Raw genomic sequence first — 144,179 nt, forward strand, 5'->3', positions numbered from 1 at the left:
ACAGCTACAGAACAGAAGTATGATGGGTGGTCCAGTGGGCAGTAAATACTCTCTGCTGATTGGCTGCTATTAATAAGAAGCTCTGCACCTTTTAGAACTTTAACCCCTTGCAGTCATATCTCAAAATAATGGGTACTTCCAGCTTCCAAAACATTCTGCATACAGTTGCTATGAACACAGACCTCAGTGGTTTGAGAGTGACTCAACTAGGACAAGCATGGCAGGCACTGCAGTCATCAAGACTTCCCCATGTTGCTGCCATGAAGAGACAGACATTATAATTTAAGGGCATTCCAATATATGGATGGAGGCATATGTGGTGTGCACCAAAGAGCCATACAGATCTGAATGTTTGTTTTCCATAGTGATCTAGGATGCACAGGTCTTCAGTGGATGGTTTGATGTTTCTTCTAATTTCATCTTGGTTGTATGTGCAAAACCTTTGTGCACACTTGAAGAGTGGTGTGCCAAAATGTGTGCAGAGTGGGCAGCCCAAATAATAAAATTTGTGCACACATTTGTTCTGTGCGCTGGTTTCAGAACATGAGCATGGCTTAGTGGGGCTATTGCGTTTGATGTACAAATATATATATCAGAGTTTGTTGTTCCTAGGTGCCTAGGACTGTGGAATATAATGCATGTTACCATTTTTCCTCTATAAAGGGGCTATTTATGATATATGGAATAAAGCTTTTGCCTGCGTACTAACAACTGTTCCTATCTATCCCTTGATACTATTGCTGTTACCAGATTTGCCTGGATCTATTGCCTGGCTCTATTGCTCCTGCTAGCACTATTTGTCATGGTCCTGTTTTGCTCAGCTTCTTGTCTGAACACTGCTACCTTTTTGCTCCTATAGTTTGGCTCCTTTTTATGCCTTTGTGGGCATCTGGAAGATCTGGAAGAGGCTAAGTACCAGAAATGGTCTTACTAAAGCAAAAGTGGATGGCTAATGCAATCACCCCTGGTTTTGGAAAGCCTTTTTTGACAGGGGGGTCCCACTCTAGCCATTTATTCATTTGGCGCTTATGTTGAACTCGCACTGTGTACATTTTTGTGGGGCAGGGATAGACCTATGGATGCAGAACTGTTGCTGCAATTCTAAAGGTTCTTTTTGTTCCTAATAGCTATACATCCGACTTTGCAAACATCATTATTTCTTCATATACATTATATTTCGTTATAGAAGTTTTCAGCCATGACTGTCATTACATTAACGTTGCCTTTGGCACTTGAGTAAAGATTTACATTTTTTCTTCATTTTTGTCATTACATTACTGCTCCTATATCTTTAAGAAAAAGGAAGAATAAATAATAATGGACTTATTGTTTATGAGATTTGCAAAAAGGAATATTTTACATCTATTATGAGTTTAAATATTGGTGCAAAATATAAACTCTGTTTGGAAACCAGCTGCCAGCTATGATCTCATTGGTTGTGATCCTTTAGATTCCTCTTGAGAATTACTAGATATCCAGTTCCATCTGGTGGTGAAATGTAGAAATGCCCATTCATTTGTATAATAACCAATACATACCCTTTCCCAGATACATATTGGTGGTTAATTCTGCATTCTGTGTGAGGAACAGACAGAGGGACAGTAGAACCAACATTTTATGTTTTTCAAGGGACCAGAAAAAAATTATGTAAAATCAAGGAAATGTGTTAAAGCAACTTATATATATAAGCACAAAGTCTTTACTGTGTTAATAACAAGAGTTAAACATTGCAGCATTAATGCCCCCCCACTATGGGGGGCATTTTCAAGATCTCTCTGACAGCCAGATGCACAGCCTAGAGCTATAAATGATTTGTGCGTGACTGTATGAGGTGCAAACTCATTGGAATACACTATTTATCAGAACCATGCAGATATGCATCTGGTTAGTATTTTAAACCTTTTCATTTCACTAATACCACCAATCACAAAGGGCCATTTTTGGGAAACATTAGGACATTTTTATGTAAAATCCAGGAAAACATTGTGTAAAATCAGATAAGATAAACTGTTTTGCAAAGATTTCTAGAAATTAGACAGGACCCCTACCAAGTATACTTAACCACAGTAAACCAAGAGATTTCCTACAGTAACAGACTTGCCCAGTGTTTTTATTAGTTAATGCATAGCATTAGGGCAGAGCTTATGTTATGCTGTATGGCCACTTTGCTAAAATTAAAGTTGGGGTGAGGTTTATAAAGGAATACTGTCACAGGAAAACATGTTTTGTTTTGTTTTGTTTTTTTAAATACATCAGCTAATAGGCTTGAACCAACAGAATCCTGCACTGAAATCTGTTCTTCAACAGATTTTTTGTATTTAATTTTTAAATTTGATATGGAGCTAGCCATACTCTTAGTTTCCCAGGTGCCCTCAGCCATGTGACTTGTGTTCTGAGTAACTTCAGTCTCTCTTTCCTACAGCACCAGAAGTTTGAGTGATATTTCCCCAATGCTGACAAGGGAGGAATGGTCGTTGTATTGGATAGTGTAATGTATCATAAAGAAGCTTTACGTCAACTTTGTGATGTCTCTACCTATCAGATTTTAAAGGGGAATCCGACCAGTACCTACTCAAGTATTCTTGTGAACCTGGTGGAAGGAGCTTTTAGAGAAGGCTTGATAAATGAGAAAATAAAGGAATATTTGATACCTAAGAATCCTAAAATTCCGTTATTTCATCACCTTCCAAAGGTTCATAAGGCTGAGCGCCCCCCAATTGGTAGACCCATAGTTTCAGGGATAGCCTCCCTTAATGAGAGGCTGTCAGAATATGTGGATCTATATTTGCAACCTCTTGTCCAGCGACTCATTTCTTACGTGCGTGATACAAAACACATTTTGCAATTATTAAGTAGTTTTAGGTGGCGGGCTAATTATTCTTGGGGTACTATTGATGTGGTTTCCTTATATTCCTGTATTCCTCACGATAAAGGTTTAAAAGCTGTTTTATATCACCTTGATATGTATAGCACTTATGATGCCGTCACTAAGGCTTTCATCATGGATTCTATTGCTTACTTACTTTCGCACAACTTTTTTAAGTTCGATGGTGTATATTACCTCCAGAAGTGTGGGACCTCAATGGGTGCCAAATTCGCGCCCACCTACGCAAACCTTTACATGGGTTGGTGGGAGGAGACCCACATTTATGGGGGCAATATGGAGTCTTTGCGTAGCGTCGTCTTTTATAAACGTTACGTTGACGATCTCCTACTAGTGTGGCAGGGATCTGAATTGGAGTTTTCTAATTTTGCTTTATCTTTAAATGAGAATTTGCTCAACCTGAAGTTTACTAGTGAGTTTAATCAAACCAGTATTGCCTTTTTGGATTTGAAGCTAATTGCTTCTGGTTATAATGTAGAAACCACCACTTATAGAAAGGCTTGTGCTGGTAACTCACTCTTAAGGGCAGATTCTTGCCATCCTCAGCATTTGTTCAAGGGCATTCCCTTGGGTCAGTTTTACAGGATTCGAAGAAATTGTAGTACCATGGATGCCTATGTGGAGCAGGCCTGTTCTCTACGGGATAGGTTTTTAGATCGTGGCTACACTATGAAACCCCTATTAGTGGCCTTTACCAAAGCACTGCATATGAAGAGATCAGATTTACTTAAGAGTGACAATACTTTAATAAAGATGAATCAAACTAAAGAAATGATAACAAACAAAAAAGTAAATAAAAGTAACAAAAAAGAAAAAAAGAGGGTTGAGAGCAAAATTGGCAGTAATGAGTCTAAGGACATTGCGGAGCAGGCAGGCTTTGAAATGCCTGTCTTTGTAACTACTTATACTAATCAATTTTACAAGATTAGAAGAATTTTTAATAACCTTTTGCCTGTTCTATACAATGATCCTCTTTTGGCTACCATTTTGCAAGGTGGCTGTAAGTTTGTAGCAAGAAAGGCCCCAACGTTGGGGAATGTTCTTTCCCCTACTTTGTGGCATTCGCGACCTGTCAAAAATACTTGGTTAGCGACCCACGGGACTTATCCCTGTGGAGCGAGGAGATGCGTTACTTGTACATACATAAAACGGTCCACGTCTTTTCAGAGCTCAGCATCTGGAAAATCCTTTAAAATGCGCATATATGCTAATTGTAATACGCAACATGTTGTATATTTACTTACTTGTTCACGATGCAATATTCAATATGTTGGTTGTACTACAAGAACCTTGAAAAGTAGGATGCGGGAACATGTAAGGCACATAGTCATAAAAGACAGCAAAAGCCCAGTTTCCCGTCACTTTATACAATGTTGCGATTCAAATGTATCTAACCTGCAGATTCAAGTCATAGACAGAGTCTTACCAGATGAACGGGGGTCTGATATGCTTGAAAGGTTGTTGCGATTAGAAGTAAAATGGATTTTTCTTCTGGGCACACGTCACCCTAGTGGTCTGAACTCTGTGTTTGACGTGAGCTGCTATGTTTAATTATGGTCAAATCTATTGAATTAGTTTCTTTAAAAAATTCCTTCTCTTTCTCTATTTTGATTGCGAGCAAATAAAATTACACCACATGGAATTAAAATGCATTAATTTAATCAGATCAGTATTATTATTATAAATGTTTTGATTGACATTAGATTTTGGATCCTGTACCGATGCTGTTCATTTGTTTCATTTGATATAATTGAATGTGCTAAATGCAACTTACCTGTGCAGCTATTGGTTAACCTTCCTTTAGTCATTGGTCTATTTAAATGCTTTTGATTGACAACGTGCAATTTTGTGTTTATCTCATATAACTATTTAACTGATTGCTGTTTATTTTCAACCATGATTTTATTTTGACCTGACTATCTATTGGATACAATGTCTTTTCACCTCTGAATATGCGATATTAGAATGTTTCTCTTGGGTCTTTTTCTCCTTTGATCTTACTTCCGGGGGGGTGTGTTTTTGTCTTGTTAATTGTTATCACGTCATTCTGTCAATCTTTACTTCTTGTTTAAATCCCCTGTGTTGTGATTGTACTTCCTGCCTATGATTAAGTGCATCCGTGCACGAAACGCGTCAGGCGTGGCATGCTTTTAATGGATGAATAAAGACTAAATTTTAAGAGAACATTCAGTTGTCCGGTGCGCTTGGATTCACCTCTACAAATTCTGATATTTTGCCTTGGCTACGGGTTCGGGGCTCTAAGCACCCGGACCATTACAGAATCACGGTGAGCTTCTTCTTATCTTTTCATCGCTCTTCAGACCTTTTGTTACCTGAGTGACAGACCCGGGGTATGAACACCCGGGTCTCTATTTAATTCCTGGTATGATTTGCCACTTTGGCCTTTGAGCCAATCAGTTGATACCTGATTTATAATTAATGTTAATATTATTATTGTCTTATTTCGAGCGAGCTTATCATTTGTACTGATATTTCCCCACTCCCTAGAATCCGATCAGCAGAAATATGGGAAGGTAGCAAGATAATAGCTCCCTGAAACCTGTATTGCTATAAATTACCCTATGCCCCACCTAGTGGCCTATTAGTAAAATATCCAAGTCTGGCCATGACTCCTCCAGTTACACTGAGCAGAAAAATAATAGCTTATCTAAAAGCAGTTCCATTTTGAAGTGCTGGCTCTTTCTGAAACCTCAGGATCAGGCACAATCACCTGAAATAGCTGCCTACACACCAATATTACAACTAAACCTTTATTGGTTTAAAAATACAATTTTAAATGCTTGCAATGTACACAGAGTATTTTAGTAATAAAAACTATGCCATCATTTAAGTTCTGAGTATTTTAAATTGCATGTGGGAAGCATTAATATTATTGCTTGGCTACCAGTTCATTCTACAGATGTGTACTGATATACTGATAAACGGAAAGAAGGCATGGCCTATATGTGATTCTGGGTTTCCATTTTTGTTTTAAGACTTCTATTAAGCTTAGCCTCCCCAAGCTTTAATGAAAAGCTGCCCCTGCTTACCATGCCAACAAGCATTCTATAAATGGACACTTCCGATGCCCAGCAGTCTACTGATCTTAAACATTTCTGTTTCCGCAACAAAGTTCCGCATTGGGTTTTGCTTCTGTCCATAAATTAACTAATTCAGCAGAAAGAGAGCATTTAGTTAGATAATTTATCTAGGTAATAATTATTTGTCTTTATTTATAGAGCACTAGCACAGATTCTCATTTGTTTCTGCCCCAGTGGAGCTTGCATCTGAAACTCCCAGTCACTTTGACATAACACAAACTAGTTCAAGTTTCATCAAGGGACAATTAACATGCATGTATTGGGTTTTATTTCAACTGTGTGCAGATAGAGAAGTGAATGATGGAAACAACATAGACACAGGGAAAACATACAAGCTCCTTCTAGCAGCAGTGGTAACCTCAGTGCATAATGCCCCCCCCAAAAAAAAAGCTCTACTAATTGGCTAGAGATACATTTTAATAGTATCCCCATTAGTCATATTTTTGTCTTACAAACATCAGATATATAGAAACCCTAGCCACTTTACTTTTTCTTAGAATGAAACTAGATTGCAATTGGAAAGGAAGCAGATGGCATGTTCAGTATTTGTTAAACAAAAATTATAGAAGTTCTTGTGTTGCACTGTCTCTCCATTTGCTCATCTATTGGTTTTCATTAAATATATACCCCTATCTAGAGTCCAGTACTATTAAATTATAACCTATAAAACTGAACTTCTTTGAAATATCCAAAGTCTGTAATTTTGGCATCTGTTTCTATCCAGTAATACATTTTCTAGTTTAAAATCCCTGTTTTAAAAGAAGATGAAGGGGACATTTTAGAACCAAATTAAAACATGTACTGTATGTTTAGTATTAGCTAAGGCAGAAATTTCAAGGCCTAATGTATTATGAATGTATAATGTTCGGTAATGTTAAATAAATGCAAGGTTGTTCATCTTAAGTGCAGCCAAAGCTAGTTATTCCTTATCCTAAATATTCAGTGGACCATAGCCTGCCTGACCTTTCTATGAGGCAGTGGAAATGGCACATTAGGTACAGCAATCTTTACTAAATCACCTAGCACATAGCCATATGCCTTCTTCTCAATAAAATGAATTGTGTGCTATGTTCACTCCATAGAATCTACTTATTCTACAAAAATGGTGGGGACAGTATTGAATATTTCCTTGATCTTTGTATGTGAGTAATTCCCAGGGAAAGAGGGAAAGTAGTGAAGCCACAGGAACAGTGTTAGAATACAAAGTAGTGATATGTTCCTGCTTGTATAAATGAAAAGAAGCAACCTTTCATGATGCTATTTAGGAACCTGTGAGGATACCACAACAGTATCACCTTTCCCAAAAAAGCCCAGAAGTGCTTACACATTGATATTCCAATGTCACCCAACTGTGATACCAAGTCACCTCCTTCAGCAAAATTCATAGTAAGACAGGTATAATGTTCTTAAGTGTAGATTATTGATTGCCTGCTAATTTATTTTTCCACCTTACTTGTTACCAAAACTGTGTTCTAATTTAAACATACAACACCAGGACCCCCATAATAGGGCCAAAATAAACATTGCCATGACCTACTATGTCAGACTTGTAGCCCTATAGCTGTTATTAAAATATAACCTCAGACCAACCAACATCTGAAGTTTAAGGAATCAAAAGACCTACGCAGACAAAAGGGCAGGGAACGATTTATGGGAAAAGTCTATATTTTAGTCATAGTCATTTTAGTCATCCATATACAATTCTCTATAGTCTTAATGGTAGCAGTTCTTCCTGTAGTTTGCTTTATAGACCTGAAATGAGAAAGTGCTGCAAGTTTATGTGCAACTGATATTTCATTGGATAGTTCTTATAGTATTTTAGCACTGTGGACAAACACAATTAAATTAATTAGCAACATGAGTTAAGGCCAGACCTGAAGCGGGGATAGTATCCAACCAAATAGTGGAAATGTTACATCCCTGAATATAATTATGAAGGGACCCATAGGGATAATATGCCCCTATGGCTTTAAACCCTACCATTTCCTTTTCCTGGTTTGGAAACTCACCTTTCTCAATGAACAATCACCTGGAAGTGATTTGAAGTTGTCACAAACAAGCTAGAAAGCAAATGAATACAACTGATTGATCCTATGCACGATTGTGCTTGTTTCAGAGTTACAATGGAACTTATTCAGTTCTGGTCTAAGATACTTAGCAGAAATGCAAACAAGCATTAGATATCATGCAATGTGCTGTCCCAAACGGACACCAAATCTTAAATACATAAAAGTTTAGGGCAGTATCAATCCATGTGGATTGTACTATTAAAGTAAGTATTCTAGAGAAGAGAATGGTATACCATTTAAAGAGATACTGACACCAGAAATGAAACCTTTTTTACATCTATCATAACATTGTCTTTGCTTGAGCTTTATAATTTTGCCAAAAAAGTATTTCCTGATGCTTTTCCATTCCCTATCTGATCCCCCATGTCCCTCTATGAGGGGGCAGCCATATTTGTGCAGCAGGAGGCTGTTAGCATTAGAAGCTATAACTGACAGGCTGAGAAGGGACAGTCAGGTTGGCAAAACAGTCAGGTTTAGGAACGTTAAGTAACAAATACTTACAGTGAAAAAAGATCAACATGACCTATAGGTAACTTTTTATGTAGATTCACAATTTGAAAAGTAATTTTTTCGTGTCAGTATCACTTTAAGCATAATTTCTCCTGGAAGATTGTTTGTAGCATCCAAATATAAACACTTACCCTCTGTTTCTCTGGACTAGCAAACCTCACCTGTTTGTTTTGAGGTATTGATTAAAAAAAAAAAGTTTTTTGGTTTTAAGTGTGAATAAAGAGCCAAGTCTGTAGATTTGGTTGCCATTATTTCATTTGGTTTATTACATTAGATTACATGATTGGTTTACTGGCCGGTCACATACACCCATGGAAGCACACATGACACATGACTAATCTCTAGGATAGGCCAGACCACCCAGGCTCCTAAAGTTTAATGCTAAGTATGTGATGTGAATATATACATTGTTTTGAAATGCAGAGCTCAGTCCCCATATATTTTTGGCACAATAATCGAGCTGGGTGATGACAATTTCAATTTTCTCTTTGCCATTTATATCTTGAATCACTGAAAAAAATTCTTCCCTTATTGCTTTATTTTCATCTGCCTCCAAAGAAAACAAGGAGAATAATATCTTATACCTACTAGAGTCCCATAAATATAACCCCTATAGGATCTTTTATGGAAAATAAAATATTAATAATTATACTTTTATTTTATTTACAGTAATGTAAGGTGGAATTTGTGTTTGTGTGTGTAATTGTGTTGACTATTCCTGAATATTCAGGTATATATCTGTCCCCAAAATGGTAATCATTTTTATCTCTGGCTCAATTTACGTTCTAAAGGAAAACAGAGAACTGTTTGTATGTTGTTCTGCTCAAGAAAGAGATAAGAAACCTCAGATGAAGCTGGAGTTGCTGCATGTTGGACTTCATTTATAAACATAAAATAGCTTAACTATTATGAAATCCTGTGATCAGTGTCAGACAGAGGCAACAACCTTCTAGTTCTACTCTAAGGAGATTCTGGGATTGTTGTTCCCACACCTCGACTGTGACATATTAGCCCCAACTATTGATTCTGCGCATACCTGCTCTAGTGCAAGTTCCACAGTGTGTGCCTATCTCTGGACATTTTAGCCCTCCTGTCTGTGTGAGTGGCATTTGGTGACAGATACAGTCTGGCTCTCGCTCAGTGCCTTGTTGATAACATGTATCTTTGACCACATCAGCTGCCCCTATGTTTTTCTAGACATAAGTTCTCACACAGACCCCAGACACCGTGACATGTCAGATGACATTAACTGTATCAGCATCAATTTTAGGCATCACGTGCTCTCAGTTATATGTCCTTAGAGGAAACTTACTGAACAGCCATATAGGAATTATTTCCCATGATACCCTGGTGCTTTATTGGTTACTCCCCAATATCTGTAAGTGAGCAGCAGATGTGACTCTGTCTCTCTTGCGTTTTTAATTCAGTTGTGAACGAACACAGGTTTGCATAAAGGGAGCAGATCACCCCGCTTCTATTAGCTGGAACGTATTTAGGGACAGTATAAAATTCCTTCACCTCTACGTGTGCACCAAGGTTTCCATGTGTGCCACCAGGGGTAGGCAGAAGAGGCAGCTGCCTAGGGCGCACTGATTGGGGGGCGCCAGGCAGCCTCTCCTGCCTACCCCTAGTCCGTGCTCTTTAGTCATTGCCCCCGCCGCTTGTCCTTACGCGGTGGGAGCAATGATCCATCAAATCGCAACGTGAACCCCGCCCCCCGCGTTCAACTGCGCATGCGCGTCAAAGGGAGGGGTGTGAATGAGGAAGGTGCAGAGGCGAGGTGGCCGACCGGGTTTCCTAGGGCTCCCGGGCGGCTTGGCCCGCCCCTGTGTGCCACTATGTACTACTAACACGGGGCTTAGAGAACATTTGTTTCAGAGGTCTAAATGGAATGGGAAACCCACTTGCACTGCTAAAATCAAAGCACAAAAACAAACCACAAATAAACAGATTTGGATTTTTTTACTGTCGCAGAGAAAAAGTTGCAACTTTTTCAAGATGTACTATGCTACAAAACAGCTAAAAATCTGAATCCAACAATTCGCCAGTTAATACTTGTCAGGATCATGTAGAATTCAATGGTAGATATCCCTTGCCTTCCCTGGAGGATACTTCTTTGCTTCGAAACTTTAGAGATTTTTACATTGTTTTGTGCAGTAATTCTAAAAAGTAGAGGTTTCGGTCGCAATTTTTCTGCAACTTTTTCCCGCATTTACTTTTTCAGTTAAGACTTTTTAGTAGATGTCAGACTTTCATTGAAATGAGTTTATTTGAAATTTTAAAAAGAAAATGTTAGAAATGTTAGAGATTTAGTAAATCTGCCTACTAGGCCCAATGTCCCCAGTCCAATGCTTTCCCCGTTGATGGCGAGGTGCTCAGTAGCTCAGGTTCCAGTTTAGATTATAACTTGTAAGGGGAATGGGAAGCATTCATTTCCCTGCTGTCAGTACTGAGTAGCTAGATCTTACATTGAACAGATTAGTCAAACAAGTGATTTCCAGGGGCAAATGTAATTGATTGCCTTATTATTCATTTAATGACACCTCAGAATCATTACTGTTACAGTACCCAAGGCAAAACCTCCTACACACACAAGCGCACAATTTTGTATAATTATATACTTGTAGGAAATGTTTGACTTTGACATTGTTCTTGGAATAATTGCCTTATATATTCTACCGAGTTGTCTGTCACCTTCTGGGTAGCCTGGCAAGGTATGGGTTCCTTTAACAGCTTGGTACATAGTAAAGATAACACAGTTGCTGTATTTATGGTGAGAGTCAATGCAACACTCTCTATTTTACTAGAACAGGTAAATCAGAACCAGAAAATAACAAGTACAAAGCATGTCAGTAAATAACAAAGCAATACAGTAACAATTTATTAATCCCTATGGTGCACCACATATAAGTCCATAACTCTCAACTGTTCCAGGCCACAGTCCCGGATTCTTGTTGAGAAGTCCCTCATTTTCCTTTGATCTCCTGCACCGAATGCTAAAAAGGATGCAAAATTTCCCAAACTTAATTAGATAAGTAGCTTTTGGGCAGAGCCCAGAATACTCAATACCTGCACTGAGATACACTTGTAACTAATAAGATAAACAGGTCTCTTTGGGGAACTGAGACTTGCAGCTTAAAGGGCAATTTCACCTGTATTAGAAAAACTTTAATAACACATAACCAAGACCTTTACATAATGTGCCAAATTTTGTAAAGTGGGAGTGGCATTTAGGGGGTGTGGTCAAAATATTTTCGCTGCTGCATTTCTTTTTGTCCCTCTTTGCATTTTTCAAATGTTGGGAGGTATGTAACTGAGAGTTCAGGCCTGCTTGTTGTGTACACTTTATGTTGGTGCGCACTTATATGTATTCCAAGGTGTAACATCCATAAGATCTAGTACATTAGAATTGTAATCAGTTAAGGGATATATATATATATTATAGCCCTCTCAGCAGGGCATTCCAACTAGTGCGTTTCTCGTTGGCGAGCCTATATCATGAAGTGCTTTGCTCATGTTCTGAAGGGTGATTGAATGGAGCCATACAGCAAAGATTTTCTGTGTGATCCCAGTTAAAGAAAAACAAGTTAAGTACTTCTACAGGTCTCTAGTTTTAGGGGAATGATCTGTCAAACCATAGGTACCTAAAACATTTAAAATTTACAATTTTCTTGCAGCTTAGGGCCATCACACACCCACATTTTTTCATGTGTTAACATAGTCTTCTTTATGCGCTTGTACCAAAGTGATAGCTGTACAGCACTGATAGTACATAATATGTAACATGCAGTAATATATTTGGCCTGGTATACTTGCAATGTAAGTTATTATATATATATTATTATGTATATAGATGGTTGATACATATATAAATATATATCATTTGCACTTGATCAATGCACTACACTGCAACTCGTTTGAAACTCACAGTGGGGATCATTTATCAACACTGGGCAAATTTGCCCATGGGCAGTAACCCATAGCAACCAGTGATTGGCTTTTTTCAGCCAGCTGTATGTACAACAATAAATGCAACAATCTGATTGGTTGCCATAGGTTACTGCCCATGGACAAATTTGCCCAGAGTTGATAAATGACCCCAAGTGTGTTTTCTCTGGTGAAACAGACCACACAGTGAAATTCTAGGACAGATTTGCAAAACCTTTCACTGCTGGCAAAATCAATTTCACTGTAAAACTCATCCCTAGCTGTGAGATAATTGATTTTATTTTAGGCTGCCTGCTTGTACCAATAAGCATTCAGATCTGTATCTTAGTCCATTGCATGTTGTGCTCCCAAAACGCACTTATTTGCTTATGAATGCAGTTTATTTTGAGGCCACCTCCATGTATTTCAATAGATGCACACTAAAATTCCCCTTAACAAACTGTACTTAAGATGCAGCCTTGCAAGCAAAATACCTTTTAACTATACTGCAGAGGGTAGGGTTGTGCCTAAATGTATCAATGCCTACATAAGTCTGAATGATTGGTTTCCTATAAATACATTACACATTCCTATTTTAAAAATGAAAGTGTAAAAAGTGCAAAGCAAAGCTGTCAGCACATGGAAGTTCCCTAAGGCCACATTAACATTACAGGAAAGCGGTTGCCTGAAAGAGCCTTTGCATCTGTTTATTTTTAGCTCCCTAGCTGAATCGTCCCCAAGTGCACAAGCCTCAGTGACAAGTCAGTGCCGGGCACAGCACACACTATAACCTGCTGACAGATCGTCCATATTCAAAAAACTGAACTTTGGGTGCATTTCCTTCAGATACAGATATCTGAACCATAATTTGCCAGCACAGCAGTGCAACCCAGGAAAGCAGACTTCCTCTCTGCACTCCTCAGGAGTTGTGCAACTTGTGCCTGTACTTATTTATTATATTGGGCACACACAGAAGCCTCCATGCCTTCAGAAATCCTTCCAGAGCAGGCACAGAAAACCGAATCTGGCTCGGCAGTGACCGGTGGTGCTAGTGATGGTGCTGCCCCAGGAGGAGGCATTTATTCTGCCATTATCAGCAGGAATCTTCCAATTATTGGAGGACGTGAGAAAACCTTTGAGGAACTCAGAAAAAAATGCTTGCAGAGGAACTTTCATTTTCAAGATCGTGAGTTTCCACCAGATGAAAGCTCTCTGTTCTACAGCCAGAGTTTCCCCATCAAGTTTGAATGGAAAAGGCCTCCTGTAAGTGCCACTTTGTGTTTAGCATTAAAACTCAAGGGTTTTTATTATGTTGTTTATCGTGGCAAACAGTTATTATTACTATTATTAACAGCATGTTTTATAAAGCGCCAATTTATTCTGAAGTGCTGTGCAATAAATGAGTTTATATATTAAACATACAAAGCAATCAATAACTGATACAAAAGAGCTTACAATCCAAAAGATTAGTTTACTAGCAATAGGGCTGGAGAAAGAGATTGACATTCCATAATTTCCCTTTTAAATATTTCTACTTCATTTTATGCATTTGTAAAGCTAAAAAACATATGAAGTTTGTAAAAAATAATATGGGGTTGTTTTCTCTCGCTTGCTAAACTCTCTAATCTCCGTTACTTAAAGTTTTCTTTTCCATACTCATCTTATTTAACCTAGATTTGGTCATTTTGAGCTATAGTGTGCAAATAAATGCAATTTATCCATCTACAGGTAGTTAAACTGACAGAAAGACTAATATAAAAGAGAGAGAGAGAGTCTGCAGGAACAGTGCCAATCGCAGACTGCCCTTACATAAAAACATTGTGTAGTACAGATGCAATCAGCAGATGGATTGTGGTGTCTGTGTAGCAGTGCCAGATCAGTAAGGCAGCTGCCATATTGGGGGTCTGAGATAGAGTAAACATGTTCCCTGTAGGATATATTAAGGGGCTGATTTACTAAAACTAACTTCTCATTTTTTTCTTTTAAAATTCGAATAATTCCATGAACATTCCACAAATGTCTGGCATTTACTAAACTGAAAAAAGTACATACAGAAAAAAGCTTGCAGAAAAATCACAAAACGGCGACTTTTCGAATTGTCGCACCAAAGGGAAGGGACATCTGTCATTGACTTTTATATGATGAAAATCCAACTGTTACTAAATGGCCCCCTAAGTCTTCAGATGAGATTTTATAAGATGACCAGATCCCACCCCTTTAATAGGCACCTTAAAATCAATTTTAATCAGTGCACTTTATATAGGTGCTTTTAAGGGTGCATGTTAGGATTATGCAAGGGCCCCCCATCTTTCTAAAGGTGATAGAGGACAGGCTTGAGTACTCTATACTGTATGGCGCAGCCCTAAAGGCCACGAAACACCAAGAAATGAAAATGGCCCCGCTTTGCATTTGCATATTAAAGTCACTCTGCAATTATCCTTTCTCATCTGTATCTTTCTATTTTATTTAAACATGAATTTGCTTTCATCTTTAATAGTTTATTTCTAATCATTTCAGCAATATGTATTTGTGTAATACCACACCTATCCCTTGGAAAGCGAAAGAGCTCCCCGTGTACCATAGGCCTTTGCTAGGGTATCGGGTATCAGGAGAGGTCTATTTTTATAACTCTACCAGATCCTGAATGTATTTTGTTGCTCATGCAATAGCTGCAATGTGACATAGTGTTGTTAGATGCCATCTGCAGGTAGGGTGGTCCTGCTCACGGCATGCAGTCGGGGATATTTTGCCTCTCACACCTTTTCCCATGCTCAAACCCGTTTCTGCCAACAGCAGTGTCGGACTGTGCTCTGTTTGTGTCAATATTGTTAGCTAGTTGTAGTCTGTGAATACAGACAGAGTGCAGAGGAAAACACAGACAGAGACTAAGTTCACAGCAAACTATTCCTGTACTGTTTACAGCCTGGATGAGCTTAACCAATCCTGACACTGGTCAGTGGGAACAGACTGCAATTTTCACATTATCCCCATTGACAGCAAAGGAAAGACAAGGGAATTGTAGGACATAATTGGCCTCTGTAAAAAAAAAAATCAGTGTTTTAATACCCCATAGGACTGTGTCACATATCTCTGCTGCTTTTTAGTCAGAACTTGAAAACCCAGAGAGTTGGTTGATTGATTCTAATGATACATGCCATATGGGCTATTGTGCAGCACATCCTCCTGGGTGAAAGCCTGTCCAAATTGGAGCCAATAGAATTAGTTAAATACAAAACTGAGTTATTTGTCTGTGCATTTTATACAGTAAGACTATACAAACAGTGAAGTTATGTATAATGTGTATAAAAATACACTGAGAAATCACAGAACACATTCTGGGGAGACAAAATCCAGACAAATCAAAAAGAGAAGTTGGGAAACATCCACCTTTTAATAAAGAAGATTATAGGTCTGTTTAAATTTGTACAGCCCAATGTTAAGTGTACTTTTTAAGCTGCCCATTCACTGTCAGATCCACTTTATGGGCAATGTCACCAAAAGAACAGATCTGGGCCATATCTGGCCTCCCACACACTGAGCCATATTATACAGAGGGGCCTATAGGCCTGTCAGATGAGGATTGTATCACTGCACTGATAGTAATTATGGGAAAATCAACCCTGCCTGATCAAGAGTTAGGGCCTAGTTATGAAAATTCAGATGTGTTTTTGCCTACATTATTAAAGTGATCTTAAAAAAACATTTAGGGGTATATTAATTATAGTGTGTAAGCCAACATCACCAGTGATGTTGCCTATAGCAACCAATTGGCAAATAGAGTTAAACAGTCACCTACAAGTTAGAAAACAAAAGCAAATCTGATTGGTTGCTATGGGCAACTTCACTGGTAATGCTGGCTTACACACTAATAAATATGCCTCTTGATGTATATGTAGGGGAATAGTCATTAGTCTTCCTATATTGTTTTCAGTACCCACAGAGAGCTATGGCCTAGAACTGTTCTGTGTTAAGCATGGGTGAGAGATTGTGTAGTCCCATTTATATGTAGGCATGTCCTCAACTGCATAATATGACTCTGTGGGCCCCTGCAAAAATATAATAATTTTAGTGGACCCCCACATCTTTTACCCTAAGCTACTAAAATGCTGGGGTATAAGATACAGCTCAGTAGAAGTCAGGGTGCAGGGCCCCTATGAACAAGGGATAGATTGTGGAAGATTTGTGCATGCTTTATGCTTTAGTTAGCTTTATGCTATAAGGCTTTCTTATTACTTCTGCTGTTATTGGGGACACGGTTTATGTTATGTACATAAAGAATATCTTTTCCTATTTTTAGATCTTCATTGCCCTCATTTTTCCAATCCCATTGGACATTGTTACATAGCTTTGGACTTAACTGTTACAAGTTACACTAAATTCACTGGAATTAATGTAAAGCTACAGGGTTTAGTATGTTTGGTGAATGCAATTTTTAATGTATTAATTATTTTTTCATTTATTCTGTTTCACTATAAATCCTGAAACTCCATACATTTCCAATAGTTCCATAGGAACCAGGCATGAAATGACTTTGTAGCAGCTGTATTGTGCTCTGTATTTTCTGTATGTGGCCCTGCAGTCATCCATCTGCTCCTACACCTGTTCTGAGGCAGCATGTTCATTTAAGTGGAGGACCTTATCTCTCAGAGAAGGAATATGTGTGTATATATATATACAGTATATATATATATATATAAGCTTGATTCAGTGTCCAAAAACCACTTCTCATAGCTTTGTGCATGAATGGTACATGCCCATAGGCTGTGCAGTGCATATTTGCCTTCCACCGTGCAACAATGTAGGTGTTTATTAAATTTATATTTACTTGGGCAAATTTAATGCATTTAATGCAGAAGGAAAGTCTCAATCACTGGGGGGGTACCAAATGTTAGGCACCCCCCCTTCCCCACTAAGTGTAAGCACTTATTTGGGACCCGGGTCAGAGCTTCTGTTAGTAGAAAACTGCATGGACCTGGGGTACCTGTGAACAAATCTTCTTTCTTTGCGACCACCACATGAGCAGAACTGTGAAAAAGCCAGCTTTTTAATGAAAGTCTTGTGCAAGTGGTGTAAAGAAAGAAGAAAGGAGAGGATCACTCGCTTTCAGGTACCCCAGGCTGGTGCAGTTTTCTGCAGACAGGAGCTCTGGCCTGGGGTATGAGGTAAGTGATTACAATCACTGGGGGGGGGGGGGTTCCTAGTATTTGGTACCCCCCAGTGACCGGGGCTTTTCTTCTTTTTTAAAGAAACGGCTTTTTCACTTTAATTGTAAGCTCTTGCAAGTAGGGCCCTCTGATCCTATTTGTACTGTGTACCCTTGTTTGTTAAATTATTGTACGACCCTATTCATTATAAGTTAATATAAAACACTGCATAACTTGCTGGCGCTATATAAATAAACGATGCTATTAATGTTATTTATATAAATAAAGGCATAAGCAGGCTGAAACAGGGCATTAGAGAGATAGGATAAGAGAGAGATAGGGGTAAGAGAGAGATAGGGGTTGGAGACAGAAGGCCATAACAGCAGGTACTGAAATGTGGGTGAGTGGCATCACGTTGAGGACATTTGCCAGGTGTCTAACAAAAGAGAGCGCAGCATGCAATGTTCCACTCCATACAATGTGCTGTTCTATATTTGGTTACTGTACATATCCCTATACATAATGTAGCTGCCTAGTGGAGGGAGATGGGTGGATGGTTCCATTTCAATCATGTATTTTCTATAACAACACAGTTATCGCATAATCACACATCAAAAACCAAAGGTACTGAGCAATTCAAACGGAAAGTTGCAAAGGGGACTTTTTTTAAATAATAAGCAAGCATATTTCAGTTGAAAGAGGATTGCATATGTGACCATTCCCTTCAAGGTCCAGTTTTTGCCATGCTTGGCTAGTCAGTCTGGATGCTTCCCCCTTTCAGTGTTTTCTACCAAAAGGCACTTACAGCAGCCTCAGCACTTAACGTAGGAACAATCACAGATCAGAGGTTAATCCGGATTATTGACCTTTGCCGCACCATACAATGCAATGTGAGGTGACACAAGTCTATTCTGTACATTACCAGTCCAGCCAACCACACTTATGCTCTATAGGGCTCTCGGACTGCAAGGTGTTCAACGTGCAAACTATGCAAAACGAAAATACATACATTTGTATCACAGATATGAAATAATAACTAATCTTTCAGTAGGACCAATACAATACACATAAAAACTACAGGATTGCCAATTATCACTCACGGCTCCTACTCATGGGCTTCCCTCTACCCCAGGATTTGGTGGTAAACCCCTTTACAACATAACATATTAAAGATAGGAAGCTGATATAGACAACGTTTAAGACCAGGATCATTTCTATTATAGGGCTGCCGAATCTCTGGCCTGGTACAGTAAGTTCACTATATATTATGCATTTCTAGCCATATTCTTTTTTTTAGCCTTAATTTGCTTTTAAAAATTGGTTTAAAATCCTTTCCAATTAACTAAAATGCAAAACCTTCATTACATTCTGTGATCCTACTGAATGCTCAATCCAGTGGTGCATTAGAAAGTATTGTAGAATAAATGGACAACCCATACCAGCATCTAACAAATGAAGCTAATATATATTATTTATGTGGGGGCACCAATGCATAAGGTACTTTCAGTATAGTGCAGGGCTCTGTTACAGTGCAATTTGGCAAGCAGACAGTAGGGCTGGATACCTTCTGTTCATCTGATATGCCCAGCAGCTGTTACTTAGCAGCACCCAGATGAAAGGTATCTACAGGGTAAGCAAGATACATATATTACTCACTGCATCGTTATGATGTGAAACTTCAATAAAACAAAAGGTCACCCCATTTATGATACATACGTCTGTGGCAGATCATCATAAAACCTCCTAAATCTTGTAAATATCATTTACAGTAAGTCTTAATGCATAGTCAGACTGGGGTAAACAAGGGCCTCAGGTAGAGCAACATTTTGCTAGCCTCACCAGCTTGTCTACTGCAACATGGCTGACCTAAAGAAGAAAGATGGACAGATCCTCCTTCCTCTGGCCTATAAAATATGCCAAAGGAGTTCTAACTATACTTAATCTGGTGCAAATGTGCATTGTTTTCAATTACAAGTGTCTCAGTTATTAGATGCTTTGATCTTTTCCTTTATGCAGTATAACTTTTAACGATATTTCAGTATTTAGCATAAAAAGCTAATTATTGAACATTATGGCAGGTTTACACATAATTAGGGCTTGTACTCACAAGTGGTTCTTCCTGCCGTTCCTGTGAGGAACGTATTCCATACTTCCGTATGTGCCGTATGTATTCATGCTGTGTTCCACCTGCACTCACTGTATGGCACATACAGAAATATGGAATAGGTTTGTTTCTATGCTCTCCTGGGGTGCAATGCAGGAGAACACCACCGCAGGGGAACACAGAAATAAACGCTTGAAGTACACACCCTAAGGGCTACATTCATCAAATCACGAGTTCGAATCCCAAATGGGAAAAATTTGGATTGGATAAAATAATTTCTGAAGATTGCAAATATCATGAAAAAAATGCATTAGTCACTATAATATTGTATTGGCGATCCGAAATTTTCGTACCAAACGATTGTAAACAGCGGGGAAAACCGCTGACATTGATCCTTCTGTGCATGATTTTGGAAGCCTCCCATAGGGCTCAATGGCACTCTGCAGCTCCAACCTGGCCCAAGGAAAGTCTCCCATAGGGCTCAATGGCACTCTGCAGCTCCAACCTGGCCCAAGGAAAGTCTCCCATAGGGCTCAATGGCACTCTGCAGCTCCAACCTGGCCCAAGGAAAGTCTCCCATAGGGCTCAATGGCACTCTGCAGCTCCAACCCGGCCCAAGGAAAGTCTCCCATAGGGCTCAATGGCACTCTGCAGCTCCAACCCAGCCCAAGGAAAGTCTCCCATAGGGCTCAATGGCACTCTGCAGCTCCAACCCGGCCCAAGGAAAGTCTCCCATAGGGCTCAATGGCACTCTGCAGCTCCAACCCGGCCCAAGGAAAGTCTCCCATAGGGCTCAATGGCACTCTGCAGCTCCAACCCGGCCCAAGGAAAGTCTCCCATAGGGCTCAATGGCACTCTGCAGCTCCAACCTGGCCCAAGGAAAGTCTCCCATAGGGCTCAATGGCACTCTGCAGCTCCAACCTGGCCCAAGGAAAGTCTCCCATAGGGCTCAATGGCACTCTGCAGCTCCAACCTGGCCCAAGGAAAGTCTCCCATAGGGCTCAATGGCACCCTGCAGCTCCAACCTGGCCCAAGGAAAGTCTCCCATAGGGCTCAATGGCACTCTGCAGCTCCAACCCAGCCCAAGGAAAGTCTCCCATAGGGCTCAATCGCACTCTGCAGCTCCAACCCGGCCCAAGGAAAGTCTCCCATAGGGCTCAATGGCACCCTGCAGCTCCAACCCGGCCCAAGGAAAGTCTCCCATAGGGCTCAATGGCACTCTGCAGCTCCAACCCGGCCCAAAGAAAGTCTCCCATAGGGCTCAATGGCACTCTGCAGCTCCAACCCGGCCCAAGGAAAGTCTCCCATAGGGCTCAATGGCACTCTGCAGCTCCAACCCGGCCCAAGGAAAGTCTCCCATAGGGCTCAATGGCACTCTGCAGCTCCAACCCGGCCCAAGGAAAGTCTCCCATAGGGCTCAATGGCACTCTGCAGCTCCAACCCGGCCCAAGGAAAGTCTCCCATAGGGCTCAATGGCACTCTGCAGCTCCAACCCGGCCCAAGGAAAGTCTCCCATAGGGCTCAATGGCACTCTGCAGCTCCAACCCGGCCCAAGGAAAGTCTCCCATAGGGCTCAATGGCACTCTGCAGCTCCAACCCGGCCCAAGGAAAGTCTCCCATAGGGCTCAATGGCACTCTGCAGCTCCAACCCGGCCCAAGGAAAGTCTCCCATAGGGCTCAATGGCACTCTGCAGCTCCAACCCGGCCCAAGGAAAGTCTCCCATAGGGCTCAATGGCACTCTGCAGCTCCAACCCGGCCCAAGGAAAGTCTCCCATAGGGCTCAAAGGCACTCTGCAGCTCCAACCTGGCCCAAGGAAAGTCTCCCATAGGAATCAATGGCACTCTGCAGCTCCAACCTGGCCCAAGGAAAGTCCCAATACCGAAGCTTGAAACTTTTGTACTCGGCGCGACAATACGATTTTGTTGCACAAATTTTGTCGCAAAGTATGAAAAAGTCGCGCAAGGTACGAAAAAATCCCCGAAAGTACACACGGAGCATTCGAACGAACGCTTGGAGGATGAGTAAAACGTTTGTGGATTAGTAAATGTGGCCCTAAGTGTTAGGACAGCAAAAAGTCTCTTAAAGAAAAAATGCCTTTTATTTCAACTGGCAGCAGCAGGTGGAAAAACAAGACAGTTTTCTTCCGTAAACAGACCAAAACAACAAAAATAGCTTTTAGCAGCAATAACAGTCTAGCAACAACATCATGGCAGCAATAGTACAGACCTTTGGCGGACAGGCACCTGTTGCACAAAGACTTCTGTATGTTGAATTGACAGACCTCTCTCTATGTCCATCTCACTCAAAGACCTTGTAGAACTGACAAGTCAGGGTTTTAAGGGGTTCTTAATTAGCAACTGAGCCCAATCAGCTAAGTCTGCAGCACTTTCTCTGCTACAAGCATTAAAAAACTTAGGGCTAAACTCCACAGGAGATTCTGTAGGATGTGTTAGATCAACAAAAACATCCTACAAATCAAATGTAGTCACATGGATCAAAATATAATGGGACTGATAAAATCTGATGGTGCCTGACAGACTTTTTGTCTCACTGAAATATACTCGAGTATAAGCCTAGTTTTTCAGCACCCAAAATGGGCTGAAAAAGTCACCCTCGGCTTATACTTGAGTTGGGTGCCATGGGTCCCTCCAGACTAGCACCCTCTGTCCTTTATGTGCGAATTAGCCACCCCGCAACCAGACCCTCCAGTGCCCTGGCCCACTCCCACATCCATCTTCATCTATGATCCTCACCTGCCCCATTCTGCACTAGATATTGCACTTTATATTCTATATAAAATATATATATAGTTTTGAAGGACTTTAACTCTTTGTTTTAGCTTGGTTGCTGATTGAGCTAAGGGGGTAGTACTCTTAAGGTATCATATTGTTTTTGTTGACCCTCTTCTCCACTTACAGAGCTAGTTATTTTATTGGTATTTATTTTGATTATTGAAACTTAGCAGTAGCTGCTGCATTTCCCACCCTAGGCTTATACTCAAGTCAATAAGTTTTTCCAGTTTTCTTAGGTAAAATTAGGTACCTCGGCTTATATTCGGATCGGCTTATACTCGAGTATATATGGTACATTGATGTAGATGCAAGAACCAAACACACCATCCAGCTTTCTCTGATCCAACTCTACATTATAGGCTATGGAGATCAGATTTTGTTGGAGCCTAAGAAATCCTGTGCTGTTACGTGGTGTCACATGACAAGATTAGATATAATCTAACACACACATAATCAGATCAAAATCTCCCATGGAATGTAGCTCTTAGAGTGGATGAGACTGAAAAATGTAAATGCTATTGGAATAACTATGTATTTGCCCCTGTCTGTATGTGCACTGCTTCTACTGACTGTTAATAGCAGAATCCATCTCATCCAGACAAGGCTTAAGTGCCTACAATGCCATGCATGTTCTATGATTAGCAGAACTATCAAACATCATCGCCATGTAGGCTTTTCCTACACAAACAGGATAATCCTTTGCTTTAATAGCCAAAGAGATATTACTTTCAATAGCAAAATATGTCCTTAAAATATGTATTCATTTGTATATTGGAAAGTTGTTCATAACAACATTTACATTTAAGTGCATATTACCTATTTAGTTAAACATATTTGAAGGGGTTGTTCACCTTCATTTTTTCCCTAGTCATGGACCCCATAGGTTATCTATAATAACATTGTCTTTGCATGCTATTTATAATTTTGTCTTGAAAAAATTTGCCCAATGCTTTTACATTACTTATTTGATCCCCCATGTTGTGCTTTCGGGGGGGCTGCCATATTTGTGCAACAGTAGTCCGAGTGCATACAAAACCTGGAAATTATGGGATAACTTGATTTACTTGATTTACAAAGGCATAAAATATATATATATTAACATGGAATTCTTGCTACCCTCTTTTCTTTTAACTTTTCTTTTCTCTATCCTTTCTTTACTTTACGTAATAGTGTATGTTTAGTATGCTTCTAGAGCAGATGGTATGACAAAATCTGTTGGTTTGCTGGGATCTATGTGTTAAGGGTGCCAAAATATAATAAACAAGTGTAGAATGGGAAAAAATCTATAACTGATGGGTTGAGAAGGGACAACCCGTGATAATGATATCCAGTGTCGGACTGGGATGCCAACGGCCCACCAGGACACCTTAAACCATAGCCCCACTCTCCAAAATATTTTACCTCCTGTCATCACTAAACCCCTTTATTCTCCTGGACTCTTTTCTATAAATAATGTCATCTATTCTTCCATCTATTTAGCCTCTTTGTTCCCATACAGAAATAGTATGAAGTAAGCTAAATGGTTAGGAGCAGTAGGGCCCATTGACACCTGGGCCCACTGGGAGTTTTCCTGGTAATCTGGTGGGCCAGTCCGACACTGTTGATATCCACTTGGAATGTGGCACACTAATACCAGACTGTATGTACCACAATCACTGACGTTATGGAGATGCAAAATATGATTGACGCATGGACTACAGGGCTTTATTAGCTATAGACAAAAGCCCAGGGAGGATCCCCTATGTACTCATTCATTGTATAGGCTTAGTGTATACTGCCTTTTTGTAACAGTGTCATATACTGTTGGCAGCAGTTTTTTGAAAAGGATGAATGAGTTTTGCTGAGACAGGACAAGTCAGGGTGGGATTTGTTTAACGTGCCACTCACCTCCCCCCCAAAAAAAGCACATAAGCAAAACATTAAGCAGGCTTTGCTTTATTATGAACACACAGCAGCATACTACATGCTTTAACTGCAGCCACTGAAGCAGGATTCTTATAGAACGGATTCCCATCGAGGCTGTTACAGCTGAAATCACTTGTATGGTATTAAACCAACCATCCAGAAGGGAACTACCAGCTGGGCTGTGTGCCTAGTGCATCATCACCACCATTCATTTATTGATATAGCTTCAGTATAGCTAAGTGTTTGTGTCCCCCGATAAGCCTTACAGGGAACCATGCCTTTCATGCCAGCGAACTCCATATGTGACCGTGCCATACGGGAAAGAGAGAGAAGGAATGGAGATGGAGCACTCGCCAAACCAGTTAAATTTGAAAATCAGGACTTTGCTACTCTAAAAAGCGAATTTGTTGGCAAGAAGAAGCTGTTTGAAGATCCCATCTTTCTACCTGCTGTACAGTCACTGGGCCAAAAAGAATTTGCTCAAAAATCTACAAAACTGAAGAATATTATCTGGAAAAGACCCAAGGTTGGAAAATAGTTATTTGTGTCTTTTGCATATTTATAAGCAATAACTACCTTAAAAGTTGTATATTTATTGCCCATAACCCCAACTTTATTGTAGGATTCCTGGCTTTAAAGATCTGGTACCTTTAATCAAGACAGAAAAAGAGTCAGGTTCATTTATAAACACTGGGCAAATTTGCACCTGGGCAGTAACCCATGGCAACCAATCAGATGAAACGAGAGCTAATCACTGATTGGTTGCTCTGGGTTACTGCCCAGGTGCAAATTTGCCCAGTGTTTATAAATGAATCCCACACAATCAGTATTGCAGTGTGGCATAAAGTAATACAAACTTTCCAGTTCTATATCTTTAAGACACTTTTCTAAAAGCTGTACTGCCCTACTATACTCTGTAGGGTGCGCTGTTGAGGAGCTGGGATGACTTGGCTTGCCCTCGGGGGCTCTGTGCCAGATTTCAGTGGTATCTTTCCTCCAGTATGTTTCCTTTCTTAGTAGGTCAAAGCTAAAATAACAGAATAAGGTGCTTCAGATAGGGCAGAAAATAATGCTGGCAGCATTAGTAAGGTCAGTTATGTTTTTCTAGGAGACTGCAGTTTTAATAACGAAAATCACAATGTAAAATAACACTAATTAAAAATGGTAGCAATTAATTGTGCATTTTGCAGGTATAGTCTTACTTTCTCTCTCTTATACTTTACCAGACAGCTATAATGCACACATAATATGCAGGGCGAGAGGTAGCTTTTACTTTGTTAATGGATCACTGATGGGGCAGGGATGATATTTGCTGTGGTCTTCTTAAAATATTTCTTTCATATCAAATAAAAAAGGGAAAAAAATCAGCATTTATGTGGTCAAAGGGGACCTGTCACCCAGACATAAAAAGATGTATAATAATAGTTCTTTTTAAAATGAACATGAAGCCCAGATTCTTTTTTAAACATCCATATCCATGATAAACATATTTAAATATCTCAGCTGTCGATCATTTATTGCCTGCTCTACCTCCATGCCTCAGGCACAGCAAACACTGGCTGCATGTTGTGACTGTGAATTCCAAGACTCAAGGAAACAAGATTTAAATAATTTATATAGAGTAAGTTCATTTTATCACAAGCATAATAAAAAAGGATTTGGAATTAATTTGTAGGGTGACAGTTTCCCTTTTATGAGTAACTGGGACAGCCCTAAAGCTGGGGTACTCTGCGATCCTCTTGTGTGTTGTGATCACCAAACAAGTGTATGCATGTATGTATGTATGTATAACTTTATTTATATAGTGCCACAACGGTACGCAGCGCCATGTGCCATGTGGTATGCGACACAGTAGGAAGGAGGTCCCTGCCCCGTAGAGCTTACAATCTAAGTGGATCATAATCCAATTTGGCCACTAACATGGTGCCCCAAATCAGCATGATCAAAAGGTTTGGCCTGCGGGCCAACAATCGAATCATAATGAGGTCCTATAGAAGCCCGTTGGGAGAGCACCACATCAAATTACTGATGCCGTCCTCAACCAATGGGAATTTCAAACAATACTGATAAATATTTGGCTGATTTTCAGAAAGCTATTGGTCAGGCAGATATCAATCGGACAGGTCATCTGCAGAGCCCCATCCTGACTGATCAATGAATGATACATTGACAGTATTTAATGCCTGGTATCAAGGACAGTAGCACATAATCATGCTCCATTTACTTTGTACTTTGCCAACTACAGTAGATTAAGGATTTTTATGTGTACATTTTTAAAAAAATATATATATATATGTATGTGTGAGTGTAATGAGTGTTTGAATTCTTTCTTAAACAAATACTGGCACACAGTTCAGTCCTAGTGATTCTGCAATTTACTGATCTAAACTGAAAGTTGATAATATAATATCCACTGTTCCCAGCCAGCAGGGAATGTTTCTGGTATGTAGGGTCACTAGAAACTCTAGCTGAGGATCCGGCTAATTATAAGGCAGGAGTATAAGACCCACCTGCACTGTTCCATGTATTAAAAGCTTAGGGCAGTAAAAGTAAAGTGAAGAGTGCTCTTGTGGCACAACGTAATTTACACCCTGTCCAAACAGAGTCATTCCCATGGTTAGCTCACACAGCTGACATATTTACTAAATTTGGGGGCTGCAGTAATAAAACAGAAGGAGATGAGAGTGCCATTTTGCAGGTACCCTGGGCAAGCAATATGGCAGTTTGACCACATGTATAAAAGCAAATATGCAGATACATTCTCAGGGCCGGATTTCTGTTTTGGGCGCCCCGAGGCCGCCCCTGTCGATAGCCCCCTCCCCACCTGTGCGCATGCGCGAAAGCGACCCCACCAATGCGCATGCGCTCCTTTAAACTCCCAAACGGAGCAGTGGGGAGAGGTCCCGACTGCTCCGTATGGGAGCCAAATTTAATTTTTTTTTGCGGCGGGGCGGCATGCAGCCCCTAAACTTCTGCCGCCCTAGGCCCGGGCCTTTGTGGCCTCTCCACAAATCCGGGCCTGTACATTCTGTTCATATTATAAGTTATGTGCTTAGACATTACTCCATAGTAAACGGAAAAGAGATAGAAGCAAGATTACTTTTTAATTAAGACCAAGAAACAATACTTTTTTTAATGAAGTATAGCCAAGGTTTTCTCTGCATGTTAATAATGGTGATATATTTACATGCTCTGCACTGTCTTCACAGTATTTATAGTTTTGCTGTCACCTAGAATTATGGCACTTTGCTGGGCACTTTAGCTTTACCGATCAGAGATGTTTGATTATTCCAGTGTTTGTATATCCTTTGTAGTGTTCTTTTAACATTCTGCATTGTTTCTAGACAGTATGTTTTATTTACAAATAACATTCATTTTATTTTGTTGGGTTGTGACCAGCAGTTCTCTCAATGTTAGGAGTTGCATAATGAAATAAATGTAATACTAAGTCACTTTCTAATATTCATTTATATAATGCAAAGTTATTTGTAAATATAATTTCTATTAAAAGCAGTATCTGCTTTCTTCTTTCTGACTCTTGAAACAGAGTAGCGTAAGTCAGTTATCTCCTGAACATGTTAATCAGCTGCCTTCCGCTACAATTATTAAGGAATCAAAACCATTAGTACACTGAATATAAACAGTCTGGCAATAGCAATTACATTTACAAAAACCACTAAAAATAGTTATGTGCAGAAATCTAAACTAAATGTACCCACTGAGATACAGTCAACATGTATGTTTGCCCACTGGGTTCAGATGATAGCCCAATAACACAATTAGTTTTGGTGTGGTGCAGGCGTTGGAACACACTGTGCACGTGTAGGGATCAAGGGGATTTGAGCTGGGATCCTTTTTTATAGACACACTTGTGAAATGGATAATAGAAATAAAATGAATAGGAAAGTACCATAGAATATTTTGATTTTTTTTTCTCCATTGCCTTCTAATGAATTGCCAATTCTAAGCACAACACACACAGCTGTCTTAGCGCAGATACCTGGAATCCCAGCTATACCATATTTTAAATACCAGCTTTCAACAAATCTTTTAAAATACAGCAAATAGGAGCAGACATTGATAGTAACAATTGTTAGGGCTGCTGAGTTCTTGTTTGATCTTTTACTGTGAGGCATAACTTGTTGGTGTTGTATAAATAAGTTATGATAATAAGGACAGCAGAAGGCTATCGTGCTACTAAAGAATTCTAATTCAAAACAGGACTGCCCCCCCAAAGAATAAGTAGAATTATTAATGCATTCCTTCTGCCTAAGCCATGTGTTGAGGCCCCCACATGCCAATGTTGGCCTTGTTATTTCAAATCACCAATTTTTATGAATTCTGCCAAAGTCCTGTGCGCAGTAAGCCTTCGGTGACATCATTTGATGCATTTGCACATGTGCAGGTATAATTTTTGGCTTTGGTGGCGATTTTGTGGATGCTTGTGATGTCACTTCCAGAAGTGCGCTTAACATACGTGATGTCACTTCCAGGTATTGAACCGCATTTCCCCTGAACACTTAACCTTGCAGGTTGACAGCTCTGTATTTAAACTGGATGGTGCTCATTAAAAGACAATTAATTAATTGGGGTTTTGGGTTGCTCCCTTTAGCCAGTTATGGGGGACAGTGTTATACTGTTGCCACATATATACAGTATATAATGGTGTTGTGTTCAGAATGGAAATTGTGCAGGTCTCACTGGTAATGTTTAAACAACTTATTAGAGCTCCAACATGGCTCCAACATTGATACGCTACCTAAGGAAGAATAATTAAAGCATGTCTAAATACAGTATATAGGGAATGCTCAGTCTGCAGTCTTCTAGATGCAGTTGAATTTCAACTGTAAGCTCTTCTTCTGTGCTTCTCAGTGGATGTTCACACTGGAAGACTGTGGACTAAATATCCCAATGTTTGATCTGTCTAATATTATTTAGTGGTACATATTCCTATTATTACATGAAGGATATCATAGCCATGGTTGAGAGAAGGTGCTGTAAACTGTAGTCTAACAAAGCAAGAGATGTACAGGTTGGACGGAAGTTTGCTGTGAGTTCTCTTGATGCCAGTTAGACAGCCATTAAACAGATGTACTCTGCATGTAACAACTGCTAACATGCCATAGCTAACACCAGATATGTCAGCAGCTGACTGGAAACATTTGGAAAGAAGCCATTCTGCTGACTGGAGGCTCATCCTGTAGAAAGATTTCATTTAACTGGACCGCTTCCTTCCAGCAGAAAATCTTTATACTCGTGCTCTTACTCTTGAACTTCTAATCTAATTATTTACTGGTAATACAGATACTTCTACAACTTGATTTTGTGTCTGAGGTTTCAAACCAAACCAGTTATTGCAATGAAGGCTTTCAGACGTATGTCTTGCTGAGCTCCTTGCTAAATGTCAGAGGACGTGGTCAGGATTAGTACAAGATTCTTTTCAATGTTGCTGCTAATGTTAAGATATGGGACATTAATTCCATAGTATCACGTTGCTCCTTGCATTAGCTATACCATTGGTGCCCATTTGAGCACTGACTAATAAAGCAATTTTAATGTTTTTATGTAACATTTCTGATTCCTGTTTAGGAGGGCTATTGTAAGTAAATAAACTGCAGTTACTAACTTTCCTTTCTAGATTAGTGCTGCCTTCTTGGAAAAAGAATTGCTGAGTTTGCCCTGTGCCATTGTGTAATGCACATTCTTAGAAACTAGAAGTTCTTGTGCAACTTCACAGAACCACTGTGACAAATTAGGAACTGGAATTGCAGCCTTGTACAATTATATCAGTGCTTCCCAACCACTGGTTCATCATGTTGCTTACAAACCCTTTGGATGTTGCTCCCAGTGGCCTCAAAGTAGGTGTTCATTTTTGAATTTCTGGCTTGGAGGCAAGTGTTGATTGCATAAAACCCAGTTTAAAGCCAAACAGAGCCTTCTGTAGGCTGCCAGTCCACAAATAGCTAATAATTGTTCTTATTGGCACCACCAGGAACCATTTTCATGCTTGTGTTGCTCCCCAACACTTTTTTTAATTTGAATGTGGTTCACAGGTTTAAATGGTTGGGGATCCCTGAATTATATAATCAATAGAGTCTAATAACTGAAGCAGAGGAAAGGTTTTTCACCCCCCTCACTCCAATGGTGTAACTACCATGAGGGTATGGCTGCACCCAGACCCACTGCCCCACAGGGCCTGCAGGGGGTACATCTGCACAATCTTCTACAAGCAGTTTTAGTTCTGGTGCAAGTTTTCCCACAGTGCTGTAGTTATTGATTCATTTCGATTAATATCTATTATAGAAGGATGTTGGTAAGTTTGGTGCCCCTTTTTAATATGGTTCCATTGCATCTGTTCAAGGTTGAATACACAAAAAGAGTGTCCTGTGTATGTTTTTTTTATGTAAACCCTCAAAACAAATTGATAATTGCAAATTGCAAATATAAAATTGCTCAGGGCTCACTTCCAAGCACTTTTGCAATTTACATTAATGGTTTTATAGTATTGACTGTTTTTAAATTGCTAATACAATGAACTTCAAATAAACTTCAAATATTAATAGCACTTACCCTTCATTTCAGCCAACTGGCTAGTCAGAGGCTTTCTCAATAGACTGTTCCTATTTTGTGCATATGCAAAAATCTGGTACTAGTTTATACTGGCTCTCAATCAACTATGTCTGATATCTAAGGGAGCTAAAGAAAAACACCCATATTTAATAAAAGGCATTAATTTTGCCCAGTAATAGTAACCCATAACAATAAATAAGATGCTTGTTTTTAAAGAGGGGACAAGCTAATTGGTTGCTATAGGTTACTGCTCCTGGACAAACTTAGTGCCTTTTATTTTATAACCCCCCAAAAAAATGATTTTGTTTGAGAGGAGATATTGCTTCACACTCACTGTATGGTTTCTGTTTCTTGAACTCAGGAAATTTGTGAGAATCCCCAGTTTATCCTTGGAGGAGCAAACAGAACTGACATCTGCCAAGGAGATTTAGGTAAGATTTTCCACTGTCAGTATACTACTGTAATTCTACAAAAATAATACCTTAAAAACAACCACAAAACTACTACCATGAAAATCAAATGTATCTGTACTCATAGCTATTTTTAGGTGGTAACTTTCTGAGATCTCCAGTCGGATTACAACAATGGGACTACAAGCTGTGAAAGTGAGGGCAATCTGGAGGGTCCCAAACAAGCAGATAAGCTGTCTGAAGGTCCCGAATCCGCAGAGTAAATCTGGCCTTGTATGGCCCCCCTTAAAGGCAGATTTAAGCTGCCAATTCAGACTGATTTGAACAGTTCCCTAAGCCTGGTCCCCTGTTCTCCTGACTACTTTGACTAAAAAATAAACAGTAGTCGGCTGTCCTCAGCCTGCCTTCAGCCTGCATCCTCCAAATCCCACAATGCTCTGCACACATGATGTCAATAAGGAAAGGAACATCACAGTGCAGTGCATTGAGGGTTATGTAGTTCCTGCATGCTGTCTGTAAGCTGTGGAGAAGTTTTTACAACTTTTAACATCAGTGTTTTAGTCCCTCCTCCCCTGCCAGGATATCTAATGATGCAGAAAGAGAAGAATTTATTTGCAAGTGAATAATAGCATATTAAAATTATAATAAATAATACTTTTTGAAGGAACGGATTACAGTGATAGGTATATTAGGGGTTTCTGTGTTGTGTGGGGCTTGTTAACAAATTTTCGTTTGGAAGCTGGAGTTCCCCTTTAATATTATTTCCAAGTTATTTACTGTTTATGAAGTTGGAGGTGTATGTTATTTGACCAATGAGTCAGAATATCCTATTCTCTATCTGTAATCTATCTCTATGCTATATTTATAGTATGCACATATGGAAGAAGTAATTGAAAAGTATGATATGGGAATTATGATGACTACAGAGCAACTGGAAAAGACCATTTCACCTATATGGTTACATTCGCATAAGCTATAGATAAAAGCAGTGTCAGACTAAGGGGGAACGCTCCGAGCGTATTCTCGCTGTTTTTTCCGCGCTCACGCCTGTGCGAAAAATTCGGAAAGGCTCTGCCGCTGTTTACAATGGTCAGTACGAAAATTTTGTGACTTTCGGATCGCCAATACGATATTATCGTGAGTAATACAATTCGTGGATTAGTACATCTGCCCCTAAGTCTTCCAGGTCCCACCAGAGAACCTGATACCCTGGGTCCACGCTATTAGTATAGCGAGCTGGAGACAAAATGATAGAGATTTAATGTTTAAAGGGTGATATAAATGGATGGGCTTATAGGAATTCTTCTAGTCTGGGTCCCACTAGGGACTGGGTTTTATCCCAGAAATCTTCTAATGAGAAGAGCAGTAACATCACTGTTACCAACTTTGTCTTATTGGTGTGAGCCGGAAATATGAGAACCAATATATCAGGTATGAAAGGAATGAACTGGTGATGTGCAAGTAAAGTCCTATTATGTTTCTACTGACCCTAGTAACTGGTGGCTGCTTAAATCCACCCACAGATTATATTGTCCTGCCTCAGTGCCTGCGGTCAGAACTAAAGTTTTGGGCAAATAATGTTTATATAAATAAATTATTGCTAAATTGGTTTAAAATAAAAATGTAGCAGATTTTGGCCAAGGCATGGAGACCTGTATTTTTATGAATCTGATTCAATCGTAGAATTGATCAGGAGATCAGTAGCTTATTGGAAACATATAGGAATATGTACAATGTGCTGTTAATAATTACTCCTAAAAGTGATGTTTTAGCAGGTATAAAATCAGACTGATGACTTAAAATAAGTGCTTAAATAAAAACACAGACTTGAGTAGGACATGGAAGTCACGGCCCATCAGTGGCACTGGAACTAACTGAGCTCCTCTAAATAAAGAAGAAATTGTGTGTTCCTCATACAAGGGAATATTCCAGAAGGAGACAGAGTATTTATGTAAGAAGCATTGTCATTAAATTCATGGGGCATTGTTCAGCCTATGGTTAGCTGAAACTATACTGAGAGTAGTACCTGTAGACAGATTCCTTAGTGATGGGTTATAAAAACTGAACTTATTATGGGCTTTTTGCTATATGCTTTCAGTGGATAACATTGTCTTCTGATTTTTTTATATGAAACAAGATCACTGAGGAAAATAAAAAAGATATATCATTATGATATCCAAAAGGCTAAATGTCACAGGTTCTCAGTGTTTACTGTAAATAGCAGGTAGCTTTCCAGGTCAGCGGATCCTGATATTGAATCTCAGTCAGTCTGTCTAAGCTAATTACTTAATCCATTATTATTTAATTTGGCTGCATACAGAAAGCCACACAGACAAGTCTGCTAAACAGTAAGACTGGCCTGCCAAATACCAGGCTTGCCATAGTACCCACTGAGCCCCTAGCTCTAGCAGGCCCCAGCCAAAGACAATTCCCATCAGCTCTTTTATATTTTCACATATTTGCACATAATTCAAAAACTGTGAAAAAAATGAATGATGGAGACCAATTAATAATTTGCTTGTAATTGGCCTTTCTATAACATACTAAAATGCAACTTTATGGGATATAGCCTCCCCCTAACCCGGTGCTTTCTAGATAACTGGTTTTTGAATAAAAGATCCCATACCTGTATATATGATGGATCAAATCTCTTGCTTTTGTACAGTATTTTGTATAGAGACTAAATATATTTCTTCACTGCAACAGTGTTATTTTGTATAAGAAAATAGGTCAGTGTAGGCAGCCATTACTGTCATATGAACCCTGATTATAAATATATCCAGCACTGAAACTGTTGTATTAGGTTTATTAAGTTTTTGCTACCGTAAGTAGATTTCTCCCAACATTTGCTCAGATTGATAGTATCTTGTACATTTTGCTTCCACGCTAAATTGTTGTCAAGATTGGTCTGTAGATCTTTTTTGTTTCAGTAAATGAATTATAGTTTAATTATTGCTTTAACCCAGAAATGAAACTATGAAATGTGTCGTCTCTTGGCTTGTGCCTGCAGGCATTTTATTGCACAGTAATTCTCTGTATGAGTACAAGCGAGGAGGCACGGGCTGCGTTGGGTTTGATTGATTGGGCTTGCTGGGATACACATGCGTGCCGCATTTACATTGCTCACTCAAGTCAGTACATCAGCCCGGATTGTTGGCTGTCTAGATACAGAACGTCAGTGATATCACATGGCAACGTGTCTGTAATGCCATCTGTCTTGTGAACAAACATCTTACAGCCGCAACAAACATCCACTTTTCTTCCTTTCAGTAGCGCTTGTCTTATTTTTATGCCTTCCTTAATGGGGGTACATGTCCCTACACTTTCTTCTATGATTTCATAGAGAACAAGTAACTCTTCCATTCACATTTCATGTGGCTACTTTTGTTCCTGTTCAGTTAGACAGGCAGGGGCGGGCCAAGCCTACCGGGAGCCTTGGCAACCCGGTCGGCTAACTCCGACCACCTCCCCGCCCCCCCGAACAGCACATGCGCGCCAAAGCACAGGCGGCGGTGCAGGGGGGGCAGTGCAATTAGATTGGTCATTGCCTCCACCGCTAATGACAAGCGGCGGAGGCAATGACAAAGTAGCACTAGGGGTAGGCAGGAGAGGCTCCTGCCTGGCGCCCCCCAATCATTGCGCCCTAGGCAGCTGCCTCTTCTGCCTACCCCTAGTTCCAGCCCTGTAGACAGGTATAAAATATCCAGAATGCATGGGACCTGGGGTTTTCTGCATATGGGGTCTTTCATAATCTGGAGTGCCTTGCCTTAAGACTGCTAATAAAACCTACTACAGGTATGGGATCCCTTATCCGGAAACACATTATCCAGAAAGTTACGAATTACAAAAAGGCAAATAATTCTAAATATGATTTCCTTTTTCTCTGTTATTATAAAACAGTACCTTGTACTTGATCCCAACTAAGATATAATTAATCCTTATTGTCCTTATTGTCCTTGTGCTAAGGGGTAGATTACCCTTAACAATAAATAGCTTCAGGAAGATTCAGGGCAGGTCATAGGCATTCACTTGCCTTCAGGTTGCCCCCCACAGTTTGTGAACCATGGGGCTACAATGTTGTAACAGTGGACAGTGCTGATTTGCCGACCCTTATTGCGAAGGGCTTAACTAAAAGTGGGAGGGGTGTAACCGGATAGGCGCTATGTCTGGCCGGAAATAGACTCAGTGGATAGAGCATTTCTGTTTTGGTACATTGGGAGATATGCTAATATTATATATCAATAGTTGTATTGCTTAATGCACTTTGAAAACTGATGACTGGGAATACTCTCGTTGCTGTGCAACTTTATCATGCAGTGGGCCAGTGCAATTTCATTCAAGAGTTACTTTACCATGGGTGGGAAACAGTCGCCCTTGGTAACATTATTGTTTTTTGACCCAGAATTTTTTCTACTGATCCTGCTCCCCACCCCCTTTGTCCTGGTTTGAGCCTTCTAGGGGAGTCATATTGAATGTGCTGCAGCAGAACCAGAAGCACCCAAGCACTGGGCCATTTATTCTGAAATACTGATGTCATAGAAAGAAAACTCTAGAGCTCTTGGGCAGACTGTGGGCCACATCCAGCCTGCAGTTCTCCATGTAAACAGTCCAGCTACAGTAAGTTATTAGTGAATAAATGTATTATATGTTTTTTATTCTCTTTTATTCATTTCAGGGGATTGCTGGTTCCTGGCTGCCATAGCTTGTCTGACACTCAATGAAAAAGTCCTCTTTCGTGTCATTCCTCCAGACCAGAATTTCACAGACAACTATGCTGGAATATTTCATTTTCAGGTGTTGTGAAAATACATTTATTTATAGAAACCTATATTCATTGTTTCCATTCTAGCGTTTTGCATTTATTCATGTAGCTGAGGTCAACCAAAATAGTTCCGTAATTGGCTTGCCCTTTAACCAGCCATCATATGAGATCTGAGATCTGCCAGAACAGAAACTTTAAAAAAATATAAATGTCTCCGTGAGATTTATTCCAGTTATTATGAATGAGGAATATTCTGCAGCTTAAGGTGGAAATAAGGTCAAAAAGGTCCCTCTTTTTTACTGGGAAAATCTGGTTAAAGGTACAGTTTTCTTTTAAAAAAATCTTTTTCAAATGGTAGACTTAAAACAATATATAATTCATATATATGAGTTGGAGGGGCTAATAAAACCAAGTCATTTTTTAAACATCATTTGTAGAGAATAGAAAGCATATGTTAAAAGTCATTGGGGCGCAATGTCGTAAAAGTCAATAATGAAAAAAAATGCGTAGTGCGAACATTTATAAGTTTCACTATATAATATAGCTTTGTGAAACTATTTAGAGCCCCTATCTGCCAATGGAAGAAACATTGTGAATTTTATAGTTTGCACCTGGGCGCAGTGTATGTAATAAAATATCTTACTGAAAAGGTTCTTTTTGTGCAGAAAAATATGCCACCTATGGACAGGTCTGACAAATGTGCTAAGTTTGTATGTATAAAGGTCTAATGGGGAATATTATATTATGAAATGAACAATTTTGTTATTGTTTATGCACATTTGCTTCCATTTTTCCATTATCACAACCCTTGTAAAGGTGAAGTGGCCCTTTAAGGGATCTCCACCTGGAACAATATCAATCCTGGTAAATACATGGAAGATACTTGCCATTCATTATGCCTTCATGCTTAACAATCTGCTAGTTAAAGTGGTCATACAAGGGCCCATCGGGTATGCTCTCAAACTGATTGGGCCATAGACAGAGCAGGCAGAGCGTGTACCAAGGGTATGGTCACCTTGTTATGATTGTTTGTGTGGCTCCTCTTCCTTTTTAATTTGCAAAGGCATCCTACACTGGCCAACACTGGCTATCACTGGATGGGCTCAGTTCTAGAAACACCCATCGGCTTTAAAGTAATCCACATTCTTCACATATCCCTCACTCAGGGGAGTAGGGTTGCCACCTCTGCCATTTGTAGCCAGGCAGGAGGTGGGCAGTGACATCACAGTGACAAGGAAGAGACAAGGCCGTGATGCCACTGGGCAGGGCTATGACGTGGAGATCAACGCTTGGTCGATTGCTTTGTCAGTCTCAGTGAGTCCTGCCCAGTTTTCCTAATTTGGCAGCAGGTTTTGACCTGGATGGCCCTTCCAAAAACCTGCCTGTGTCCGGGTCAGAACCGGACAGGTGGCAACCCTACAGGGGAGAGTCTGGCCAAGTGGTGAGCATTTGCTGCACATTGACCTAGACTGCACTCAATTTTGTTCTGCAGTATATGAACAACTTCTATTTTGCTAAGTGTACTCATTTTGTACCATTTCTTTTTGTAGTTCTGGCGTTATGGAGACTGGGTCGATGTGATCATAGATGACTATTTGCCAACCTATAACAATGAACTGGTGTTCACCAAATCTTCCCAGCGGAATGAGTTTTGGAGTGCTTTGCTGGAAAAGGCGTACGCAAAGTAAGGAGCATTTCCATGATGACAATTTTATTGTTTAGTAGCAAAAGATACTTTTGATAAATATCTGTTTCTTTTCAAGCATCCAATGTAAAACTTTATAATGAAAAAAATATAAAGGGATACTAGAATTGATAGGACTAGAACTGATTGCTTATAGTGATGACCTGGCACTTGTTTTGGGCCCAGAATTTTTGGCCCAGCTCTGCTGAGAACTTATACACAAAAACACACACCAGTAGCAGGGATGATTTTGCAGATTATTGTTATTCACAATAACAGCATGGTATGTGCAATCCATTACAGACTGCATGGCTCCTATGAGGCTCTCAAGGGTGGAAATACCACAGAAGCTATGGAGGACTTCACTGGTGGAGTGACAGAATTTTATGAGCTTAAAGAAGCACCAAAGGACATGTACAACATAATGAAGAAAGCTTTTGAGAGAGGCTCTCTCATTGGATGTTCAATTGATGTAAGTATAAGGAAACACATCCATGTACTTTATTACAGGGTGATGGGACTGTCAGTTAGTAGACCAGGGTTACTGGGTAGGGTTGTAAAATGTGAAACATTCTGCTTTAAAGGTATATATACATCATTAGCACAATAAATTAAACTTATGTTAAAATGTATTCTTCCTATTCTTTACTTTTGAAAAAAAATAACTTTTTTTTATATATATAAGGCACAAATGATAATTGCTTTATTTTTACACCTCACTACATGAGAAAGGCTGGTCATACACCAGCAGATCCTCTCATTTATTTGGGTCACCAAATAAACACTACATTAACCATATTACCTCCAATGTGTTAGGCTAAACTGTGCAGATCCCATCATTTAGCCTTACAGGCCAACAATCAAATCATAACAGGGGCCTATGGAGACCCTCAGGAGGAAGAGGACCACACCAATAAAACCTGCCCGCATTATATCTGGTCATTTGTTTTTATTTAAACCTTAGGCAAAAAAGATGTTTAGTTATATTCACTGTATTAATTTAGAAAGGGGTTTAATGGAAAACTTTTAAAAAAATCAATACAATACTAATACTAATACTCAGCCATGCCCAATAAGCATTTATAAGAGACAAGAGATGTGGTCACTGTGCATAAAATAACATAGAGAGAGAGGGAACTATACAGACAGTGCTTTTTTGCCTAGATATTTTGGCTACTAATTGCCTTTATATGGTGTGTAACATTTTAGTTGCTTTGGGCTTGGCACAGGATATTGTAATTAATATAAAAAGCAATATGGCAGGCAAAGAACAGGTTGCTCTTCCAAATGTAACAACTGCCTTACAAACAGCACATACTTTAGGCTTGTTATCTAGATACTAATGAACAATTTCTTCAATTTCGACTCTAATTTCTACTCCTATCTGGTGGAGGGAAGGCTCTGTCCAATCACCTGTAAAGCATCATAATAGGAGAGTAAAACATGCACAATGCGCCATGTGCTCCTACCAACACACATTACATTCCCATTGGTTTCTTCAAATATAAAAAAAAAATTATTGCGTTTTAATCTTTTCCAACCATTTCACTTTTGTCATTCTTGTGCCCTAGCACTCTGTTCTCTAACTTGTATGTTCTCTATTACTGGTGCCAGGATAAATATGGGTCTTCCTGTGGATTTGCACCTCCTAGTAATATGGAGGATGCAATAATGAAAATGATAGAGAGTGTGGGTGACACACGTCCTGACACAAATGGCAGAGGCCAGCCACCAAAGCCAGTAGCGGTTTGTATGCTCTGTGCATGGTCAGCTATCTATTTGCTTCTATGAGTGATTGGCAATACGCTGAAGGTGGCATGAGCTATACAGTTCTCTGTTTGCTTTTATATTGTAAAGATTTACAGTTACTAAATATTGATAATGTTACCCAGGTCTCAGTTTCATCTCACTCAACTTGAGAGAACCCATTCAGGCAAATTCTGGCAAATACCAGAGGGGCCGCTGTAAGATGCCATAGACACTCACTATGTAGTGTCCTGGTGGGGGGCTGTTTAGGCCTCTGTGTACTTGAAATTCCAGGGCTTATTATCAATCCCAGTCTTTTCCAACGCCAGCCCAAAGTACAGGAAACCATACAATTCTATTCAACCTTTTGCACATAGTGGGCTGATAATTTCCCCATACCACATATACAAGGGCAGTATTATATTACAATTATGACGGGATACAAAGAGATCTATAGAGATCTTGAACAGATTGGGGGCAATAAGGTTTCCCGGGAGGGCCATATTCACCCCATAACCGTCCAGTTGGAAAGTCTTGCTTTACTATACAGCAGGGGCATTGATATCAGTAACATTAATCAGCAGGGAGTATACCACACCCTTACATTTAACACGCAGTATTTTATAGTAATGTATCAGTTAAAAGTATTTATTTTGGATTTACCTTTCTAATGTCCCCACCAAAAAACATCTTGTGAATGAAACAAGGGGAAATACTTTCAGGGCAGCACAGAAAATCATGTCTTTGCCAGGGCAGCATGCAGAAATGCTGAATGTGTTTATTGGCCGTTGACAGCAATATGGAAGGGTATAGGGGCTTTTGTTTGTTCTCTGTTGTTTGTTTTGTTTAGTACAGTTTGTTTTAGTTTTATCTTTGGAACTTTTTGTTTTATTATTGAGACTTTTTCCTGAATCACTGGTATGTTAGCCTTGGAACCTGCTTTCCTGAAGCTGACATTTTTGTTAAAGCCATATTTGCAGTGCTGCTGAAATTCCCTGAAAGGAGGCTTTCTGGTTTCTGAAGTAGGCAGCTCTGCTTGCAGTGCTCCTTAGTAAGTCAGGCATATAAATGTGGCCATCTGTACTGCTGAAAATCATGTGTTTTCTTTAAAAAGGTGTGTCCTTAAGATATGATAAAGAGCAAATTATTGTAAGCTCTGGCAAGTTTGAGAGTATGGTGTGAAAAGAGTTAGAGTGCTTAGTTTCATATTATGGCCACTAGCTTCTATGCCTATTGACATGAGTGGCTAACCTTAGGCTGTCTATGTGAGAGTCACCTCCCTGAAACTAGCTGCACAAGACGTAACCAGCTTACAATTCAATTTGGCCATTTGTTACACACCTGGCAGAACCATTATTCTGTGTGTTGGACACCTACAGCTTTGTCAAAATTTGATCCAACTGTATTTTGAATGATGGTATGAAATGGATTATCTGGTTGGTTTGTGACCACCATTGCCATGTACCTTTAGCCAGCCTTTAGTAGTGAGGGGTCTTGTTTTGATAGAGAGCCAGGTGTCTAGTAACAACTAGACCAGTACAGCTTGGACATCCAGGTGTGTAGCACCAAGACATGTCATCTGGCTGTCACCTAAACAGTTAAACCAAAAAGAGGTTGGTGCATATACGGGAAGCTTATATTGCATGATTCATCCTATGTGCTTTGTAAGTATATCTTGCCTTTCCATATGCATGCTCCATGACCAAAACTGTACGCAATATAGTATATACAGTATATACACCTTAACTGGTCAAAATTCTATTTTTAGTTTTATTCATGAATATTTTATATTTATTAAACAGCTTGACCTATTTTGCAACCCCTTAGATTAATTATTAGATTACAATTACACTATTATTACATATTATATTATATACAAATAAAATAGAATGTGAAGAGATGCTTATACAGCTCATTAATACAACTTTATCTCCCAGGGCAATAAGCATAAATAATTCCCTACAGTGACTTGGGGAATTTGGAGACAATATGGTGAATAAATAATTATGCTTGTGCTTATTTAAATATAACTGTAGGTATGGGAGAAGTCATTTTAGAGTTATGTTGCATATACTGTAGATATTTATGCTTATCATTCTCATTGTTTCAAGAACTTTCATGTTTGGGTGTTTTTGTTACTGTTGCTTCTCAAAAGCTCCTGGCCCCTTTGGCTTTATATGATTTACTTCATGTAGAATGTTTCTAAGAATAACTGTTCAATGAATTTACTAATTGGATTTTTAAATCAATCTTAGACCCTTGTCCCTGTTCAGCTGGAGACCCGCATGGCCAATGGACTGGTTAAAGGCCACGCATACTCTGTTACAGGTGTTGAAGAGGTATGATCTGGAATCCATGCATGCACTGCAAACCACTAGCAGCTACGAGGATATTGGCACACAGCAGGATGCAGCCACTAAGTCAATAGGTCATCAAAGGGGGGACTTTAATGGAGAAATCCAAGATCCAGGCATCCGCCATGTTTATTGCATCAAACACAAACCAAAAGTGCAAAGGTCCTATACTTAATGCTGACATAGAATAAAGATACCTTTTGCGGCCTGGCATGCCTCTACATTGTAATGTGCTTGGGTTGCTCCAGTTTAGGAACAGCTCATATTAGTTCAAGGCAATAATGTTTAATTTACAATATCTGTGCAGTTGTGCTGGAATAGTAAATGGATCCTAGAATCTGTTTAGGCCCCTGTGTTTATAAAAATGTAAAGGGAAACCCAGGGGCAAATGATCCTGAGAAATAGAGAGAGAGGGAAGGGAAGATGCCAATCAGCAGAGGGGACAGAGAATGTAGAAGAGAATGGGACAATCTGAAAGGGACTGGGAGGAGAAAAGACAGGCAACGGAGATGAAAAGGAAAGGGATATAGAATCTCAAATGGAACTGGGTAATAGATATAGAGAAGCCTCATAAATAAAGTAAAACTTGAGAACACAGAGGGTAGAGAAATGGAAATGGGGAGGGTGGAAAATGAGAAATAAAGAAAAGAATAACAAGGAGTGAAACAAAAACATATTTAATTGTCACACATGCTAGAAAAATAAGATCAGCTTCCTCTCTCTCTTATTTGACAGAAGTAATTACTGTTAGAATTAAGAACAATTTGTTACAGAATAAAGTGTGTGCTGGAAACTTGGAAAGTGGTACATTCCAGCCAGATAACAACCCTGGGAACAGAGGAGGATAGCCACAATAAAGGATTTCTAGTAATACTTTTTAATATAGCTACTGAACTCTTATCTTTCAACACAGTTACTGGTGGGCCTGCTATCAATGGTAGAATAGGGCTCCACTAGAAACTATTTTCCCATACAGTGTAATACCTTCATGTACAAATCACTGTTTAATTTTACAGACAAAGTTGAAAGGAAAGCCAATCAAACTTGTTCGTCTCAGGAACCCTTGGGGACAAGTGGAATGGAATGGAGCATGGGGTGACAAGTAAGGCAATTACTATACTTGGTATAAACAGTGGGCTTTTGTTTTAGTCAGTCACTGTTCTCCTGCAGACACCTACTGGACCAACCCTCAGGAAATGTAGCTATATTTATATTGATGGTACTGTCCATGTAGCTGTTTGAAGGGAACATTTTTACAATAAATATTTGTTTCTGAGTTTGGGAATGGCTGCAATTAAACCTGCTTCTGAAGGTATATCTTGCTTTCCCACTCTAGTGCAAAGGAATGGACTATGGTTGATAAGTCGGAAAAGACTCGCCTCCAGCACCAGGTACAGGAAGATGGCGAGTTTTGGTAAGAAACCCATTTCTAATTTAATTTAATGTTTTTCTTTAAGCATACAGAGAAGACATTAGAACATAACAAGAAAGAAACCAGTTTTTACAATGAAGATGTGCTTTGAAGTGCCACAGCTAGAAGAATATCTTTGTGTTGGTCGTAACTGAAATCACATGTGTAATCTATGCCAAATTCTGCCTTGAAAAAAGTAATAATACCTAAAGCTTTGATGCATAAAACAGGATTTTGATCCTTCAAAATGCCCACTGGCAATAAAGTCTTTAGTAATATATTTCAAAAGTAAGCAAATTGATTTACTCATTTGCTCTGCACAATGGATTCTTCAGTTGTAACTTCTGAGTTTTTGCTAAAAAAATCTCTTGCTCCAGAAATAGTTGTAGTCCTTCCCCTGTTCAACTAAGGTGCCCTGCCGGCCGCATCCTCCACAGGAGCCCCTGCCGTGCCCCAATAAACCCCCCGCAGGGCCCAGTCCGACCCTGTATATATATATATATATATATATCCATAAAAGACCAGCAACACCGAGTTATATTCCAAAAACAATCAATTGTGTATTAAAAACGCATAAACAGCCGCTGTTTTAATACACAATTGATTGTTTTTGGAATATAACTCGGTGTTGCTGGTCTTTTTTGGATATTTAAATCATTTACCTTGCACCCGAGCTAAGAGCTGAAGCAGAGTGCCACCCTGGGTTCGCTATATATATATATATATATATATATATATATATATACAACCAGAACACGATCCGCACTTCCGATAACCAATTCTATTAGCTCACTTAGTTGCCCGGGTGCCACTCAGGGATACAAACACATTTCCAAAAAGATTACTGCGAGTGCACTCCAGGGTCTTTTCCATAAAAACGATCTTTATTGTAATATTGTTGCCATCTTATCAACGTTTCGGCTCTGGCCTAGAGCCTTTTTCAAGATAAAGGCTCTAGGCCAGAGCCGAAACGTTGATAAGATGGCAACAATATTACAATAAAGATCGTTTTTATGGAAAAGACCCTGGAGTGCACTCGCAGTAATCTTTTTGGAAATATATATATAAATATTCTGTACAGATATGACATAAAGATATAAAAAAAAAGGAAATAGCTGCAAATAACGGAAGATCAAAGTTTCAACTGATGACAACCTGTGCACATTTTATAAGAAAATTGTATGGGTTATTCATGGCATTCTTATATTAATACAGAAAAATACAGTTTGAGACCCTCAGGTGTTTTCTTTCACCTTTGTATCGTCTTTGAGGTCATTTTTCATTAACATCCTTCTTTACCTGCATGACTTATAAAACATTTGGGGGCTGTCATGCTCGTTCCACATTATTATATACTTGGAGAGACATATCACCCTTCCACAAGTGTTCTCGCTGTTATGTCACGGTATATCATTTTGAAATTACAATTTTGATTATTTTCTCCTTGTATACATTTTCCTAGGATGTCTTATGATGATTTTATGAAGAATTTCACCAAGGCTGAAATCTGCAATCTGACACCAGATGCACTGGATTCGGACTCACTCCAAGTATGGACAGTGTCTGTAAATGAAGGGAGATGGGTCAGGGGTTGCTCAGCAGGAGGCTGTCGCAATTATCCAGGTACTAAACTAGCTGAAGAAGAAGAATAAGGCATCAGCTTCCTGTCATGGTTATGTTGCCTATACTGTAGGTGTTAACGTTGCATCCTGGATACATTTAACGGTGTTGGTCTAAATAATACTATCAATAACCTCCCAAGGCTAATGATGCAAAATATTTTACACACTTAAATATCTTGCTATATACTATAAGTGCATCAACTTGTATGGATCTGTAGCCATATCACACCTTGCTTGCTGGGGGGTTCCAAAGGTGGAGTTTTGTAAAAATGGAGCAAAATCGTCATAAAAAGAAGCAATGTCACCATAACATTTTGATTTTAAAAAATGCGAAGGTGGGCATTGTAAAAATCTGATTGGAGTTAAGATGTTTGTAAATTTGGATAGCTGATGAATGTGTTATTCCAGTTTCAGGCTAAATCCAAATTTCCAGCTAGTTTTAGGGTAGAGAGAGATACTCGGGCTTATTTATGACCGCAAGTAAGTTGTTGTCCCCGCTATTTCCCCACAGTCAGTTACACTTAAAACGACTTTCATTAAAGTTACTTGCGTCAAGATGCACTCCCTGCACCTCCATATACATAAACTTGGCACAGCTCAGCCATTTTGCCTTCCTTGAATTGCACACCGAACACTGGAAACGAGGTTTTGTACGATATCATCGGTGTGTGTATGGCCAGCTTAAGAGGCATCTATTTATATTTGAAGCATTATAGAATAACTTCACAAACACTGCGGCTCATTTATCAACATTCTCATTCATGGTTTTAGAGGTTTCTGAAACCCCATTTTTATGAATGTCAGTCATTTATCAAAAGATCCAAACTTTTAAAAACCCTCAAACTTCCTAATTTTCTAAGCCTTTATCTAGCATGTTACCAATGGACCGGCACATACAACCTAGATTCCAGTACTCAGTGGTAATTGTAGGACTGTAACTGATGTATGAAGTAGGGAAGTTAGGGGTCACATTTAAGCTTATGTCTTGGAGAATGGAATTTTTAGTATTCATTGTTGTGAGTCTATGGACAGATCATGTCAGCACATTTCCTTATTTATTAGATTTAGGAATTGGGACAGAGGTGTTACAGTAGAGGTGGTCTTCCTTTTGCCAATGCTTGTGATACAGCACCATATAAATAGCTGCTCATGAGGATGTGGCACCGTTACCAAGAAAATGTATATAATGACATGAATGTATCCATACCATTGCAGACACCTACTGGACCAACCCTCAGTATCGTCTTAAGCTGCTGGAGGAGGATGATGACCCTGCTGACAATGAGGTTGTCTGTAGTTTTGTTGTTGCTTTAATGCAGAAGAATCGAAGGAAAGATCGAAAGGCAGGAGCCAATCTTTTCACCATTGGTTTTGCAATATATGAGGTAACTGAATTGTAGCTGAGCTCTAACGTTCTCTATATGATGTCAAACAGTACCTTATAATAGCAAGTTATTCGGCACAAGGTGTAGAGTTCAGCCAGATCCATGGCAGAAGTGCTCTGAATGAGCAATAAGGGGCGTGCTCTTGCACTTCTACCCAAGGTCTTAGTAAATTGCCCACAGGGCTGCCATTGGGGGGAGATGGGGTACTATTGTGCCTGGCCCTGAGAAATCTTCTTCCTTAAGGCACCCAGTCACTTCACAAAAGTTGCGCAAGTTACGCATAAAGTTATGCCAAAACACAATTATGCAATTTACGTGACTTCTGCAAAAACTACAAAACCTGCCTAGTAACTTGCGAATCAAGCAAAAGCCAATGCAGAAGCTTTGCAGGGACAAACTCCACTGACCCCCAATGAATTAAAAAACTTAAGGAAAATTCCACTGCCCCCAATAAACTGACTGACTTATTAGCACATTGATTATCACTTTAACTATTTATATGGATTGCTTATTATAACGTAAAATCAGCTGTTTATATTGGGATCTATTAACTGAATTATATGAGTTAATGAACTTTGCAGCAGGGGAATAACTGGTTATTGGGCCCCACAGCAACATCATTGGCCCCTAAACTTACGCAGTTTAAATAACTTATGCAAAAACATATGTAACTTCAATATCAAGCAATGACAGCACAGAACAGGGGTAGGTAGGTGGGAAGGGGTTAAACTTGGGGCAAACTCAACTGACCCCCTATGAACTGACTGAATTATGAGCAAATTAATCAATTGAACTTTTTATATGCACTGCTTATTATAGAGTAACATAAGTTGTTTATATATTTACACAAGGGGCATTGCCATAATTTTGGTACTGCGTGCTTGTGTTAATGGGGGGACCCATATGAATAACTTGTGTTGGGCCCCAAAGTTTCTGATGGTGGCCCTGATTGCCCGTACAGACTATTGACTTTATCTAGCTCTATTTTTGTATTGTTCTTCCTGACTTTATTCTTACAAATTATATTTAACAATTATTTTATTTTTCATTTTAAGGTTCCAAAAGAGGTATGATGTGTAAGGATGGGTAATGAAGAACTGCTTGCTGATTTGTTTGTGGCTTTGTGATCCTGTTGGAACATCTTCAGTTGGGTTTGTTTGCTGTGTTACTTCTAACTTTCTGGGCATGAGTGACTAAAGGGTTCCTTTTGGGGCAGGAGTAGGCCCTGAGGGTAGGGCAAGCAGGTGGGAACCTTGGACAACGTGTTGACATTAACGTACATAGAAGTACTTAATGTACTGCTTTCCCACCCAATAATAATTCCCCAAAGTGAAATACAGTAATTATATTCAAAATGGCTGCTTCCCCACTCTCAACTCAAGTTCAACATAACTGAATACACTCTACGAATAGCAGAGAGTGCCATTCACACCATCACGAGACATAATTGCTGCACACTCTTGTGGAGAAAGAGTTCTGGCACCTACATCATTGAGTTACCAAATGCATTATCCCAGTTATGGACGACACAAGTACAGTTTATAGTTAATTAATAGGATTGGAGGTATTCTGCATTGAAGGGGTCATCTGTTGTGGAAGGAGAAGCAATATATTTCATTTTCTTATTGTTTCTTATTTTTGTTTTCCTGCATGCGCTTGTGTTTAAATACTCTCTGTTCTCTAATTCATACAGATGTGAAAGAGTATGTTTAGAATATTCACTGAAACAATTATAAAACTGTGAAATGATAGCACACTTTATATATTTCATGGTTTGTTCTTTATCTGGTTGCAACAAGGAACATTATAGTACTCAGCATGCTACCTATGGAGCTGAACAAGTGTATAGGAACAGAGGACTTAATTACACTAACATAACACACAATATAAGCCACAAATAGTCTGTAATACCCCCAAACCCCATCTTACAGATGCATGGCAACAATCAGCACCTGCAAAAGGATTTCTTCCTCTACAATGCCTCCAAAGCCAAGTGCAAATCATATATCAACATGAGAGAAGTCTGTCAGCGTTTCCGATTGCCCCCAAGTGAATACGTCATTATCCCGTCTACCTATGAGCCCCACCAGGAAGGAGAGTTCATTCTGAGAGTTTTCTCTGAGAAAAGAAACATTTCAGAGTAAGTCTGTGCAATTTCTTTGCTGATAAATAAATATATATATACTGTATATTAACATTAAAAGTCAATCATTATTTAGATCATCCATGTTTATATTGTCTAAGCTGTTCATAAGTCAAAGCTTATTCGTAGATGCAGGTGTTAGTGAATATCCAGAAACTGTACAATGAAAGAGAATCATTTGCCAGTGCATGTGGAAGTGTCGTGAAGATGGAAGATGGTGCTGGTCAGGCACCCACTTTCTGTTGTTTGATGATTGTTGATAAGTGTTCCTCAACTCCAAAATGGTAGCCATAGGCCAGCCCTTCCCTATAACATATTCTCCTCTTACACCTAATGTGACAGGAGATCTACAGTCTGCAGCATACCTACATTTTTATAAAGGCTTGGAGAAGCTTGGAGAATTCTACAAATTATTCTGGGTTATTATGAATGAAATGGGCACTGTATTTTTCCTGCCCTGTATTCTGAGGTATTCAATGCAGCTGACCCTGGGAAACTATAATGGAACTTGTATAGAAAAAGTCTTTAATTAGCATTCCAAATACAAGGTCGCTCTCTGCATATGGCGGGCAGAAGCTTGCCTGTTCCACTGAAGAGCTGGGTTTTTTAGCTTTAGCAGCATCTTGCATTATTTTTGCAGAGACTATTGAAATGTCTTACCTTTTTCCATTGAAATGCACTATTAACTTAAACTGTCACCCATATGGCTCTGTATTGGGGGAGGTATTTATAACTGTTCCAGTTGCATTTAAATGACTATTTATTCAGGGTACTATTTGAATATTCAGATTAGTACAGCAATATCCTGCTCCTGTCAGTGGTTGTGTGACAGTTACTATTTATGAGGATTGCAGGCCATTAGTAGTCAGGAGTATAGAGTACAGAGTAAATGCAATAATGGGGGAGTATAAAGTAAAAAGTAATGATGTATATTTTGCGTATATCATTTTCTTAATTATTTTCTTCAGAGAAGTTGAAAACAAGATAGAAGCAGAAAAACCAATTGTAAGTATGACTGTGTGATTGTGTGTGTATTTCCCACGCATCCCAAGCTGTATCATACGGCCCCATCAGATTAGAAACAAGTTACAAATAATGGAATACAATTATGGGATTACCATTCTTTTAAGCAACATATCCCTACAAAGGACAACAATATTGGCATTTTAGTTACCAATTTTCTCAGCACACCCCAAACACTCGGTGTAGGTTAGGATTCCCAAGGGTCCCTGTTTCTGGACAATTCAGGAAGTTGGTTCCTGGGCAAAAGTGTTCCCTGTCTGTAGTTATTGGTTCAATTTATGTCCCTATTTTATGCCTAACCTGCCCCAGGATTCTGCTGTTGGGGTTGCTGTGTTTACATAGATAGAAACAGCAGTGTGACAGCAGCAGCAGTATATAATAACATGCTAATATAATGTGAGCGGGGGGGTGTTAAACAAGTAGTCATGGCCTAAATACAAATTTGTATGGCATGTTTAATGTGCTGGACTTTTATAGCTGTCCCCAGATTTCACTTGTAACATTAATGTAGGTAAACTTAACACAATCACTGACCTTCACCAAAACCAAGTGATTGTGACATTGCTGCCATTATTGGCTGCTATTAAGTTGACAGAAACCCTGTAAGAGCAATATTACAGTTACTGCATATTATGTCCCTGTGTATTTGTGTGCAGACTGGGGGAGTAGTTATAGGAAAAACAAATGGACCTAAAATAATGGGGTTCGGGCATTTGATGACTCCTTTTTTATATCTCTGTTTGGACTTCTCTTTCACTGCTGTTTCTGTGAGTCCGGGTAAAGCAGTGATGTCATTTTTATTTTCATTTTGGGACTGATCGTTTCAGTAGGTGGCCTCCTAGCAGCTGTTGTGTGCCAGGAGAACAGGGCCATTTTGATGGTTATTACCAAGGAGATAGAGGCTCTGTGCCTCATACCAAGAAGTAAAGATCTGAAACAACTTGAATAAATTGAACATTGTGATTGTAATTTTTGTTTGTCTTGTGTTCTTGTCTTTCCCCAGAAAAAGAAAAAGAAACCCAAGGTGGGTTAAGATCAGCTTGGGCATATGTGTGCTAATATATTGCAAGTGCAATGTTTACTAATATCCAGAAACTGAAATAAACCCCACTCTGGTATTATAAAATTAGTTCAGAAGAGGGAAACCAATACATATGTTTTCTTTAATTGATAGATACAGAAGTGCAAGGAAAAGGACTGGTTTGTGTCTTTCTTTTAAAAACAATTAGTCCCAGAAATTAATTTTAATGAATTGAAAGCTTGCCATAACCATGCTATACTTTAAAATTAACACAGTCACCTACTATTGAGGTAGCTTTTGTATCTATAGGGTGTTAAAGTCCAGCCCGGCCACTGAATTTTAACATCTCGTAGCAGTCAAATCAGTTTAGAGGAATTGGCACATTTTTTTGCATAAATGCCAATTTCCAATACACATTAAAAAGAAGGTAAGCTGGAGAAGGCAAGTGGGTATTGGTTATCAGTTGTATTTCTATATGTTATCTGAATGTTCAGTGTATATATATCCATTTATTTGAATAACGTATGTGCAGCACAAGTGCTATTCATTCCACTTATGTTGATCAAGGAGGTATACTGCCCCTTTAATAATGACCCAAATGGGAGGATTGTGGTAAACCCAACATTCCCTGTATAATATAAGGTAGAGATAGAGAAAGAAATCTAGTAGGGGCTAATGCATCTAATGCATTCACAATGATCATTCCCTTCTTCCTTCCTTCTGTTCCAATCAAGTGTCTCCCATTATGTAGTCAGTATCCATGGGTCCCCATTCACTCACTGTCTGCACTGGAAAGCTCTAATGTCAATTCTTGGGAGTCCCCAGGAAATCCAGGGGCCCTGCTGCCATAATGCAAGTTGTGCCCTGCAAGTTACCAGGGTGGCAAACAGAATGCCAAATACCGTAGCAACATACACCGAAGCTATGAACAGCAGGCACAGGGGCAGCATCAGAAAGCTTGCCTCAGGGTGCCCATTGGTACAGAATCACATTACTAATATCTGCATCTGAATATTGACAGTATTGAATAAGAACCTTAATGTTAGTTGTATCTCTATGGTAGGGTAACTATCGTCATAATCGCTACTGTTTTAGCTGTTGATTGGGTAATGGAAAAAGTCTGATAAAAAGTTTTTGGATCTTTCCCTTCTTTGGTGATGCTCCCAGATTGGAAATATTCTTTCAGATAAAGATTTGATTAGATAGGTCAGTAGTAGATAGATAGGTAATTAGTTTTGTGCATGATCCATGCTTTCTGTGTGTCTTTGCATGGGTATTTTAATTTGAGTCCTGTGTGGGGTCTGTCCGTGTCCTGCCTGATTATAGATGTATGGGGTCTTGTTGGATTGGCACAATTACATCAATTGACATGGATTATAAAGGCATAGAATCCCCCAAAACATGGTCTGAATAGCAACTCAAGGTCCTTAATATTGTGTTGTTGCATGTGGATGAGAGTTTACAAGCAAGTGAGTTTCTAATTATTGATGATGGTGTTGATAAATTAATCATGATTATGGTCCCTGATATGTGTCTGTTTTGTATATTTTTGTGTTCAATAGGAGTCTCATTGAGTTTACAAATGTCTAAAATATATCATCTTATTTGCTAAAACATAGAGTTTTATACAGATTTCCAGATCTGTACCGACTAAGTAAAGGGTGCCTTCTGAAACATTGTTCACGTTATTAAAATATAGAAAAAAATTCCCCATCACATGGGTGATATATTTTGACATTTCCTTTCTGAGCTGGGAGCTGTTGCATGCACGCCAAATGGTTGGCATCATTCAAATTACCCCCTTCCACCTTATAACCACTCCATTTCTTTCCCTCTTACACTTCTCCTCCCATATCCAGCCTATCATCTTTGTATCGGACAGATCAAACAGCAATAAGGAGCTGAATGTGGATGGCGCCACTGATGAAGATCAGAAAAAAATGGACGCAGAGAAAAAAGATAAGGTCTTTGTGCCTTTTTGTTGGTGTTGATAGGGAGAGGTGCCATTGTTGGGCAGAGCATTGGTGTGGTGATTAGGGACTTTGTCTTGACAAATGACATGGTCTGAGGTTTATTTGTGACATATAAAAGTACTTCTGTACTTTGTCAATTGTATTCAGTCTTGAAACTTTTTATATTTCTTGGGTCTTTGTATGCTTTCTTATGTTTCAGGTGACTGTCAAGGTGGTTTTGTCATACAGCTGGCTTGTGCATGTACAAACTTTTTTTTACCATATTTTCTATGGTAGGGTAGGCCTTGCTGGGGAACTTTGGGGGTGTATTTATTAACATTGACAAGATCTGATTGGTTGCTTTGGGCAACATCACCAGTGTTCTCCAATGTTAATAAACAGGCTCCTGTGTGTCTCTTAATAAAAAATAGCTGATTCATGTTTCTCCACCTTAACCTTATGCTATTTTTTCATTGACAGTCAGAAAGATGTTTGTAAATCATCAACAACAAGCATCTGAAATAATCAAGTTACTCTTCACTGTGCTACTCTGAGCAATCTGTCTATCTATATGCAAGAGCTGGAGTTAGATTTTGATTGACAGTTAGATCTACTATATTGGTGCCCGCCTCTAATTGCCAATTAGATAATGTATTACTGTCTTTCAAAATAACCAACTCCATCACAAAGCTGTTTTGGCTGCAAATTCTTCTCAATCAGCTATATAATATTGGATCAGCACTTTAGTTGATCTACCAAATAGTTATCCAATCATAAGATATCTGTTTAACTTTGAATAAGAAGAGCTGCATTACTGAATAGTAATAGTTAATAAGTTGCCAAGTCCAGTCCTGTAAGTAAGCATTAAGAAATAATCACTTATAAAGAAAATCATTGAAACATAAACACTTTTATATTTTTTCCCAAAAAATCCTGAAGATGCTGTATTGTATGAAAAAGGCTTAAAACACAGAATTCAGTTTCCTAGATATGGCTGTGTTACAATGTGGAGGAAAAACTCTTGAGATTTCAGATGTGATGGAACTTTTCCAGTATTAACATTTTTAATCTATTAGTTTTTTTTTATAAAATACATATTATTGTTCTTTTCTTTTATCAATGTATTTTCTTCCAATATTAAATTGCTCTACAGGTATAGGATCCATTACCTGGAAACCCATTATCTCCAAATTACGGGAAGGCCATTTCCCATAGACTCCATTATAATCAAATTATTGGAATTTTTAAATATGATTTCCTTTTTCTCTGTAATAATAAAACAGAACCTTGTACTTGATCCCAACTAAGATATAATTAATCCTTATTGGGTGCAAAACCATCCTATTGGGTTTCTTTAATGTTTAAATTATTTTTAGTAGAATTATAGTATAGAAATCCAAATTACGGAAAGATCCCTTATCCGGAAAACCCCAATTCCCAAGCATTCTGGATAACAGGTCCCATACCTGTACTAAAAGGTTACAGCTTTAATGCTAGGCCGTATTAGCAGGAATACCTTCTTTCCCCAAATTTCCCATTTTTTAATTAATTCTGTCCAGTAATAATGCAGAATAATAATTTGCATTACTGGATTCCTGACTATTGTAGCCTTCCTCTATTTTTATTTTTTCTTTGTTGATAACATTGGCATCAATCATCAGTTTTAGCAGCCAGGTTGGTAAAATATTGGCAACCCTATTCCTAACATAGGTTGAACTGGTATGTATTGAAGCTTAGCACAAGTCTAATAGTTCTACTTGCAGAGTATGCTTTCCTTTTCTGGAGTGAATTAGAGTATGGGATTTCCACAACTGCACGTGCTATGAATGATGCTCTAGAGCAGGGGTCCCCAACCTTTCTTACTCGTGAGCCACAGTCATATGTAAAAAGACTTGGGGAGCAACACAAGCACCATAAAAGTTCATGGAGGAGCCAAATAAGGGCTAAGATTGGCTATTAGGGAGCCTCTATGCACACTATCAGCTTACAGGGGGCTTTAGTTGGAAGTAAATCTTATTTTTATTCAACCAAAACTTGCCCCCAAGTCAGGAATTCAAAAATAACTACCTGGTTTGGGGGTCACTAAGATCAACACCCAAGGGGTTGGGGAGCAACATGTTGCCCTGGAGCCACTGGTTGGGGATCACTGCTCTAGAGTGATTGGCAAATGAATCCTCTTATCTAATAAAGTTCACAGCCCATTCCAGCAGTTCCCGTCCCTGACTCATTATAGAGCAGGCAGCACACACGGCTTCATCTGAATCCATTTCTTGCTTTGTTTCCATTTTTAGAAACAGAGCATTTAACATTTAGACTTTATAAAATGAGTTCACTGAGAATTTATAAAATTGCATATTTCAGAACTGGGTTTTAATTGCCCTTGCTTTGTTCTGTTCTGTTAAGTTATACGACTACATACATACAGAAATTCTATTAATGTGGTTGTAATGTAGTATTAATAAAAAAAATGTGCTAATGAGCTCTTTCATTTGATTTATTAGATGCTTATTTCAATTTCAGTATCATTATGGGCAGCAAAAGTCTGGCACTGTTCTGTTGATGCTTAATGGAATATAATTTTTCTGTTTTATGAAAGCAGATATAACTGATTAAAGATCTCTCCACTGGTCTTCATTTTCAATATTAAACCTGAGAAAACACCAAATCCTTTCCCAAATAAACTGCAACCCACTTCTCCAGACAGCAGTACCTACTGCCTGTTACAGCTACTAAGCAATACCTACTGCCTGTTACAGCCACTAAGCAATACCTACTGCCTGTTGCAGCCACTAAGCAATACCTACTGCCTGTTACAGCCACTAAGCAATACCTACTGCCTGTTACAGCCACTAAGCAATACCTACTGCCTGTTGCAGCCACTAAGCAATACTTACTGCCTGTTACAGCCACTAAGCAATACCTACTGCCTGTTACAGCCACTAAGCAATACCTACTGCCTGTTGCAGCCACTAAGCAATACCTACTGCCTGTTACAGCCACTAAGCAATACCTACTGCCTGTTACAGCCACTAAGCAATACCTACTGCCTGACAGTTACAGCCCCCGACAGGGCTTCCAACACACCACTGTGCTGAAGAACAAGAGCAAATGTACAAGAAAATGATAGCTAACTTTGAATGACATCTTTACAAAAGTTTTAGTTATAGAAATAAAATCTGTTGATTTTTCCTACTTTTGCTGTGAATCTAAAGAAAGCCAGGCAGCCAATTAGTCTCATTTGTTATTTCCTTTGTTTTAGACCTCTGCTAGTACAGACACAGAGACTGAGGAAGAAAAACAGTTCAGGAATATCTTCCAACAAATTGCAGGAGATGTAAGTATAATTTACAGCCCTATTTTTATTTTACTTACCTCCCTTTTCCAGAACTAGATGATGATGATAATGATCTTATAATGATCCATTACACACAGTGCTCTATCAAAGCTTTTGTGCCAGGATATAAAATGACTCACCCCCAAGCATAAGAACTGACAGGGACAGGAGCAGAAAGAGACATCAAGCATTTTATGCCTCAGTCAGAATCCAGGGACTCAGATCCCCCCACCAGAATTCACATGTATAGGGAGACCAAGTGATAAACTAGATATAGTAAGAATTAAAGCAGCACCGCGCCACGGACTGATGAAGGTTAAGCAACTGCAGCTGTTGTACACTATTAAGCACATTTTCCCAATAATTCTTAATAAGCTGCATAACTACTTGTTCTTCCTAATTAGAGACCACAACAAAAAAAAACCTAGCTAAATTGTGCAAGCACTGAGGACAATTAGTTCCTGATACTGTCCAGAACAATCCATTATCCTCTGCTTCTATTTACTACCTCAAGGCAGGAATACGGGAAATAAATCACCGTTGATAAAACAAAAGGAAGGGATCAAGCAAAGCTTCAGTTATCTTTTATTGCTCAAAGGGGAAACCAACATATATTAAGGCTAACAAAATGTCCATCTGTTTTATTGAATAGGACATGGAAATAAGTGCTGATGAGCTTCAAAGTGTCCTGAACAATGTAGTTAACAAACGTAAGTATGAATTTTGATTCGATTCATAGTGTAGAGATAAGTATTGGGGCCCTTTCATTAAAGCTAATGTTCATTAGTTGTGACTAATAGAGTTAAAGAAAACTATATAATCTCACAAAACGGTTGCTGTATGCTATAGAGGAGGATGAGGATGGTTAACATTTAATTGGGTGGCTAATAACCGACTCTGTCTAGACTAGAACCCTTAAACATTTACTGGTACAGATATTGGATCATTTATCCAGATAACAGAATTCTTGCTACATGCAGTTTTCCAGATAAGGGGTCTTCCTGTAATTTAAGTCACCATACTTTTTTTTAGAATGTTAGATTTAAAATTTCTATAATAATAGGATTTCACATGTATGAAAATATGTGCATTTGCCACAAAAAATGTTGTAAACAATACTTAATCAAAGGTATCACCATACTGCTAAAAAAAGGATTCAATTAAACATGAAATAAAACCAATAGGATTGTTTTGCCACCAATATGGTTTTATTACCATCAAGTACAAGGTACTGTTAAAAATTAGAATTATTTGCTTAATATGGACTCTATTGGAGGTGGCCTTCCCTTCCCATAATGAAGAACTTTTTGGATAAGGGGTAAAGGATCCTTTACCTGTTAATCTCTTTTTGGGAAGGCTAAACCACCCTTAATTAATCCTTAATTATTCTCTGTCTATACAGCAAGTATGCTTATAAATTGCCCATAATTACATTACATTATCATTGGCTTTGCCCAGCTCAGCAGCAAGAAAACTCAGAAGACTTTGATCATAATACATTTCTGTTTCACTTTTGTTCAGATAAAACTCTGAAATCCAGTGGATTCACCCTAGAATCATGCCGCAGTATGATTGCGCTTATGGATGTATCCTTTTTATTTCATTAATACAGTAACTGCCTTAATGTTTTGATGCCCTGTTCCAGATTTTCATCCTAGCAAATGCTCCAGGTTATTAGAATAGCCCAACTAAACTAGGTTCAGTGTCCACTTTTAAGCAATATGTATGGCAACAGTTGCAACTGTTGCACCAGGAAGCAGAATGTGTGAATTTTCCCCCAGCTTATTGTTTTTTATCTATCATATGCATCAGTAGATCAGTGAGACAGCAGTGCAGTACAGGAGGTTAGAGAAAATATTGGCTCTACAGACTGAACAGGGAAAGCTTCCCCCATATTGGGAGAATGTGTCTCTAGTGGCCATCTCCACAGTCTGATTGCTAGGGTTATTTGAACCATAGCAACCATATAGCTGCTAAAATACTAGAGAGCTACTGAATAAAAGGCTAATGAACTGAAAAACCATTAAAATAAAAAAAGAGGACCAAAGGCAAGCTGTCTCACAATATCACTGTCTCCGTCATGCCAAAAGTTAATTTAAAGGTGATCTACCCCTATAAGAGATAATCAGAATGTTGTCAGGTGTTGTTTAGCCCTTAGCTAATACCTCTTACAGACTGATGGCTGCGGGAGACTCAACCTGCAAGAATTCTATCACCTTTGGCAAAAGATCAAGCAGTGGCAGGTAATAAATAAAATAAATAAATCTGCTGCTTAAAAGAATACACTTGTAATTCAAAATGTTATATCCTTTTTCATATATGCGTGGGAATATCATATTCTTGGTAGATGTTTATATTTTGAAAAACCTTTTTTTCCCCCTTGCATTGTAGAAAATCTTTTTGCGTTTTGATTCTGACCAGTCGGGGACCATCAGTAGCTTTGAGATGCGCAATGCCATCAATGAAGCTGGTAACATATTTAACAATTCCCTCCTGCTATTTATTTTTTCTTATGTGTGTATAGCAATATGAGCCTCAGTACAGGGTATTGAAGGTATACAGTTAAATGTCAGTACAAAGTTCATATAAACAATTAGTGGCTACTAGTGAATAAACAGATAAAATGGAGAGAAATGTTTCAGACTCTTCGGGTGTAGATGACCCCCATCCCTGCATAGAGCACTCTGCTAGCTATTATGAATAACTAGACATTATAAATGCGCAAGCAAAATTTGTCTTGATGATAGGGTCACAAGATGAAATAATATGAATGTGACTCTAAGATCAGTATGCAATAGGAAGCACAGTATACATGAATTATGCAGGTACTGCCCTAAAAAAACAATATGCTTACCATAGGCAGAAAATAATGAAGATTTGAGGAGAATTAGCCACTCCCAAAAGGAGGCCAACTGCTATAAATTCATGTAGTTCTCCAAAGACAAGCCTTCTATTCATAACCCCCTCCTTCAATACCCACTCTGAATACAACAATAACTGCCATGCTGCTTGTGCTAGCAAAAGCCAAATAGCTTAAGGTGACCATACATTATAAGAACTGCTTGTTTGGTGAGGTCGCCAAATGAGTGGATTTTTCCCCCAATATACTCACCTAAAGTGGGTGATATCATTCTAGCCATCAGAGCAAGGACCTCATCAACGAGCTGATGCAGTCCTTGATCCAATGGGAAATCAAGCCTGCCTTATCAACGTCTGGCCCGTCAGAGGCGAGATAAGCTGTCCATTCGGCCCATTCAAATCGATTTTGCAGCTTATCTACCCGTATGTGGCTACCTTTAGCATATCTGGCTGTTTTGCTGGACTCCACTTTTTCATTCTTGGTTATCGTTCTGTTTCTCCAAAAGGAACAAACTCTTTTTCAAGTGAGGTAAGGGCTATCATTCATGCAACAAGCTGTATTTTACTTGCTTTAGGGAGGATAGGCTTTCTTAGGAACTATCCTAGCAGTGTAAACTTATTTATCCCTAATTTAATAATATTGAAACTGGTGGACTATATAGAAACATACCTCAGATGTATTCCTTATTTTGCTAAGCCCCTTTCACATTTCCTCTCCAGGTTTCCATCTGAACAATCAGCTGTATGACATTATCACAATGCGCTATGCCAATAAGAGAATGGACCTTGACTTTGACAGTTTCATCTGCTGCTTTGTGCGCCTGGAAGGAATGTTCAGTGAGTTGGTTTGCCCAGACATTTACTGCTCACAATTCAATGATAAGTGCAATTAGTGTGGCTCATTCCCATGCTGAAGGCAGAGGACTGTGCAGCACTTTCTGCAATGACAGGGAGCTGCCGACAGTGCTAATGAGCTGGTAATCTAGGCTTATAGCATATTCTCTGAGGTTGTAAATAGTTAACATGTTCTTTACAGTCTGAAATTGCAGAATTTGTATATAAAGATAGAGTAATGTATTGTTCACTGTGCAGTGTTTTGGTGGCATTCATTTTTCTGCATTGCTTTTACCAGGGGCATTCCATGCATTTGACAAAGATGGAGATGGTATCATTAAGCTGAATGTGCTGGAGGTAAATATGTCATTCTTGAATCTGAGAGAAAGGGTCTTAGAGATAGAAAGTTTAGATAGAATATGAGACAAGGAGACAGAAGGCAAAGGAATTTAGAAGCAAAAAGAACTGGCAGCAGAGATTATGGATTTCCTGCAAGAATGAGCTAAGTAATTTTTTCATGATGCAGGCATTCATACACAGTTCAGACAATGATGGGCACCCTCTTAGGGAAGGACATCACCACTTGTGTACACTATACCAATGCAGATGTTTTCCCATTTGGTGAATAATGCAAGTTCCATGTGCATTTCCTTGCATCATTGCCTGCATAACATTCTACACCCATCCAAAAATCCAGTTCAATTTATTAGGTGCAAGTCAGTTAAATGTATAAGCACACCATGCAAAGGGTGCCCTGGAAGTTAAAAACTTGTATTTTTGCACCTTGTACTTTTTATTTGATGGAGGCAGAATCATCCAGAAGAAAGTACCTTGCTTCCTGCTAACCCTCAGGAGCAACCCTTATCCAGGTCTGGACTGGCAATCTGTGGATTCCAGCAAATGCCAGAGGGGCTGCTGTAAGATGCTATAGACAGTCACTATTTATTGGGCTGGAGGGGGGCTGTTTGGGCCTCAGTCACTATTTATTGGGCCTGCAAGGGGCTGTTTGGGCCTCTGTGTACTTGAAATGTCAGGGCCTGTTTTGAATGCCAGTCTGGGCCTGACTATATCTGTAACCTTTATCTACAATTCAGCTGTCCCACCAACCAAACTATCTTACCTTATGAGCTAATGCCAGACGAGGCGTAGGGCGGATATTTTCGGCAAGTATAAAAACGCTTACCGAAAATTCCTCCCTACGCCTCCTACTTGTGCCTGCGCCCGAATGAATGGAATACGCTCGGGTGCAGGCACATGTAGCGGAAATACGCATAAAAACGCGGGAGTTTGAACGCGGGAGTTTGTATTTCTGCTACATGTGCCTGCACCCGAGTGTATTCCATTCGTTCGGGTGCAGGCACATGTAGATGGCGTAGGGCGGTATTTTCAGCAAGCGCTTTTCCACTTGCCAAAAATATCCGCCCTACGCCTCGTCTGGCATTAGCCTTAGGTTCAAAAAGTTACAGATCCATGAAATTCAAACTTCTGCTCAAATAATTCACTAGCTGATCCAGAGGGGAAAAGATCCAACATCAAAACAGCAGCTGTGCAATGCTTTGTGACTGGCAGGATCTCGTAAAACAGAACATTGAATGGCAAATTCATGCTGCTGACTATAGATATACTTGGTCACCAAATGAGCAGAGGAGCTTTGTACATCCTGGTCACCCAGCTGCTAGGCCAAATGGGGTACATTTATGCTGTGCAGGTCCCTTTAGAAAAGGGCCAAAAACACTGCCCTAGGTAGTCATTGTCAAACAGGATACCAACTGTTATTGTAGTGGTAACCCTGCAACATACACAGAATATACATAAAAATATAATGTAGTGCTGCAAAAAAACCAAAGAAAGATTTTTGTGTTCAAATTTCAAATATGTTTGTTCCATGAGGGTACAGCTACTAACAGAATGTTTCATATTATCTTTCCAGTGGCTGCAGCTTACCATGTATGCTTAGAAGGCCTGAACACCAACTTTTGGCTCCTGATTAGAATCTTCTCTCAAGGTTCTGCACAGGAAAGTCTCTCAGGATCTCTGTTGGACAGAGCTTGTCACATTTACCTCATGATACAGTCCTCCATGTTCATACCCCATTGCCTTACCCTAAAACTGTGTTCTGCTTTAAATCACCAAGAAAGCAACTGGCTTCCTAGTCAGAGTCCATGCCTGGATGTTGTTTTAAAGAAGGGTTATGTTGGAGAACTATATATCTATAGCGTGATTTATATTGCTCTTTTAAAAGCAATGCTGTTTTAAAGTCTTTTTAAATATAACTTTGGGTGTGTATAAAACACTTTGTCTCGTTAATCAACAAAATTGACTGACATTGCAAAGATATATGCGTTGTACCCTGGGTTCAATAGCAAGGCTCAGTAAGGCCAAATTTATATTGAAATCAAAAAATACATTGGGCACTTGGTTGGAGCAACTTATAAAGGGAGGGTGCTAGCAACCCCTGGCCACCTCTTACCTGGGGAGTATACAGTCAGCCATTAAAGCATGATCCTTAACATGGCGAAACAAGAACACAAGGGGAGTTTAAGTTAAAAATAATCGGATTCACAGTTTATTTTACAATTTGTTTTAAGTCTACAAGTTAAGGCAAACATATTGATGCATTAGCGTTAGGAACAAATGTAAAAAGATAATTGGAGCGCTCTGAGATATCTAAGAAATGTCTGATAAAAAAAATATAGAGTCCGGTAAATCAAGGTAACAGAGGCTTAAAAAAATTTATTACATGGAACCTGGGGTAAGATATACGACACGTACGACTAATGACAAATATTAAACCCATTCGAACCGTGAATATCTAACATCATCCAAGATTAACATATATTGGTAAATAAGATTGGCAGCGTTATGTAATACAATTCATAACAAGAGGAGTATTTATCTTCACAAGGAGAAATGATGAATCATATTGTGAAGGACAGAAAGCATACAATGAGTAAATCAGGAAGTGTCAGCTTGTGGCTCACTGTAGAACTACAACTCGCAACATCCAATACTGCAGTTCAGCTGGGATGCCAAGGCTGACCCTCCCTGGACTAAATAAAGGTACACATGGATACATAGAGCGGGCCTACAAGCACTTGGCTGGTTCTTATTTGGAGGCTGCCCATTTTCTGTGCATGAGATCATCCTCTGCCGAGCTGGGAACGCCGATGACGTTCATCCAAGGAAAGTGATAACTCTAGGATGTGGAAGGAGGGTCTATTATTATGGAAATAAGGACGGAGTGTGCTTTATGGTCTGCCGTTTAACACTGCCAAACAGCTTTGCAGGAGCTGTAAGTTACCCTGTAGTGAAAGATAAGAAAATGGTCATTTCACTTTTTCCCTGTATTAATAGCATGGTCTATCTATATAACTATGGATAATTTACAGACTGAGTAATAAAAAGCAGATTCAATATTGCTAGTAGTCTAAAGAGGGGGGTACAAAGGCATCCTTACAGTGCATCCTCACTTTCACTTGAACATTTTTCCCTCACTGGAGGTACGGGCTAACAAATCCAAATCACACAAAAGCACATCTATATGAAATGAAGACTAATAACAAATTGTATTACACTACTAATGTCCATGCTATGCATTTTTAAGGTGTAATATTCCTTCCTACCACATACTGAAGCTTCTAATGTTCTACTGAGCAGCCATGCAACAAGCCACAATGCTAGAGAGTATAAGTTGAGTATTGGTAGATATGTGCAGATAAGAAGGGGCACTAGTGGACATACCTTGGCATGCTTTAGTTCCAGTTCAGCCAGTTCTACAAGGTTCTTGCGAAATGCTGCCACTCTCCGGGTTTTAAAGTCCATAAGTTCTGTTTCAAAATAAATAAATTCGACAAAATCCTTTAGCACAACCAGTAGGCTTGTCAGCAGGCCTGGCAGAATGACTGATGAACTTATTGTACAGCGCTGCGGAATATGTTGGCGCTTTATAAATAAATGTTAATAATAATAATAATAATGAACGGTTCTGGCCCCTGTAATTCCCACCTTTACTCAAAATGCTCATCTGAGCAGCCCTGACTATGTAAAACCTTTATAGCCAGTTAACCATAGCTGCAAATACTGACACTAAACAGCCCTCAAAATGGCATACCTCTATCCCTACACTGAATCTAATTTCTTTGCTAACACAGAAGGTGAAAACTGCAGCTCATATCAGTAAGTTCCCTGTCTAGCTACTCAAAAAGCTATCTAGTGTGCATGCTTGAGTGAATTCCACTGGAGCAAACAGCTCTCTGATTGGTTTCCTATTTAAATGTGAATAATATAGGGGGCGAAGGTTCATGCCAGCTAAGGAGGTGACCAATTTCAGCTGCAGTTTTCAGTTTCTGCATTAGAAAAGACATCAGACTCAGCATAGGGAAAATGTGTGTTATTTTGGGGACTGTTTAGAGTTCTTTAGGGACTTTAAATCCTTTTTTTCTATCTCTAAAATTACTATCACACTATAACTCCCTGTACCCTTGTGAGTGGTATATTTGGTTGTGAGTAGTATATTTGGTAGATGATTTGTATGTATTATTCATATTTAGCTAAGTCCTTTCTCCCCCCCCCCCCCCAAAAAAAGTGTTTTTAAAAAATGATTTAAATATGGCTCCTTTTAACCCCCCCCCCCCCCCCAAAGGATGACAGTTGAGGTTAAATACACTTCCAGCATGAATCATGCAGAAATGAGGACTCCTTTTAACCCCCCAAAGAGTAACCACTTACAAAAAGGTGTATCTTGAGGGTGCAGGAAGTTATAGTTTAAAACCATCAGTAAGTACATTACAGTGCAATAGCAGAGGTAGGGAGCTCTTCCTGATATCCTCCCTGTGTGTGCTGTGATCTAGCATGAAGGGGCAGTGAGCCATGCAGACTGATAGCAATGTGCTTAGAATAAAAGCTGCTAGTGCACACTGGCTCTTACTTCGCTGTTGCACTGTCAGGCATGCCCAAAAGGCTCTCCTCTTCAACTATCCTGTAGTCGAAGAGATAAGGACAGCTCAGAAGGAAGAGGGGGTGGGGCTGCACACTGTACCAGTGTTTCAATTTATACTGAATGTAGGGATTAAGATATGTTATTCTGGGGGTTGTTTAGAGTAATTTTGGAGCTACAAAATAATACAAGTTTACTTATTCTTTAAAGCACATATGTCAAACATCCGGCCCACCTGGCTGTTTTATGTGGCCCTTGGTGAGTGTGTCTGACCGTCCAGCTGATCAATTTCCATTTTCCTCACATTGTAACTAAGACTTAGGGGCACATTTACAAAAGCACGAACGCTCAAGCATTCATGCGAATGCTCCAAGTGTATTTTCGCCGTTTTTTTTTGGGCATCCGCACGACTTTTTCGTACACCGCACGACTTTTTCGGACTTTTGCACGAAAAAAATCGGAAAGGTTTTACCGCTGTTTACATTTGTTCGGTACGAAAATTTTGTGACTTTCGGATCGCCAATACGATATTATCGTGACTAATACGATTTTTTCGTAAGCATTTTCGTGATATTTGCGATCTTCCGAAATTTTCGTTTCCAATACGATTTTTTTCCCATTCGTGATTCGGATTCGTGGATTAGTAAATGTGCCCCTTAGTATCTTAATAAAAAATCAGGTCTGCAACTTAGTCTGTGTTTTAGATTTCAGCCCCCTTATGTGATGAGTTTGACACCCCTGCTTTAAAGGAACACTAACAGTGAAAAATGAAAGTGTTTTAAAGTAATTAAAATATAGTGTACAGTTGCCATGCACTGGTAAAGCTGTTGTGTTTGCTTCAGAAATACTATTGGTAATATACAAACCGGATTCCAAAAAAGTTGGGACACTAAACAAATTGTGAATAAAAACTGAACGCAATGACGTAGAGGTGCCAACTTCTAATATTTTATTCAGAATAGAACATAAATAATGGAACAAAAGTTTAAACTGAGAAAATGTACCATTTTAAGGGAAAAATATGTTGATTCAGAATTTCATGGTGTCAACAAAAAAGTTGGGACAAGGCCATTTTCACCACTTTGTGGCATCTCCCCTTCTTCTTACAACACTCAACAGATGTCTGGGGACCGAGGAGACCAGTTTCTCAAGTTTAGGAATAGGAATGCTCTCCCATTCTTGTCTAATACAGGCCTCTAACTGTTCAATCGTCTTGGGCCTTCTTTGTTGCACCTTCCTCTTTATGATGCGCCAAATGTTCTCTATAGGTGAAAGATCTGGACTGCAGACTGGCCATTTCAGTACCCAGATCCTTCTCCTACGCAGCCATGATGTTGTGATTGATGCAGAATATGGTCTGGCATTATCTTGTTGAAAATGCAGGGTATTCCCTGAAAGAGATGACGTCTGGATGGGAGCATATGTTGTTCTAGAACCTGAATATATTTTTCTGCATTGATGCTGCCTTTCCAGACATGCAAGCTGCCCATGCCACACGCACTCTCATGCAACCCCATACCATCAGAGATGCAGGCTTCTGAACTGAGCGTTGATAACAACTTGGGTTGTCCTTGTCCTCTTTGGTCCGGATGACATGGCGTCCCAGATTTCCAAAAAGAACTTCAAATCGTGACTCGTCTGACCACAGAACAGTCTTCCATTTTGCCACACTCCATTTTAAATGATCCCTGGCCCAGTGAAAACGCCTGAGCTTGTGGATCTTGCTTAGAAATGGCTTCTTCATTGCACTGTAGAGTTTCAGCTGGCAACGGCAGATGGCACGGTGGATTGTGTTCACTGACAATGGTTTCTGGAAGTATTCCTGAGCCCATTCTGTGATTTCCTTTACAGTAGCATTCCTGTTTGTGGTGCAGTGTCGTTTAAGGGCCCGGAGATCACGGGCATCCAGTATGGTTGTACGGCCTTGACCCTTACGCACAGAGATTGTTCCAGATTCTCTGAATCTTCGGATGATGTTATGCACAGTTGATGATGATAGATGCAAAATCTTTGCAATTTTTCGCTGGGTAACACCTTTCTGATATTGCTCCACTATCTTTCTGCGCAACATTGTGGGAATTGGTGATCCTCTACCCATCTTGGCTTCTGAGAGACACTGCCACTCTGAGAAGCTCTTTTTATACCCAATCATGTTGCCAATTGACCTAATTAGTGTTATTTGGTCTTCCAGCTCTTCGTTATGCTCAAATTTACTTTTTCCAGCCTCTTATTGCTACTTTGTTGACACCATGAAATTCTGAATCAACATATTTTTCCCTTAAAATGGTACATTTTCTCAGTTTAAACTTTTGTTCCGTGATTTATGTTCTATTCTGAATAAAATATCAGAAGTTGGCACCTCCACATCATTGCGCTCAGTTTTTATTCACAATTTGTTTAGTGTCCCAACTTTTTTGGAATCCGGTTTGTAAATACACTGTAGCCATTGGGTAGGCACAGATTACATAGCAGCTCTGTAGAATACAATGGGATTAGTTCTACCCATGAATTGAAACACACTGTATTCTACAGAGATCTGCCTCCATGGCAACATAGAAGCTTATTTATATAAACAACAGCATTGTTTTTATAGCAAGCACACCAGTTTTACCAGTGCAAGGCAACAGTACATAACATAATATTTTAATTGCTTTAAAACACTTTCATACAGTGCTACAGATTATTATTTAAAATTCCTGCACAGCAGAGGACTCCAATACTACAGTAAACCAGAGATTAGAGGATTAATGTGAGGGGGCAGAAGATCGGATTTCTCAACCAAACACTCGCAGCAATTGGTTGAGGCAGCCCAAGAGGACATTTTACAAACTACAGTGTAAGGGCTCTGGCACACGGGGAGATTAGTCGCCCGCGACAAATCTCCCTGTTCGCAGGCGACTAATCTCCCCGAGTTGCCATCCCACCTGTGACAAGGTAAGTCGTCGGTGGGATGGCACACGCGGTGGCGCGATTTCGGCAAATCGCCGAAAATGCCTCGCGAGGCAACTTCGGCGATTTGCCGAAATCACCTGTGCAGCGTGTGCCATCCCACCGGCGACTTACATTGTCGCCGGTGGGATGGCAATTCGGGGAGATTAGTCGCCCGCGAACAGTGAGATTTGTTGCGGGCGACTAATCTCCCCGTGTGCCAGAGCCCTAAGAAGTAACTTGTTTTTTAGATATAAAGATTTAAGGACACACAGTCACACCTCAGTGGAAGAGTTGGGCAAGCTGTGCCCCTTCTGATGCTGCTAGACTACTGCTCCCATAAACTAATGACAGAGAAATGCTGGAATTTCTATTTCAGCAACATTTTGGGGGCCAACAGCTTCCTTTCAATAGAGGGATAGAGGCTGTACCTTGCTTTGCAGATTCTGATATCTTCTCAAACTTCTGACAGCTCAACTGCTGTGTGGTTTCCGCTGCTAAAACATCCTTGTTCTTTGCTCTTGCTTTATCTAGTGCTTTATTGGCATTCTCATAATCCACCAAAGACCGAGATCTTCTGTACAGAAGATCCTGAAGAACACAACAGAAAAAAAAATCTAAAAAAACCTCTATTAACAATACTTCCAGCAAAAGGTGGCTAAAGACTTTCATCCTAAGTAAATGACAATTTTTTCACAACATATACTTTACAGTTAGAAGTGGACACACTAGTATATAATGTACAGTACCTTAGCAGCTTGTGATTCTCTTAAATAGTATTTAAGGAGGTCCGAAAGCTTTAGGTCTTCATCAGCTGCCACTCGAGCTTCAATTTTCTAAACAAACAAAAAGAGGGGGCAGCACTATAAACAGGGTGTTAGGAAAAGAGTTGTTTTTAAGGTTTACTAAAGATTCTTGACTCTTAAGGTGTACAAGTATTTATATAAGCAACAATAGCAAAGCTTCCAGTTTGTATGATCTAGCAAGGCCCAACTGCAGAGAAGCCATAAACGGGCCAAATTTGGGCCAAATTGGGACACACTGTTTCACATGACATGTTCTCAGTGCTGAAACTATCTCCAGAACTCAGCACAATATCTATTCATAGGGAATGTGGGGTTCTCATGGGTGATCAGAGGCAAGCAAACTGCTTTGGATGTTTACAACACCCCAGCGATGCTTGATGATGGTCAGTGCCAAGCTTCAGCTGCAGTGGTGTAAACATCACCCGCAAAGGACTCGGGAGCAGTTGAAGATGATAAATCTCATTTTACCACCTGCCAGCCTCATGGAAAAGGATCCCTTTCTTACTGATAATTCTATGCAAGCCTTTGTGAAAGGCCCTTTTCTATTTCAGCACAATAATGCCCCTTATGCAATGCCCATAATCGTAAGTTAATATACAAGATATACATACACGAGTTTTGTCGAATAACTCTGAGACTCTCAAGAAAAATCTGCAAGACATAAAAAGATCAGATATTCAACTTATATATTATAGAGAAATAAAGGCTTATGGATTATTAGTAATGCCATGTATGTGAGCAATCTGTGAAGACAAGACTTTTCTTACTTGCATATATCTGAGTTGTCCTGTGTCCCCAGGGTGTACATTGATGAGCCTATTCTGTTGTAGTCATCTGCTGCATCTGAGGGGGTGTGAAAGGAAATAATTATGCAAGAACCTGCTTTAATACTATTTACAGCTGACAAAAGTCTATTTGGTTTTAATTGGCTCTAATTTAAAGTGAGATTAGCAGCCTTTTTTCCTGGCAATTTGTATATTTTACCTCTTTTAAACCCCTAAATGTCTCTAAAATCCCAGAGGGACCTTCTCTGTTGTATCTAGCTAACACACAAAAAGAGCTGATGCACCAGTGGTGGATTCCTGTGACACCATGCTAACATGCCCAGAAGTGTTATAGAAATTCTCTGCCAATTGGAACTATCACAATGCTTTTATAACTCTAATAACTTACCAGTTATTAATAACTTACAAGCAGCGCTGATTCCCATATAGGAAAAATCAGCAAAAACAAATCCTTTCCTGTACCAATTTCAGAAACTAGTGAAGCACTTACTTTTATGGGATCGTGTCATCTTATCTGATTTGGCACTTGCATCCTTTACTCGATTGTGGTACTCAACAAGGAAAGTTCGCTCGTGGTCAAAGAAATCATCCACATCCTACCAACAAATAAGACGATTGTGGGTGAGCAAGCAAAAACACTGGGAAGTGTCATACATGTGAAACTATACAGAAGATCCCTTTAATATATTTATCAAAATATATATTGTCTAGGAGCACTGATTTAACCTGTGACTCTAGACATTTAAGCATTATTAGTGCAACTTATCAAAAATTGCTTATAAAAAAAAAAGGAAACAGGAGCAAAGAAATTTTCATTAAGTGAACAATCCATACAGAATAGGTAGGCCCCCTAGTGACCAAAAGAGGGTAATACATATACCAATTATAAACTTCTGTGCTACTCAAAAAAGCTCAAAATAAACTTTGTTTATTCCAATCCATTAAAAACATTAACAGCCCCATGTGGATAGTCTTTCATGCATTTCATGCTAACCCAGCATTTAATCATAGGCTCACAGAAGCCTATTAATACATGAACTGCAGAACATGGCACTCCAGCTGTGGCTGAATCACTAGTTAGGAGAGCCATAGGAGTGCCAGGCTGGCTACAGTACTAGTGTAATGCTGCAGTGGAGAAGTCAATATGCTAGTAATAATGCATTCTTTCTATATTTAAAATCTGTTTTCACTAAATTCAATATTGTCAAATTTTATAGTTATGTTTACCTAACAGCCTTAACACCTGACACACTAAACATAACATAGGTTTATTTTCATTTTTGCAATATATCAGATTTTTCAAATATGAAAGCAACATGGAGCATTTCTTTCCTAGTTCCATCTTTTCTTCAAAGGTTACAAAATGTCGGTGGGCTTTTACCTTGGTGCCAGAAACGATGACTCCATCAGCTGACTTAACCACGCTCTTGAAGAAGTCTTCTAACTTTTCTTTTTTGTTCTTTCCTCGGACACTTAACTGGAACAAGTGGAAAATAGAACTTTAATAGAATGTTGACAAGAAGCAGTTTTATTTTATCACTGACATACATTACATGATGTGTTCAAGCTAAAAGCTTTGCTCCATTTATACAGCTGCAACAGCAAGCTGCCTTATCATTAATAATATTACTAAAACTTTTTTTCAAAGTGTCTACATTTTCACAGTGGTATAGGTCTATAACGAGATGTACACCTTACATATAGTTGATGGTAAGGGGCAGTAAAAATTTGTTTTTAAACAAAAATGGCAACAAATAAACCTCAGTATAACTGCCAATAGCATCGAATATGGAATAAGTTATTAAATAGCTGCAAAAATGTTAATTATATTTCTTATATTATCCCATATTATTTTATATAAGGCCTTATTGCCTGCCTCATATATTAAGGATCATATGTACATTCCTATAAGTATACTACATGGTCCTACATTTAAAAAACTGCTCTGTTTTAAATACTTCCTTAATTACATTTTATTACATAGTTTGGATGCCTTTGTTATGGTGTGCTTGCATTTGTACACCATGGCTGGTTTTCTTTCCTAATGTTGCTGCTGCTAAATCTCTATCTATGGCTAATATGCCATATTTGTACAATATTTTTTCATCTTGTAGTAGGCACACTGTGGCTTCATTTGGACAGAGACTGTAGAGGGTCAAATATTCTCTGTAAGGACCAGTAAATGCTAGTGCTATATCAAATGAAAGTGTACCACTTACGTCTTGATTGTACTCCAAAAAGACATGGAAGTTGAGATCTTTCCTAAGAATGGGATGAGCTGCAACTCGGCACAGGAAGACTTCATGCATTGCAACTGTTTTCTTAAAGATAGCCAGGTACTCTCTGCAAATAAGCACCAGTATATGGCCATACATCAATGGCTCATTGAAAACAAAGCATGAAACATACAAGGACAGAAAATAATAAATGAAACCAGAAGGCAAGCTAAATCTGCAAGATCCTCCACAGTTAACTAAAGAATATATTTATAATTAGAAGATATAGTGTTTATGCTATAAATCAGTATCTTCCTACCTGCTGCCCACTGGTTAATAAGGCACATTAGGTGGTCCATGAATAAATCCTTTTTTTAAAACCCTATTTTATGTATTATGTAGTACTTGGGCCTATGCATTCAACAGATCACCTAAAATCACAGATTTATTGTTGCTTAATAAAACAAATTTACAACTTATTTACAAGCTTTGGAATGGAGTGCAAGCATATTATGGTTTTGCAGTGATTGGCTTGGTACTTGCAATAAATGCCATACTTTTTGGTGCTCTTGGTGTTCATGATTTGATTATAACTGGTAAACTAAAATGAAATGTAAATGTACTTACGCTTCAAGTTCCTGCTTCATTTTGGTAAACTCCTCCTTGGTCATTGATCCTTCCCCTTCCCCAAGTTTCTGTAGTTTCTCCCTGGAAGCATCAAAATCTGGCCTTGGCGGGGCAGGAGGAATCTACATAAACATCAGGGTAAATGATATTTTAATTACTAAATTATCTGTCACCTACCTGTACCACGAACACAATAACATTATTATGACATATTTCGCATACACAAGTCGCTGCACCAGCTAGATTATTACAGCAACCTTCAGCCCTTTAAATGTGACTCACTGCATCTGTCCTTCAGCTGTATGCTGGGGATTTTAGATGTACCATTTGTAGCACAGAAGGAAGCCTATCCATGCATTACCGTGTTTATATGTAATACTGCAATGAGATGGATCTGTCGATACCTTGGTCACTTTGTTGATGGTAATTAATATATCTTCTTTAAAATGTATTTTCTGATACCTTAGTCTAAATGTGTGGATCCCTGGAATCCCATGTAATGTTGAAATACTTCTTCCGAATATTAATTAAAATAAAGGGTGTAACTGGTACTAAACCAATTTTGTGAATTTAATTTCTGCAACTTCACTCGTACCTGTAAATGTTATTGTAAGAGATAGTGACCAAATGCAGGGACTTACACTACCCGTAAAATAACGGTGTTCTAAATCTCTTTCTAGCTTAGCACCTAGCCCCAATTACTGAAGGAATTCACTAAGCATCTGCCACATACACTGAGCTTAGCAAATGCAATGCTTCCAGTAATGACTAAAGCCAGTTAATAAAAAAAAATTATACTTCTAAATCCGGTGAAAAAGTAAAGAATGATAAGCAATGCCGATCACATACAGAAAATAAAGCACACAGACAGGCAATAATGTCATGGTCAGTCCAGGATACATACAATATACCCAGCATATTCCTCATTCTCTACAAAGGAATCATGGAGCCAGATAAACTCTTCATGTTGCCTGACTACGGAAAACTCGTTCTGCTTGAAGTTTGGTAATGAGCTCTGCCAATAAAGAAGGTGACACAATTAAACACACAGAGCAAATGGCACAATCAGATAAGACTTTGCACATATACTACATAACCAGAGATAGTACAGCGGTGCTGTGCAGTGAGCTTGCAAAAGAACAACAACAAAAAAAGTTATGTTGAATAAAATATGATTATCCACATATAATAAAATGCTGCAAAAGACGTTATAACATTTCAGACCACATAAACAACAACTGGCCTAAAACCAATCTTCATGGCAGTTGCTTGAATCGTTATATATTTACACCTGAATACAAAGTGTTAGGTACAACTGCTTATATTAATGACCAGGTAATACTTTAAGCCTAGGAATGTAAGAATATGGAAAGGAAAATATTCATATGCATTTGTTTATTCTCATGTTTACCTCATGTTTCTTTTATGCTCTTAAAGGAACAGTAACACCAAAAAAGTGTTTTAAAGTAATTAAAATATAATGTACAGTTGCCCTGCGTTGGTAAAACTGGTAAGTTTGCAACAGAAACGCCATTATAGTTTATATAAATGAGCTGCTATGTTAACACGGGGGCAGCCATTGAAGCTGGGAAAAAGGAGAAAAGGCACAGGCACATAGCAGATAACAGATAAGCTTTGTAGAATATAATGGGGTTTATCTGTTATCTGCTAAGTAACCTGTGCCTTTTCTCCTGTAAATGGCTGCCCCCATGGCTACACAGAAGCTTTATTATATAAACTATAGTAGTCTTTCTAAGGAAAACACACCAGTTGTACCAGTACAGGGCAGCATTACATTATATAGTAATTACTTTTATACACTTTCATTATTTGGTGTTACTGTCCCTTTAAGGACATTCTCAAATAATTGTATTGTGTGATAAAAGAGAAAGGACTAGACTCTATTTTAGTGGGGGCCTCAAGTGGTGGGCCAAATCAGGCTGATGTGATTGTTTGCCCCAGTAATTGGATCATATAGAGAACCTGGGCAGACCTTTATACATTGTCTCGTATAGTCCTTGCCCAACATGATGTTCTAATGTAAAAAATGTTTTTACAATGGGTATGGATGTGTTAATAAAAGAACTAATTTGAGTTTCATGTTTAATTTGAAAAGGACTTTAATTCTTAAGCCACATGGTTTTTCTCCATTTGTGCATATCAGGTTGATAAATGTCATTGTTGTGCACAACATTTTTCGGCTGAAAACCATCTGTCTAAATAGTGACAAGAGCCTTCCAATTATATCAATGGCAAGTAGCACAGGCATTTTTCTGCTTACTAGAAGACTGGAATGCTATGTATGGAATAAACCTAAAGTGTCTTATGAGTCAGAATGAACACACAACTAAAATGTATAGCCATATAAGAAACTAGATGTCATTGTAGATTTAGCAGTGGGCTGAAGAGTTATATATCCAACAGGCTTATTTACACAGCCATTTTTTGTATTCATTTTTGACTGTAAATCTTGACCAATAATGGCCCATGAGCACCAAGTCTATGCCGGACTGTGTTTGTGAACAAAACAGTTGGTTACTTTTAGCACACTGGTTAGAAGGTGGTGTAGATATAAAATATGTTGGGTTTACCCAAAACATACCTACAAAGCATATTTGCATTTATACACATATGAAAGAGCTGCCACATACTTTATTAACACTCATTTTTTCTATTTAATGAGATAATGTGGTCAGATATGAGATACAAAGCCAATATTTACACTTGAAAACAATGTGTAATATTGTGTAAAGGGGCATAGCCATGGAAAACATTGTTCTTTACTGCATGTAAAGTAATTGGGGATTATTGTGTCTGTGTGGGGGAATCCATGGGGTTCATGTTACTACAATAGAAAATAACAAAACACTATTAAAGAGTATGTTATAAAGTAATTATAATGAAAGGGAGTCATTAGGTGATGACAATATCCCTGAACCAACATATTAAGCCACTAGTAAAGGAAACAAAGGGGCAGGTTCACTACATAAATTTCAATCAACAGGAAAGTGAAATTCTGATTACGGATTATCATAAGGACAGTCAGAGGCCTAAAGGGGCCTCAAGCAAACTATAGTCCAACCTGCCAGGGTACCACTGAAAAAAGAGACAGCCCCCAATGTTAACTCATCTCCCTAACTAGAGACCTCCAGTCCCTTCAGCTATAATCCATACCTTTGATACACACACTCGTAATGTGAATGAGCTGCAAGCATGGCCAGATTCAATACAGCGCTGTTGTATTTCCATTACTTTGGAAACATATGGAACAATAATATTTTGTTTCACCATGTACTTACCTTGGTATGAACCGTAAATTTGACTTTGTCCCTCTCGCTCAGTGCATCTGAAATATCAACTTGAAGGGTTGCATCTGGCTGCAGATCAACATTAATGGCCCTTGGCTTCAAAATAATAAAGATAAAAATGATAATTGTTACTGCAGGTATTTTATTGTTTATTATTAATCCTTATTTATATAGTTACAGCATTTACAGCAGTGCTGTTTCGGAGACTATACATCAATTAGTTCCTGCCATAACATAGCTTACAATCTGAGATCACATTCACACACATTAGACCAATTTCTTTTTGTATAGAGCCATTTAACCTGCCTGTATGTTTAAGTCATGTGAAGAAACTCACACCAGCAAAGGGAGAACATACAAACTTCTTGCAAATAGTGACCAGGCAAAAATCCACCTCTGGTAACGTTAAAAACCAAATTTTCATTTTTAAATGTGCCTCCCTCTGACTCGCTCTGATGCCAAAGAGGTTAACGCAGAGTGGGCGAAGGGGGCAGCATCGGGACTGCTGCCACCCTAGTAATGAGAAAAGAAAGAGATCACATCAACAGAATCAGTTAATGGATCTTTTATCAAAATACTTTGAGTTTTCTAGGTTACTATTGTCTAATAGGAACCTATGAGAAATGACACTGCAGTATTTTAAAGTTTCTGGTTGAAGTGTTTCTAGATAATGGTTTCCAAACTTCAGCATCAGAAGTGTTAATCACTGTCAGAAATTCCAAATATTTATGCACATTTCCTGTATTTCTGTACTATAAAACAGGATGAAACGGAGCAGGAAAGGGATTGTGAATTTCTGACACAGCATATCTTTGTGAGCTGGACATTTAGCAGTGATTAAAGTTTGCCCATTACTACATAGCTGCTACTATTGCAAGGAGTTCCTAGTGATCTTGCTAGCCTTTCATTTAGAAGGTTTTACTTAAAGGACAACTAAAGCTGGGCACGTATTTAATATTTGTCAAGGATACTATACTAGCAGATCCTTGCCTGATTTAGCCACCAATGCACAGGCCAAATCAAGCAGATCCAATTTGGACAATATTAGCAAACCAACGCAGTCCTCATTCTGGCAGGATTTTCTAATCTGCATGATAGATATCTGGCCAATTTTCAGCCAGTTATCAGTCACGCAGGCAAATATACTTGATCTGAAGGGGCCATGCATGGTCAGTTAGACCTATGCATCTTAAAACTGATCCTGGTTTGTGCATAAAGCCACTAGGGGATCTTGCTTAAAAATGACAATGCTGGTGGGAAAAAGAGATTTTTCAAGGGTTAGGCTAGGGGTCCCCAACCTTTCTTACTCGTGAGCCACAGTCAAATGTAAAAAGACTTGGAGAGCAACACAAGCATCATAAAAGTTCATGGAGGTGCCAAATAAGGGCTAAGATTGGCTATTAGGCAGCCTCTATGCACGCTATCAGCTTACAGGGGGCTTTATTTGGTAGTAAATCTTGTTTTTATTCAACCAAAACCTGCCACCAAGTCAGGACTTCAAAAATAACAACCTGGTATGGGGGCACTGAGAGCAATACCCAAGGGGTTGGTGAGCAACTTGTAGCTATAGGCATTATGATCATAGCTGCGATCAATTTCAGCTCTTTGTGATACAGTCAGATCACACAGAGAGCTGCACCTCTCTCCTATGCTTACATTAGTCTAATCTGTCTATGTGACAACCACACCCAGGCCCCATGACCAAAAGAGACACCTGGGCACAGATTTTTAAATCTTTTCCCAAAGACAAAAAAATACAGTTGCATGAAGGAGCCAGTTGCTACATGCAGGAGTGGTGGATTAAAGTGGAAAGTGCAATTAAAAAATGGTGGTCACTGCAAACATAGAATTTTGTGGGCAATAAAGCCAGTGCCCGCACTTGGCACGTAGGCCAATGGGACTAGAAATCACCTGATCATCTCAGTTATATTGTAAAAATGTACAGTGCTGTGTATCCAAGTAGCAAACTATGCATAAAGCTATCCATACATATATACATCCATGCTTTCTATACACAAGCATCTGGAACCTGGACAGTCACTACAAGCACCAAGACCATTATGGTTGTTAAAGGCTCACTTATTAACTAACATAAACAAATTTACTAACTGCTGGACTCCAGACAGATTTAAGAGTAAATGGAGCAAATCTCCTTATGGTTTGTAGCAGGGTTACTATGTTTTGGGCAAAAACTTAACAGCCATCTTTCAAGGCAGCGGGCAATGACACCACAGGGGCAGAGTTTATGATGCCATGGGGCAGGGCAATGGCATTCAAGAATAAGTGCTAAATATTGCAAATTAAGAGACAAAAGGATGGAAGCCTTTGCCCCATCTAAGTAGGCAGCACCTACATTAACAGCACTGCTCTAATGCCTTCCAGCAATACTTCTTTCCACTGCAAGATAATGCTTCTTTGTGCATAAATGCAATACACATATGGGATCCATTATCCAGAAAGCTCTGAATTAGGGGAAGGCCATCTCCCATAGAGTTCATTTTAAGCAAATATTTCAACTTTTTAAAAATGTATTTCCTTTTACTCTGTAATAACAAAACAGTACCTTAGCTTCTTAAATTCATATTGGTGACAAAACCATCCTATTGGGTTTATTTAATGTTTAAATGGTTTGTATGAGCCTTAAAGGGGTGTTATAGAATGTCCCATTCCTAGAAACTTAGCAATTGGTCTTCATTATTTATTTGTTATAGTTTTTTAATTATTTCTCCTATTCAAATTCCACTCTCTATTCAAATTGCTTCCTGGTTGCTAAGGTAAACAAGAGCTTAGCAACTAAACAGCTGCTGAAATTCCAAACTGGAGAGTTGCTGAACAAAAAGCTCAATAACTGAAAAACCACAAAACATACTGAAAACCTGAAAAAAACTGAAAACCAATTGCAAATTGTCTCAGAATAACACTGTCTAGATCATGGTAAAAGTTAATTTAAGGGTGACCAACCCATTTGGTAATCTAAATTACAAAAATATCCCTTATCCAGAAAACCCCAGGTCCCAAGCACTCTGGATAATAGACAATTTATCTGAGATGTATAGAAGCACAACACAACTCATATTCCACAGCTACGCTGAAAGCTGTGACACATTAATAGCCCAAATCATTTGGTATTTCTTTGTGTCTTTACTCAGAAAATCATACTGAGTAACAATCCTGTCAGTTGTGCAATTTTCCTCCCTCCCTCAAGACACCCACCTAAAAGTATGGCGAAGAGAAACATAAGAAACAGGTGTACTTCCTTATATTCAGTTTCTCAAAGGAGGATTATATTACACAATATGCAGGGAAACCTAGCCAACTAGTAGGACAAACATACAAAATGCAAGGAGAAACAAGTGCAAGAAAAATGTTTATCTTCAGTCTATAGCTGTCCGTAATTGGCCAGGTTTCTAAATAAGCAGATCTTTGCCCAGTGCAGTGGGCCAAGGAACAGATCGTATAAGAGCCAAAGTAGAGCAATCTGACTAAGCCTCCACATTTGACCCCTCGTGGACCATGTGTATGCAACACAACATAACACCCTTGGTTCTTCTGAGTAACTGAGAGACAAGGACATTCTCCCTCTCAATTAAACCCCATCCTATCTATAAGCCTGAGAGATGAGTAGCAGTTAGGGAACAGGAGGTGCTTATTATATGGCACTTGCTAACTAACTATCCTAAGAAAGGGTAGTAAGGGTGAAAATAAAAATATAGTAGTGCCTTAAAAGAACAGGCAAATCTCTTCTGGCTAATTTTGAGCAACATATGTATAAAGCCCCTTTTAACTTTTTTTCTCCTGTTTGGCCAAATAAAATTTAATTAGCCTTTTTCTCAGGATATTAGAGTTGACTTTTAGTAACCTCATATTTATTTTTTTTCATTATAAGAAAGTTTGTAAGATGCCTCAAATGGTTTCACTAAGCACTGTTTATATAGTGAATAATGTACATCATATTGTATAAAAAAATATAAGTCTATTATAGGTCTTGAACTCTGAGGTAAATTGTACAGTCCTCATATTTCACAACATACATTATTTATTACAATACACAAGTTCCAGTCAGTCATGGGACAGAAATTACATCACTCAGCACCAATTATAACTGATGACATCACTCAGCATCATTTATAAGGTGTATTATAAGGATATATTTCACAGGATATTCATGGCTTGTGTGCTCCAGCTTGTTAAAGTATTATGCTGGCTCCAGTCCAGGGTGAGTGAAAGAACCAGCTCTGTGCTCAGGCAGCTTAAGCCTGATTGAAGCATCAAGAGGCCTAAGTACTGCTGGGCTAAGGTGGCCTAGGGTGGCTTAGGGGCACTATTATTGCTAAAACAAAAACTAAAAAAAAAAACATTGTGGTGCTACAAGCTTAAAGGAACAGTAACACTAAAAAATAAAAATGTTTTAAAATAATTAAAATATAATGTACTGTTGCCCTGCACTGGTAAAAGTTGTGTGTTTGCTTCAGAAAGACTACTATAGTTAATAGAAATAGCTGCTGTGTAGCCATGGGGGCAGCCATTTAAATTGAAAGAAGGAGAAAAGGCACAGGTTACATAAGAAGATACCAGAAAAACTGTGTAGAATACAATGGGAATCTATGCTACTTATCTGTTATCTGCTTAGTAACCTGTGCCTTTTCTCCTTTTTTCAATTTAAATGGCTGCCCCCATGGATACACAGCAGGGTATTTATATAAGCTGTAGTAGTGTTTATGAAGAAAACACATAACTTTTACCAGTGCAGGGCAATAGTATATAATATATGAATTATTTTTATACACTTTCATTTTTTGGTGTTACTGTTCCTTTAAGTGCAAGAGCTAGAACCCACCATAAACCTCAGCCTAAAAGCCCAAGAAGCCTGGCATTTCAAAACCAAATAAAATACTAAATAGGGAAGTGCCGGGTCAACCAGTGGTAATGAATTTAGAAGGCAAAAAAAAATCACAATTTGCCTAACATTCCATTAGACATTTTTGGACTAAAGGTTACAGAAAATAAATCAGTACTGTTTGTCATTTACCTGTGCAAAAAAACTTTGGCGAATCTTATTTATAACGGTCAAAACAAACCACAATGGAATTATAAACATATGAAGTGTATTTGGACAGAGCCTCAATATACTTAGGAAAATATTAGTATTAGTCAGCTAGTGAGCAAGGAAAGTAACCAATATAAAAAAAATAGAGCACACTCCATAAACCTTATTATGAGGTCAACTCCTGCGAAAACTATTCAGTGTTTAATTAGTTACTAAAAGAACAGTGAAAGTGTTCAGCTATTTCAACAATGCACTTAAGCATCCTCTCCTGACCTTGCGATATACAAGCCCCTCCCAGAAAATCAAGAGTATGTTTTGTCAAATTTGGAACATAAACTAAAAGAGATATGAAACAGAAATGTATCCGTGATTGACTTTTGTTTGAATAGTGTATACTTTTAAGACTAAGGAGGCCAATGAGTGGCCTATATAAGTGATTCAAGTGTGTCTCTGTACAATAAAAGGTTACATTTACTAGCAGGCCAGTGGGATTGAAACTGATATTGTGCCAATGAGTGGCCCGTAACCTACCAACCTTTCGCAAGGCCACATATACCAAGGATATATTGCAACCCGCCTTAAAGCCAATAAAATACCCTTCTATTCCTGTCACTCGAATTGATGATGGTGTTGCTAAATTATTACTTATAAACCCCTTTCTCCCTTTATCAGTAATATGAATTTGACTATACCCTTTCTGGGACATTTTTAATGACACTGAGTTTTACAAAGTATGGTACTTTCAACATTCCAGCTATTTCTCTGCTACAACCATAAGCTTTGTTTCATCAGCTGATGGAAAGAAGCTAGGAGATCTGGAAAGCAGAATGGTCAATATCCATAATGTGAATAATTATGAAACAAAAAAATGGTAAAGCCTTCACCCTTCTGGCTCCCACTGACCTACAGTCACCCAAACTGGTTAATAATAAATGCACAGTATTTAAGAAAAGACTGTTTAAATAATTTACTGAGAGTATTACTTCCAAAAAAAGGGTATGAAATGTATCTCTATCTCTTTGGCATTGTAGCTGCTAGACTAAATACAAGCTTCATGTAAATTATCCTTAGGCAGGCAATAAAATCATTCTATTTATTTATTTTCAAGCAAATATATTGGAAATTTTATGCAAATAATAAATATGTTATACAAACAGAACCTCTCTCATGAGTACACAGCTTTCAGTCATTTTTAAAGTGACAGTCTGTGATGTTAAAGGAACAGTAACACCAAAAAATTAAAGTGTTCTAAAGTAATTGAAATATAATGTACTGTTGCCCTGCAATGGTAAAACTGGGGTGCTTCAGGAACACTATTATAGTTTATATAAATACGCTGCTCTTTAGCCATGGGGGCAGCCATTCAAGCTGGAAAAAAGGAGAAAAGGCACAGGTTACACAGTAGATAACAGATAAGACACCATTGTATTCTACAGGGTTTATCTGTTAGCAGCTATATAACCTGTGCCTTTTCTTCTTTTAAATGGCTGCCCCCATGGCTACACAGCAGGGTTTATATAAACTCTAGTAATGTTTCTGAAGCAAACACACAACTTTTACCAGTGCAGGGCAGCAGTACATTATAGTTTAATTTCTTTAAAATATATACATTTTTTGGTGTTACTTTACTAAATGACTGATATTTCATGTGTGTATAACCAACCTTTGGAGGGTCCAAAGGGGGAAGGAAATTTTGGTTGTACACAAACAAAGTAGCAGCTGCATTATTACTTTATGTCCCCTGCGCACTGGCCTGCTTTATCTCTCTCTATGTATTTACACAAAATATTGGTCTTGTATTTTGGTGTCAGTTTGGTAGACATAACCCACATTGGAATTGGAATGACTCTAAGGGGCCCATTTACTTACTCATGAACGGGCCGAATGCGTCCGATTGCGTTTTTTTCGTAATGATCGGTATTTTGCGATTTTTCGGAGAATTGTCGCGACTTTTTTGTTGCCATTCCGAATGTTGCGCAAAATCTGGCGATTTTTTTGTAGCGTTAATACTTGCGCAAAAAGTTGCGACTTTTTTGCAGCTTTCGCGCGGAGTACAAAAGATTCGGATTCATTCAAGCTTCAGTATGGTGACTTTTCTTGGGCCAGGTTGGAGCTGCAGGGTGCCATTGAGTCCTATGGGAGACTTTCCTTGGGCCAGGTTGGAGCTGCAGAGTGCCATTGAGCCCTATGGGAGACTTTCCTTGGGCCGGGTTGGAGCTGCAGGGTGCCATTGAGCCCTAGGGGAGACTTTCCTTGGGCCAGGTTGGAGCTGCAGGGTGCCATTGAGTCCTATGGGAGACTTTCCTTGGGCCAGGTTGGAGCTGCAGAGTGCCATTGAGCCCTATGGGAGACTTTCCTTGGGCCAGGTTGGAGCTGCAGGGTGCCATTGAGTCCTATGGGAGGCTTCCAAAATCATGCTAAGTCTGAAAGTTTCGCCCACCGCTTACGAGTGCTCAATACGAAAAAGTCGCGACAAGATACGAGCGCATCGTAATGGCTACGAAAAACTCACGTTTTTTCGCGCAAATCGTATTGGTAACGAAAAAGTCGCGACAATTTCCGCAAAGTCGTAAAGGCGCCGAAAATTCGCAAAAAATACGAAAAAGTCGCAAAATGTTCGTTTTCCAATTGGAATTTTCCCAATTCGGATTCGAATTCGTGTCTTAGTAAATGTGCCCCCAAGTTTACATATGTGTATAATGTTGTTTGTGACACTGCTAGATATATAAGGATATTCTGGTTGCCAAGGCAATAGGTACATACACGATAGAGTACAGCTGCCACTGACATATCATAGAGACACATTCAAATATAAAAGCTGCCTAATGGGAACGTATGTAAAACATAGAGTGTGGTACCTGTAAAAACATGTTAGAGTGTGGTACCTGTAAAAACATGTTAGAGTGTGGTACCTGTATAAACATGTTAGAGTGTGGTACCTGTAAAAACATGTTAGAGCAGGGGTGGGCAAACTTTTTGGCTCACGGGCCACATTTACTCACCCCTGGGCCGGACCGGGCCAGGGCGGGCAGGGCCAGGCCAGCGTTACGCCCCCTTCGTCTCTTTAATTCCGGCCCGCCAATGACACCAAGTCTCGCGTGATGAGACTTGGCGTCGGCGGCGGGCCGGATTAAAAAGGCCAAGGGGCCGGATGTGGCCCGTGGGCCGTAGTTTGCCCACCCCTGTGTTAGAGTGTGGTACCTGTATAAACATGTTAGAGTGTGGTACCTGTATAAACATGTTAGAGTGTGGTACCTGTATAAACATCACGCGAGACTTGGTGTCATTGGCGGGCCGGATTAAAAAGGCCAAGGGGCCGGATGTGGCCCGCGGGCCGTAGTTTGCCCACCCCTGTGTTAGAGTGTGGTACCTGTATAAACATGTTAGAGTGTGGTACCTGTATAAACATGTTAGAGTGTGGTACCTGTATAAACATGTTAGAGTGTGGTACCTGTATAAACATGTTAGAGTGTGGTACCTGTATAAACATGTTAGAGTGTGGTACCTGTATAAACATGTTAGAGTGTGGTACCTGTATAAACATGTTAGAGTGTGGTACCTGTATAAACATGTTAGAGTGTGGTACCTGGCTGTGGGATGCGAGATGCATTGTGGGATGTGCAGGTACATTAGTAGGCACATGTCGCTTTATTATGAGATGTACAGGAGCATTATGGGATATGCAGTTCTTACAGGTAGTGTTTGTGACCCTGTTTAGTACCAATACGTTATCTGGGCACTCACCGCTCGGTCCTCCTCTGACAGGAAGTCGGGTCCATCATCCAGGCCTTCCTGCTGGATATGGAATAAATGCACACATTATTAGGCATAAGTGTAGTATTACAGTTAACAGGCTCCGACGCGACTTCCAATATGACACGAAAAATTACCGCCACCCCCCACCCGTTGCGCCACTTACCATCATGGCTAAGTCTTGTCACTAGCAAAGCAGGGGGAAGGACTCGAACCGAGGGACAAGGGGGAGGCCGCCGGGGCACGTGACAGCGGGGCTGGGAGGGAGGAGCCAGACTGACAGCTGGGGGAAGCTTGCACTATCACGTGACGGACATACACCGCGGCCATTTTTGTTAAGGGTAAATGGTTGCTAGGCAGTCTTTAGGCACCGGTCATTAGGTGAATCACTGCATACAGAATGACTTTGTTATAAAATCTACGGCTAGCATATTGATAGTAACCACATACCATCTCTATTTCATTTATCAGGAGAGTGGCAATCTGCTGTTTGGTTTTAACTTTGGAAACTCTTTGAATTATTAAAATTGGCAGACTGCACAGAAGTATTTTTTTATGTGAACTGAAAACATAACTGCAGTTTTATAAGTAGGGTTGCCACCTGTCCAGTTTTTTAAGTTTGAACACATTTCTGGGGGCTTTGGGGCCCTATTTTATGTGTTATTACAGTTTTGTTAATGCAGGTGAAATTGCCCTCTAGGCTGCAAGTCTCAGTTCCCCCAAGAGACCTGTTTAGCGTATTAATTACAATTGTACCTCAGTGCAGGGGGCGCTTTTACCTTTCTGGGCTCTCTGCCAAAAGTCTTGAGAGGAAATCTATTAGTAACTCAATGGGCCTTTACATAACATACTAAAACGTATCTTAAAGGTAAACCACCCCTTTAACATCTCTTGTTACCCTAGGCCTGGGCCTTTGGGCTTTTCCCTAAATCGGGGGCTGCCCACCTTGAACTTAACATCTCCACCTCCACACTGCACAGACACATACCATACACCTGTGTCGCTACTCTCACCCTCTTGTTTGGTTTTTGCCAAGATCAAAGGTGGCTACCATATTTATAAGCATGAAAATTAAGGGGATAATAAGATATTTTACAAAAACACAAGGACCCAAATTTCTAAACGGGGAAATTTTTTTAAAACAATTCATCTGACTTCTGGCAATAAATCTGCCAGAAACTCCTGACCCAATTCACTAAGGAGCTCTTAAATTAAACTGACACTAAAACACTACTCTTCAAGATATGATTATGCATTAAAAGTTACCTATAGGTTATGTTGATCAGTTTCTGGTACCAGGGCTGCTTGTGTAAGTAATTGTTACTTGAAGTCCCTAAACCTGACTGTTTTATCAACCTGACTGTCGCATCTCAGCCTGTCAGTTATAGCTTCTAATGCTAACGGCCTGCTGCTGCACAAATATGGCCGTCTCATAGAGGGACATGGGGGATCAGATAAACAATGTTAAAGCATAAAAATACTTTTATGGCAAAACTATAAATAGCATGCATCTGATAGATGTAAAAAAAGGTTTAATTTCTGGTGTCAGTATCTCTTTAAAGAGGAGGTGAGAAACCCAGCTTCTTTATGTGCTCCTTAATTAGTGGGGTCAGGAATATGTGCAGTTCTACCACCAAAAATGGCCAGCTCTAATGGGGAGACATTCTAATGGATACTATAGGATCTGCTATCCAGAATGCTTGGGACCTGGGGACGTTCTGTAATTTGGATCACCATACCTTAAGTCGGCTAAAAATCATTTTAACATAAAATAAACTCAGTAGGATTGTTTTGCCACCAATGGGGCTTCATGCAGTTTAGTTACAACCAATTACAAGGTACTTTTTTATTATTACAGATAAAAGGAAATTATTATTTTTTTTAATTTAATTATTTGCTTTAAAGATCAGAGATGACCTTTCCACAATTTGGAGCATTCTGGATAATGGGTTTCCGGATGGATTCATATACCTGTATTTTAACAGGCTACAAGGTCAGTGCTTTTCTTTGTCTTTTGATAATCTTGGTGCCACATTGCTTGAAGCTCCCATTAACTTCTCCCCTCTTAAGTAGGGAGAACAAAAGAAAACATTTGACTTTATCTGATCCAACATACATTACAGCTCAGATTTTGTTGGATCATGTGTTGTTGAATGCTATTGAATGGTGGATCAGATCAAATCTGACCCACAAAATCTAATGAAAAGCACTCATTGAGTTTAGCCCTGGATCTTAACTACTCACTAGACCAATTAAATACTTGATATTTGGTGCCCTTGGAATTAACTAAGGGGGGTAACAAAGACAGAAAGGCAGACAGGAGTGGCACCTTAGAGGAAGCAGACCCTGTGCTGCTGTTAGGCACAGAGGTGTAGTTTGGCACTAACTGGTTAAAAATGTCTTATTTAAAAAGATTAGGGGGCCCAGAAATACTTTGGCTGTCGGGCACAGAAATATGTAGATGGGCACCCCTGACAGAGATCACTAGAAAATTATTGGTGTCTGAGTTCCAGGTACCTCACAGTTTTTATGCCTGTTTCTTCAATAATTCTGTTTGCCCTTCTTGAGTTGAAGTCATCTGTGTATCTTTGATAGAAGGGTCCCCAAGACTGTATCAGGGGTTGCCACCTCACCCCCTTTAAAACCAAATATACAGTGGCTTGCAAAAGTATTAGGCCCCCTTGAACTTTTCCACATTTTGTCACATTATAGCCACAAACATGAATCAATTTTATTGGAATTCCATGTGAAAGACCAATACAAAGTGGTGTACACGTGAGAAGTGGAACGAAAATCATACATGATTCCAAACATTTTTTACAAATAAATAACTGCAAAGTGGGGTGTGCGTAATTATTCAGCCCCCTTTGGTCTGAGTGCAGTCAGTTGCCCATAGACATTGCCTGATGAGTGCTAATGACTAAATAGAGTGCACCTGTGTGTAATCTAATGTCAGTACAAATACAGCTGCTCTGTGACGGCCTCAGAGGTTGTCTAAGAGAATATTGGGAGCAACAACACCATGAAGTCCAAAGAACACACCAGACAGGTCAGGGATAAAGTAATTGAGAAATTTAAAGCAGGCTTAGGCTACAAAAAGATTTCCAAAGCCTTGAACATCCCACGGAGCACTGTTCAAGTGATCATTCAGAAATGGAAGGAGTATGGCACAACTGTAAACCTACCAAGACAAGGCCGTCCACCTAAACTCACAGGCCGAACAAGGAGAGCGCTGATCAGAAATGCAGCCAAGAGGCCCATGGTGACTCTGGACGAGCTGCAGAGATCTACAGCTCAGGTGGGGGAATCTGTCCATAGGACAGCTATTAGTCGTGCACTGCACAAAGTTGGCCTTTATGGAAGAGTGGCAAGAAGAAAGCCATTGTTAACAGAAAACCATAAGAAGTCCCATTTGCAGTTTGCCACAAGCCATGTGGGGGACACAGCAAACATGTGGAAGAAGGTGCTCTGGTGAGATGAGACCAAAATGGAACTTTTTGGCCAAAATGCAAAACGCTTTGTGTGGCGGAAAACTAACACTGCACTTCACTCTGAACACACCATCCCCACTGTCAAATATGGTGGTGGCAGCATCATGCTCTGGGGGTGCTTCTCTTCAGCAGGGACAGGGAAGCTGGTCAGAGTTGATGGGAAGATGGATGGAGCCAAATACAGGGCAATCTTGGAAGAAAACGTCTTGGGGTCTGCAAAAGACTTGAGACTGGGGCGGAGGTTCACCTTCCAGCAGGACAACGACCCTAAACATAAAGCCAGGGCAACAATGGAATGGTTTAAAACAAAACATATCCATGTGTTAGAATGGCCCAGTCAAAGTCCAGATCTAAATCCAATCGAGAATCTGTGGCAAGATCTGAAAACTGCTGTTCACAAACGCTGTCCATCTAATCTGACTGAGCTGGAGCTGTTTTGCAAAGAAGAATGGGCAAGGATTTCAGTCTCTAGATGTGCAAAGCTGGTAGAGACATACCCTAAAAGCCTGGCAGCTGTAATTGCAGCAAAAGGTGTTTCTACAAAGTATTGACTCAATGGGGCCGAATACTTTTGCAAGCCACTGTATACAGTCTACATTTTGTGTCTGCTTTACCTGTTCCCCTCTTCCCAAATTGTGGCCTAACATACATGTATGTGTACAGTATAGGCAGAATAACCCCTCCTTCTTTTGAATCAAACATCTTTAAGCCTATAGTCTTACTTAATGAGCAATATATTATTGGCCTCCTTTAGTTTTTGTGTAATAGTAAACAGAAAACTATATGAAATTTCAACAACTGTATACTCAGACCTACCAGAGTGAGCAGAACATTCTGTAACCTTCTTGCTGGTCCCAAGCCTGCAACCCCTAGGTATCATTCACCCTTGGTAATTAATTACCGTGTAATTAACTGGAAAAGGAACCAAACTTTTTAAAAAAAACAAAAGTGTGCCTGGAAATGTGCACAATATTGTGCAACATATGGACAGTTGTATTTAATTAGGTGATTAAATGTGACTTTAAATGTGATTTTTTTTGTCACAGGCAAAGCATCGGGTATCTGGAATTCCATTACCCTAAAAGATCTGAAAATCATTAGTGCCATTCCCCACAATGTAGTGTTGGATTGTTTCCCTTTTCTTCTGTAAAATCAAGACAGTATCTTGTTGTTAACTAAAGGAAACTATGGCAAAACAATTGTATGCAGAAAATCTGCATATGATAAATGTTATAGTTTATTAACTTGTAGGTTCTCAAGTGTCCCCTAGAGGGCAGTGCTGTGTAATGGCTTACATATCCATTTCACTTTTGCAGAGAGAGAGAGAAAAAAAGTTGGAAGAAGATAACTGCCATCTAATATTTCAGCTGTGCGCAGCACATTTGGAAACAGGTTGATGCTTTTAATTTATAAGCATACCAAAATTATGGGTACATATAACCCACTAAGGAAAAATATATCCCCTATTTTGACATGAGCTCATTTAGTTTGGATTATTTAAAAACTTACATAAAATTCCAAAAATAATATACATTTTTCTTTTTACACAGACCAGACCTGACCATTTATTTTATTGATCCCTAGTTATAGCTCCCAGGCGCATCAGGCAACTTGATATCCAGAAATGAAAGTGGTCAAGTTGCCTTCAGTGAGAACCAATCATAAATGAGTACATATGGCAGGGAAACTGGCAATCCTAGCCAGGAAGCAGAGGAAGCAAGCACCAAGCAGTAACAAGCAACTGGGCTAAAGAAAGCCTCAGCAGCAAGTTGGCCAGGCAGAATACTACTTTATAACTCTTTTTTGTCCCATACTTACCTACCAGATACCTCTGGTGCACCCCCCCTTCTCTTTTCCTGGGACAAAGTGCATGCTCCTACAAGACTGCTCAGCCATGGTAATGGTTTATGTTTAGGAATGATTAACTTGGGTAGCACATTTTAGGCAGCTTTTGGCTTTTGTGTTTTCTCTTCTGCACCTGTCTTCTGAAAAATATAACACAGTTTAAAAACTGTATTCTAAAAATATAAGTTGTCTTCTCAAAATCCTCAAACCCCTAATAGCACCCCCAAGGAGACCTAATACATTGGCCAGGGGTTCAGTTTATAGGTTTTCAATTATTTTAAATATAATGCAGTGGTATAAAATGCATGTTTGTGGGTGGGGAAACAGGTGGGACATCGGTGGGCCTGTCCTTTATAAGGGATAATGTGGCACCAGAAATGGTCAGGGAAGGGAGGCATTTATAGGGTATTTCAAATTTACTGGCATAAATTTGTAATTTTGGCCTCAGCTCTAGCTGGCAATTTACCGGCTCGGTGGCAACCCTATGTATGTATGTATGTGCACTGACAGGTGCGGGATCAGCCAAGCTGAGAAAATAACCTGTGTGCTATTAGCCTAAATGTAAGATATATATTTTTTCAATTCATTATGTTACTGGACCTTTAAAGGTGATGTAAACTGTAAAAACTTGAATGGTGCCAATTTGTGAGGCACCTCCCGTAACCCCAGTCATAAAGCTGGTCTCTGTGGACAGTGAACCTGTGCTTAGCCAATGGTCAAGATGTCCTGTACATGGTCAGAGCCGGTCAGGGTGTTGCACACTGGAAATACTGGCAGTATGGCACCACCAAAAAAAAAAAAATAACACTTTTAAAGCACTGATGTTAACGTCAATATTAAATACAATCTGGGAAAATATATATAATTGAAAATCTGGGACATTTAACATTTAATAAAATTAAAAATAAATGGAATAGAAAAAGATTTCCACAGACAGAAATAACTCCCTGAGACCAAAAGGGTGACAGAACATATTTTATGCCATTATGTAGGTTATCCTGAAAGTAAGGGAAAAAAACACAAGACCCAGGTCAAGAATTTCAGTCTTGCTTCTAACTCAAGTCAGCTGAGGAACAGACATGACATTAGTAAATTAAGTCCCCCAAAAAGGTCACTACTGAGTGGCTTGCATGTGGATTTTTCAGTGACAGCTGCAATATACTTTGTAGTTCTAAAGGCAAATAAAGAGTGTGTATCTCACTTCTGAGAGTTCCTGTTAAGAGTTTCTCAGATTGTGACACCATAGAATGAACAGGAAAATTCTCCCCCTACCCATGGACTTTTATGTTGGGCCTGATCTCAGCCCTAAGAAGAATATTCCATATGACTGCTGTGCCCTCAGGACTGTAATGTATGTGGAAAATGATATAACTTGTGCCTAATGCATAGGCCCAAGGCCCTGGTCATGACTGCAACCCATGTATCTAGGTCCCTAAGTCATGTGGAAATATACATGAGTATTACTGGCCACTGTTGTGCCTTTATATCTATAGGTTTATAAATGAATTTGATGAATGTGCTTTAAATTGTATAATTTTGATTAAACCCACTTTATAATGCCATCTTTTAGATCAGTGCTGTCCAACTTGTTACATGTAGTGGGCCAATTATTTCATGTAGCATGTTTAAGGGGCAGATTTAACTATAATCTAAATGTTATATAGTGAGGTTTGTGGAGTCTATGAGCTGTTCTAGGTGCCATAAACATTTTTTGGAAGGCCATGTCTGGCCCACAGCCTCCAGTTGGACAGCTTTGCTTCAGATAATGCTTGCTTTAGTCATTCATGAATTTATTCATTCCAGTATCCCCCGAAAAATCTTACAGTTACCTCATTCATAAGAAAAATTTGGCTTTAACCGTCATGAAAATAGTGCCTTGAAGCAAAAACGCAATGCAAATTCAGACAAGTACCATCCTTCTTCTCAACAATACATATTCTTGCGTTCCTCTGTTATATGAAACCCGTGTGTGCCATGCCATTCCTATTCAGCTATGTTAATCCAGATTGCTTTATGATCTTCATCATTTTGTGGCTCTGTGCTCATGATGCTAAAAAGATTTGCTGTCCAAGCACTAACCAGTCAAAAATCTGTTTTTTAATTAAAAGAAAAAAAAAGAGGCGGAAGTCTGTTACTGAATGAACATGACAGCTGGGTCATCTTGTCCTACTTACTAAGAGCCTGTAGCTCAACAGCCTCAGCATGCTCTGTCCAAATGTAGTGAGCCATCATTGCCAGGGCCTGATTTAAAACTGGTGTGCCCCTATGCTGGCAAACCCACTCTTTCCCCCCACACAAGCTAGTGCCACAAGGCTACTTGGCCCTCATGTCAACCCGTTCCCCCTCTTCATTACCAATTGCACCAACCCTTCTTCCTTGTCACAATCTCTCAACCAGTCCAGATGTGGCCAGTGGGCAGCGTGCCATCCCTATCTATGCCTGTACATTGCCTCATCACAGAGTTACAGATATATGAATACATTATTCTATGTTAACATGCTACAGTTTTACAGTTAAGCAGGCTAAAACATCTCAAGACTTACCTTTCTGGGCAGTGGGGTAGTTATAATGCCGAAAATCACTCTCAGTTGTCCCAATGGAAATCACATTTTCAGGCATAAATTGCATAATGATCACCAGTGGTGTTTTTACATAATAGTCCTTGGGGCAATATAGCATGTGTGGCCAAACTGAAGCTACATTTTTGGCAAGAAAAAAATGCAGGGGGCATAATTCCCCAAATCACCCCATGTGCTATTGCCCTATGGCCTGTGGTATATGTGATGATTGATGGCCTCTGCCTGTCCAGATTCTTTGCTCTTGACCTGAATAGGAAACCTTGTGGTAGTCTATGATAAATGCCTGAAAATGCATGCTGATGTATTTTAGTGCTAATTGTTGGTGCCAGCCCCTTTCCATTAAATGAAAGGGAAACAATCCAGGGTGAATAATAGATCGTTTTTTTTTAATTTTGTCGGAGACAGGAATAAAGCATCAAAATAAATCTTTTTTTAAATCTAAAGTAGTTAATTTAAATCAGTAAAGAAGTCATTTACTTTATGTTTTGAAAAGTCCCTGTTTTGATTTCAGGGTGAATCTATATTCTAGGTAGCCATAAGATTTATTAAACTTCCTATCTGAGAAATAAAACAACAATTTTTTCAAGAATTTCCAAACCCGGTTATAAAAGAGCAGTGAAGGAAAGATGAATGGGTCTCTGTCTGATCCAAGCATTCAGTTGTTTGTAGCATTAGGCAGGAATTGTAACATGCACAATAACCAAGGATAGAATGCCAAATCTATCAAGTTTATCCATAGAAAGGAAAAACCCCATCTGAAGCCACAAGCCACTTTAGCAAGTTAAATAATAAAATATCTAGTAGATGCTGTATATATCAAGAGGCTCAGCAGCCCAACAACACTAAAAATATATTAATTTCCTCTATTTCTGTTATACTTCTTTGAGACACTTTTTCTAAATATACCTTCCAAATCTGCACGATAAAGATGAGGCAACACTTTGCACTTTGTATCCTACATAGCGGATCAAGAAAAATCATGAAATTGTCCCTGGGCTGAAATGACGTACAGCTCCGCTAACATTACAATTGTCCTAGGAAATGAGTCACTAATGGCTGTTATATATGTAACATTAGCTCTGCTTTTACTGTAGAACATTGGAGGCGTTTGGTTTAATCCGCAATTTAGAATTGCAATGCAAGATAAAGTGACCATTATTATGAGTTTACAAGGGAGGTGAGATGCATAGAAGAAGGCGATGGGGCATCTCCCCTGGGGCAGCATGATTTCACAAGAGTTTGTACTACTGTAGTGTTTGTATAGGGTTACTGGTAGGCTGAACAGAGAGGTAAGGGTGGCTATCTATATCTATCAATGCATCCCTATACATCATACAGTACCATAAAATATGCATTTATGACTTAATGCTTAAATCAGAAATGTCCAGCCTGCTGGTGTTGAATTCCCAGAATTCCTCAGGAGATGCTGGGAGCTGTGGCTGAACAGACCACATGTATAGATTCATCCCCTGCAGGACAAATGTATGGCAATGAGGAGGGCGCCTAGCATTTGCAAGTAGTTAATAAGTAACTGCAGTGTTTCAGTCTTCTCTCACATCTGAATAATTTAGTCATTTTGCCCCTCCTCCTCACCCGGCTTGACTTTCATTTTTTTTTTTCTCTGTGCAGGCGATAGAATCTGTCCAGCTTTGCCATTTCTGGCCAGCGATGACAAGAGCAGGAATGTGTTTGCTATTAATAGGTCTGGTGTATGGGGGCTGGCGAGTGGGATCAAGTTACTAACTAATGTTCCTACAGATTACATGTTCTCTGTCCTATACGGGCTTCGTATTAAGCCAAAGCTAAATCATCTCACCCCAAAAACAATCTTTAAATGGCTTTAATATTCAGTTTTTTTTAATTTGTCTCTAGTTTCTTTAAGATCAGTTTGTTTTACTTTTATACTTGTGACTCAGCCGTTATTTATATCAGAGGTTTTGCATTTATATTTATTAACCTTGATGTCAACTTCTCATTGTCTTTTGATTTGCTTGGAAATAAATAATATTTTTATGTTCTATTTATGGCAATATCACATATGTTTAGAAGAAGTATATTATTATTATTATTATTATTAACACGTAATTCTAAAACACCAACATATGCCGCAGTATGGTACCATGAATAAGTGTATATATTAAACATACAAGAAAACAAACATGCAAAACAACCAATACAAGAAGTAAAGTGTGATACATTGTATCATAGGCATCACAATCAGGTTGGCACACCCACCCTGGTTCGGAACATTCATGCAGGCAGCCTCCTGGGTGGGTTCCGAGGCAAGAAAGGTTGCAGCTAAACTTACCCCGAGCCTCTGCACCCGAAGTGATCTTCTAAAGAGCCTGCATTGTATACAATATTTGATGCAGAATAAAAATAAGTGAACTTATAAATAAAGGATAATAATGATAAGCACGCTAAACTACATGGTAGAAATACTTTGGTTTATATTGTCTAGCCCACCAAATCACATAAAACACATTTTACCCACAATGCGGTGATTTTTTCCCTAGCATAATTGCAGATGCATGTGACATTGTGCCCACTGCAAATCATCATCCATTTTAGTAGCACTGGACATTTTTACCCCTGCATTTGTATTGAACAGCTGAACTTCTGGCATGCAGCATTTGATTTGCTTGGCATCTCAGTTGCAGCTATTGGCATAACTCTGTTAATGGAGCCTTGGAATTATCTGCAGGTCCAAGACTGTATTAAAGGGAAACTATACCCCCAAACAATGTAGGTCTCTATAAAAATATACTGCATAAATAAGCTCATATGTAAAACCCTGCTTCATTTAAATAAACCATTTTCATAAAAACATACTTTTTTAATAGTATGTGCTTTTGGGTAATCCTAAATAGAAAATTGCCATTTTAAGAATTAAAGGAGAAGGAAAGTCATTTTGGCAATTTACTGCCAATACATTAGTGCAAGCTAGAACGCTATATTTATTCTGCAGAAAGCTTTAGCATACCTGAGTTAAGAGCCCTAGAAGCTCACTCTGTTTAAGATAGCAGCTGCCATTTTAGCTTGGTCTCTGTAGCTTCCTGCTGGTAGCTCAGATCACACATTCTGATGGGAGGGGGGAGCAGAAGAAGGGAAAGAGGAGACTCGGGAAGCATTTTTCCGAGAGAGGAAGTCAGATACCAAAGTACATGTATACACAAAAGAGGACAAGAAATCCTGTGTTTCTTTTGATAGAGGACTCAGTGCAGCTTTTCTGTAAGTGCTTATGGCTGTATTTACATAGACTTGTTTGACAACGCTTACTTAGTTTTTACCTTTCCTTCTCCTTTAAGGGCCACCTCCTAGGATCATAGGATTGACAGTGCACACAAACAAGCCAAGGCACACATACATGCTAGGCCACATCAGCCAATGAATGGACAGAGTTTTGCCTTTTGCTGTTCTTCCTGTTACAGTTAGAGCTGCATTATTTCTGGTAAATACCAGTTTGGATATATATATAGGGTATAGTTTTTATGTGTCACTTAAATCCACTTCATTTCAGAGAGGGTAATATCATAAAACATGCAAAATCTGCACTAGGCCTATTAACCTATATCAACCACACAGATGTTTGCTTTGGAACAGGTGTCCTACATGCTGATTGGTTGGTATGGGCAGCTACATTTTGTCATATTACCCTAATTGGTTGGGATCTAGGTTTCTAAGAAAGTATCTCTCAAGAAACATTTGCCAGTATCCTGCTTACATTCTTCTGTTCTCTGTGCTCTGAAGGGGTTTCTTGTATAATGAACATAGAAACTGAGGTTTGTCTGAAATAATCCAACAAGTTTATTCCTATTTTGCACAGTTATCCAAAATTCCACAAAACATTGTTTCTGGTGTCATCAAACAATAATGATCATAATAATAGTAAAAACTTTTTATTATTGGTTTGTTTTTGGTTTAGTTTATGATTGTTTCTCGGAAAATATTCCCTTATATGTTTGGAAAATGTCCTTGGCACATCACCAAGAGAAAATGTGACAAGTAAATTTAATAGCTGGAACAGCAATTTTATTACAATTTTGGTCTAAAAAATAGGTGCTAAAATATATGGTTTTATATTTGGTTTATTAGCACAGAATCAGCAATAAATGTCTTGGTTCATGTAAAGTTATGGCATAGTTTATTGACTCAACTGTTGATAAAAAACCCTACAGCAGCTGGAGGAGTTAGCAGCTTTTTCTGTCCATTCATCTCCTGAAGGCATCCCAGCAACTGCAGTACTATTGTAAGCTTGGGGGATATCACGTTGCTTCAGATGCAATAAAACCTTTTACAGCTGCTGGCAGCTGAGCTGTAGTCATTTATATTGCATGTGTAACAGAAAATTATATCCTGATGAGATTGGGAAAAGGTGCAATATAGCAAATTTAAAGAGACAGGCAGTTTGATGTCCATGTGGCCATAGGGAAGATGTAGCTTCTAGGTTGGCATTTAACGGCAGAATATATGGCACATATTACCTATTTCCTATAGTGAAATGTACTGTAGCAGTTATGGCAATATACCTGAAGTGACTTTTTTTGACTGGATCTTCTAGTGGGCCCAGAGCCTAGTTGGTGCCAGCCAAGGAATATTCCAATCAACCCTTTCTTATTCTCATTATAGGCATATATAACACACATTTATCGTTATCATAGTCATGAAAGTGGGCCCTACATGTCAGGTTCTCTGGTGGAAGCCCAGTCCGACACTGTTGTCACTAAGTACTAAATGCCCATATATTGACACAATATGAATATGTTGGAATTGCTGCCCAGTGCATTTCGTGTTTGGCTAATGCATGCACCCAGTTAGATCATCAGTCATCCTGGATTATGGTTGGTTGCTGGAGGCCAACAATGAAGATCATACAGCTTGTATAACTTATAAATCTATCAACCAGAATTAAAAATTCTGGCACTAGCCTAGATGATCTTAAGAACTGCCATTGCAATATGAGAACTGATGTTACAGGATGAGAATTTTTTTTGACTAGCAATTCATTTTGAAGACAACTCTTAGCAAGGGCCCTCTATTCCTCTAGTTAATGTCCAACAGGGCAGTTCACAAACGCTTATCTTGAAAGTGAATTAAAAGTGCAAAAAAAGTAGCACCAATACTCGAATACTGCCTTTTAGCTTTACTCAACAAACATGGCAGCTTGTGTTATCTGGTACTGGAGGGTCATGGCACGCCTGCTCATTGTCCTTTGGGCTGCCTAACCCAGCTGAATATTTTTGGGTCACAAGAATTGCAAGATTCTGTATTATACAAAAATTCTGCCAGTAATTATTACAGATATGGCTAGACTTGGTTGTGGTTAAGGCTCTTCATCAGGGTTTAACAACAGGAGATGCCTTTCTATAATTAAAGCAACCCTGCCATTACCACGTATATGCTGCTCCATGCCTTTAAGTTTACATGGTAACGTTTTCAGAAAAAAACAGTGCTTTGAGGGATGAGAATGAGGGAACAAAGAAATTCAATAAATAAAACACCTAAAACTTTGCCTATGGTCAGAACAAAAGCTTTGAATGGGTTCACTTCTGCAGGGTAGGGTGGGAATTATTCATTTTAGTGGAACTCCTTCAAGTGAAACCACTACGTTGCCCCCCAGTTTATCTGCCAGGGTACAGCGGTCCTTAATGTCATCCAATCCGTTCACTTGCCATTCATGCTTGATGCCTATATTGAACAATGAAACAGTATCACAAATGCATCTCATTAAATCATGCTACTGTTCACCAGAATGTTATTATAAGCAACGGAACCAACAAATTGTGACCACTAGGGGTACTGTTGCATTGGTGTTAAATTAAAATGTTTGCACAGTGTAGGAATATGTCAGCACACAGAAAATACTGCCATCATGTATTAGTTAAAGTTCAAGGTGAAATAAGGCAAGCTCTATTTATAGATTTATATAGAGTATGTGTGTGAGAATTGCCGGGTGGGTTTGGAATAAAATTGTGCAACTGTATACAAACCTGTAAATTTCTTCTTAATTGCATCTTTGGAACTTGCATATATCATCTTGCTTTTTAGAGGTGCATTATCTGGCGCCCTAAGGAACAAAACATTAGTAACGTTTTATAATATATGTAACACTACAAATACAGATAATAAAAGGGAATTAGAAGGGCAGTCATGCTAAACAAAATATTCTGTGGCACACGTCTCCCATTAACTTGTGGATATGGCGTGCCAACTGAAATGATTCATGGGTCTAGAGTAAAGAATCCAATGGTCTATCCCCTACATTCTTCATTACCTACCCTTCACCTCACTTAATAGATGCACAGATCTTTAATGCTGGTACAATGCCCTCTAGTCTTGGCTTGAGTTCTGGAACTATAGCCTTGAGTTCAGTTGGGTACTTGGGCAAAGAATGTTACTAACTGTATCTGGACTACTGTTGTTCAGAGGGAATAAGGTTTTGTTGAACAGTTACTGCAGATGCAGGGTTGAAGGCCCTGGGGAAATGCCACTTATATATTAACATGCCCCTGACTAGGTTTATGTCCAGACAGACCAGCTGCCACACCAAGAGGACCCTCTACAGAGCAAAGGTACCTGCCCATGCGTTCCACTTCCTGCTGCTCCTTTCTCAAGCTGTGCAGGGAAGCCGGTAGAACTCAGCACACTGAACTGTAGGATAGGAACCAATCAGCAGCTAGGCTGACCTGGTAGGAAACTGAAGCCTGTCTTTGCTTGTGTGACTGCAGGGCTGTGATTGACTATCCCCCTCCTACTGTGCTTCTGGCAGGGACCATTAGGATATGCCCACCCCTCATTTGAAACACAGACAGGGACCATAGCAGATCAATAGGGAGCTCCAATAAAGGGGCCATTTTTAAAGATAATGATAATTTCAATACCAGTGTAAAGCAAATATAATTATAATTTCCTACAAGATTGGAGGGGTTTACAGTTATGCTATATGTCACCTTTAAAGTAAAACTTTTTTACTGAGGGTAGTACCCATAATAAATTGCCAGTGAGGACTGAGGATGTTCTGAAGGTAAAATAAAGTCCATATATGTTTTAATTTATATTTTGTGAAATGTGTGGTTTGGCTTTGATCTGTACCTCATAACAGATGAAAAAAACGGTGCAAGGAGCAGAGTACACTGTTTCTGGGGGGAAATCCAGCCATGTCCTCATCACCTGCAATAGGGCAGGAAGTAAGGGCAGGACCGTGATGCAGCCTGTGCCTGCCCGCACTCCCTAACTTGTGTATCCTAATGATCATAAGTTGTGAACTAGCACGGGTGGGAGGGGGAATGCCTATGTGCATCTCCCACTAGGGTTGCCACCTTTTAAAAGAATTTTACCAGCTGGGCTGTGAAGGAGGTGTGTGTTGTAAAATAAATAGCAGGATAATGATATAAAGTAGCAGGATGAATACATCTCTGCTGAATGCAAGCATTGCTGTATTCATGAGATCAGCTTAGGTCAACGAGACCTGTGCCACTACCGCTACTCGCAGGACATTGAACAAGGTGCAAATAAGCTTAATTGCTTTCAGATTTTGCACTTTGCACCCTGCCCTACAGGTAGGAAAATCTGCCCCTTATAGCCCCATACCCTAGCAAAACATATATTTAAAACCATATTTACATCATTGTAGGTGTACAAGAAGGTTAGCTGAGAATTCATGTCTGAAAATTCCTGTATCGCATATAACCCACGCAGCAATATTTATGTTGAAAGAAATTTAAATAAATGTTTGTTTTTAGAGTAAAATGCATGGGTGCTTTCATATAATTGCTGTGAGTGTGTTTATTGATATGGAACTGTAATGTATGCAGCCCTTGTCAGTTCACACATTCAATTTCAGCTCTGTGTTCTTAATGTTTATTTTTCAGTAAGTACAGTTGTGTTGCTAGTAGGTGAATACAAGGTCTGTATTATTTTCTTACTGAATGAAACATATTTGTGCTAGTTACTTGAGAAGTTACAGACCTAACAGTGTTCATTAATAACAATTTAAAGGTGCATTATCCATTATCAAGGTGGGGCTACAGAAACCACTGCCCCCTCTACAAACTACACATACTGTCCCTCGTTCAATTCAAGCATTATGTATCAAAAACAATAAATGGCCCTTAAAACCTTTAGTAAAGCTGCGCTCTTGTTCAAGCACACACAGTAGACTGTGGGACACAGAAATGTAAGCACACATGATAAAGTCAAAAGTTTGTACAATGAGCATATACAATATACAGTGCTTGCTCACACTTTGGGAAGAGTTAAATTTTTGGCACTCACAGGCTACTAAAATTTACAGGGCATTGCTGCAGACTCAGAGAAAGAATAAAATGTACATTATAGCAGGGAAGCTAAAGTCCAAAATAATCAACTGGTTTGCATAATAACTCCTGTAGGTAGTATGGGCCAGTATATTAAGAACTTCACTGCCACCATTGCTCTTACTCACCTAAACTGAATTTGCACATCATGTAACAAGTTCACCATCTACTACATAATTTAGCATCACAGTCCTTCCGTGTATCCTAGGGCTCTAATGGATAAGTGTAAGTTCTTGGACACTGCCTCAGCAGATTATGGCATGTTTAGTATTAAGTAACTATAAAACACTCAGGCTCATTAACCCTAAGCAAATGCAGAGCTGGGCCTACATGTCCCCATTCCCCCCGAACCCCCCAAAACAGCTTGGTTTGGACCACCCATAAATAACCCTGTACCAGTGACTTTCACAGCGAATCCCCCAGCAGTGAGACAGCAGCAGATCTGCAAACATGAAGATTCAGTGCACTTGCACCCAGGGTTGCCACCTGGCATTATTTTTTTAACGGCCTACCTGTATCAGCCAAGGCTGTGGCTGGCAATGTATTTGCCTGTAAATTTGTAACTACCTTTTTGCACCTTGCCCCCGACATGGGTTATTGTTGAAAATTGTTGAAAATGGATGCCACTGGGTTTTTATGTCAAAATCAATCGAGGATACTTCACAAACTTTCATATGAGAGTGAAGCAATCCAAACAGTGTGCCAAGAGCTCTGCCCATTTTTATACAGCTTAGTGGCATATTCAGCCTCAGCAGAGAGGACCCTACTTACAGTGTGCAGAGGAAGCACGTGCTACATTTCTTCTGTATTGCCTACTGATCAGGGGCATTGGAGGACAAATGTAGAAGCTTTTCCTGGGAGAACTAGCCTGTACGTCTGGCCTTCTCCTTATTCATAAGGCACATGTCTAGATATTTAGGACTCAGGAGGCCTGTAATCCAAAGGATTTTTACATAGTGCAGTTTAAATAACTGGGCTAATAAAAATTAAAGGGTCGCATGAGTGTGACAGCCCTACAGGTTGCTTAACAACAAAACTAATTCTGGTATAGGATACTAAAGGATGGCGGTTATCTAGCTCGAAACATTTATCAAACTAAAATGTAGAATAAAATATGGTTTCTTCTATTATGAAGTCCTTACCTTATTTACAGATGATATACTGGTAAAACATGAACAGTAGACAAAATACCTGCACTGGGATATGTTAACTTTAAAAATAGTTGAAAAAAATCAACAAAGTAAACAAACAAAACAAACAAAATAAAATCAGTTTTGGACTGGACCTCCTAGGACACACCTAATACCAAGGGCCCACTCTCACAACACTAAGATGCAGGTGCTACATTACTATTAGCCTATGTTGGAAATAAGAAAGGGTCACTGGCTAGGGCCCACTAAGATCTGGACCCACATCAGATCCTCTGGTACTCTGGCAGGCCAGTCCAACTCTAAATAAAAGATTTAAAAAGTCTATCACCCAAATATTACTCAGCACTCAAAAGATGAAAATTCCACAAACAAAGATTTTGGTGTTGGATTTAACCATAATTCTTATTCACCACACCCCATTTAAAACATGTACCAAAAGATGAAGACAAGGTCCTCCTTCTTGGATTCTTTGGTCTCATACGTTGCATCATACAGTCCATACCGACAGTCATCGAGTGGTAGAAGGTTGACAAAGGTCCTGTAGGGGTCTGGAACTGCTTCACCAATGTCACCAACTAATATCTGCTTAGTTTCTTCCACTATTATTTCCTTCTTATCTGGGCTGAGACAAAACAGTACCGCTTTCTTCCTCTTCTTGATCTCCTCTGGTGTGGAAGACTTCCTCACCTTCATTTCATTGAATACCTTTATGACTTCATCATTAACAGTTACGCCAGAAGCCTGTCAGCAGTGAGAAAAAGAAAGATTGTCATGGGCAGGTTGCGCTAGACAAAAAGCATATTGATTGCCATTTTCAGAAAAAGTTTTAATATGCAATGTATCACTCTAAGGGTTCTTACACATGGGTGTTTCGCCCTGAATTCTTTTGTGGTGGATTTCTCCAGGTGATTGCAGGTGGAACACAACATGATGCATTCCATCTGCGTTCAGCACCAGTGCGCCAGTATCAGTATGTACAGACAAAAAACAATGAATTGCATTTCATCCTGCGCTCCCCATGCAGTGCAATGCAGGAGAAATCTACCCCAGGGGAACAGAGGACGCCCATGTGTATGAGCCCTAAATGATCAGCAATTTAAATTATGCGTGTATTACAGAGTAATCATAAGGATACAATCAATACTGACTGATTTATAAAACTGAAGAGCAGAGGTTAAATATTTGCTGTCGGGCCATAGCGCTGGAAGACCACGGATTGGACATAATTGAAAACTTTTTGAATTTGACTCCTCAAATCAAAACTTGCAAATAAAATACTTTACTACAAAAAACTGTAAAACTCTCTTTAAAAAATGTAATTGCATTGTCTTTATCTGACTTTATTTGACTTTTTTTAAAGTGTTTTACTTAATTTGGCTTTCTAAAATTATAATGACTAAAGCAAAGGACAGCTTTATGCATTTGGTCACAGACTGAATAGAAGTAATTGTGGCATATGCCACCCCTGTTCTCTATTTATTTATTGGTTCACATGGTTCCTACTACATTTTAATAGGGCTGGGCTGTTAATGATGTAGGACAAAGAGTAGGGTTGTTCATTTTTGACCCGAAAACTTCAGTTTTTATTTGAGCTGTTCAGGTCACAACTGTCTGCATAGGTTTCAGCCTTGTGCAATGCTAACAATAATCTGGCCAAAATGTTATGACCCCACCCATATATAACACTGCGCTTTTCTGCATGTCATTATTTGGCCCTCTTGTTGAGTTTTAGTTGTGGTCAACCCTAGCAAAGTGGCAGGTATGGGTGGAAGGTTGAACTTATTGACAGGTGTTAAATTTTGATTCTGGGATACAGAATCATTATATCTCAGATATGGCTTGAGCTCAAAATATTGTTATTTTTCTTTACAATAACAGCATTATATGTATGTATATGTATACTCTTACACCATGAGGGTATGGGCAGCAGAATTAGGCCATCAATAGATTAATCTGTAGCAAGGATGATCCCCTAGATTTTCTCATAACCTGTGCAAAGTGATGGCAAAACAACAGGGCCAGAAATAGGGGTAGGCAGAAGAGGCACCTGCCTAGGGCACAATGATGATTGAGTGCAGGGAGGTACTTCATCTGCCTACCTCTAGTCTGCCTGCACTCTCTTTCCCCCGCTGCCCCTTACCATTGTGCACCCCCCAACCCTGCAACATCACTGCGCACATGCACTTGTTCACGCTTGGGGGAAGCTGGCCGGCTGGATTGCCTTGGGCACTCAGCTGGCTTGGCCCGCCTCTGCAAAACAATATCACAATAGAGGGCAGATTTATCAAAATGTGAGTTTATTCCTATGAGATTTTTAGAAGTGCATTTATCAATGTGAAAGTTTGAAAGTTAGAACTCACCATTTGATAAACACGCTTTTAAAAATTATTCTGATTGACTGCATCTGATGGCTGTATTAGATTTTACAACAATAAGAATGCAATAAGAATGTTGACAGCCGAACACATACACAGCACTGATGGCCACTTTAGCCAGTAATGAACAGACAGCTATCTGACAGTTTGCAAAACAATTATGTACATAGATATTCTTTCAGCAAATGACTTACTTGCTATTCAGAACAGCTTTATATCTTGCTGGATTAACTGTAACTTCGTTGCTAACATATTGACACCATTAGTCATAGGACAATAATATTACGGGCATAATGCACCCCTGCACCATTGTTTAGCTGGGTACTTTTATGGAAGGGGAAAAGGTACCACTTACAGACATGGTTTGATATTGCCCAGATCAATCTTTAAACTCTGTATACTTTAAAAGATTCCTAGAAATTGTGGTTCTGTTTAACATTTAATCTGGGGTTTAAATGTCATAATTTTCATGGTTTCAGTCTTGAAAGGCTGTCTGCATTTTCCATGCTAATGTGAAGGCGTAAGGAAGAGAATTCCCAGGACATTGAGTTTAAGCTATGCTAACATTTAGCAGTTTCTTTTTTATACAAGGCATATATACCATTTGTTCAGCCTTTGCAGCTGCACAGGGGCCACATATGTGTTTTTAAGTGAAGGAATAGAAGACCGCAAACTGATCTAACACAAGGGGCCCTATGCTGTATATGAGGATGGATTTAAAGAACTGGAGTGTTAGCAACCACCTCTGACTAAAAGAACCTTTGCTAAGGCTTACCGCTATAATGTGTACCTGTTTTTAAGCTGCTCTTGTGGCCAATTCCTAACATTCCTGATCATTTTAAGATGAACTCAATACCTTAGCATTAATCAGAGATATTTCAGCACAAGCCTTCACACTGCATGTTTCATATGTCTTAATTAAATGGTAAGGTTTTGAGTAGCATTGCTTGACCAAACCTATAAAATACATATGCTGCAGGGCTGATCCACTGTAGTTGATACGTTTGTTTCTTTCCACATCACTGCACAGAAACAGGCATACAATAGGTTTGTGAACTGATTCCTAAGTAGTCTATAGTTTGCAAATAACCTTAATTTTTTCACAGTTCTTGGCTTTTGGTAAATGTCCCTAAAGAGTTGCAAGTTGGGCAACGATGATATAAAATGTTATTGTCACCATACTGTCCTTCTGTATCTACAAGTCCGTATTGTTTCCACCTCCGTCTGCTACTCTTTGGGACTCTGGGCATAGAGGGATATTTTGGGTGGGGGCTCCCCAAATACAGATCTCAGACGTTAGTGAAGCTCCCAGTACATGCATGAATTGTATTCAAATACACCTCCTCAAGCTCACCATCTCTTCACCTCAACATTATATAAATTCCTAGTTATTTGTATGCAAATACCCAGAATGAATTCCCCTACAATACAGCCATTTCTGTACAAAAAGATCAAGGCATCATGCACATGTACCAATGCAGTCAATGGAAGGAATGCATAGGTCTAAAGGCCACTTAATACATAAAGTATTCACAAGTACATGTTTAAAAATAAATGCTCTTCAAAAAATAGCTCTGCCCATGGCAAAGGTACCATGAAATAAACTAGAAATTCTTCTAGGGGGAACAGACTGGCTACAATATATTATATATTTATATGTAAACTTAATTCTTAGCACTCTAAGAAAATATATACATTTTAAAGTAACTGGGGGGTCAAAAGGATGGGTCTGAAGGTTTAAAGAACCGGGCAGCCACTGGGGGAACCATATATTATTGCATTACACTTTTCACTTGGAGTGACAACTGGAGTTCAGTTACACAAGTGACGCAGACTGGATATCCCTGACCTATATACACAGTTCCCATCTAACTTTATAAATTATGAGGATCCCGAAATATAATGTATTTTTGGGCAGCAACTGTGGGCAGCTGCATCACTTTCCATTGCTATTATTGGGGATACAACTGTGATAACTCACAGTGTTTGCTAGACAATACTCAGTAGTGGTGTTTTAACCTCTTTGTATTCCATTTTTCTCAAGGGCAAAAAAGCTAGCCACATGCCACCAGGGTGTACAATTCTAATTAGAAGAACTTCGGTCCTAGTGTATAGCCTCCTGCACAAGGGTTTGAAGAATTACCCTCTGATGCAACTGGAAAGCTGGAAACCTTGTTGGAAATAAGAAAACTGAAATTGTAGTGGATGCATCCACAGGAATTACAGAAAGTGCAATCCCCTTGACAAAAAACTGATAGGCTAGATGTTGAAATGAGAGGTGCAGTTACTGATTAAATTAATTCCATCCTAAATGCAAAAAAAGGATAATAAAAAATATCTGAAAAGGAAGTACTATGGGAATAAAAGTTTGCATCCTCATGCATCTGGTAATTCTACACACTTTTACGCGCTTTTTATAATGCTATGTAGTCCTAGCATCTTTGCAGATATTGGCAGGGTCAGCATCACACTCAGGACCCAATACCGCAAGCCCAATTCTGAATAGAATGTCAGACATTTTGGTTGCCACTACAGGTAGCTCCCCATTTGTTATGATGATTGCCTGAATTTACTTGCTGAAGCTTTTTATAGAATATCTAATACATATAGGTCTGGCACTAATTGTGGGTTATCAGTGCAGAGCAGAGTTTTCTGGACAGCAAATCATAGAAATGAGCACACACATAAATACTTATCAAGGCCAATATATTGACCATTTGCAGAAAAATGAATGCAAACTTAGAAATTGTTAATATTTGTAAAAACCCCAAACCAGCCAAATATTTATATAAAAATACATAGAATAACAATAATCACAATCTATTGATTTTTTTACCCATGCTGCCTCTATGTGTTAAAAAATTTTGCTGCTAACTTTTATTTTTTATTTTAATTTTATTTTTACTCTAGGATGGGGAAATGTTATTGTAACATAGAGACAAGTCCAGTCATTTCAATTATTAGGCTAATGTCAGACTGATTTGACCGCTGCTGTCATCAGGAGGAAAGTAGCAGCAGTCAAAACATCCCTTTCCGATTGTCATGGCATCCTATAATAATCTATGGAAACGATCTGCCCGAAGCACATGTAACATTGACAGATTTCCACTCAAAAATGCTCACTTGAGCACTGTGAAATGGAGGTCTGTCTGTCACTGTTATGTCTCCTTCAGGCAAATGATAAGCCGCTTAGAATTTTTTCAACCCAAACTCAACCCTAACCTGCTATGTCAGAACATGCACCCAACCCAGCCTGAAGTTGCTTTCTACTTTATGACCCACACCAAACCGAGTCCCTGCTAAAAACTCATATATGAGTAGGATTAGACACCAAATTGGTGGAAGGTTAACACTATTACAAAAAGCAAGGGGCCCTGCTTGAATTTTGATCTGCCACTTGAGGCTCACTTGGTCTGAACGCACCTAACCCGTGGGACCAACAGGTTTGTAGTCATCACTATTTCTACAGGCATAATGTTTCACATAAATTAGAATGGAATATACTGGCAGGCAGAGGTGGGGCAATTTAGGATGAAAGTTGACATAAATGCTTTACTCCCAGTTAGCTATAGTAAAACTGCAGACCCTGCAACCATGTGGGAGAGGGGTCTAGATGGTCCCATACTGTTGAATATACAAAACTTAATTAACATAATAAAACTATATTCAATCAATCCAAAATATCTCAAAATGCCAGTCTTAAGAGAAGGCCAGATTTAAAGAAGGCTACCCACAATATTGTCAGCAGTCAATGATGCCTAGTGTTTCTGTACCAGTACAATGATGCTCAGTGTTTCTGTACCAGCGCCCTACAGGCAACTTGTAGTACTGCACTCTCCCACTTTGGGGGTCCCAAGACAGTAAAAGGTGGTATGTAGAGGTGAATTCTTAACAAATGCCTCTGCTCTCCATAGAACTGTACATGACAGCTGTTCAGCAACATTCAACATTCATACATTCAGCAACCTCCTCCATTTTTTATGTTTATAGCACAATTGCCATCACCTTTAAGAAGAGGAAAAGGGTAAACCCCGCAGTGATTTAGTCACTAACCTCAGACCCGCACTAGCCCAGCATACTTGGGAAGGCTGTGCCACCATCTTGCCCCCTGTAACAGTGATTCCTAGAGGCTGTGGCATCCAGTAGAGTAAAATTATAAGTTAAATGGTAACATGCAACTCTCCAGCTGTTGTATGTGTGTGTATGTATAAATAACACATAATATATATATATATATATATATAGAGAGAGAGAGAGAGAGACACGCACAGAGAGACACAGAGAGAGAGATGGAGAGATAGAGATTTATAAACATAGATAAAACAGAAACTTCACATATTACAACACAGCATTCAGATTAATATAAAGTTTCCTTCTACATGACACTCCTTAGCAGAGTAATTGGCTATCTGAGCAGGATCTACTATGAATCATGGGTGTTCTATAGCATGTAGGTGAGGAGAAGCAGTTCTGGCTTCATATCATATGGTTAGCACAGTGCAGGATTATCCCTTATTTCTTGCCCTTTTAAGGTGTCCTCTGAAATAATGCAGCAGGGGAACACTCCCTTGCTATGTTCTTCTATTATCCTGCTTGCTTGTTCTGTCCTGGAGCACTAACAGGAGTGTAACAAAACACAGATACATTTAGGTGCTTTATATAGGGAATGTCTGTCTAAAAAAGTAAGTAATGTGGGGGGGGGGGGGGGGGTTCTGGTCTTATTATTGCAAATGCAAAATTTAATTAACACCAAATTTGGAGTTACAGTACATGGCCCCCCAGCTGGGGATATCAGGCATTCCCAAGTTGTGACGTTTGAGGGTTCTGTCAAACTACAACTCCCAGAACCCCTTGACCATCTTCACGTAAATGCTGTGAACCGTAGTCCATCAACTTGCAGGCTGGACATTTCTGGTGTAGATATTTTTTTCAGAGAATTTACATTCCTTTTTAACAAGGAAAACTTTTAGCATAGGGGCCCTTCTAAGGCTAGGGGCCAAAAGCAAAAAAATCCTACTCCTAAAATCAGACCTGCATAATAATAATAGAGAATATTTATACAGTATAAAAACAAAATGCTGTGGAAGGTTCTAGCAGCACTGAGATACACAACCCAAAAGTTACTCACTAACTTAACTATGTAAAAAATGAGCACATGCTATGGTGGGACGTCGGCACTGCCCGTCACTGGCAGCTTTAGCACAGATACAGTTCCAAGTACAGTGAGCTTTTATAACACACTTGTGTAAAGCAAGGAATCATTAAACATCACATGGCATCCTAGCTGCCAGTTTGTAATATGAATATATGCAATACATAAAGAAATGATGACATCACACATAATATAAGAATTTTACACTAGTAAAACACTATAATATTATAGAAAGGACTGCAGAAGTCCTGCTGACTAAAGCAATGACAGAGCCAAGTGCCCTGGGACACTATTCCCTGTCAGGGTTATATTAAGAAAACACAAAGCAGACACAAAAATTAGAATAAAGGCAATTTTCTTACCATGCTTTGTCCTGTGTCAGAAGAGCGTTATATCCGGGGGGTTGCCTTGATTTCCAAGCTTGGCAAGTGATCCAGTCAATAAGGAGGGGTTATTGTGAGTGACAACTGGCAGGCAGAAAGGTCCAGAAAAGGGAAGATTGAGGGAGTGAGGAAAGTGTAGGCAGAGCCCGCACACGTGGGTTAGTGAGAGGGGCAGAGGAAGAGGAGTAAATGGATGAATGCAGTGAGAAGAAAGACTGGCAAAGAGAGTTGGGATATAGAGGAGGGGAGGGTAGGGAGTTTGGGAGAGCAGTCAGTGAATGCCTTGCGCTTGCTCATACAACACACACTCTGAGGTGACAGCTGCACTAACACTACAAGGCATTTAACTGCTCTGGTGCCAGTGCTCAGGCGCATGCCCAAATGCTATTAAACATGTAGCCTTTGCCAGAGTCTGCTGCAAGAGACATTACTAAGCCAGGATGGAACATTAAAGTAGAAATGCTGAGATAACTAGAAACAAGAACTTCCTAGGGGAAGAGCTGGCACAAGGATATGTAAGGGGCTACAGCTCAATGATTCCCCTTTAAACGGGCCTCTCTGCTGCTTTCCCCTTCCCACCGCAAAACAAACATTTCCTTCAGTGAAGAAGGCCCAGTGTTTTTGTACCAGTGGCCTTACAGTAGCTACAACCCTGTTCTGCAGCTATACACCCAGGGTTCTGGGCTCACTGAACTGTATTTATGACATGATGGAGTCAAGGTTACATATATATCTGTAAGCAACGCAGCGCTATGTTATGCAAATGGAAATGTACTCTAAATCAGCGCTTTCCAACCTGTGGAAATGTCTTTTTCCCCTTTGAGATCTGAAAGCAATGGGCATGGTACCCAGCATTATGGAATGTTAGGGGTAAAATGTAGGGATGAATTCTTATTTAAAGTGTACCTGGGTGCTCATAATGCACGAGGTGTTTTGGTAACTAACACAATTAATCATTACCTCAAAGGAGAATAAAAAGTTAAAGCACAGGGGGCTGACAATATATTGGGCCTACACTTTCTAATACAATGGCACCAGCCTGTTCAAGTCTGGGCAGTTGCATGCTTAGTATAGTGTATTTATGTTTCTATACTGTGCCTACTTAGTAACTTTTAAAAAAGTATTTAGCAGGACAATCTAGAAGAAAATATTTTGGGCTGGTGTGATGTTTATGAAAGATTTCTACAGTCCCAGTCCCACAATGTTAGGATTTTCCTTACTAGGAGGTGCTAAACATATTAGCACCACTCAGAGCTTTAACCTTTAGTTCTCCTTTATGTGACCACCATCTGCTACTGATCGTGTAGCTGCCTGTTACTATGTGCTACTCCTGCAGAATTCCGATAAATAAAGACTGTACTGTGCGATTCAGAACAAAACAGAAAGACGTAAGGTCCTCCCTAAAGAGCTTGGAGACAAGTAATACCATTTACAGGCATCTGTAGCTCTGTGCCCTCTGTTAGGAGCCTCTGAGATAATACAAAATATTAAAAACACAGATTTTTTAAAAAATATTTTTAGGTTTGCAGGCGCCAAACAAGTTGTTTTCCTTGCATTTGGTGCTTTCCTGAGCACACCCATGAGTACACCCCAATCAGTAAAACAGGCCTGTGGGTCTTCCTGCATTCCCCTGCTCTGGAACACATGAAAGATCAAGTGCAGGGGAATGCAGTAAAAAACGCTGGTCTGTAAGAGGCCTCAGTCACAGTCAGCTGGTTGTACTTTCCTTTTTACTATGCGGCTAACCTGCTGGTGTTTAGGCAAACCAATGGCACTCAACACTGCTACATTTGACCCATAGGATGCAGGTCACTGTTCTAGAACGACAATAGTGTTACACACAGGAGTACCTGCGATTTCATTTGATTGCCTTTAAATCAGTGGGGATCAATTTCCAGCATTTTGTTGTCCTTTTTAATCACTAAGGCAACTGCGCCCAGCCTTGCTACCTGTGCCCAGCCTTGCTACCTGTGCCATCAGGCGAGTTGAGAAACTCGCCCCAGGCAGCAGTGCCTGGCATAATAAAAGATGCAGAAAAAAGCCACCCTGGAAACTTAAAGAGCCAAAATTCCAATTTTTTTTATAGGTGCTTGATAAATGAAAACTTATGTAACACTTGTTTGGCTTATATATGGCAAAACCCAGGCTAGTGATAGGTATAGAGCATGTGTTACATGCGACCTTAATGCACAGGAGTTGGCCTCCGCTAGTTGGGAGTTATATAATGGAGCTGAGGGTGTTGCTGAACTACAACTATCTGAAGTAGTGTGGTGCAATAGATATTAATGGACGCCAGAGGATTCTTTATGGTAAACTATAATGCAGATTTATTGTCCAGCAAGATAGATTTAATAGTGCACACAGGGTATTAAACTCACAGACACAGCAGATATAGATTGGGTCACAGTGATAAACAGCATTTGTGACCTGTAGGAACAGTATAGCCCAACATGGAGAGGTGCAGAGAAATAGCTGAGAGCCCAGGATGGATGCCCTTTACTGGAACGGATCCCCTCCAGCCAACTGTGGTTCAGGGGTGAAGTACTGCCTGAATCCTGCATCTTAACTGTGGTCCCTACAGCAAGGCATACAGAGCCTGGGTTTGACTAAACCCTTACAGTCTCCTTTGATGGGGCTAGTGCTGCCCTTACTAAATAAGCTGACTATGCTCACCACTCCTAGAGGGTGCTATTAATTAGAACTGACTGTGCTGGCTTGTTCTCGTTCACGGGGCCCTGTCCCCGACTTTTCACTAGGGTATGAGGTCCCTAGGGTACAAAATGGCTTCTGGGCCCATGTCCGGTCCAGGCTCAGTTGGGGCTCTGTCTAGGACACAGCATGCAGCCAAAAGAGAAAGACACTCCCTTGTGCAAGACACTATATAGTCTGCCAAGGGGAGTGGTCAACCTGCACTAAACCTATGAGGGATAGTGTTTCAGCTGTAACCTGAGTACAGAGGGCTCTGCCCTATAACAGTACAGATATCAGAAAGTAGGGATATGAAGCCATAGGGAGCTTAACCCTATGGGTCCCTACACTTATATCTTGCTTTTCTGAACATTTAGATGGTCCAAACAAACTGTAAAGGTGGCCATACAAGTGGTCACTAATAATCTTTCTGTTTGTTAAGAATGCAGGCTAATAGGTCTGATGCTGTTCAGGTCATGGCAGCCTATGGCCACCTCTAATTACATACAGTGTTTGGCCTTCTGGTTGCTGCAGAATAGAGCACAAAGACCTGCACCTTTCATTCAACCAAATTATATTTGTGAGTAGTGTTGCCACCTTTCTGGGATAATTTTACCGACCTGTGGGTGGAGCCAGTGACATCACAGAGTGGGCATTGGTCAGGTGTATGTGGTGGCAGTTAGGGTGAAGGGCATATAATGCTGAGTTGGCTCACAGAAAGTTTCAGAGAGGTCCTGGTCCAAGCTGGTGAAGTACCAGACAGGTGGTAACTCTATTCATGGGGGGTGGGATAAGGACAAGTGCTCGCTTGTGTGAAAGCTAGGGAGAATCAAGGAGGGAAATAGGGCTATGCAACCATGTACTTACAGCCTGCCTATGGCAGACATTAAGCACAGAGCTGCCTTGTATCCAACAAAAAAAATGTGTGTCCAAAGCATAATAATTTAAAAAAGGGAGTCCCTGTGTGTATTATATGGCTAACATACACTGAGATACAAAGCTAGTGTATAAAAGAACACATGCGCATTTGGATAAACTTGGTTGCCCGGTATTTTAGGCATTTAATGTAAGCTCTTTTGGGCAGGACTCTTTTCACCTCTTGTATCGGTTATTGATTGATGCTTTATATGTTACTCTGTATGTCCAATGTATGTAACCCACCTATTGTACAGCGCTGCAGTGCTTTATAAATAAATGTTAATAATAATAATACCTCATGGTTTAACCTAACAAATTTAAACATTGTATAATTTAAATGAATACAATATGTAAGAAGCAAACATGTGTACCTATCCCTTTGTGTCCCCTCAATGTTATTAAAATCAATAAAAATTCATACTGAAAAAAAAATAATAATAATAATAATACATCCTTATTCTGTGGGACGAGCAAACAACATTCAGAAATAGGGATTGTGCCCTGTTTGGCCAAATCTGCTTGAGACTGGGTTGTGCAGATAGACTTCTGCTGTTGATCAATGCTGTTGGCTGGAAGTTTTGCTTAAGTTTGGTTTATACTCCTGTAATACTGCAGCTGAAACAGAGAGAAAAGGGAGTTTCTTTGGGCCCAGTGCAGGGGGTCTGACAGCTGCTCTAGACACCCACACACACTACCATGTTCCTGTTACTCAGAGAGAGACACAAGTACTCTCTATATGGTGAATCCTTCTGCTCATGCTTGATACTGGCTTTAAAAACACTTGGGGCCTACAAGGCAACTATATTAGCCTAGCTTTTTGACACTTTGTTGATGGGGGTTGTGACACCATTATTATTTTCTACAATGCTTTTCATGTTTTATGATTAAATATCTGTAAGGGAAAAGAATCTCAGAAGTGTGCAAGACATTGTGGGAATTGGGAGTCTGGGTTGGAGACAATGCTGACGGGGTCTTCAGGACAGCCTGCCAGAAAATATCTAGTCGAAAATCTGCCAGATACCAATTTAGCTGGTTTGAAATTCCCATCAGGAAGAGGATCACATTGGGACATGGGCCCCAGTATGAACTGATCGCTGGCCCACAGGCCACAGTCTGTTTTCCAGCTGCGCCAAATGAGTGTGTCTCAAAGCATTGGGCCAGAATTATACAAGATAAACGGGGCTCAAATTTAATTCATTGCATAGAATGAAAAGCTTTTCCATTTAAAACATTTGCCATTGAGGAAATATAGTTTCCATTTGGACAAACATACATTAAATATTGGGGTTTCTGAACACGGATTTTTCTATAATTTGGATCACCATAGCTAAAATAGAATTTTTTTCCACCAATATGGATTCCCACATATTAGTTACCATCAAGTACAAGGTACGGTTTTATTATTACAGAGATAATAGAATTATTTGCTTAAAATTGACTTTATGGAAGATGGCCCTTCAGTAATTTAGCGCTTTCTGGATATTGGGTTTCTGGAAAAGGGATACCATAGATCCCACACGAATGTGCGTATGTGTATACAGTGTCTCTAAATGTATATCTAAATGTATAAGGTTACTGGTCCTTTAAGGAGTATATGGATGCAGTCTGCTTGCAATGAAAGAATCCTGATGGTGGATTTCAACAAAATCTAGTGTACCTTTTTAAAAGGATTGTAACAGAAATGTGTTTTTCCTGCATATGCCAAAAATGCAAGAATGCAAAATCTATGTATTATTGGGACAGTTTACTTGCTCAGAACACTTGATGTTAAAATTGTATAATGGCATTATTCAGGTATTTTGTTTGTTTGTTTGTTTTTTTCTAGAAATTTACAAAATTAATGCTTAATTGTATAATTTATGCTTCCCATTAGTAGTGCCAGCCCCCACAGAGCAAGCTACCCAAGCTTGAGTAAAGTCTGTTCTGCTAGTCGATACATTTGGTGCTGGTATTTCTTAGACCGCTATTATTATTATTATTATTAACATTTATTTATAAAGCGCCAACATATTCCACAGTGCTGTACAATCAGTGGGTTTCATACATTGGACATACAGAGTAACATATATAGCAAACAATAACCGATACAAGAGGTGAAGAGAGCCCTGCCCAAAAGAGCTTACAATCTACAAGGAGAAAGGGCTGAGACACAAGGTGTGGGAATGGGCATGACCAGAGTAGTGAGAGGTGGGGCACAGGGTATTGCTTTTAGCAGCACACTGAGGTTATATTAATCTAGATTAGGGTAAGCTTCTCTAAATAAATGTGTTTTTAGAGATCTCTTGAAGGCAGAGAGATTGGGAGAAAGTCTGACAGTTTGTGGGAGCGAATTCCAGAGAAGGGGGGCAGCCCTTGCAAAGTCTTGAATGCGAGCGTGTGAGGAGGGAATGAGAGAGGAGTTGAGGAGCAGGTCAGTAGAGGAGCGTAACAAGCGGGTTGGATGGTACCTAGAGATGAGTTCAGAGATGTAGGGTGGGGTAGAGTTATGGACTGCTTTGAATGTGAGAGTCATTAGTTATCCTGGATGGTAGGGGAAGCCAGTGCAGGGATTGGCAGAGTGGCATGGCAGAGGAGGAATGGTATTCATTATGGACTGGAGAGGGGACAGTCTTTGGAGGGGAAGGCCAATTAATAGGGAGTTCCAGTACGCCAGGCTATGGAATATATCAGCAGTTTAGCAGGTGGGAGACTGAGCTGACATGTGAGGGAGGAAGATAGAAAAAGCAAATTACATTGTTAAGCCTATATTTTAGAAAATGGAAAAGAGAAAGCAATAGAAAAAGTAATTTGTGGTGTGGTATGTGGAAATTATGTTTTGTAAAGCTGAAGGGCAGGATGGGTTGCCACAGTTTCTGGCAAAAAATACCAGCGTTCCTTTATTTTGTTTTCTCCCTATTTATAACATTGGCAGCGAACAACATTTTTACTGGGCAGGCTGGTAAAATACCTGCCAGGTGGCAACCTGAGGGCAGTACAGGCCCCTTTTTCAATGTTTGTTCATAGAATAAGGGCATGTACTAAACATACTTAAATTGACAAATATCAATGATTTTTGTTACTTTTTGCACTAATCAGGGTAAAAACTGAAACTGCAACTTCCCATTCCAACTTGCTGGTTCACACAAACAAAACCCCTCCAGTATGAGGTAGTGGTTTAGTGTTACATACTTTGAAGCACATAAATACCATCTGTTATAAGAAGACATTTATTGTTCAGCTGGCGTCGCCCTACTCTCTTTAGTTTATTACATTTACTTACTTTCAGTGTGATACCCCTCAGAAATCATAAGATTGAACATTGAACATTGAAATAGGCTGTCTGCATCTGCAGTTGACAAATAGTGCCCTATTAAACAGTTCCCTTGAGCCACCATTTTGTGATATTCTGTGTGCTCCCTCAGAGATCACCTGACAGGAAATAATGCAGCTCTAACTAGAACAGGAAGAAGTGTGGGAGTAAAAGATAGAGATTCATTCACTGGCTGATGTAATTTAGCAAGTATGTGCCGTATACAAGCCAGAGGGTGAAGATTAGTACTCACAAAAAGGCAGTTTTTCAGTTTGGGATTATCCAGTTATTAAAGTACAGCGGGAAAAATAAGTATTGAACACAAAAGTTTTTCTCAGCAAATATATTTCTAATGGGGCTACTGACATGACATTTACACCAGATGTCAGTAACAACCCAAGTAATCCATACTTACAAAGAAATCAAAACAAATAAGTCTTTAAATAAGTTATGTGTAATAAAGTGGAATGACACAAGGAATAAGTACTGAATTCTCGAAGAAAAGGAGGTGCAAAAAGTTATGGAAAGCCAAGGAACCTGCTGAAATCTGTCAGTATTGAGAAAGCAATCCAGGCCCATATCAGCACAAATTAATATCAGCTGGTTTAGTTATAGTTGATGGGCTACAAAAAAGGTTTGTCACTACCAAGGTATCACACAAGAAGCATCTAATGATGGGTAAAAGTGAAGAGCGCTCACAAGACCTTCGCAAAACATACTGATGGCATTGGTTACAGATATATTTCTAAGCTTCTGAATGTTCCAGTGAGCACCGCTGGGGCCACAATCCTGAAGTAGAAAGAACATCATTTTACCCTAAATAGGCCATGACCAGGTGCACCTTGCAAGATTTCTCAGAGGACTCAAAAGAATAATCAGAAGAGTTGCCCAAGAGCCAAAGATCACTAGCAAGGACCTTCAGAAAGACCTTGAATTAGTAGGTACAGTTGTTTCAAAGAAAACAAGTAGTAAGGCATTCAAACGACACAGCCTCCACTGTGAAAAAGCATGTTGAAGCTCGTTTAAAGTTTGCTGCACAACATTTAGATAAGCCAATGAAATTCTGGAGCATAGAGTCTGGCCAGATGAGACCAAAATTTAACTCTTTGGATGTTATTGGAAACACCATGTTTGGAGGAGAAATGGTACTGCACATCATCCCAAAAACATCATGCCAACTGTAAAGTTTGGGGGTGGGAACTTTATGATGTGGGGCTGTTTTTCAGCATATGGTACGGACCGACTTCATATAATTGAAGGAAGGATGAATGGAGATATGTACATTCTTGATAGGAATCTGCTGCCATCTACCAGGATGCTGAAGATGAAGCGAGGGTCAACTTTTCAGCAAGACAATATCCCAAACACACAGCCAAGGAAACTCTCAATTGGTTTCAGAGAAAGAAAACAAAGCTGCTAGAATGGCCCAGTCAATCGCTCAGCTTAAATCCAATAGAAAATCTAAGCAAAGAACTGAAGATCAGAGTTCATAGAAGAGGCCCCCAGGACCTTCAAGTTTGTGTGGGCCAAAATCCCACCTGAGAAATTCATGTGACTAGTTTCTCCATACAGGAGACGCCTTAAAGCTGTCTTTACCAACAAAGACTTTTCTACTATGTATTAAATACATTTCAGGTTTCAAGTAAATGTATATGTGTGTTTAATACTTATTTCCTGTGTCATTCCACTTTACTACACATAACATTATGGGCTTGTTTATTTTGATTTCTTTGTATGTGTGGATTACTTGGGTTGTTACTGACATCTGTTGTAAATTTCATGTCAATAGAAATATATTTAGTGACGTGTTCAGTACTTATTTTTCCTGCTGTGTATACTTCATCAATAGGCTTCATGTTTATGAAACATAGTAAGTTGGGTTGAAAAAAGACATACATCCATCACGTTCAACCATAATGCCTATATATAACCTGCCTAACTACTAGTTGATCCAGAGGAAGGCAAAAAACCCCATCTGAAGCCTCTCTAATTTGCCGCAGAGAGGAAAAAATTCCTTCCTGACTCCAAGATGGCAATCGGACCAGTCCCTGGATCAACTTGTACTGAGAGCTATCTCCCATAAACAAGTGTTTTCCATATGGGCTGTTTTAATTATTTCATTTTTGTCAAATGAAATGTACCAACAGAAGTGGCATATTTTGGCAGTTAATATTTTTTGCCATTTAGCCTGAATTCTAGCGACAGATGCAATTTCTGTCACTAAGTGCCACCGGCCACAATCTAAAAGCTTATTGGGGTAATTTAATAAATTGCACTCATACATTTTAAACACTGGGCAGTAACCCTTGGCAACCAATTAGATTTTCCTTTCACTGTCCTACCTGCAGCTGGCTGAAAAAAAGCTCACTGATCAGCTACTATAGGTTACTGCCCAGGCACAAATTTGCCCAGTTTTTATAAGTAAACTGAGTGTAACCAGGTTGGGGGGCATGGCCAACAGTCTGACATGAGTGGACACACCAACCATGAGCTCTTAGCTCAGGGCTGGTGTTATTTTGAGGGCTCTTATGTCATTGTCGATCCTTATTGCCAAGTGACTTGCAGTCCAGCGAGTCCCCCAGGTCTTTAGGCAAGGTAAAGTAGTGAGTAGTACCTTCAGATATCAGTCGCATTCTTGCCTGGTACATCATGGCACATTGGATGCTAAGAGTCCACGTGCGTTTTTTTGCAATCGATAAATTGAGCCCCTTGCTTCTGCATTTCAGTGGAGAAGTCAGCGTATATTGAGATGGTACTGGCCTTGTATGTGATGGAGTCCTTCTGCCTTGCCAGTTGCAGGATTTTATTGCAGGCTTGTGATATGTCATATTAAGACATACACACAGGCAGTGTAGGGCAGGCAGAGTATGGCACCCACAGGTAGCATAGGAGGCAGTACATAGTGACACAATGTTGGCACTGCTCCTAATGTCTGAGGTGTGAACAATGTGGGCACTTACACTCTAAACCTGAGTTGTGAACAATGCAGGGACTAAAAGGTGAGAACAGGGGATTACAGCAAGAATCTAAGGTGTGAACAATGCAGGGGCCAGATAGCAAAGAAAATGTGCAAATATCCTGTTATAAATATACTATAAATGTACTGTTACCTAGCTGTATACCTTACTGTTAAAAGATGTACTGTATATATCTGTTTTATTCGCATGTATCCTGTGCTCTAATAAACCTACCTGAACCAGGTCTCATAATCCATAGATTTAACCAATCAGTAACTGCTTTGCTTATGCTTAAAAGAAACCTTTTACTGGTTGGCGTACAGCACCTGGGAAAACGGTTCCTTTTCATTATTCTGCATGACATTAGCCCAATGCTGTATTTGTGCTGTTAAAGTGTACTGGCAATAAACTGTAGAAGATTTATATCCCATAAAAAATCAGATTATTTAAGAATTTAACACCAGAACTCCAGCTACAGGGCACTTCTGCATAACACCTATCCTATTATGTATGATGTAGAAATTATGTATGATGTAGAGAGTAATATTCTGAGATATGTCTATGAAGATTTTCATTCATCCAGGTCATGGTATATCTAGTATAAATAAATTTAAAGCAACTGGACTTAAGTAATCATTGAAGACGTTTCACTACTCATCCGAGCAGCTTCTTCAGTTCAACTGACTGAAGATACTTTGGTAATCCTTTCAAAGTAACTCCACAGCATTCACACCTCTGTGAGTTTCAGATGTCACCTTTCTGAAGAGTTACAAAGTGCCATTGTGATTGGATTAGTGAAAGAGTATATATGCTGAGGACTTCCCATACCAGTTAGTTGAACTGAAGAAGCTGCTCGGATGAGTAGTGGAACGTCTTCAATGATTACCAAACAAGTCCAGTTGCTTTAAATTTATTTATACTAGAAATATTCTGAGACAATTTTCAATTATTTTATTATTTGTAGTTTTTTAATTATACCAGTTTTTGTTCAGCAGCACTCCCGTTTGGAGTTTCAGCAGCTATTTGGTCGCTAGGATCCAAATTACCTTAGCAACCATGGTGTAGTTTAAATGAAAAACTGATATAAATGAATAGAAGAGGACTTGAATAATGAAATAAGTACTAAAAAGTAACAACATGTAGTTTCACAAAGCAATATTTTTTTGGCTGCAGGGGTCAGTCACCCCCATTTAAAAGCTGCAGAGTTAAAAGAAGGCAAATAATTAAAAAAAAAGAAATAAAGATGACTGATTGATAAGTTAACTGAAACCCCTTTTAGGCCTAGCTAGAATTAACATGGCACAAGCAAATAATTTGGAAAAGGAAACTTTTATTGTTCTTTTACACTGGAACCTGCACAAAAAATAACAAATAACAGCAATTTCCTTGTGTAAGTAACTGCATATCTAGTTGGAAAGCCCCAAATTTAACTCCATGAAAACAGAAGGCTCAAATTCCAAGTCTTTAGGACCTGATATGAACAATATCAAATTTATATCACAAGTGGTATACTTCCAAGTACAAAATATCATAAATACAAAAGAAAAAAAAACGCCACAAAAACATTCTCATATTTTTATGGAATACTAAATAAATATCTAGGTAAGAAATTCTGAAATACTCTCAGCTTGTACAGTCCATTGCCAAAAATATACCCTCTTTATTTTAACTCAAGTAGTGTTGGTTGGCCAGAAATTATAGGGTCGCTGTTACTTCCCCATAATTTCTGTAAATATTCCAACAGGGTAACTAGAGAATATAGAAAAGTCATCAGAACAACTTGTCATTAAGTGGTAACCATAGAAATCTTATAACCTTAGATCGGAGGGAGGCCTCAGACAAAGTAGCACGGCTACGGGTCTAAAACTCCCAACCTTAAAAAGAGCCAACACAGGAATGCTGTAGAACAGTCTAATGTTAATCTGATATACATATATACTTGTATAAAATACTTGTACATGGAATGAACCTGGTGCAGCAGTCATAAAAGCTGCTTTCCCCTGAGTGCTGATTAGCAAGAAAAAAAAAAAAAAATTCAGTGCTTGTCGTTACTTTTGTTGATGGCTGAGTTTATTGCTTTTGCAAACCAGTTCAGCAGGCTGCGCCCCTTGCAACCAGGAGAGAGAGGAAGAGGAGGTGGGGGACTGCCACCCATGGTCCCTTTGCTTTGCATTCTTGAATAATATTAATAATAATAATAATAATAATAATAAAAAAAAAAGGTTAAAGGCGGGATCTTTTGGCGGGAGGTGTGGTGGCAGGAACTTTGTTAATAGTGACTTCTAGTCCCAGCTTCCGAGCCTCACTGACAAAGAAAGACTGGAGGCGGACTCCCGCTTTGGCTTCACTGCTGTTGTGGTGGTTGTATTCGAAGCAGTTGGAAAACATCAACTGGACATCATCTATGAACTCAGCTGTAAAATCAAATATGAATACAAAACATGATGAAATCACTTTTTTTTTTTTTTAAACTTCATTTAGATTTATTATGCAGATTCGGTTTTGTGTTCTGTGAATCAGGATTTAGGCAAATCTAAAAGTTATGGTTATTAAAAACGTACTTAAGCACTACTAAGAAACTATTTATATTTTAAAATATATATTAAGAATCCACAGTAGTTTGGGTGCATGTTAATATTAATTACAGCATAACTAAAAACTCCTCCAATCTTGTAGGCAATAATGAATAAAATATGGTGCTGGTTTGACTTTGGGCTAAGAATTACTAAATTGCACCTTTTTTCCTATATATAGATCGGCTATGGTCCATGTCCATGATTAAAATAAGGAGTGGGTGTTCTAATGGTTCCTGCCAGTCCCTATCAGTTAGGAGATGAATAGCCAATCAAAGCCCTGCATTTACACAAGCAAAGACAAGCTTGCTTTTGCTAGCAGGCTGGTGGTTTTAATCCTACACTTCAGTGTTGAGTGCCACCGGCTCTCCTGTACGACCTGGGAAAGGAGGCAGCAGGAAGTGGGTTTTTGCAGAAATTTTCAATAAATCAACCCAAAACACTACTTTTTTTTTTAGACACATTTTTGTTACATTTAAAGGAGTATAAATACACTGGCACATTCTTGTTTTTCATTTTTTTTTTTTTTAAGTGAAATCTATATATTTTAAATAAGAAGGGAAATCCTGTGTACAGAGAGAAGCAGTTGTGAGTTTTAGTTACCCTTAGTAAAGAAACAAAAGCATCCTGTTGAGTGTGTTATGTCAGGGATAAAAACAGAAATTAAAGAGAAATTAAATAGTTATACAAAATCTCCAAAACAAAGCTCTAGATCTTGCAGGTACTTACATGCACATTTGTATTCACATTTGTTCACTTTTTCACGGATTAGATTTAAGGCAATAGGTTTCTGGATAATGTCAAAGTAATCTGGAACCTAGAATAAAGGACTTTGCGTTAAAAGAAGCCCACTTCATCCAACCCATTACATGGCTGTAAATTGGATCCCACATATGAAAATCCCTTACGAACTACAAGCTACATGAAAATCACTTTCTACATACCTGAATTTTAGACACCAGCCGCATAAATGGCCAGCTGTCATCATGCCTCACCAGCTCTACAACCAGCTGCTCACAAGCTGATAATTCGTGTACACCATGATGCCTTCCTGAGCTTCTCCGACTTCCTTGTCCAACTGAAGAAATATCTTAAGGGAAAACAAGTCAAATGTAAAAAATCTTTTCCTATTTGTGCTTCCAGCTCTATTAATCAGCAACCACACACAGACATATCATCTTTGAAGTGGGAACCACATTTTTACAAATCAGTTCAACTAGCAACCCCCCCCCCAGTTCAAAGTAATAGAATAGGTGAGAGATTATGCACCTATAAAAAGTATGCATACATAAACTTACAACCTATTCACATCTGTACTGATCTTTATGTTTCCAATAAGAAGCACTATGGTTTTGGCGACAACATTCTTTGGATAAGTGTCCCAAAATTTAAGTCTTGCAGTCCAGACAGACACACATTTGTACTTGTGCCTACCATGCTTACCTTCAGATAAGCGCTTTTTGCCTCTTCCTTTGGGTTCAGTCTGCGAAGGTAATAAACTCTGTGACCGTGCCCTTCTTCCAGGACGCGCTGGCTCATTGGAGTCTAAACTAAATGGCCGGAAAGCAAAGGGGCTGCTCGATGGAGTGTTATCTGCAGATTTCTGCAATCGTCCTCTTCCTCTCCCTCTACCTCTTCCTCTGCCCCTACCTCTTCCTCTGCCATTTACAGTAACCAGCTCTACAAGAGAAGCATTGGGGGAAACTGCATAGGCTGGGGAATCAAAAGCAGAGAGACGGGATGTAGGTTCTAGAGATGGTGCAGAACGTGTTTTTCTTCCTCGTCCGCTACCTTTTTGTGCCGGTGGTGTATTTTTGGGTGTGCTCTGCTTTCCTGTTCTTGGCTTGGGGCCTGGTTTGCCTGCTGCTTTTCCACCTCTCATCTTCAAAGGCAATTGCACTCTGGGTGGTCGCCCTCTTTTTGGAGGGCTTCAAAGAAAACAAAATGCAAATCAGTTTATTTTTCTACTGCGCACAATACTAAAGCAAGCTACAGTCTATCTAGATCTGCCATAATGAAGTTGCCATATTACCATTGCCACAAGGGAATGTTACTGTATATTGGTATAAGCATTTAGCAGCACAAAGACAAGTAAAAGCACAACTATGAAAAGATCACTGGTGAGAATACAGTTCATGCCTAGTTAGCGTCTCAAGGCAGAATCAATCAACCCATTACAAATTATAAACCTGCTAAAAGTGTATTTTTGTACTCCCACCACCAGTGTCAAGCTCAGGAATTGAGACTGTAACTTGATTTTATGATGAGCGAAGAAATCCTGCATTTCTCAACTGCAAGTGACCCTGTGGCTGCCTCACATCTAGGTGGGTGTATAACTAGGCAGCTGGCATTCCTGCAGTTTCGCCTAGCAAAATAAATGTTCCCAAACATGACTGTGCTGGTTAGTCACCAGGAGCATGTGCATACTACCTTTAATGCACACCGATCAGCAAAGCCATGGTTGGGAATAGTGATGATGCCACCAACCCTACTGCACTGCTCTACATTTGGCTACAAAAGCATGTATAAGGGGTTGATAGCATTTCAAAAACAAGCTTTTTATTGTCAACATTTTATGAAAAAACACTGTCTTCACCTGTAATAGTTATACCTTAAACCATATAGTTTCCTCCACCAGAGGTGCAGGCTAATAGAGCCTGAACTTCGGTTGAGGGAAACCGTTTTTATTGAAAAAAAATATCCCTTGCCAGTGCTTGGCTACCTGCACAGCACTCTATTAGCCTGCACCTCTGGTGGGGGAAGCAATATGGGGGGTGATAGGTGTACTTTAATGTTTCGTGTTTGCCAATGGGAGAAAATGAATATTATAATATTTATAATAATGTATTAATCTTGAAATCAATAGGAGTGAAGAGCTCACCTTTCTTCTTCAGACATAACTTCTTCCTCCTCATTTTCAGATTCACTCTCCTCTTGCTCCTCCTCCTCTTCTTCTTCTTCTTCCTCCTCCTGATCTTCAAGTTCTTCTTCTTCTTCCTCATCGCTATCCATTGAATATCTCTGTCTGGATGGCAACCTGCGGGAACGTTGCTTGGGATGACATTCTGGACAGAACCAGTCTCCTTCTGGAACATACTGCAAGAAGCCACTGTTTAAAGGGTGCTTCAGAATATACTGCTAATATTGCATATATTACTAAATAAACCAAAAAGCTCAAAAATAAAAAAAAATATAAAGAATACACATTCATAATAGAAATTATAATACACAGAAAAACACGACTATCAATGGCAAATAGACTCAGAATAGCACTGTCTACATCATACTCAAAGTTATTAAAAAGATTTTTAGGGGTTTTCCAACTTAGTCAAAGAGCATAGTTACCGTAGGTCTTTATTCATTATTATACCTTTATCTACAAAGCTTCCAGCAAAGCCAAGAAAGCCACAAAGGGTAAAGCTCTCCAACCAGGGGCAACTGACCTAGTAGTCATTTTTTACATCAATGGGCAAGTGTTGCTTGTAGAGCTTTAGTGCCCCCCATAGTGTGCCAATTTAAATATATCTAATCTCTAAAGATAAGTGGTAAACGAGTGTCAGCTCAGGGGGTGTATATGTGCATTCACGACTTGCGTCATAGTGTAGATGGAGTTAAGAAAGACTGGGAGACAATTTATAGTATTGGTTCCTAATTTTACTGCCCCGCGTACTAAAGAATAGCATTTTCTTGCCTGGGGCTGGGGCTTCATGGCTAAATTCCTTAACAAGTTTTAAATTGCATCCATATACTCTGTATATGCTTACTTTAAGTTTGGGCCTAACACAGTAGATATGGTGTCCTCTGTCACAGCCATCACATAGCACCATGCTCTCTCCATCTCCTTTCTTACGGCACACCTTGCAGCGTGCATTGAGAATAGAGCGGGACCACAAGATGCTACGATCCAGAGTGGATAAGTGAAGGAATATTTGAGAAAAGCTCCCAGATGACAGCAAGGACTCTCTCCAGCGGTCTAGTACTGTCCTCTGGACACGTCCACTTTCACTCACATCTACAAAGGGGAAGAGACATGCCTCTAAATTAAAACTTTTCTCTGAAAACAATAAATAAATAAATAAATAAATGTTCGAGCAGAGAGGTATTTTAGCTAAACAAAAGGAGAATGCATGTTTTACACAAATCATGCCACTGGTGTATTATTATTAGGAATAGGAATACACAGACCGACCATCTTTTATTTAACAAACCATTGGTGCACTGTCTGCAACTGATCCATCTAGTTGCAATTTAAATCAAGTTCAACACAAACTATTCATTTCATAATATAACACGTGGTATTTTGTTGTGCAAGATGCTCAGGGCACTGAGACAGAAGTGAGAATTTATGAAGCAACTAGTGGGGGATTTAGCACAGCTGCAGCCATTGGGGTTCCTTACAAAGCAAATTAGGAGACCTTCACGTGGCTCCAGTAAAATGAATTATACAGGCTTTCTCAGAAAGTCAGATCTAATAACAGTGCTGTTGGGTGTGGCAGCTGGCTGAGGTCTTGTGATAAACAAGGCTCAAGTTGCATGTGTTAGTAAGCAATGATTTGGTTGGAACTTATGAATCAGACTGAACCCATCCATCACCCAATATGTTCATGTGGCAATCTTAACACCTTTCCATATTTGTGGCTACATTTTACACCCTTTAAAGGGGTAGTCCACCTGCTGAGAAAGGCCCTAAGGTCATGTATCAAATTATAGTTATTTAGACAATCTGCAACCAGGCTTGCTAACTGGCTACTGGGAAACATAAGAGGGAGGAAAAAAAAATGAAGGTAAAAGGATGCAATTATAGAAAGCAAGTCATTATCTGTCAAGTATTATTTGTATTAAGGTGTATAAGTTAGCTACACATTAGATATTAACTCCAGAAATTAAACTCTTTTTTTTACATCATAACAATATCTTTGCATGCTCTGATTTTGCCTTTAAAGTAGGGATGCACCGAATCCATGCCTCTGGCTGAACCGTATCCTTAAAATCATGTGACTTTTCCTCACATAAACACGGATCCGAACATTTCTTTTAACATGCGTGCAGCTCTCTAAGCCTTCTATCGCATAATTTGCGTATGCGTATGCAAATTAGGATTCGGTATATGGCAGAATCTTTCACAGAGGATTCGGGGTTTGGCCAAATCCATGACTGAGAGGCTTGCAGCAATTTAAAGGTTTACCTACAACTCCCAGCATTTAGAATGGTATGCATTATAGTTCAACATTATCTGGTGTCCATGAATGAAGAAATGAAAGGAACTACAAACAACAAAAGGAGTAGAATCAGAGACTAAAGCATTCATAACAATCATCATCATTAACTTAAATAGCACTAGCAAGTTACGCAGGGCCTACTTGCAAAAGCTTACAATCTATAGCACGAGCTCCTGAACACAAAGCACTAACAATACCGTAATGAGTTCTAGATGCACCAGCATAGAGGGCCATATTTAATAAGGCACCCAAGGGCCTATGCCTAGGGTGGAAGATCTTGGGTGGGCGGCCCTCGGGGGCGCACTGTTAAAGTAACATCACATGCACGACATAGGGGCATATTTAGGCCTAATAATAGAACATTGGAAGAAATATTTACATGTGGTCTTCAAACACCATCTTTCTTGCTAATTCATACTTACCATCTTTCTCACTGTTTTGGTCCTCATCTTTCTTTTTTTTGTCATCTTTCTTCTTTTTGTCTGATTTTGTATCTTTTTTAGTATCTTCGGCATCTCCTATATAGGTACAACAAAATTATAACTTGCCTACCAGAGTAAGCTCGCCAACCCACACAATCAATTATCAAACTGGGCTTTGCAAAACAGATCCATGATGAGACAAATCTCAAATAATTCTTGCACTGAGCTACTAGTAGCAGCTACTTTTTCAAGGCTACTAAACTCCAGAAAATACCCCGCCATAGGCAATTGACAACTGAGAATTGCCTCTGCTAAAACACATGTAGAGACAGTTATCAGTAAATTATTAGCATTGTCTTTTTTGTAGCAACTACAAGTATCAGCTACTAGTAGCTCTGTGTGTCTTCACCCTAAGGGCAGTGGCACACAGGGAGATTAGTCACCCCACGACAAACCTTTGTTACCACGGGTGACTGATCTCCCTGCAATGCCATCCCACCGGCAAGAATGTAAATCGCCAGTGGAATGGCCTAAGTGTCACTTCGTTTTCCTAAAGTTGCCCAAAGTTTCCTTGAGAGGCAAGGGTGAAGGTAAAAAAAAGCTACTTAGTAGCAGCTTCTTGTCATAGCTCCTAAACACCAGAAAATACCCAGTCAAAGACAATGCAGAGAATTGCCTCTGCTAATACAGACGAAGAGACAGTCATCAGTAAATGATCAGCACTGTCTATTCCTGTAGACAAGTGGCTGCTACTAGTAGCTCTGTGTGTGTCTTCACCCTAATAAGTAAGGGGATTGTTCACCTTTGAGTTATCGTTTAGTATGATAGAGAGTATTATTCTGAGCCAACTGGCAATTTTTTTTATTATTTGTTGTTTTTTTAATCATTTCAGTTTTTGTTCAGCAGCTCTCTTTAGCTTGGAGTTTCAGCAGCTATTTGGTTGCTAGGATCCAAATTACCTTAGCAACCAGGGTGTGGTTTGAATGAAAGACTGATATATGAATAGGAGAGGAGCTGAATAGATAAATAATTACTAAAAAGCAGCAATAACGATTTCATTCACTTACTTTGTAACTGCCCAGACATCCAGAGAGTCTGGCAACTAGCCATGCGCTTCCTAGCAGACAAGCTCTCCTTACCTCAAGTTCTAAACCCAATTACATGCCTGTTGGGCCTGGCGGACTCCCTACTGCCAAAGACAGCCTCCAGATCACTTAAGAGGGCTCTGTTATTTTATGGGAAAAAAACTGTGGCCCTACACTGGATGGGTCCCCTACCTCCTACTTTAAACAAATAGGTAAAATTGATCAACTCACAACTGGAACTCTACAGGTTAACATATCTAGCATGAGGATGCCCACTAAAGTTCGAGAAGATTTGGAACCCATGGTTGGAGTCCACAGCAACAGATGTCTAAAGCACCATAATACGCTCTCCATCCCCTACTTAGAATACTGTATGTACATTTACCGTTAAGGATTCTGCATCTTTTGCCTACCCTTTACATATTTGTTACTTGTATTATTTATGCTTTAATATGATCAAAGCAATAAAAACATTAAAATAAATATGAAATAAACCCAATTGGATAGTTTTGCCACCAATATGAATTTAAGCAGCTTAGTTACCATCAAGTACAAGCTAGTATTTCAAATAGAGTTAAAATGGACTTTCTGGACAGTGGGTTTTTGGATAAGGGATTCCATACTGGATAAGAGATTCCATACCTGTACTGCTGACTAACTGTATTTTGGAACAGATTCCTAGCCGAGCAGGCAACTCACCTATTAAACATGGGTAGAAAAGGACTTGTGAACAAATTTCCTAATAGACTTACCAAGAGGAGCTTTCAGATATTTGCGTTCTACTCCCTGCTCGATCTGAAGAAGTGCACGTGCTAGATACCGAACAGCATTGTTCATTGGCTGGGGAGTGTTGGTACTTGTAGATGTAGCACTAGGAGTATCATTTTTTAACCCCAGAAGTCTGAAAATAACAATGTTGCAAAACATTACATGACAATCCATCCATGACAATATTTTATACAGCAATAATACAATGAAAATAGGTTTACGCTTTGGTTTTGTTAAAGAAATATGAAGTCCTTACCTCTCTTTAGCGCTCTGCTTTATGTCATTTTCCATTTCCTCAATCCCATGGTTCATAGGTTTTGATGAACCATTTTCCTTTGCTTCATCATTCAGAAGTTCATATGTGTTCTTTTCAAGAGCCGCCCGCCATAACTGCCTGTCTGGTACCTGCTCAAAGAAGAGGTGAGTATTCAGTTAAATGTAATAAATGCCTCTATAAAAAAAAAAATTTGAAAGGGAACGCCACCCAAACACAATTTATGCTTTTTGAAACGTAAACATCAATTAAAAGATATGCAGCCTTTTTATGATCTTTATTGTAATAATATGGTTTGGAACTGTTACCTAAGGCTGGCCCCTGTTCTCTTACTGACTTCTTATTTAACAGTAGTTGGCTGTCCTCAGCCTGCCCCCTAAAATCCCACAATTGCCTGCACAAGTGTCATTAAGGCAAGGAACATCACAGTGCAGTGCATAGTGGGTTATGTAGATATGTATGTATGTGGTCTTTAAGCTGTGGAGAAGTTGTTACAATTTGTAACATGTTTTAGTCCCTCCTCCCCTGCCAGGATTTCAAATAATGCAGAAAGAGGAGAACTGTTCTGCAGCAGTTTTCAACATATAAAAATAGTATTTATTCATACTTTTTGCAAAAACAGATTAGAGTGATAGGCATATTAGGGGGTTCTGTGTTGTGTGGGGCTCTTTAACAAATACTTGGTCAGAATCTGGAGTTCCCCTTTAAACGTATCTGTTCAATGATATAAAATAGGTTAGATTTTATTTGAAATTCTTACAACTCGCTACAATATTTCAGTAATTAAATACCTTGATGGCCCCCAAAGTTCCCTGATAAATCCTGTCTTCAATGTCCAGAATGAGGTCACAGAGTCGAAGCTCAAGCTGTTTCTCCGCAGATACTGGTGAACTCTCAGATGCATTAAGCGACTTTCCACGAGCAGGCTTAAAGTCTAATGTTGGTAGAGTGTTATCTACAAAAGCAAGGAAGGTTTTTATGGGATCTTTTCTTGCACCAATATTTATTTAGCAGCTGTGGAAATTAATATTGCCTCACTCATCTTGATTACATTGCATAAAATGCAAGTGATCAATATTACAATGACAAAGGGCCCCACACAAGCGTTATATGAATTATTCTACCATTACTTAATAAATGTAGTCATTTGGCATTCAAAGTACTTAAGGTGGCCACACACAGTAAGAATTGCTGGTTTGCTAAGTGTACAGATAACATATATCGACAATGAATTCTTCAAAATTGCAGCAACACACATACACTTTCAATATATTAAAGAGACAAACCACTGAAGGGGTTTCTTTGTGCCACATTTGTTCATGGCATGTCATATATGTTTAACCATCTGAGTTTGCAGCCTTTTACCAGAGCAACTTGCAGGGCAGCAAATGCCAGATCCATGGCAGCTCCTCATTTAAGAACAGCTGCAGTTATGAGCTATTAGGAGGCCTTTCAAAACTACTACTTCAAAGGAAATATTCCTTTCAGAAAGCTACTAAACCCAAACATTTCATGTCTCTCATGTTAGCATTAATGATAAATGACATCCATAAACAGATGGAGGTATGCTCCATGGATCTCCCCACCATTACTTTCTTCTTGCAGGTCCCCTCAACCAGATAATATCACTGGCTTGGCTGAAGGAACAAGCACATACTTGGGCCTGCAGTCCTAAAGGGACAATATAGCCCTTGTACAATATTAGTACAATTAATAGGGCTTGAGCTGAACATATTTTTTGTCTTTTGGTTTTTCAAGTTAAGTTCAAGTTATTTGAAGCTACTGCCCTATTTTGTTCCAAAAATTACAAAAACAGATTTTTCATGATTAAAAAGTATGTTCAGCACAAGCACTGTTCATTGCTCACATATTAAACAAGAGGTATACTGTCCCTGTAAAATAGAAGGAAAAGTATTGCACTGATTTTATCACTAAATATACTTCCCCCGGGCGAAGACAGGCAGGGCAATTAGTCAGGCGACTTTTTAAAACCTACAATCACGGTGACTAATCAATGTTTGATACTGCCGTTCAAATATATAGTTGCTGCAACTTTTTACCGTGGCAATTATATGACGCAACTGAATTTTCAAATTCACTGCGACTGATCCCCCCCCCCTTGACTTTGCCCCTTATGTTGCACTGTCTAAAAGAAAACTTTATTTTTCCCTGACTACAAATGTATCACTAGCATCCTATGCAGTACACACCATTTTTACACTGCTCTGGCTTTCAAAGAATTGGGCAGCTTTTATATTTTGGGAGACTAAAAAAGTCTATCTTTATTGCAAAACTAGTAAAAGTTTTGAATATGGCCAATACAAAGTGCTCAAATAAATAAATCTGATCTCAAAAGTATTTTTTTATCTTAACCCATTAGGTAAAAGCCTGCAACGAGAAACGGTCACTCAATTTTGAGGGAAGGTCATTTCCATTATCCCACCTCCATACACCTCTCCCCCCCGCCTCCCCACCTTTTCCCCCCCCATCTGCCACAATTTCTCTATTCCTTCTCCTGTGATATATATTGCTGGAACACGTTAGGTTTCATTTTGTTCTGCTCTTAAATGGATGTATAAGGCAAATTTGTGCCACCTACTGGTATGGAATAGGAAGACAAGCTCTTTTATAGCACAGGGGGATTATAATTGAATAACCAAGGCAGTAGCTGTCTAAAAAGACTTGCATGATGCTGTACAGTATTGTGCATAATGAACTAGTTTAAAAATAATATTTTGAATGGTAGAATGAATGCTCTGCAAGGCACACAGTGTAATATAGTATTAAAATGACATAATTAAAAACACGAGAGTATTCCTTTTACAGGACCTGAATAAAATGAAGTGAAACTGATTGGTGCTGCACTGGACAGTCTTTTTCTACACTCAAATACTTCCATACACAGTGGATTAGACACGGAAGTCTAATCTACGAGTACTAGTTACATTTCAACACCTAGGACAATGCACCATATCTCCCTGTCTCCAGGACACCTCTCTGTACCTACATCTATAGAACATATAAAAAATGATACATTATACACAAAGTAAGAAAAACTAAGTTTACAGTAAAAAGGGTCAGTTAAATTTTACCTGCAATGTGGAAGCGATTAACAGAGAAACTATCCAGCCTCTGGCAGATCTTGCTTTTTTCCTGTGTCAGTGTATCTTTTAAGGCACTTTCCCTGTGGCCCCTTGTGTTCAGAGCTTCTATCAGTTTGTCCAGTTGCTCTATAGAACTGTAGTAGCACCAGCGATTTGGTCTGTTTACCGGTTTTGGAGTGTCTGTCTCTTTTTTGTCCTCCTGGGGAGATGATGTAGATGATTCATGACCATTTACTACAGTAAGGTCCTTGTGAGGTGTATCCTGTTTAGAAAATGGCTGAGGCTGCAGCAGGTCCTCAGTGAGGTTAGAGTAATCCTCTTCTAAAAAGAGTCCTGGCACAGAAAAGAAAGTCCAGAAGCGCCTGTACCAGCGATCTCGGCCTAGAGGAAATATATTGGTGCAGGCGGTGGCTTGCTGGATCTTTTCCACCAATTCCTGTTCTCGTTTTAGGTACTCCTGCCGCAACTGCTCTTCCTCCTCTGCAGTCAAAACCTCTTTCTTTTCCAGTCCTCCATCGAAATTGCCATTTCTATTCTTTCCATCTTTAAATCCCCTCTGGCCTTTGATTCCTTTTTTTAAAAAAATGTACGCTTAATAAACATGGAAATTAATGAAGTCTTCATTCTAAAACATGTACTCAATCTAAGGGGAGGTTAAAAAAGGGGGTTGTTCAACTTTGTACAACATTCACATATGTAACAGTTCACATTAATAGAATAATCTTGGCAACAGGACAATCTTGTTATCAAACATAACAGTAAATTCGGTGTGTGATATGCTGAGTCTGTTTGCCTATGCCATTGCAAGGGAGAAATTAACCAATGACCCTTTAATTTATGCAACTGGTTAGAGTGCACAAGCAGCCAATTAACTGATCCAGTAGGAAAAAAGTAAGGGCAAAGTCTGAAGGTGATGAAGTAAGCATATAGGAAGTTCTCAGGTTCAAAAACTCCGATAATACCAATCTGAGCGCCCATGTTCCTCTATTAGGGGGCTGCCATATTTGTGCAGCAGTTGTCCATTAGCATTAGAAACTATTAATACCGAACCAAATCCTAATTAGCTTATGCTAAATAGGCTTTGGAAGGGTTAATTGATGCCTCATGGCGAAAAAGTTTCAACTTCCTTGTTCATGACAAAAAGTCAAGTGATTTTTAGGATTCGGATTCGGCCCAATCCTGCCGAAAAAGGCTGAATCCTGAAATGAATCCCTACACAATTATAATACTATTTACACTGCCCTGACTCCATTTGTCGTAGATAATATCCTCATTGGTCTTGTATTCAAAAACTCTAGATTTTCCACATTAGAACACAGCAATAAACACTACATATAGGATTAAGGGTGAAGACAAACAGAGCTACTAGTAGCAGCTACTTGTCAAAGACTACAATAATAGACAATGCTGATCATTTACAACATCCAAGGGGTTGGGGAGCAACATGTTGCTCACGAGCCACTGGTTGGGGATCACTGAAGTAGATCCATGTGTCTTCGCCCTAAAGCTAAAGACTTTTACTAAAAGGGTTATATATCCCTGGAACAGCACTACACTATGAGTAGAATAGTGGCAAGAATATGGGCATTTTTCCCACCCTTCCCACCCCCAGATGACTTAATTGACACAAGCAAACATTAACCAAGCAAAACCATGAACTCAAGGAAAAAAAACTGTGGAAAGCAGAAAGACAGCTTCTCATTTTTATGGGAGGGAAGTCCTGTGTCTCCTACAAGTTTTAAAAGAAAATAATTTAACAATGAGTAGCAATAATTTCACTAGAGGCCTTGTCTAAAAGAACAGAGATGTCTGGTTGTGAGGGGTGGGGGCCACTTTGTAGTTCATCTTGCTATGCCCCACCTCCTGATAGAAGGGGGACTTAAGCCTCCATGGTTTGTGTATCCTCCAAGGACATAAGAGAGCTTTCTAAAGTTTTTTGAGACTATTCATTATTATTATTATGCCAACATATTCTGCAGATTCATGATGGTATTGTGATACCACCTCTTCTGCTGGTATAAATAGTACACCCAGTAGAAGATAACAAAGCTATGGTAACTTTAGCAACTTTTTTTTTTACCTTTTCCTTTTCTGCCAGTTGGTCTAGCATCATCTTCGTCATCAGAAGCTGAATCCTGGTCCCTTTGCTCAGCATCTTTATTCTCAGAGCTGGTGTCTAACTCATCTTGCTCTTCATTTCTGGAACAAAAAAGTGTGTCAACCCAATCATGAGGAGTACAATGATTGCACGGACATATTTAATAATGACCTTAACAATTAAATATTGTTTATATAGGAACATGCTTCAAATAAATAAGTTATCTACTCTAATATAATTACAGTATTTAAGGCCGGGAGTTTGGCCAATGTTATTACAATACAAATTATGTACATTTTAAATTATTCCGTGAATTCAAATGTGGCTTACCCAGTATCTTTGGAAAAGCCTTTGTTCTCCTCATCTTTAATTCTGTCTTGTTTATCCTTCATTTTCATTTCTTGTTCTTTCAACTTATCCTCTTTTCTTTTGCGAATCCTAAATTGGAAGAACAGATATCATTTATAAGGTATATAGATGATGATATCGGGCAATACGTCAATTAGTGTAGTTCTAAACAAAACAAATGTGCTTCACTATCACTGCATATATGGTCCCTAGTGCTTTTCATGCTAAATTATTCATGTCCATAGCATTAACTTTTAATAGGCACACTTAGAAAAGAACATTTTTGAAGGATGGTATTCCCATAAGCACTGGCTGTAAAGTTCTTATGCTCTGGATCAGTACACCCTCCATATTTCTGTTAAAGCTTTGTAACTAAATTCCCCTGAACTTTTCTGTTTGATATTCAACTATTATATTAACTTAACGTAAGCTTGCTAAGAAAATCAGTCTAAATAGTAAAACTGATGTTTATTTTGCAATCTGGGGTTCAAAAAGCAAAATAAATAAGCCCATCCCATCCTGGAAGACTGATGTCCTACCAGCAGGTAATTTCTGATTACCTGGCAGCGGCCTCTTCTCGTTCTCTTCGATTCTGCTCTGCTTTCAGCTCTCTGAACTCCTGTTTTGCTTGCCGCAGCTCTTCCACGTAGTCTTCAATATAATCTCTTGTGGAGACTAATGTCAGCAGCTTTCCACAAAGTGCATGAAGAATCTTTAGCTTCTCACCTAGGGAAAAGATTATATTTGTGTCCATCCATTTTTACTTCTCCAGTGAAAGAAAAAGAAAAGTAATTTTTCTGCTATGCAAAGTCAAATTAACTGATACTTTCGACCATTTGAAAGTGAAATAAAAAGAAGATCTGCGCTTCTGACAAGGTTGCCAAATGAGCAGGTTTAGCAACCCATATGCTGGCCAGGGTCAAATAACTGAAAGCCTATTAAGTCTTACTGGCTGAAGACTGCAGTCAAAACTGGCTGACAGAGTATTGCCCAATTTTGAGACAGTTATTGATTAGGCAAGCCAGCTCAAGGTGGGCTTATAAGTTAAAGATCTGCTCATTTGATGAGTGGATCTTAACATGTATGGCCAGCTTAACTACACAAAACTGGCTATACAAAAACATTAAGGGAGTTTTACTATACATACCAAATTGCAATAAACTCATTTCTAATCATATTTGTGTTAATAGTCTCACCAGGTTGCAGGGCATATACAGATACAGTGGAAAGCTTCTTCAGAATGGCAGGATGGCTGAGCCGTAGTTCCACACAAGCATCATCTGTAGCATCAAATCCCCCTTGCTTTTGGTATCGATACTTTGCATTGGCAAAAGTTGCATCAGCACCAGATGCCAAAATGTGTAACCTCAGGATCTCCGACAGTGTGCAGCTGTCCAAATCTAAGTTTTTCAGACGACAACCTGCAGAAGGGATACACCAAACGGGTGTTGAACTGAAAGATGACTTCTTTTATATCAGATCCATTTCTAAAGACTTTAAAAAGATACTCCAGAAGATAACATTTGCATAAAAGGAACCTACCTTGGTGTAGTTGAGGCCATGCTGCTGCTAAAGTGGCCACAGCTGTTAGGGCAGATTTGGTTGGATCAGCATCTTCATCCAAAGCTTCTGCTAAATCTGTGAAGGAAGGGGGGAAATTCTGAGTAATAGTTTGACAGTTCTCAGAAGCTGTCTATAATAGGGCTGCAGAAAAAAACAGCAACTTCTACATAAGTGCAGGGTATGTATGTATTACCAAATATACTTTCCAACTGATAGCATATAGGGTTATTGTATTACAAAAATAAACAGCTTATTTGAATAGAAGGATTTTTTGGTACGATTCTGATTTTCTTTTCAATTAAACAGAAAGGGGTCACAGAGCACTACAGGATATCGATTTCTATGTCCGTACTTTATGCATTTATTGGACAAAACCTTAATCCTCTGACCAATACTGTAATTCTTGGCACCAAAGGCACTCTTATGTTGTGACTACTGGTTGGTGGGCTTTGGCTAGTACCCACTGCTCCTCTTCCTTGAAACAATATTTTTCCCTGTTCCAGTTTTGCAGTCAAATTTTTTAAGACCCATTTCTTTCAATATATAAATGAGACAGCGTCTCTTTTTTTTTAATTAAGTGCCCTACCTCCTGCTAAGACAGGGTTTACTTTCTACTGTCTCTTATGTAGGCTGGGGGGGAAAAATTAAAACTAATGCACCTATATTTTGAAATGTATGACAGGTTTTCAAAACCTTTTTGCTCTCCATTGTCCAGTGAATATTAATGGCTCTATCAAAAATGGGCTCCGGATCAAGTTTGCCTCTTTGCTAGTAGCTGGGAGGATACAGGAAAGGCTAAGTGGGCATTGCATACAATTCAATTCCAGTGAAATGAAGGAGTAGGGTATACAGATACCACCAGGCCCAGGTGCACATGCCCAAGACCTTCAGCAAAGGAGATAGAATATTCAGCAGGAAACACAGGCTGGCACTAATCTGGATCCCAACAAGTAGAAAAAATAAAATAAAAATAAAACTATAAAATAAAAATAAACTATATTTCTTTTGTACAACAAGAACTGCTATGAATCCTCAACTTGTTGGGATCCAGATTAGTGCTAGCATGTGTTTCCTTCTTAATAATTCCATAGTCACACAAACAAACCAAGAAAAAAAGAAAAGTTATTATTATAACATGTATTTATAAAGCACCAACATATTCTGCACAGCTGTACAATAAATGGATATATACAATTAAGATTTACGTACAAAAACAACTAATAACTGAAAAAAAGACGGCCCTGTTCAAAAGAGCTAATGCATAGACATTTACTACAGAACACAAAAATAGACTAAATACCCTTAATGTTCATGATACATTTGCATGTCTATTTTACTTGCCCCAGGCACATACAGAACATTCAGAAATCTTCTCTATTTTTGGATGTAAGGAAAAGGGTTTGCACTAAGCAAAACCTCTGACCTTTGGGTTCAGTCTCTTTTACTTGTTCTTTTTCCACTTCCTCCTCTTCTTCAGCCACAGCCTGAAAGATGGCACTCATGAAGAAAAAAAGAAGCTCACAAAGCGGACCTTCAGGGTCACTGCCCACTAAAGCTTCTTCAAGCATCTCTATAAGTAAGAACGGGAACATTTAACATTTGTGACTATAAAAGATCAAAATTAAAATTCATAATAAAAAATTACAGCATTCGGCATATACTGTTGTAACAATGCTTATGTTACTATTACACAACTAGTACCTCATCTGCGCTAAAACAGATTTCACCTTTTATTATGTTTTGCTATGCATACAAACACTCACAATAGACTTTTATATTTAGTTTGTTCCACTTAAAGAATGTGGGTTAGTTTTGGTAGATTCGCTCATTACTATTTACTTACTATGAAAATTTTATGAATAGGTAATAACTTACCGAATGTCATTCCATCAGGAAACTCATCCTTAAGGTCAAACAGGTCTCCAAAAGCATGTAGAAACTCTAGCACCATGATGGCATCTCCAAAACTTTCAGGAGGGAGCCTTGTTTTCACTGGAGTGGGTTCAGGAAGCTCCTGAGATACAATACGTTTTTGGGGATTTAATATTAGATACATTTTTTTCAGAACAGGTTCAGAAACAGAGTCCATTTGGTGAAACTAGAAGTTGAGAATACTGCCTTGTGCTTTTGCCATCTGATATATATAAATGTACATATTAAGAGTTAATGTAGTGTGACACCTGCATAATATACAATTTGTATTTTTTCCTAAAATCAAAATTTCAGACCACCTTAAGGCTGTGTCTCCATGGCAAAAGCCCCTCCACCATTACTTAGTGCATAGCTAAAATTCTATATAAAAACATTTGTCACCGATACCTTAAGATCATCACACTCCATATCATCCCGAGGTCTGCTCCACTGTTTGAGACGTTCTGCATATTTCTTCTTTTCCTCACGAAGTTTCTCCCTTTCCTATTTAAGTATGATTCAGAAGTAATCATTACAGTTGAGCAAAACAGTGTTAAAAGTTAGGGGTAAAAAAAAAAAAAAAAAAAAAAATAGATTTTTCTCAATAAGTGAGACCATTTAAGAAAACAAAACAAAAAAAAACCCTTAAAGGAGAACTAAACATGAATATGGCTAGAAATGCCATATTTTATATTATAAAATGACAACCCTGGCTTAAATTTTCAGCATCTCTATAGTAGTAGTGATATAGGTCGTTACAATTGTCACAGGAGCTCCCCATCTTGGATTCCACACTGCAGCAGTTTCTAGGCAACCATTTGAACTAATCACTATTCAGAATGTATATTTTAAAAAGCATGTTATTTTAGGAGGATCAGATGAGAAGAGTGGGCAGATAACATTTTATGATGCTATTTTTTATATTTTTTTTGTTTTCATTGAAGACCATTGTCTTTGTTTTAACCATGCCTTAGGTAAATGTCACAAGCAGCATTTCTCAAGTGCCTGTAACCACCTCCCAGTGACTTCATTTGGAGTCACTCAAAAAGAGCAGGCTTTCTTGTCCACCAAAAAAAAAAAACTGACCAGGTTCCTTTTAAAGTCTAGTGTTAGTGTTGCTGACCCTGGGATAAGCTAAGATTCCTATATAACTCACAGCATACTCCAGTCAAGAACTAAAGCATGCTAAGAGTCATAGTCAGAACTGTAGGACAAGCTGAATTAAGTTGCTAGTTTTAGTATGTAGATCATTAAAGAGTGCATTACCTTCTCTTTTTCCAGTTTCATCCTCTCTTTCTCTTCTTTCTTCTTTAACCTTTCCACCTCTACTATTTTTTTCAGCTCTTCCTTTTGCCTTTCCTTAATATGTTTCTCTTGTATGCGGGACCTTGCATCCACTGCACGTTCTCTTCTCATCCTTGCCTTTTCCATTTCTAATAAAACGTTCACAGAGAGCAAGGAAGCTGTTTCAGCAGATATTCAGATAGGCAATCACTATTTAATTGATTAAAATGGAGTCTATGTGAGATTGGGAGCTTTCTGGATAAAGGGTTTCAGGATAACGGATCCCATATCAGTAGTATTGTTGTATTTACAGAGCATTAACTGATTCCACTGCATAATACCTTAGGTTTATGTCAGACAAAGTAATTTCTCCACCAAAAAGGCAGAGAAAAGGCTGATGTCACCCACAGCTGCCCCATATGTAAATAGAAAAGAATGAATGAAACCTACCAGTGCACATTGGGCAGATCTCCATTAGAAAATGGACAGCCATACACAAATATTTTTTGCTTAAAAATGGAAGTGGGAAGGCAAGGTGTGATCCCCAACCAGTGGCTCAGGGGCAACATGTAGCTCACCAACCCCTTAGATGTTGCTCCCAGTGGCCTCAAAGCACGTGCTTATTTTTGAATTCCAGACTTGGTGGCACATTTTAGTTGCATAAAAGCCTGGTGTACTGCCAAACAAAGCCTCGTTCCTCTAGGCTGCCAGTCTATATAGGGGGGCTACCACACAGCCAATAACATCCTTAATTTGCAACTTCCTGGAACTTTTTAATGCTTGTATGGCTCCCCAACTATTTTTACATTTGAATGTGACTTATGGGTAAAAAAAAAAAAGGTTGGGGACCCCTGCTGTAAAAGCATTATTTGATTTGACACATAGCAAAATCATCAAAAAGTCATTAGGGGGCGTATTTATCATGCTGTGTAAACAAACAGTCAGTAAGCTGCACACCATTAATATTAGATGCTACCTGGGTGCCAGTGCAATGTTGTAATATGCAGATAGGAGAGAAGTGACGGCACTCAGAGGGATTTTCACACAGGAAATATCAGGTGAAATAAAAAGTGAGGTTTTATTCAGTCCAACATTTCAGTTCCCAATTGGAACTTTCGTCAGGCAGTGTGTAAGAAACGGTGAGAAAATTCACCACACATCACCAGGCTTTGCTGTGTAAAAAACGGTGTAATTTTTTCACGCATTTTTTCTTCCGCCGGAACTTATGTAAAATAACGACGTAAAATCTGGTGTTTGGAAGGCGATCTTCTCCATTTTACACAGCTTTTTACACCGTTATTTTAGGGAATTCGTTTTACACAGCATAATAAATATGCCCCTTGGTTTAGGGAAATCACAGACAGGTGAGAAAGCTATGGTGTTCAGTGTGACAGTCACAGCATTAAGAATTGTTACCAACAATTGTGTTTGTGTTAAACTTTGTGTTGAAACAAACAGATGCACAGCCAGAATTTAAAATGTGGTAGTTAGCAGGGATTTCCTTACCCATAGCTTTCAGTTGCTTTTTCTGTTGCAAGATTCTCTCTCGTTCTTTTGCAGCTTGGATCTGTTTCTGTTTGTTTGCTAATCCATTGCCCTTTTAACATTAATACAGAAAAGATAGTACTGATGTACACAAAAATCGTGTACAGTTATAACACTTTGGTAGTTATTTTATACCAAAATATATCATTTTCACTAGTTCTTTTCTATTCATCTCATTCCACTCTCTGAAAAGGGGGAACCCGCAGGATTTACCTAGCCGAGTGTGCGAAAGGGATTGAAAACCTGGATATGCATGTAAAATAAGATATTTTTAATGTAGGGCTCTTGTTTTATTGAAAGTGAAAGAAGAGTTTGTATTTTATACACAAAGTACCATCAATAACTAGGTCCCAGGGTGATGGCACATGATAGTTCAGCTTTGCTTAAAAATTAATAAGTCCATCAAGATACGCACACGGTGCTCCTACTCAACTATTTAGACCCCCTCTTCAATACGAACAAAATTTGTTTAAAATTAAGGGGAAAAAATATTAACAATCCAGCTTACCCGATTTAAGTGCTTGTTTGGAAGAGGTCTTCCACTTATTTTTTTATTTGGGGGTGAGCGCTGAAAATCCGGTGGCTCCTCAGGAAAATAATTGAGAAAATTTCTCACAGAAACTTGGTATTTTGTGACTGAACTTGGCTGCACAGAAAAGAAATGGAAAATAGTTTCAAAAATTGCAAAGATCCCTTTACCCATGGCCTTGTTTATCTGCAGATATGCATCTATTTATACTATATTCCTGACAAGATCAATTCAAAATTTACCTAGTGGTTTATGTGACAAAAAGTCACATGATTTTAAGGATTCAGATTTGGTTCACCCAGAGGCATGGATTCATCTGAATCCTGCTGAAAAAAGGATGAATCTTGGCCGAATCCCAAACCAAATTCTGGATTCTCTGCATCTCTAAAACACAGGCAAGCAAATGCACTTTCACCAGCAAAAAAAAAAACAAAACAATTCAGTACTATATGATTTTTTTTTCTAAAAACAGATTTGGTCCCTAAGATTTATTTATTGTCTGATTCAGAGCCATCTGACAATTTTATTAAAATAAAAAATGAAAACTTAAAAAACATTCTACCTTAGTCTTTATTATTCCTTCATGTGCTTCACAGTGCAACTTCAGAAAAAGTTTCAATCTGTCTTGGGAAAATAGCGATGGTTTTCGACTAGAAATAAATGAAAGCCGGTGTTTATTGTAATTGTGAGCAAGAAGACACAACCTAATTTCATCAAAAAAAATGTATACGGGTTTTTTTTTTTTTTTTTTTAATTGCCATTGTTGGCAACTGGAGTTTTCCATCTGAATTCTGTCAATACTGTCTTCTTCAGAACTCAAATTTCAGGAGAGATTAATGAAAATTTCAAAAATTCTTTGATTTTTCTTGCCAAATCTTGTGCAAGAAATGTCAGATTTTCTCAACTTTTTCAATCATTTTTCATCATCTGTTCCTTGTGTAAATGCCAAATAATTTTTTTCCCTACCATTGCGCAAGTTTTCTACATACTTTAAAAATAAAGCTTGAGGAAAAAAAAAAAAACTTGAGAATTCCCAATGATTCAAAAATCCTATAGTAAGTGAGAAGATTTTCATTCAAACAATGATGTGCTTATATTTTTGAAAGGATCTAGGCAGATTTAAGCTCCCAAAATGTTCTCATTGAAAAAAGAAGAGAATTCGAGAAGAAAAAAAAAAAACTCTAGAAAAAGTGATTTTGTTATAGAAACAAATACAATTCTTATTCTGATATTTGCTAAATAATCTTTACATTATCTGCAGACACCCATCCTGCCCTAGTAGATCCTGGGGCTTTCACTTCCCAAAAACATGTCTTTTTTTTTTGAAAGTTTTTCTTTATTTGTTTTAAAACAAAAAGAAGATAGTAAAGTAGGAAGTGAAAGAGAATAGGAAAGAAAGAAATACTCATACATGGTAATACTCGGTGGTGGGCGTTTACATTTGAAGAACTTTCCTTTGTAACAGTGCCTAGCTACTTATCTAGGGTTTATTGAGGTATTAGTGGGTTACGTTATTTGTTCGTGGGACTGTCAGCCAGCAGCTCCATATTTTGTCAAACTTGGCCGGGCATCCTCGGGCCAGGTAGGTAAGTTTCTGTCTTGGGAGTGTATCATCCACCAGTTTTATCCAGAATCCCAGGGTTGGCGGTTCCATATTTTTCCATGTCAGCAAAATAGCTTTCTTGGCATAGTGTAGGAGTTGCTGCAGACATATCCTGTCCCCGGAGGGCAAAGTAAGACCTTCAGTATGGCCTAGTAGGCAAAATTCAGGTGTCCTGATATTTGGGAGTCCCAGCGAGGAGCCCATAAAAGTGAGTATAGTAGTCCAGTACTGCTGAATTTTAGGACAGTCCCAGAATACATGGATGTAATTGCCCTGATCTACATTACATTTTACACACACGTCTGGGTAGCCCTGGTAAATACGTGCCAGCCTGTGGGGGGTTAGGTACACTCTGTTAAGGAATTTGACCTGTATATAGCGGTCCCTTGTTGCTATATTGGTTTCTGTTATTTGTTCTAGTATGTCTTTCCAGACCTCATTATCTAGCTGGGGAAAATCCTGGGCCCATTTCAGCCTAATATGATTTACCGAGTCAAAACTCCCCTGCAGTAGTATAGCATAGAACCAGCTGAGGGGCTTGAGCAGATTGGGTCTATGTAAGTATCGTTCAAGGGTGCTTTCGGTAATAATGGGGGGTTCCCTGGGGAACTGTATCTGGAACGCATGTTTCAACTGGAGGTACCTGAAGAGCATGTGGTTTTGCAGGTTAAATTCCTCCTTTAATTGAGCGTATCGCTTGATACCTCCTGCTTCCACCACATCATGTAGGCGCTTTACCCCTGCAGCAGCCCAAAG

At 39.2% G+C, this 144,179-nt stretch overlaps 4 protein-coding genes across 12 annotated transcripts in view; 1 reads left to right on the forward strand and 3 right to left on the reverse strand.

Annotated features, from left to right (window-relative positions):
- The first annotated feature begins 13,237 nt into the window (after positions 1-13,237).
- capn3 (calpain 3) lies at positions 13,238-61,839 on the forward strand. Of its 7 annotated transcripts, none has more exons than XM_002935335.5 (24): positions 13,238-13,754; positions 31,370-31,439; positions 36,094-36,212; positions 37,731-37,864; positions 38,168-38,336; positions 39,479-39,610; positions 41,866-41,949; positions 42,981-43,066; positions 43,301-43,378; positions 44,838-44,998; positions 46,213-46,382; positions 47,438-47,449; positions 48,314-48,522; positions 49,494-49,530; positions 50,552-50,572; positions 52,429-52,533; positions 55,781-55,855; positions 56,508-56,565; positions 57,377-57,441; positions 58,030-58,098; positions 58,247-58,325; positions 59,435-59,551; positions 59,847-59,905; positions 61,479-61,839. In XM_002935335.5, exons 1-24 carry the CDS (start codon positions 13,473-13,475, stop codon positions 61,503-61,505), a joined length of 2,418 nt encoding a protein of 805 aa, XP_002935381.2. In that variant the 5' UTR covers positions 13,238-13,472; the 3' UTR covers positions 61,506-61,839. The 7 variants fall into 7 exon arrangements, with proteins under 7 accessions (XP_002935381.2, XP_004917296.1, XP_012824748.1 ...); XM_031890823.1 differs by lacking the exon at positions 13,238-13,754 and adding an exon at positions 24,470-24,964; XM_004917239.4 differs by lacking the exon at positions 50,552-50,572.
- Positions 61,840-62,091: 252 nt separating this feature from the next.
- On the reverse strand, positions 62,092-84,199 carry snx6 (sorting nexin 6). Its single transcript, NM_203668.1, has 14 exons — positions 84,121-84,199; positions 83,946-83,996; positions 75,146-75,250; positions 72,751-72,861; positions 71,847-71,968; positions 71,223-71,346; positions 70,385-70,480; positions 69,494-69,599; positions 68,986-69,061; positions 68,830-68,869; positions 68,162-68,248; positions 67,844-68,003; positions 63,290-63,375; positions 62,092-62,850 (listed from the first exon to the last, which is right to left on the reverse strand). Exons 1-14 carry the CDS (start codon positions 84,121-84,123, stop codon positions 62,797-62,799), a joined length of 1,221 nt encoding a protein of 406 aa, NP_988999.1. The 5' UTR covers positions 84,124-84,199; the 3' UTR covers positions 62,092-62,796.
- Positions 84,200-95,652: 11,453 nt separating this feature from the next.
- Positions 95,653-109,324, reverse strand: cfl2 (cofilin 2 (non-muscle)). The gene is given in 4 exon segments (NM_001011156.2): positions 95,653-97,557; positions 97,860-97,936; positions 101,769-102,076; positions 109,225-109,324. Coding segments are annotated over 4 exon segments (504 nt in total). The 5' UTR covers positions 109,228-109,324; the 3' UTR covers positions 95,653-97,441.
- An 11,083-nt stretch (positions 109,325-120,407) lies between these two features.
- Positions 120,408-144,179, reverse strand: part of baz1a (bromodomain adjacent to zinc finger domain 1A) — a 39,180-nt gene continuing 15,408 nt past the window's right edge. For all 3 annotated transcript variants that reach the window (XM_002935334.5, XM_004917237.4, XM_004917236.4), the window contains exons 6-28: positions 142,383-142,470; positions 141,800-141,937; positions 141,253-141,343; positions 139,729-139,895; positions 138,871-138,966; positions 138,427-138,565; positions 137,975-138,121; positions 136,531-136,626; positions 136,185-136,409; positions 135,549-135,714; positions 134,971-135,078; positions 134,623-134,741; positions 132,531-133,112; positions 130,230-130,393; positions 129,421-129,569; positions 129,149-129,297; positions 127,312-127,407; positions 125,435-125,682; positions 124,552-124,766; positions 123,114-123,598; positions 122,615-122,760; positions 122,400-122,487; positions 120,408-121,511 (exon numbers count right to left, since the gene is read on the reverse strand). In XM_002935334.5, coding sequence (XP_002935380.2) covers positions 121,321-121,511; positions 122,400-122,487; positions 122,615-122,760; positions 123,114-123,598; positions 124,552-124,766; positions 125,435-125,682; positions 127,312-127,407; positions 129,149-129,297; positions 129,421-129,569; positions 130,230-130,393; positions 132,531-133,112; positions 134,623-134,741; positions 134,971-135,078; positions 135,549-135,714; positions 136,185-136,409; positions 136,531-136,626; positions 137,975-138,121; positions 138,427-138,565; positions 138,871-138,966; positions 139,729-139,895; positions 141,253-141,343; positions 141,800-141,937; positions 142,383-142,470 — 4,093 coding nt within the window. In that variant the 3' untranslated portion in view covers positions 120,408-121,320. The remainder of the gene's footprint in view (positions 121,512-122,399; positions 122,488-122,614; positions 122,761-123,113; positions 123,599-124,551; positions 124,767-125,434; positions 125,683-127,311; positions 127,408-129,148; positions 129,298-129,420; positions 129,570-130,229; positions 130,394-132,530; positions 133,113-134,622; positions 134,742-134,970; positions 135,079-135,548; positions 135,715-136,184; positions 136,410-136,530; positions 136,627-137,974; positions 138,122-138,426; positions 138,566-138,870; positions 138,967-139,728; positions 139,896-141,252; positions 141,344-141,799; positions 141,938-142,382; positions 142,471-144,179) is intronic.

Source organism: Xenopus tropicalis, chromosome 8 (assembly GCF_000004195.4).
Source record: "Xenopus tropicalis strain Nigerian chromosome 8, UCB_Xtro_10.0, whole genome shotgun sequence".
Lineage (NCBI taxonomy): Eukaryota > Metazoa > Chordata > Amphibia > Anura > Pipidae > Xenopus > Xenopus tropicalis.

Bases quoted from the DNA above. Each gene is read 5' to 3' on its own strand.
- capn3 (XM_002935335.5), top strand. From the start codon at position 13,473: ATGCCTTCAGAAATCCTTCCAGAGCAGGCACAGAAAACCGAATCTGGC. The intron at 59,552-59,846 runs GTGAGTTGGTTT...TGCTTTTACCAG, and splicing joins GCGCCTGGAAGGAATGTTCA to GGGCATTCCATGCATTTGAC. The intron at 59,906-61,478 runs GTAAATATGTCA...TTATCTTTCCAG, and splicing joins TTAAGCTGAATGTGCTGGAG to TGGCTGCAGCTTACCATGTA.
- snx6 (NM_203668.1), bottom strand. The intron at 72,862-75,145 runs GTAAGTACATGG...CTTTATTGGCAG, and splicing joins AATTTACGGTTCATACCAAG to AGCTCATTACCAAACTTCAA. The intron at 68,004-68,161 runs GTACTGTACATT...TGTGTTCTTCAG, and splicing joins GAGAATCACAAGCTGCTAAG to GATCTTCTGTACAGAAGATC.